Below are 143045 nucleotides of genomic sequence, written 5' to 3'. Positions count from 1 at the left end.
ACCTGCCTTGGCCTAGCAGCAATGACTGAGTGAGCACCTCTTGGAAGACACACGTCATCGGTTTCTCTCTTCAACACTGCCCTTGAAGAAAGGTCTCCTTTGCTCCTTCCAACCGGAGCGTCACAGCTGACGTAGAAGTCACCGAATGTGCCCAGTTTCTGAAACCCCTTGACATCTAGCAGGCATGGAGAACGCATTCCTTTCAAAGCCTGTGGATTCCATCTCTCCACCACTGTGGGATCACAGCACCCAGCCCGTGTGTCTCATCCAGTATTTATCAAGCTCCTGTTGTGGGTGCCCATGCTGTGACTCTGCCCCTTGGAGGAACCTGTACCCACCAACCTTCTGCCACCTTCATCTTCTCTCTTTCCCTCCAAGGAATCGTCTCAGGCAAAAGGGGTAAAGAAGTTTCATCGCCCCCCCCCCCCAGAAAGAAAACAAACAAAACAGAAACAGCTGGTTTTTACAGTTTTGTCTTGAGACAAAAAAAAAAAAAAAAAAAAAAAAAAAAAAAACACGTTTTGGAAAATGCACCTTCCTTTCAAAGGAACAAAGAGGGTTAATACATTGTTTTTCTATCCTCGGTAAAAACTACTGTTTAATCATCTTAATTACCGCACCTAACAGCAAAAAAGCAAGTTTGCTATCGGGCTTCTTTTCGTTATACTTCTAGAATGGAACGCAATAACTGGTTTTCAGAAGAAGAAGAAAAAGATACCCTCATCAGAAGTAACAACCCAAACCTGCTAGCTGAAAACAGTGACCCCCATCCAGACACTCCAGAGCAGTTATCCCTCTCATAAATCCCAAACGGAACGCATTTCTGTCCTCCAAAAGGCGACTCCGGCACCACTACAGTCTAGCGTCCACAGCCCATCTGACGTACCCTTGCACACAGTCACTACAGTGATTTTCCTTCTGTCTAGGCGAGCGCGTCAAAATTCACCTCCAACCCTAATGTCCCAGATGGCTCCCACAGCAGCAGACCGCGCCGGGCACTCAGAACTTCATCACCCAGGCGTACAGAGACCTCGGGAGGGACACGGACCACCAAAAAGCAGCCTCCCTCACCCAGGTCACGGGTGTTCACTCCGTAGGAGCGCAGTGTCTCCTTTGCAGGACACAAGGTGTTCTCCACAGGGCGCAGCCTTCCCTCTGTGGGATATAGGGCTAGGGTCTCCCTCCTCGGAGTTCAGAGTACTCTCTGAAGGGCATGGGGTTCCCTCCCTGGACCCTTCCTTTGGGCGCCTCTGCGGAGCACATGGTCCCTTCTGCAGGGCACAAAGTCCCCATCCCCTAGTGCAGCTTCCCCTCCTCAGAGCACAGAGTTCCCACCCCCAACCCCGGGCTTAACCTCCCTTCTGCTAGGCACTGGTCCCTTCTGCGGGACTCAGAGCTCAACCTTCCCTCTGCCAAGCACATGGTCCCTTCTGCAGGGAACAGGGTCCCCATCCCCGGACACAGCTTCAGAGTGACACAGGGTGTCTCCTCTCAGGGCGCAGACGCCCTTCTGCTGGGCACAGGTTCCCTCTCTAGGATACAGGGTCCCCATCCCCGGACGCAGCTTTCCTTCTGCAGGGGCACAGGTCTCCCTCCCGGTGCGCAGTGTCCCTTCTGTTGGGCAAAGATCCCTTCGCGGGCTACAGAGTCCCCTCCCGGAGCACAGGTCCCCTCCACCCGGCACACCATTCCCCTCCCCGGGCGCAGTCTCCTCTCTGATGAGCACAAGTCCCCTCCCTGGAGTACCGGGTCCTCTCCGCAGGTACAACCTGCTGTCCGAGAGGCGCACGGTCGGCTCGTCGCGGCGCAGCGCATCCCACGCGGACGCGGCGCCTCCAGGAGCGGACGAGCTGTCCTGGGCGCAGCCTCCTCCCGCAGCGCAGCGCATCCAGGAGGACCGCGGCCCGCCCTCCGCGCGCCGCCCGGGATGCGCCAGCGACCCCGCAGCCTGCCGCGGGCCCCGGCCGGGCTCCATAGGGTCTGGGGTCGGTGGTCAGGTCCGCGGCCGCCGGCGCTGCGCGGCCTCAGCCACCTGCCCCGCGCTTACATAAACGCGGCCGCCGGCGTCCCCGCCGCCTTACCTCAGCTCACGCTGTGCCCTCGGGCTGCCGGTGTCTGGCTCCCGGCGCTGCGGTGGCCTCGGCTGGCCCCGCGGCCCCGGCTAGGAGCCCCTCGCTGCCGCCTCAGCCTCAGCCACCTCAGCCTCAGCCACTGTCTCAGCCTCTGCCTCTAGCCTCTGCGCCGGCGGCTCCGCCCCCTCGGCTCGCCCCGCCCCGGCCGCCGCAGCCACGCGCGCGCGCGCGCATGCAGGGGTGGAGCCAGCGCCCGACGCCGACGTGCGCGCGCCCGCCCGCCGGCCCGCGCCGATGTCCAGACTCGCCCGTGGCGTCGGGAAGAGGGTTAGCGGTTAGACCCAAAACACGTCGTGCGTGCGTCGCTACGGAGACTCGAAGCGGAAAGGGCGCCTCCGGCAGGCACTGAGAAGATCAACGGAGGCGGGGTTCTCGAACTCGCACTGACGAGACCGGAGCGGGCGGGAGTCTGGGATGGGAGCTAAAGGAAAAGGTGGGACCAAGGACTCAGCACCTGGTCTTACCCTGGGGTGCTACACCAGAATGGGGCCTGGTGAGGTCCAGAATCTGAAACATAAACACACAAGGAGTAGTGTTGTAGAGGGGTCCACATCTGCTTCCATCACAAAAACCTGTCCCTTGGACCATCCAGCCACCCAATGAGTTCAGTCTGCCTAAAAGCTGGCCACCAGGCAGTGTCTATGGGTGTACTTGTTGGCAAATAGAAATCATCACTCTTGGAATGCCTACGAGGATGTCAGGCTTCACGTACAAATCTGTACACAAGACAAGTGTGTCTGTTTCTGGATATCAAACTACCCCAGAACTTAATAACGTCATGGTTGGTAAATCTGATGAATAGCAGCTTATGCTGTCTTCAGCTGGTTTGGTTCAATTCTCACTCCCGTAGGTCATGAGTTACCCACTGTTAGTAAGCTAGCCATGTTGCTTCTCATAATGGCTGTGGTTTGGCCACAAGAGAGCAAATTCCAGCATACAGGGCCTTTCTAGCCCCCCTGCGGAGGTCACCTGTGTTCCCGTGACTCGCTGACTAAATTGAAGATGCTGATCTGCCACGAATAAATATGAGAGACAGATGCAGACAAAGGAAGTATGTTCATCAGAGACCACCCCTTTGATAGACCTTTGGTCATTGTGGATTGTTACAGCAAAAGCAGATTTCTGCTGGTCTCATCCAGTACTAACTAGAATAGCCATTTTTGTCTGCTGTGTACACTGGCAAAAACTAGGTTGAAGTGAGGCTAACTGGGCACATAAACAGAGGCTAGAAAATGACTTTTTGCCAGCCTCTCAGGTGTATAGCGGTACCATGTGTGTGGGTCAATTGATTAGGAAGACATCTTCGTCTTCATAATCTAGGAGTAGAACAGGTCAGGATGCCAGACAGTAGCATAACTGGGAGACAGTTCGGTGTAAGGAGCAGGAAGGTATCTTGGACTTGGCAAACCTACTATGACACTTTGTTGTGAGTCTGGACAGATCATTCCATCTACAGGAAAGATGTTGATCCACCTGAAACCTGGTCCATCACTGGTGACCAGAAAGACTTGATGGAATCTTCGGAACCATGACATATACAAATTGTGTGTGTGTGTGTATCGGTCCAGGAGTCGCCCCACAAACCACATGAACACCAATTTCAGTCAAGATGGTTTATTGAACACACACCTAAAGACTGATCGACCAGGGCAACAGCTCAGGCTTGAGAGCTAAAAGCTGTGTGCTGGACATTTCTCAGGGCCAGCTTACAAAGGCCAAACCCACAAAACCCACAATGAGCTCATACACAGGTGCTGGAAGTGCTTGCCCGGTGGTCAGCCCTGACTCTAGCCATTTTAGACACAACAGTTCATACTGACCTTTAATTTGATGGGTCCTAAGGGAAGCTTATGGTCATGGGATTTCTCGGGATTAACAAACCTCATATAGAACAGAACAGAACAGGGTATGTGGTCAGCATGACCCTGCTCTGAGTCAAGTTATTTTTCTGCGTCAACGACTGGCAAACATAGTAGAGCAAAATATGAAATAGCTAGTATGGGACAAAATGGCTACAGGTATGCTAGGGGGCAGGCCTCAACATTATCTGTGTCTGTGTGCGTGTATACATATATATGTACACACACACACACACACACATGGTTATATAGTTTCCTGAAGGAAATAGGAGGCCTGAGGTATTTGAGCAGTTCCTTTAGCATGAGTGAAGATGGTATAATCCAAGATGCAGGAGAGAATATTTTCACCTCAGGAATTAGAATTGTTGCCAGTGTTCCTGTGGAGCTATACTGACTGCCTCCCTTGGCTCTTACACCCTCCCTTAACTACCAGGAGGTGAAATAAATTGATTAAGCCACAGAGGATTGACAGATCTATGGCCCACTTTTGTGCACTTCAAAACCTAAGAAGTAATTTTACAGTTAGCATTGTAAGGAGGGGTAAAAATATGCAATGGGCCTATATACACAAGGCTTAAAATATTCATCTGGCCCATTATATTAAAAAAAAAAAAAAAGAACCAAGTAGGATCTACCTTTCGGAGCTGGGTGTTAGATCATCCACCATCAAAGTGTGTTGGCTTCTAGGGAAGGAATAAGTAAAAGGAAGCACCAGTGAGTAGTAAGGAGCAATGGCTCTTGGGTACCAGCTTTAGTGCTAACACGGGGTCCCAGGCTGGATGCAGAGAGCTTAGGTCAGGTGGGACTGTAAGAAGTTATTTTGGGAAATAGCTCTTAGTAAGACTAAGAGGGGTGCACTGACTGCCACAGCCCGAGGGGGGAACTCAAAAAGGATTACCATCTGGTGCTGGGAGAGAAGGCAGGGAGTATTGCAGCAGGGGGAAGATAGAGGTCCTTCTGGCTCTGTTGGGTACACAAGTCTGTCAGATGCTCAAACAGTATCAGGAAGGTGGATAGCGACACACTGAACAGTCAGAAGGAGGACATTCATTTAAGACCCAAGAAAGTGGAAGAGGTCACCAACCACCTAAAGAGAGTGGGGAAAGGCGAAAAGAGAAGCCAGGACAAAGGAGGAAACAGGCCAGTAGAAGAAAAGATGAAAACCCATTGGATTCGAAAATAGTAGGTTATAGCGACCTTGAAGATCCAGCGGTGTATGGGGATGCTATTAACTACAAAGAGCAAAACTTCAAACCCCGTGCCCCATTTTCTTTTCTTAAGTTTTATTTTTGTGGTGCAGATCAAACCCTGGGACCCATGGAGCATTCTACCAGTGAATCACTCTCTGACTTCAAAACCTAGGAAGAATAAGAAGTATAGACTAACTTGACTAATCCAAAATTATCACAGAACCAGAGGAGAGCACTCAGCAAAACAAACTCCAGCCACAAACAAACAATCGCATTGTTCAAATGACAATTTTTTCCTTTGTGTTAACAATTTTACATTTACTAGTCACGTCGAAACACGGGGCAGCACCATATCACCATCTGAAGATAGCTTGGGCTACATAATGAAACTCTATCTCAAAAGGGGGGAAAATCAATACAAGACTTCTAATAAAATCCAGCATCGCTTCTGTTTGGAGAACCACTCTTAGGAAAGTACTTCCTTATTCCAAGGAAAACTATATTAAGATTCTCTAAAGCCATGGTTCTCAAAAATCCCCCAAAAAAGCCATTCACGAGGGTCACCTAAAACCATCAGAAAACACAGATATTTACATCATGGTTCATAACAGTAGCAGAGTTCCAGTTAAGAAGTGGCTGTGAAATTTTACAGGAGATCACCCATAAGATGAGGAACTTTGTTCAAGGGTCGCAGCCTTAGGAAGGCTGAGAACCACTGCTCTAGAGGAAGAAATTGATAGAATATGTTACTGAGTTTTTCTGTTGCTATGATAAACACCATGACCAAAAGCAACTTGGGAGAAGATTACACTTTCAGCTTATACTTCTGGGTATGTATTCCATCACTAAGGAAAATCGGGGTAGGAACTGATGCAGAAACCATGGAGGAATGCTGCTCACTGGCTTGCTCTGTGCTGTACAGCTTTCATTTTTATACAGCTCTGGACCCCCTGCCTAGGGTTGGTACCTCTGACAGTGGGCTAGACCTGCCTATATAAATTATCAATCATGGTAATGCCCAACAGACATGGTCACAGGTCAATGGGATCATGACAATTCTTCCACTGAGATTCCATCTTTTAGATTATGTTAAGTTGAATAACAACAAAAAAACAAACAAGCAAACAAACCAAGACATGGAGGCAATGGGAGGGGGAGGGGGATGGGATTCGGGGAGAGGGATAACATCTGAAATGTAAATGCAGAGAATATCCAATTTTTAAAAAGTGAAAAGAATCGATGAAAGTAAACGTATAGACACACATTGTGTCAATGGCTAAGATGTCAATATTAGAGTCACAGGGATCCTTCTAAATATTCTACCATGGGTTCCATGTAGTGTGACTGGTTCTAAGTGTAGTGGGTTGGCCTGATGTGGTTGTATTCTAACGTTAATATCGGGCCCCAAACGCTGGTTGCCCCAGAGATGAGAGAGGCTGCACGTAAGACACTGAGTGACCCCGCCCCCAAGTCATTGCTGATTGGTAAATAAAGATGCCAACAACCAATAACTGGGCAGAAGAGACGTAGGTGGGTTTGGGTTTGGTGTGCTTGAGGTCAGAAGAGAACCATAAGGGGAAGAAGGTAAGGAAGAGGAAGGAGAAGCCACCATGGGTTAGGAGTCAAGAGAACATGGCCGTGAGGGCTGGTCAATTGGAGTTAAGAGCAACTCAAATGAAACATAGCAAGTAATAACTTGGTTTTATTGATAGGAAAGTATATTTTAATAAGAGAGAGTAGATATCTGCCCAGCTCTTGCACTATTTAAGGCTTATTGTAAATATAAGGGTTGTGTGTTTTTTATCCAGGAACCAAATGATCTAAGGTGAGATAGAAACCCCGGGTCTGGATTAAATAATTTCTACAACATCTAAGATATGTAATGGTAGGCCAAGGCACTTCCAAGGAAGAGCATGAAGCCAGGGATCTATACGTTCACTAACAAGGTTACAGTAAAGGCCTTAGTGTGGCAGTGAACGCAGTGACAACAAAAACCAGCATGCACGTAGTGACACAGGGTGTCAGAGGCCAGAGGTGAATGGGCTGACCAGTGAGAACGTGATGGGGACATGGAATTAGAAACAACTTTATACTACACGTAGGAGTCGGTTCCAGGTGAGGTCATCTCTCTATTGCTGGTGAGGCTGGACGTCTTTACATACATGTTTTCTTTTCGTAAAGTGTTTTCTTTTATACATTTTTTGTTAAGCTGTTGGCTTTTATTATATTTTTAGTTTCATTTTCTTTTTTAACATTCCTGCCTAAGACATACTGGTCTGCAAAATAAAGGACCGCCACTGTAAGAACCTGTGTTGCCATATATATATATATATATGACATATATATATATATATATATATGACATATATATATATATATGTCAATGGTTTTTAACTCAGAACTTCAGGGTTCAAACAAACTGTTCTATGCAAACCATTGGCCATAAAGACTACAGTTGGTGCTCTAGAAAGTATAGTCTGTGTATTTTTTTGAACATTCTCACCGAGACATAATATACAGAATAGAACACATGTGTTGATAAATCAGTGTATACACATGCACAAACTGCCAAAGGCAAAAAGCAGATGCGACCTCCACTCCCAGGATCCAGTGTTACTACCCAACACCCCTAAGCCTGTGTCCCGAAGATAAGCTTGTCCTGATTCCAGCCCGTGGGTTAGTGATGCCATTTTTTCGCCCTTCCATGATGAGTGGGACCACACAGCACATGCTCTTCTGTGCCTTGCTTCTTGTGTGCACACTTTTTGTTGAAGAGCTACGAGCTTGCCTTTTTTTTTTTTTCTCCATCCTTTGTCTATCTGGACACAGGCTCTTGCCAGTTGTGTGTGTTATAAATGCCATCTCCCACACTCTGGCTTGCTTTTTTATAATCTTAATGGCCTCTGATTAAATAGGAGTTCTTAATTTCAGTGTGATCCAATTTATCTGTATTGTTCCTTGTGGTTATTGTCCTTTGCATCTTGTCTAGTAAATCTTAAGCTATTTGTGTGGCCATAAAAATGTGCTGCTATTAGCTTCTGGGTGTGTCCTTGCCAGAGCCAACTTTACGGCAATAAACCACCTGTGACTTCCCCTCTGCACCTTGGGAGGCAGAAGTTTGGATTCAATCTGTTTCTATTTAGTGTCCCCCTAGCCCAGTATTGATCACATTGGTACCTTCAGAGTAAATCAAGTGTCCGCATATGGTGGTTGCTGCCCCAGCCTACTCACCGAGGCTACATTTTTGGGCGTGGTCACCTGTTTGTCCCTGCACCAACACTTGCTTCCGTAAACACTGAAAGCTTATAGTAAATGTTTTGACTACAGGGTGTTGTTCATTCCGTTCTGTTATTTAAAAATTTGTTTTTCTTGTTTGGTTTTGGTATTTTATGTTTCCTGAGAACCTTGCCTGTTTTGAGATGGAGCCTAACTATGTGTTCCTGGTTGGCTTGGAAGTTGCACTAGGCTGGGCTGGCTTTGAATTTGTGCCAGTCCCCCCCCACACACACACACACCAGTACTGGGATCCCATTCCCAACACTGTGCCCAGTCCCATAGTTTTTTAAATGGTCCCATGAGGTTCACCAAAAGGCATGCTAGAATTTTCCTTAGAATTACAGTGACATCACCAGGCCTGGTGGACAACTCTGTAATTCTAGATGCTTAGGAGGCTGAGGCAGGAGGATTGCAATCAAGGGTTGCCTGAGATAGTTTAAAGCCAGCCTGGGCAACTTAGACCTGTATCAAAATTTTAAAATTAGGTAGGGGCCAGGAGAGATGACACAGCGGTTAGGAGCACTGGCTGCTCTTGCAGAAAACTCAGGTTCCATTCCCGGCACCTACACAGAGGCTCACAACCAACTGTAACTCCATTTACAAGGGATCTGATACTCTCTTCGTGCTACATGGGCACCAAACACATATGTGATACACAGATATACATACGGGTAAAATGCTCATACACATAAATAGAAAGATTTTAAATGTTTTAAATTAGATATTAGGAGCTTGGAGTGATGACTCAGCCTTGAAGAGCTATGGCTGCTCTTCCATGGGACCCAGGTTCCTACCCCGGCACACACATGGTGGCCCATAACCCTCTGTAATCCTGTCTCAGGGGTTCTGACATGCCTCTGTAGAATCTAGGGCATACTTGGCATCCTATGGTCAACCTCTAGAATATGGTGCTCCCCCCAGAATTGTTTTTAAGTTATATGTCAATTTTTAAAGAACGGCTATCCTCACACTGTTAAAGGTACCAATTTGTGTTTATTTATTTATTTCAGAGACAGGGTTTCTCTGTGTAGCCCTGGATGTCCTGGAGCTTGCTCTGTAGACCACGCTGGCCTTGAACTCACAAAGATCTGCCTGCCTCTGCCTACTGAGTGCTAGGATTAAAACGGCACACTGTCCCCTGGCTTGTTTATCTCTACATTTCTTTAAATATTCTTCAGTTGTGTTCATAAACTGCTGTGGAGATATTTTACAGATGTAAGAAATAACAAAATAATGATCCATTCTCAAAGGTGCCTTGAGCCCGAGTAAGTCCATCTATCGATGAAGTTCAAAGGTTAAGCCAGCCTTACATTTCAGGAATGAGCCAACTTAAAACGAGCCATACAGATAGCCCATTATTCTGGTCAGGAACCTCTCTTCTTCACTATCCACCCACAGTCTGGCTTTGTGGGTTACCGTGGACGCATGAGACTGATGGAGAAGCTTTGGAGCTTCCACTGGTCCCACTGTGGTCTGGTTGCTAAGAACTCCCCTCCCCATTTGCCGTATCCTGATGATGCGGTGGCTGGGCCTAGGCGATGAACCTGTCAAGCCTCATTTTCTATGAAGCCATTGCAGGTAGCTCTGGCAGGACTGAAAATGGGTCACTCACTGGAAGAAACTGCTTCCTCCGGTTTCGGGTTCCTCATCAGAGGAGTTACGATTTGGTCAAAGGAAACTTGTCTGTTTTAAGCAAAGCACATAGAAAAAAATAAAAGCTAAACATATAAACCAGACTTCTAAATAGAACTCATTCTTTCTACCTAAACCAAGTCCTGGAGGCCCTTCTTACCTGTGATAGACGGTGGCAGTCGGTATTTAAAAGATTTGGATGTAAAGGGGGAAAATATCCCCACCTGTCCAATGCTGAGAAACACGGGAGCATGCACTAGAGTTCCTAACCTGTACGTCAACAAGACTCTGCAGGGGAGGGTCCCACTTGAGGCACTGTCAGATAGATCACAGGTGGGAGTGAGGGAGAGCCCCCAAATGTCCCCGTGGCTAAGGAGAGGACAGCCAGGCCTGCCTGGGAGAGGATTTGGACAGCCACAGCCTGTGCAGGTCCAGGATCAGGGCCAGCTTCCCTCTGGTTCGCTGGTTCCAGGGCCACATTCCAGAGAGATGAGAGCATTTACAGTGTGTGCATATCTGTTTGAGTCCCATACATACATCCATCAGCCCACCTATTTTTTTGCTTTCAAGAATTCCACTTCTATTTTTGGTGGAATATAAAATCTTTTGACTATTTCCCAAAATGGAAAAAAAAAAAAAAAAAAAAAAAAACAAACCAGATTTCCTCCCTTGACTGTCTGGTAATATCTTCGTTGCATTTGGTCTGTGCTGACAGGGAGCTCTGTGAACCCCTCCCAATCTCCCCAGTGGCAGCTGCCTGGGTACACCACACAGACAGGGTTCTCAAGCCCTACTTGCCAGTATCCCATAGGTGGATTTTAATAGGTGCTCCTCTCACTCTGCTAAGCACTCCAAGGTAGGCCCTCCGTGGGGATCCAGGCCTGTAGTCCCAGCACCTGCCACATGCTGGGTAGGTAAGTGGGTTAATAGAAGAAGAAGAGGAAGAAGAGGGAATAAGGGGGTAAGGAATATCACCCTCCTTGCATGGACTGCAGAGTGTGGGGTAGACGCTGGCTAGGAGGGGGGTTGTTGTAATCAATAATCAGAACTTCAGCAAGATTCCTGTGTGTGGGAGGCAGGGGTGTCCTGGTTCAGCCACCCTTCTTTTAGGACCGTAAATGAGGAGGAGCTAAGAACAGGTGGCTCAAATCCCTGCCGTGACGATTAATGACGAGATCCCAGCAGCACGTCATTGGTCTGTGAGACTAGAGGGTCTGAGCACCTCCAGGAGACCTGTTCCTAGAGAGTAGCAGCGCTCAGAGCTGCAGAGACGCTCCTTCCTCACCGTCCACTCACCAGAAAAGCCAGCTCCTTTATCCAGTCCTGTTTCCCAGCAGGGCGCAGCTCTGTCCTCCCCGCCACCAGTGCCCCTGCCACCAGACCCTCTTCTCAGCAGTCACTAAGTCAGTTAACATACAATTTACATACAGTTAAACACAGGAGTCTGAAGTCCATTGGAATGCCTCACAATATAGACTGGAGTGTGTGCAAGTGTGTGGGGTAGGAGTGCATTGTGTGTGGGGGAGGATGTGTGTATATGTGCATGTGTGGGAGTATATGTGTGTGTTGTGTGTATTCATGTGTTGGAGTGATTGTGTGTGTCTATGTCCAAGTGTGTGGGGTAGAAGTGTGTATGTGTGGGAATGTATGTGTGTGTGGGGGGGTGAGTGTGTGTGTGTGTGTGTGTGTGTGCAAATGTATGGGGATGGGCATGTATGTAGGAGGGGCTGTGAGTGTATGTGGGTGTGTGGATGTGTATGTCGGGGGGATGAGAGTATATGTGTGTATGTGTGTGAGTGTGGGGATTGTGTGTGTGTGTGTGTGTGTGTGTGTGTGTGTGTGTGTGTGTCAGGGGGCTAATGAAAGGTGTCCTCTGTGAAGTAAAGGATGTCTCTTCCTGCCCTCACTTTCCTAAGAGGGTTTTTTTTTCCTTCTCATAAACACATACTGAACTCTGTAGCTTGTTTCCTTCAGCCTTCAGAAGGATGCCTGGACGTCTCTGCTTTGTTCTATTAAAAGAATGAATCAAGGTGACTGAGATTCAAAAACGTTAAACCAACCTGACATTTCAGGAATAAGCCAATGTGGAGGAACTAGCCCCAGAGATAGCCTAGGAGGCCAGCAGGGATCCTTCTCTGCTTGGGCACCCACCCAGAGCCTCGCCTCACAGGCTCCTGTGGATAAGCACAAGGAGGAGAACACAAGTGGAGACAGGACAGACAGAAGTGAGCTCCACTCCATCCAGGAGCCTGGAGGTCCAAAGTCATGGTGACTACAGACCTGGTATCTAATGAGTCCTGTCTTCTGTTTCACTGCCATGCCCTTATGTAGTAGAGGGGGGCTGTGTGGCTATCTGTGGTCCCTTCTATACAGACACTAACCCTAGTGATGGCTTCATCCTCATGTACAAATCTCCTCCTAATTCTGCTACCTTGGGGCTTAAGATTGTAGCATACGAATGCTAAAGGAACATGGACCTAAATAACACTGCACTCTCAGATGTCTTAGATTGTCTTTAATTTTTTTTAATTATTATTATATTTATTTATTTGCTATTGTCTTAGTTAGGGTTTTACTGCTGTGAACAGACACCATGACCAATGCAACTCTTATAAAGGACACATTTAATTGGGGCTGGCTTACAGGTTCAGAGGTTCGGTTCATTATCATCATGGCAGGAAGCATGGCAGCATCCAGGCAGGCATGGTGCAGGAGGAGCTGAGGGTTCTACATCTTCATCTGAAGGCTGCTCGAAGACTGGCTTCCAGGCAACTAGGAGGGTCTTAAAGCCTACACCCACAGTGACGCACCCACTCCAACAAGGCCACACCTCCAAATAGTGCCACTCCCTGGGTCAAGCATATACAAACCATCACAGCTGTTTTCAGAGTGTGATCCAGTACCAACTCCCAGAATGACACAGAAGGACAATTTGGCAGTTTCCTTCAGTTTCACAGGAGAAAAGCCAAGACGAGAAATAAAAGACCACTGTGCCTCACACATATGAATCATGGCTATGATTCATGGAAGTTACTCTGTGAGAGCCTCAGACACAGCCAGAGAGCCTCGACAAAGGCTGCAGAAGCTCTGCACATCTTTTAGTTAACCTGGGGGGTCTTAGGCACTTGCTGCTACAGTAAATGACCCCCTTAGACTTCATTTCTAATTGTTTCTTGGTAGCAGAAAAGCAACTGACTTTGAATACTGAACTTATACTTTTCTCTTAATTTCTGCTACTGCTTTTGAGTCTGTCTCAAAATTCAAGTCCATGCTGTTCTTGAATTCTCTGTGGCCGAGGATGATCTTGAACCCTTGACCTTCTGACCTCCATGCCCCATGTGCTGGGATGACAGGCCTGTAGCTTGCTTTTGTTATTTGGTGGGTCCTTCTTTCTTCCACCCCTCTCCACCCCTTTTCTTCCATCCCTTCTGCCCCCTAACACTAGGTAAGAGAGAAAAGCTGATAGGGAGGAAAGGAAAGAGGTCCCTGAATAAAGTCATGGGTCGGAAACAAGATGACGCTATTGTTAGACTACTTTCTGCTGATTAAGAGCATTGAGCTTCTTGGGGCAAGTTTGAATTTTGCCATCACAGTATCTAACTTGTTCTTGTTTCTTCTTTGCACACAGCTACTTAACAAACCGTGACCAACAACAAACAACCAACCACCCAGTACCTCTCAAGAGTCCCCAGAATTCCAAATGTCACACAATTGCCCGAACTTCCTGCAGGTGGTATAATCACACCCCTGCCAGAGCGCAAGGCAAAAAATCACAGTCAGCTGCTGTGGACCATCCCACAGCCCCACATCCCACACCTGGAACTAGAGTGAAAACCTGCTCTTATAATATTTCTGTGTTTTTAAAAGGAACCGAAAACCCCGAAACTGTCACCGCACAAGCCTATGCCACCACACCCAATCCGACCTTCTACATCAGTCTTTGCTACATTTGCTTACCTTTCTTGGTCCTGGAGAAACAGCGACACTTTTGATTCCTTGGGTCACAGTTGTGTTGTCTGTGAGCTGAATAGAGCCGCTTCTCAGGCACCCGTGGGACTGTTTGTTCACGCTCTTCCCCCACTGCCCTGGCTAGGACCTGATCCAGTGACAGAGTAAATGAGAGAATGCCATTCGAGGATAGTCTGAGATAGCCCAGGAAGTCCTACAAGCCATGGCAGTTCAAGACTTGGGCCCCTGGGCTGCAGGAGGGGCCTGCTTCCCGCTGCCTGCCTGGGAAGTGCTCTGTTCCGGAACTCTGAGCACCAGCTGGATGCAGACTGAGTTAGTTCTTCATGTTTTCTTCATGACGTTCTACCTCGTTCTTGGAATACTGACAAGAGAGGACATCTTCATTTCAACATCTCCTTTGTCTCTTCTTTTTACATTTCCCTTCTGCTCTTTGTCCTAGATTTCTAGGACTTCCTACCTTTGTCGTGTATGTTGCAAATATTTTCTCCTGGTGGTTTTTTTTTAATGTTACTTATGGTTTTCTTTTCTTTTTATTTATTTATATTTATTTGTTTATACCTTTTTCTTTTATTTTCATTCATTAATTTTTGGAGACAGGGTCTTTCTACATAGCCCAGGCTGTCCTGGAACTCAATATGTAGACCAGGCTAGCTGTAACCTTTTACAGAGATAGACCTGATTCTGCCTGCACCCCGACCCCAAGCCTGGCTACTTATATATGGTCTTTTTAGATTTATTTTATTTTATGTGTATGAGTATTTTACCTGCAGGTATACACGTGTACCATTTGAATGTTTGGTGCCTGCAGAGGTTAGAAGAGGACATAAGATTCCCTGGAACTGGAGTTACGATTGGGTATATCCATCACTCTGTTGGTGTGGGCCACTGAACCTGAGTCCTCTGCAAAAGCAACAAGTGTTCTTAACTAGTGAGCCATCTCTCCAGCCTGCCATTCATGTATATATTTAACTGTTCAAAAGGGTTTGCCCTCATGTCTGTGGCCCTTTCTTTGAGTCAAGGTGAAAGCACCACTTCTGGTGTCCACACAGGCACCCGCTTTCTCCCAGCACTGCTATGAGTTCATGTCTCACATCCGATCCCGAGTGTGAGGGGAAGAGCTCATCTCTTCACACATGCCCAAGGACCTTTCCCCCTGAGATGTGCGACATCCCCTTTGTACTAGGTAGATTCCAGTGTCCTTGGTCTGTTTCTGGATCCCCTCTCTATCCACCTGTCCTCTCCTGTTCTGACCTAAGGCCAAGGTCACCTCTGGAAGAACTGCTGAGCTGGCTGGCACCTTTGCAGACCTTGTCACAATTTTCTGGCTGTCTCTGAGGCTCTCACAGAGTAACCCCCATGAGCTCATGGTGAAGATCCAGGGATACAATACACAGTGGCCTTTAGCTTCTCTCCATTGCTTTTCTTCTGGAACTAAAGAAGACCTTTGGTCCTCTGTCCTCCTCTGGTAGTTGGTGCTGGGCCACACCCGGCTCACCCTTGTGAATGGGTAAAAATTCTTAGGCAAGACCAGGAGTGACGTTTTTGCCTCTTCACTGCCTTGTCTCGTCTCCTGTGGTATTGTTTGCGTGCACAATGAACATACTTTCCTCCCGTGTGGAACAGCCAAGTCACTCCCACAGCAGGGTTTTTAAAAGCAGGAGCCACCTCTCCCATAGCTTTCAGCGAGGAGGGGAGGGGCAGGCTTCAGTCTGCAAATTACAGCTCGTGCTTTAATATGCCCTAAAAATACCACCCATTTGCATCTCCTGCCAGCCAGTGTTTAAGAGACTTTTTTACTTGAGGATTCCTGGGGCAGCGACAGGCCGTTGCTGAGACTCCTTCCCTGGTTTCCTCTCATTCTGCTCCAACACCAAGCCACCTTCCAGGAAGAGAGGAAATCTTCCTACAAGTGCAGGAAGCGAGATTAACGCTGACAAATGGAGCAGCCTCTGCCCTGCATGTCAGCTCCTGTGTTTTTTGTCTTTTTTATAATAAAGAAGAAGTTTCATGATTGTTTTTTTTTTTTTCACCCTCATGGCTAATTTGAGATTTCAGTTATTTAAGGAGCCAGAGATGGAAGCCAGATGACTCAGCCCCGCAATGGGGAGGGATTTCCTTAAAAGACCTCTCAGTTTATGGGAGCGTGGACCAGCGTGACTGTTCACAACTTGCTCCTCACGCCTGGAGCTGCTGCTCAGACACCAGACCACGTGGCAAAGAGCTCGCTCGGTCTAAAAATACTGTGCTTGCCCATCACAGCGGCTTCTGTTCAGCAGAATGGACAGGAGCCGCAGCTTGTCTTTGTCTCCTGGAAAGAGCCCAGGGCTCTCTGAGCATCTGGGAGCAGTGGTTACTATACCTGGCTGCACAGCCTCTAGACACGCTGCTGAGCATGAGTCTATCCCCTCAGCTTGTTACCCACAGCCAGAGGACCCCCCACTGTCTTATGTTTCTGCCATAGTCGTCAGATGGCCTCTTTGATCCTTTGGGACCCGTGTACCCTGCAGAGAAAATGAGTTTTTCTAGCCTGTGCTTGCTGTCTCTAGTCTGTAAGGACTCTGCACACTGCTGGGTGCGCACCTTCTGCATTTAGGGGAGACATTCTTGTGGGTAGTTCTTAGAGTGGTCCTGAGGACGTTAGGATCAGAGGGGAATTCCTCTGCCCGCACTTCACAGCCATTAGAATAATGATTACCACAGATCTGGCCCCCGTGATACCCCCCCTTGGGCTGGCTAGTTACAGGCTGGCCAGTCACGTGAAGATGGACCCCAGGACAAAATGTCCAGATAACACTTCTTTCTGATTTGAGGCCAGTGCATAGGAAGAAGCCACTAGGCATGATGTTCAGGGTCTAGAGAGCCTCATGGCCTGTTATGTCCCTGCCAGGGCAGCCTTTGCCTTCAGAAGAGAGCCCAGTTCAGGAGGAGGGGGTAGGGCTTAAGAAGGAGTCTTCACCAGGCAGTGGTGATGGATGCCTTTAATCTGAGGCAGAGGCAGAGGCAGAGTCAGGATCTAGGAGTTTGAGGCCAACCTGGTCTACAGATCGAGTTTCAGGACAGCCAGGGCTACACAAAGAACTGTCTCAGGGAAGGGGCTGGGGTGGGAGGAAGTACCTCAGACTCTCCTCAGTTCTCAGATGCTGATACTCCAAGGTCCCAGGATCAGATTCCACTCTGTTGCCCTATACTAGCTTTGTGTCTGAGGATGCTGCTGCCAGTGGGTGTTCATGGACAGCGTAGCTCTGTGTGGCTTCATGTACACAATGTCCTATGTTTCCTCAAAAGGCTGTGTGGCTGGGCACAGAATCCTTAGGTCCCTCTTGCATCTCTCACAGTAGTAGAGCCCCTGTGTTCCAAGAGAACCCAACATTGGCCAAACCTGCATTCCCTCCCTTCGGGTGTCACTTGCCTGTCCCTGTCTCTCAGCTATGTCTATCCTTGTCTGATGCCAGGTCTCAAAAGCTATTGTTGTATATTTTATCTCTTTTGATTATTTTCAGTCACTTCAGATGGGGGTAAGAATGATCCTGGCTACACTATCAGGGTTGTCAGTGAAGCCCCTGGCTTGGGTCATCTCATCTCTATATTCTCTTATCACAGAGCAATCTCCTCAGGCCCTAAAATCTTCGTAGACAGATGACCCAGGCTGACTAGTTTCCTCTGTGAATGAGAAGCTGACCTCTGAACTAAAGTAGAACATGACCTTGGCATGCTCAGCATGGATTCAACAGCTCCTGGACTACAACTTAGATGGCTCTGCACTGACCCTCAGAGGGGAGCTTTATGCCCTGAAGCCTTAGCTTCCAGATAAATAATAAATAATTAGTATTTATTTATTATATAAAAGTACACTGCAGCTGTCTTCAGACACACCAGAAGAGGGCATCAGATCTTATTACAGATGATTGTGGACCACCACGTGGTTGCTGGGATTTGAACTCAGGACCTCTGGAAGAACAGTCAGTGTTCTTAACCACTGAGCCATCTCTCCAGTCTCCGGTGATGTTCATCTTATTGCAGCCAAGTCTAATCTCCCATCGAAGCATCCCTGAAGAAGGAAGAGAGAGATGGATAGTCTTCCCAAGACACAGGGCATATGAATGTTTGCTTGTGGGCAAAGGAATAAATGGTCTAATCAGACCCCAGGACTGAGCCTGTTCCTACATAATTGCAGTGTCCTTGCTGTGGACTTCAATACTGAGACACTGGACGCAACAGAGTTTTGCAGGGCTCTGCCCCAATGCCCACTCCTCATACCTACCTGGCTTACTTACCTAATATCTCTGCTTGGTTCCCTGTCCCTGTCAGAGACCAGCACAGGCACCTTGCCTACCCCCTAACCTCCCCCGTTACTAAACTATACCATAGAACTGCTGCCTTGGCCATTTTCAGTGAGAGGCAGGTAGAATATCATCACCTGAGACAGGCTGCCCTGAGATTACCTCATTCCTGTGGCTGTCAGCTGATCCCCTTTAGAAGCTGCCTGGAGATGAACTCAGGTGACCACATAGTCTGCATCTGTCCCCTGAAGTCCAAGGGAGAAAGGCTCCAGTGATAAGTTTCTACCCAGGCCATTTTCTACATTCTCCAGGAAGCTGTGAGAGTAGCAGCTAGTCAGCAGGCTGGATTTCACTAGGGGTCCCACTTCAGCTCCCCTCTCATCTTTCATGATTTAGAACTGCCAATCAGGACTCTATACATTTGGGGGGGGGCATTCTTTTTTGTTGTTTGTTTAGTTATAAATATTTTAATTTTCTTGAATGTGTTATTGTTGGATCAAACACTGACCTGCATAGAAAAAAGAATGACAAATGTCCCTTCCCCCGAGATTTTCTTTACTCTAAGCCTCTGGAGAGCTCAGAAACATATGCTAAGCTGCAAGAGAGTCACTTCATGCCAAGCTGCAAGAGAGTCACCTCTCTCTCCAAAAGCAAAGATGATTATACATACTACTCTTCACCCTTTATTTACAACTCAATGCACTCACTCAACAAATGAGCACCAACATGGTTGGCAGAAGACTGTGACCCAGCCTCCAGCGTGGCTGATGGGAATAAAGTCCATCTAGAGAATAAAGTATGTTCTTGCCCTTGTAGGCCATGTAGAAGCATATGGAAGAAACATGGCTGGAAGATCATTCCTTTGATAAGCAGAAGTGGGACCCCACTTTACACCCTATCACCAAGTCTGATGGTTTGTATATGTTTGGCCCAGGGAGTTGCACTATTTAAAAGTTGTGGCCTTATTGGAGTAGGTGCAGCTATGTTGGAACAGGTGTATCACCTTGGGCATGGGCTTTAATACTCTCACCCTAGCTGCCTGTAAGCCAGTCTTCTAGCTACCTTTAGAACAAGAGGTGAAAAATCTCAACTCTCTAGCCCCATGCCTGCCTGGATGCTGCCATGTTCCTGCCTTGATGATAATGGACTGAACATCTGAAAGTGTAAGCCAGCTCTGATTAAATGTTGTCCTTATAAGAGTTGCCTTGGTCATGGTGTCTGTTTACAGCAGTTAAACCCTAATGAAGACAGAAAGGATTCTTTCCCCAACCCTGGGAAGTACAGTCTTTAGCTGGGAGTTGCTGCAGCCTCATTTGGCATTTTGGGTAAAGAAGTCTGATGATGGCCATGATGCTGTAGAGCAGGGGCAATAAGAAGCCAGTCTCCAAGTATGCTTCTCAGGTGGAGCAGACAAGACATACACTGGGCTAGTAAGGGACAAGGCAGGCAGAGGGGCTTAGGGCAGGGCTGGTAAGAGACAAGGGAGTGAGAGGAGTTTAGGGTCTAGAGGAGAAGCTGCCAGTCACCTTGCATTTGTATGTTTTGAGGGTCCAGAAACCAACCAGATGGGAGGTCTGTGGGCAGCTAGCTGTCTTGCTGGTTGATTTCCATTATTAAGCTTGTCATCCAGGTAGCTGCTTAGACATTATCTAGGGTATTTTGGTAATCAGCAGACTGGACAAAACAGCTGTCCTTTAAGGGCATGGGCCTGCCCAGTCATTTGAGTTCTGAGGGCCACCCTGAATGGGAATATATTATACCTTCTCGTCTTCAAGATGACAAACCCAGCCAGAGCTGTCCTCCAGGCAGCGTATTTTCCTTACGATGGGGGTGAGAAGGAGTTTGATCCATAGCCCAAGCTGGTCTTGAGGCAGAGATCCTCTTGCTTCAGCCTCCATACCCATATATGTTTCAGGAGCAGGGGTGGGAATGGGGGGATGGTATGTGCACATGTGTAAAGTACCTACAGAGACCAGAAGATGCCATCAGATTGTCTGGAGCTGGAGTTACAAGCAGCTGTGAGCCTCTTGACATGGGGCTAGGAACTGAACTTGGGTCCTCTGAAAGAACAGAAAATGCTCTCAACCACCATACTAATGTTCCATCATGAAAGTTTCTTAAAGACGAGTCTGCCTCAGCCAAGGGCATTTGCTCGCTTCAAAGCATGGCATGGCTGTGTCTAGAATCTCCTGAGCAAACTTTGTCTGTGTGTGTGCGTGTGCGTGTGTGTTGCAGTTGCTTAGTCTTGCTCCATTACCCTCCTCCGGCCTGCAGAGCCAAGTTGGCATCTAAAGGGCATTTGTACACTTAATAGTCTCTGGAGGCCTTTGGTTTCCTTCTAGGCTTCTCCTTTCTCAGAACAGAACCTTGTCAATCATTCTCCCACCAGGAGGACCAGGGAGTGGCCAACCCAAGGCATTGCTCACCCCACAACTTGAGCTGCTACACAAGGGCTGGGTCTCAGAGGGATGGTGGTTATCAAAGGGTAAAAGGGTTTGAGTGGTATCTTTCAGAGCCTCATGAACCTAATGATTTGGAGAACTCATAAAACACTAACTCTTGATTATATGCAATTAATCAACCACATGGCTTCTTAGAGCTCGGGTTACATCCCACTTAATGACACCTGAATCCCACTCACTCTGCCAGAGGCTGCAGTAATAACTTCACTGGCTTCATGCACTCATCCCTCAAAATTGCCCTCAGAAGCCAGCAGTACGATGGGTCGCTCGCTCTTACAAGTGAGAAGGTTTACAGGCAAAGAGGGTGTTGTAGCCATGGAAGGTTGGGCCAAGGCCAGTCTCCCACTGGTGGTACCAGCAGGCAGACACAAACCATACCACATACAAAGCATGTCTGGTCTCCCTGAAGCCTGACTTGAGAAAGTCATTTACTCGAACCCCACCTGCTGTAGGGCTCCCCTCCCATCAGAAAGGTACCCCACCTTTTACAGAACAACATGGAAAAACTAATACAGAGGTGTGCGTGTGTAAGGAAGCCAGCATCCTGACCATAAGCACTGAGGACAATGACACAGATCACAATGGAAGAAAAGTCACAAACAGACAAGGTGGAGTAGTGAGCAGAAAGGCATGTGCAAGTGTGCAAGTGTGTGTGGTGTGTGTGTGTGCATATGTGGTGGGGAACCATCTATATGCATGTGTGAATAAATGTGCATATGTGTGTTTATGTGCATGTGTCATGTGTGTTTGGTGGGGAACTGTGTGTGTGCACATGCCAGTGCAAGTGTGTGTGTGACCATGTATGTGTGTGCACCTATTCGTGTATATGTGTTTGTGACTGTACATGTATGGGTGTGTGGTGGGGAACTGTGTGTGCTCGAGTGTGTGTATGGAAGTGTGGTGAGGAACTGTGTATGTGTGCATGTGTACGTACACGTGTGTGTGCAAGTGTGCACATGTGCTTGTGTGTATGTGCATGGTTGGGAACTGTAAGGGGGTAGGGAACTGTGTGTGTGTGTGTGTGTGTGTGTGTGTGTGTGTGTGTGAATATTTGCAGCAGGTGTGGGAAACAAAGGGTTAATGTCTTGACTAACTTTGAGAGCAATCAAGTCAGCAATACTGCAAATAAACATATTATAAAACAAAACCAGGGGAACACAAACTAAAAACACCATCCTTCCAGCGGGGAGCGGAGGACCTTGGTGGGTCTTGTCATTTGTCCCTGAAGCTTAGGATGTACCCTGAGACCGTAACCCGAGACACATCCCCCAAAACACATTTGCAATGCTGCTTTCATAACCAATGTCTGAAGACCTAAGCAGCCAGCTCCACAGTATTACTTAAGAACAGCCATATGCTCAGGCCGGGGTGCTCTGTGAAAGACTCGGGAGACCGACACATAACACCGTAATGACCATGTGCGGTGCAAGGTGCCATCCGCTAGGTGGATGTGTATGCAGGGCCCAGGAAGCCTGCTTGGGGCCTTGCACAGATATATGAATAGTTACTTGTGTGGTACTGTGGAGTCACTTTCTCTTTGCTCATTAATTTTGTTTTCCTGGAGTAAATATGTAAAGCATATGCCAAAAGGGATAATAAATAAATAAATAAATAAAGTCTGCAGGATGAGCAGAATTCTACCCCACATATCTGCTCAGCCACTAGGACAGCCAACCCCCCAGCGTCTTGCCTCTCGGCTGCTCCTGGCTCTGCTGCAGTGAGGGAGGGGCTGTGGAGGAGTTTACTGTCAATTCTGGGCTCTTTGCTGAACACATCTGACTGAGTCTGAGCTGATCACTTAACCTCTCTGAGTGCTTGCCATGTATTTAGACATCCCAGGGACAGAATGTTCTGTAACCGCGGTGGCAGGTCTGGCACAGGCACCCCTGTCCCGATCCCAGGATGGACCAAAAAAAAAAACAAAACAAAACAAAACAAAAAAAACATAGTATATCTGGGAAGCGCTTGACCAGAGCCGCACACATCCATGGCTGCTGGAAAGGCAGCTGTAATGACATGGTGTTTGGAACAAAAGCCACGCCAAAGCCCAGTGTCTGGGAATAACACTTCCCTAGCAGCTCTGGCCTCAGCACTGTTTTAGGACAGAGGCGAGAAGGGCGATCCCAGTTTGCTGGGTGTGTTAGGGGAGGGTGTTAAAACAAATACACACAAAAATGCACAATGGCTGGAGCCCAGAGGAATATGCTCACTGCAGAGTCGAACCAGGGCAGAGGGTGGGGAGGCTGGAACCTAGGCTCTTGAGGCTTGGCCATATTTGCCCACTAATGGCGAGGGCTCCCCACTGTTGCAGCATGCTGACAGGGGATAATCTGTGAGCCAATCTGGAGTCAGCAGCTCCCCTATTCAAGGTCTGCTGGCTGATCCCTGGACACTGCCTCCCCTGCCCCCTTCCCCTCCCCCCCCCCTTTGGCTCAAGGACAACAGGCCTCCCTGACCTCGAGGCATCAGCAAACCTTAACAGTGCTCCAGAGACTCAGCACCGGAGGAGCCTCGGTAGCTTCCAGAACAGAGTGCCTCTCTTTGAACCTGCCAAAGTCACAAGGTCTAAGTTCACCCAGTGGCCCCCAAAGCTTCACCCTGCCACAAACATGAGAACACAGGGTATTTCTAGAGCCAACAACCTGACATTTATCAGCTGCTTTGCTTTTCCATGAGCATATACAGGTAGGGAACATATACAGGTAGGTTTCGTTTGGGGTTTGTTTGTTTGTTTGTTTTTTGTTTTTGTTTTGTTTGTTTTGTTTTAGCATTAGAGAAACTTTAAAGAAAATGAGGGAATAAACCTCTGAGTCTCCAAAGCGGAGCCGGGCACCCCACCCACTAAAGGTCAACCAGGGAATGTCTCAGCAGGTGTCGGTGACAACTGGAGTTGGTGCCAGCCTTCAGCACCCCTCAGCTGGGGGAGCCAGTCAGCCAGCTACTCAAAACAGATGTGCAGTTTAAGGTTTTGCCCAGCCTATAATCCTCTCTAAAACAACTCAACCTCCGCCCCCCAGATGCGATGAACTTGCCTGCCCTCTCCCTAACTACAAACCAGAGTCTGATTCCACCAAAGTTCAACTTGGGAGCCCGTGAGTTTATTGGGCTTGCAATAATCAAGGGTAAAGACTTCCAGGAGCTTGGGTGACTCCCCCCCCCCCAACACCAATAACAGCTGCACCTCCAGAAAGTCTCTCTCAGCATGGAAGACTTCACCACAGCTGTAGAGGTGATGTCGGTTGTCAAACCCTACTCCCCTCCCAGTTAACCTTCACAAACCTTATGTACCCCAGCTCCTCCTGGAGGCCCCATGAGGTTCGGGCAAAAATGCACACAAAGACTTGGGCCATCCAGAAGCTCAGATGAGAGACCAATGGACCGCACTCCCTGCCTCCTCCTCTGAGGGAACATAATAGTTAACAGATGCTTGTAACGGTTGTAACCTGTCGGTGAGGGGGCTGTGTTGCCCACAGGGAGGCGCTCCACAGCCAACACCATGAGCGCTGTTCTGACCCACTGTGCTATCTTGCAATTCTCTTTCTCAGCTAAATGCCATTTCCTTGACCCCTGTGCATTTTATTCTGATTTTTAAAAATTACTCATTGGATGTGTTCATGTGTCCTTTTCAATCACAATTAGTTAAAATGCCATATGAAAAAAAAAAACTCTATTTTGCCAAAGAGAGTTTAAGGAAACATCGTATACCTTCCAAAGGCTTTTAATTTTTTAAGAAAATTTCATTTTCTTCCAGTGTGTTTTTATAGTTTTTTTTTTTTTAAAAAGTTTTTGACCTCTGTGCAGCTTTGTCCTGACCACATTCATTTTCCTAAGTTCTTTTGTAATAGAATACTGTATTTTCTGTTTGTACTGAAATGACGTGAAAGTTACCTCGACCAAGAAGCCCATAGACTAATGTCCACCAGATGGCCTGGCGCCTCTGCTCCCAGAAAAACACACCCAAGTCCTGCCCACTTGGTTATGCCGAGGCCTCAAAATGCATTCAGGGGGTGAGATGGGCAGATCTCACACCCTCTGCATCTGGAAATGGAGAGGTTTTTACAGGAAGGAGAAGATAAGTGTGCCTAATCAAAGTGACCATAAGCCTGGAGGACATTTGGGAGGAAATCCTGATCAATCAATCAATCAATTAATAAATAAATAGAATTTGGGGCTGAGAGATAGTACTGTTGGTTCAACATTTATCCTGCAAACTAGTCTAGGGCAGTGTGTATGACTCCCAGAATTGATATAGAGAAGCTAGGCATGATTGTGAGGGCTTGTAATCCCGGCCCTGGAGAGCCAGAAATGGCCAGATCCCAGGGTCTTGGTGGCCATGTTCCAGGCCAGTGAAAAGCCTGGGGAAATAATGCCCAAGTCTGTCCTCTGTATTCTACATGCATGAATGTGCACCCACACACACCTACATGCATGTACATACCTGTACACACATGAACACATGTGTGTTAACACATACACCAACAGATTCAGTTCGCAAGCATGATCTTAGGTGATAATATACTTCCTGCATGGAGGGCCCAAATAAGCTTTCAAAACTGCAGCTACTGAGTATGGAATTCTCCTGGCTAAGGACGTCCTGAGGAATGGATACAAGCTGTAGAGATGAGAATCCCTGTAATCACAGCTCTTGGGATCCTGAGGCAGGAGGGTCCAGAGTTCCTGGCCAGCCTGGGATACACAGTAAGACCCTCTCTCAAAAGTCAAACAATGGCAAAGGATAAGATAATAAATGTCAGAAGACCACAGCTGGATTTGAGAAAGCCAGGAGTTAGATTTGGTGTAGCTCACAGCTAAATCCTCAGACTCAGAGCCTGGAAAAACATTGAGATGTATTCCATAGTACAATCTAACACTCACCATCCAACCTCACATTTGGCCTAAGAGATGCAATCTCCAGTAAAGACAAAAACAACTCCCAAATTCTATTTTGTTACACTCCTCTGAGAATGGAATTAGGCAATCACAAAATGGAAGTGTTTTTTTTGCTACAGCTTCTGGCTACCAGTCCTAACCACTGTAACTGTTGGATGTATAATTTTAAGAACCAGCCTAAAAGGGATGTCCATGCACTAGCAATCTGCCCCACCCCCATCATATTTTATGTACCAAACATCTATCTTAAGAATAACCTTCCATAGCATTTGAGTTTAAGTTTTCAATGACTAGTATTCGTTAATCTGTAAGATGCTGTGTTTGATCTTGGATCAGGATCTATTGGAACAATGCTCTGTGAGTGGCTTGGGATCTGATAACTCTATGCCCTCCCCGATACCTACCCTTTTGGGTTCTCACCTCTCATGGTCAAGTGTATTTGAACTGTACTTGATTATTTTCCCTGTTTTAAATCACCCCCTTTTTCATCATCCACCCAAAACTCTTTCAGTTTTGTGACTTCTCTATGGTCATGCACTCATCACATTTTAATAAGCCATTTTTAGCTACTTTTGTTCTGGTCTTAGTCCCGGAGCCAAATGGACTCAAAAGCTTCCTGTGGTGATAAGTTTTTTGCTTGTTTGTTTGTTTGGTTGATTGGTTGGTTGATTGGTTTAGTTTGGGTTTTTTTTTTTTTAAGATTTATTTATTTTATTTATATGAGTACAGTGAGTTGTCTTCAGACATACCAGAAGAGGGCATCAGATCCCATCACAGATGGTTGTGAGCCACCATGTGGTTGCTGGGAACTGAACTCAGGACCTCTGGAAGCATTTTTAACCACTGAGCCATCTCTCCAGCCTTGTGATGATGTTTTTAAAGTTCAATTCTCAGTTGGCTGGAGGGGTCCTTACACTCATAGTAATGATAATGTCCTTGAAATTTTTGCCTGTATGTCTGCGTACTACCTTCTGTTGCATAGGCATCTTAGCTGGGTATAAAAAGGGTGTGACCTTCCCACTCTTCCTTACAAGGGTTTTAAGTTCACTACAAAACTGAGTGGGAAGTTGAGGACTTTTCTATGTATATTTCCTGTCCCACCGGTTACTCACTACCTACACCCCTCACCCTAGTGACCCAGTATAGCTGACCAGCCTGCTACGATTCACCTAGGTTCTGTGTGCCCTGTAAGTTTTGGCTGAGGTTGAAGAAAATGTGACCCCACTACAGTATCACACAGCATTTTCATTACACAATAAGTCTTCTAAACTGTGTCTGAACACCAATCCCTTCCCCGAGCCCTGGGAAGGCCTTTCTAAGATGCTTGAATCAAGCAATGTGGAGCCTTTTATTTAGTCTCCTTTACTCTGTCATATGTACCTGTTATCTCCTCCGTGTCTTTTCATGGTGCTGTGGGCTGAATGTATCCCTCCAAACCCAGTTGTTCAAATTCTCATCCCAAGGTGCTGGCATTGGAAGGTTAGGTGATGAACATTTAGGGAAATGATGTGTTGAAAGAGCAGAGTCCAGGGGATAGAGGCAGGATAATCTAAATAGCCAAGTCACAGACACAGAGTTGTATTGGAAAGAACTTCCCACCAGACACAGAACCTTCAGGTGTTTTCCTCGGTCTTGAACTACAGCCTCTAGTACTATAAGAAATAAAATGTCATTTATTTATGTTTGTAAGTTCCTCCGTGTGTGCTGTCATATCATAGCAGCACAACCCTACATGTAGCTTGAAAGCTCATTGAATTTTAGTGCTGAGTAACATGCCTCTGTATGGAGATGCCGTAGATCTTGGTGGCTTCCAGCCTTTGGCAAGGCTTGTGTGGACACAAATTTTTAGTCATTACTAAAGACCGTGAATTCTGAGTTGTATGGTAAGCACATGTTTGTCTTTGTCAAAAGACAGCAAAACAAACAAATGAAACAAAACAAGCAACAACAAAACAACCCTGCCAGCTGCCTTCCATGTTGGGACCACTTTCCTTCCTACCAGTCATAACAAAGGGCCCCTGCTGCTGCGCCATGTCTAGCCAGTGCTAAGTGTTGGTTTGGACCATCTTCGCAGGGATGCAGTGTTCTACATTAATATGCATTTCCCTGATGGCACTCAATGCTCAGCATCGCCCCATCCCCCACCCCATGCCACCGGACTCCAGTCTACATTCTCCAATGAGATTATTTTTTTTCAATAAAACAGTCTTTGAATTCCATTCTCTGTTTTCTTTTTGAGTTCTAAGAGTCCTTTCCATATTTTTGGATAATGATCTTTGCTCAGATATTTTTTTTCCTTTGGAAAAAACCTTCTCTCTGTCTTGGCTCACCATCCTCTCATTCTCCTGGGCAAGCCCCATCCCCTGCCTATTTGTTTTTTTTTGTTTTTTTTTTGTTTTTGTTTTTTTTTTGTGTGTGTGTGTGTGTGTGTGTGTGTGTGTGTGTGTGTTTCATTGAAGAATGACTTACTGGGTGTCCTTACTAAGTGAATAGCACCATTGGGTGGTGACCTCCGTGATGTCTGTATTGTCATCCATCTTTCTAACTGTCTTCACTGAGCACAAAGCCACCCAGGCTACAGCCCGTATGATCTGGGAGTTTTATAGTTTCGAAGTTGGCATCTAAGTCAGTGATGCACTCGGAGACAGTGTGGGGAAGGATTTATCCTGTGTGTTTCTACTTTCTCCTCTCCTGTCCAGTTCCTCCAGTGGTACCATTTGTGGCGAGGGTGTTCTTACCCCCCTTTGTTGCTGTTTCTCCTTCTTTCATTTGTCAGCTCACCCGCTCTCTCTCTCTGTGGGGATCTATTTCTGGGCTTGCTGTTCTGTCCCTCTGTTCTATGTTTCTGTTCTCTCAACAACACCGTACCATCCTGATGAGTGTAGCGCCACAGGAATCCATGAAGGTGGGAAGTGCTGGTCCCCCCGACCTTGTTCTCACAAGCTGTCATGAACATAACCTGTAAGTCACAAACTTGTCTTTGTGTCGGACAGCTCATCTTCCTGAGAGGACCTCTTGTGCCACTGTCTTGAGTTTTTCCCATGTGTCCTGGCTGACTCCCTTTCTAGGAATTGCACAGCCTTTATTCTATGACTTCCCACAGCAGTGTCCCTTTGTAGTCATGTGAGCCATGTGACCACTCCCTCCTACTGTAGCCACATCCATGAATCACACAATGTGTGGAAAGTCACACAATGCACTGTCCGAGATTTCATTCTCAAACTGGATAGAGTGGCGCACACACACCTTTAGCTCCAGGTTGCACTTGGAAGGCAGAGGCACAAGTTCCAGGCCAGCCTGGTCTTCATAGCAAGTTCCAGGCCAGCCCTGGTTACACAGTGAGCCCTGATCTCAAAACAAAACAAAACAAAACAAAAAAACAACAAAACAAAACAGGACTGGAGAGATGGCTCAGCGATTAGGAGCACTGACTGCTCTTCCAGAGGTCCTAAATTCAATTTCCAGCAACCACATGGTGGCTCACAACCATCTGCAATGGGATCCGGTGTCCTCTTTCAGTATGTCTGGAGACAGTGACAATGTATTCACATACATTAAATAAATAAATCTTAAGAAAATAATAGAAAATACAAAAAGACTTTATTTTCAGATGCCTTGTCCTGTAAAGTGAAGTAGGAACCCATCTTTTTGTAGCCCTTGGTAGAGCCCTTGGACTCTCCCACCGGGCTAGAGACCTGTTCTTCTTCTAGCGGCCTTCCTGGCTGTGGAAAAGTCCCGCTGACTGTGTCTGAAAGCAGCTACATTCCTCTCTGTTCTGGAAGGTCAGGGAGGTCACGGGAGGACAGGGGCTTCCTCTTTCTCAGCCTCTTCAGCATGCCAGCCTGCCCCCTCGGGGTCCCAGTCTGGTGGATTATTCCCCAGTCCCCAGGGACCAGGGCTTGCCTGGCTGCTGAAGCTTCACACCATTACTGAGGTCTGAAACTTTGTGCTGTACCTTGGCTGGTTTTCCTCATACTTATTCTTGGAGTTTTCAGAACTTAAATCCACCAAGACTAGGGACTTCCGGCTGCTATTTCTATCCCCCACCCCAGCTCCCCAGGCTTGTTCAGTATATGCTAGGTCCTGCAATGTTTCTACAGCCCAGAGAGGCATTGTGCATTCTTAAATCTTCCTCCGTCCCAACGAACACACAGAAGATCGGCCACAGCCGAGTGGCAGTGTCCAGCTTCGGTTGCTCTTGCTGTGCGATGCAGGTCAGATCCAGAGCCACCTTCTCCTCCCAAGTCCAGCCAACCCATCTCAACCCAACCCAAGGGCAGACAATGGCCCGTGCCCATGCCAGGAGGATCTGGTGAGGATGAGGTGCTGCCAAGACTGGACAGAGCTTGGTTTCACAACACTCACAGTGTCATGGGCAGTCTCTGCAGCTTGAGGGGGCTTCTGGTGGTTACCCGCTGTCCACCTCTGAGGGGAGTCTGCCTCACTGGGACAGAATGAAGCTCTCCTGTGGTTTTTCCCACTCTCCTGACTCTCCCACCATAGAACTTCTGGTTGCTCCGCCCCAGGGTCAACATTCCAGGCTTCTTCTGCCTGGATACTGCAGCTTCCTTAAGTATGGGCTACGGCAAATCTAGTCACAAACCTCATCACCTTTGCTCCATCACCGTCTCTCTGTTCTGTGTGGACTTTGGGTTATGGGGAGAGACAGAGCCCCCAGATATGAGCATCACCTTCTTGAAGCAGAGCAGCTGTGGTCATCAGCATGTGACCCCTCGAAATCGTATATATTAATAATCTCTTGTGGAAGGAGGAGGGAGGCTCACCATTGGGGCTCACATTCCTCATATCACAGGGCCCTTTCTCTCCCCAGATCACAGTCACCATAGGCAACGACTGAGTAGACAATGAACTGGGGTGGGGCCACACCTCTTGTGTAGCTAGCTACCGACTCACTCCTCAACTCCTGTGAGCAACCCCAATAAACTCACTGGCTCGCCCAGCTGGGATCAGATGGAATCCTGTCTTTGGTGCGTCAGTGTGGCTTCTCTATCTGGGTGAGCAGACAGGTCTTTACAGCTTCCCTGGAGAGTCACGCCAGCAAGAACTTCTCACATGCCATTCAGTGGTGCAAGCCCCACCCACAGAACAGCCCGCCCTTTGTCACACATACCATCCTGTACGCTATCAGCACCCCACAGCAGACGCCCCACCTCAGCTGCTGTGGCATCCTGCACTATTTCTGGATGACATGGCACTGGGAGGACTCTTGGGGCTGTGGGAACCAGGCAACAGCAGAGTTCCGAGTTCACAATCCCCGGAAGCCCAGCGCGTTGGGCTGTTCCCAGCTTTCTTTCTCTTTGAGTGTTTACTTGGGGCAGGCATGTGAGTTAACAGCAGATTCTCACCCTGAAGCCACAGCATCTCTACAAGGAAGGTGGCCTCATGACGGGGTAGGTCATGGCACAGAGCTCCCAGCATTTCTGAGATTCCAAACTGACTGTGGCCAGAGATTGCCCCATCTCCTGTAATTTTGTTATTTTCCCCCCTTTTTTTTTTCTTCCCAAAATGGCCCAGAAGAGCAGACAAATTAAAAAAAAAAAAAAAAAAAAAAAAAACTCTTCCAACTTTTTTGTCTGAGCTGATTTCGATCTGTCTGTGGGCAGAGCAGCGAAGTCTGGGGGATGCCGTTAAGGTAGCCAGCACAGAATTTGTCGCCTTGAATAAATTTGAACACTAGAGTGGTTCTATTAAACTGTGAAATGTGAACCTCTCTCCAGGCTGGAAAGAAACATCTGCATGGCCAAAACCCGCTCCCCACCCCAACAGCCACACTCACATCTCGAAATGGGCTTTGTGATGCCTGGCCCAAGAGAACACACACACACACACACCCACACAATGAACATCAGGACACTTTGCAGAAGCCCTGGCAGGCTGGCAGGCTGGCTTCCCGAGCACCCTGACGGCTGTGTCTTTGAGACTCAGTGGGCCACTGGAGCCAGTGCCCACCTGCCCCAAGCTGTCCTGCTCTGGAGACATCTGCTACATCTTTTCTGTGTGTAGCTGCAGGGTGGCTTTGTTCCCGTTATATAAACCACAAGTCCTGTGGGACAGTGCCTCTGGCTGCTGCTGCTGCTGCTGCAGACACTGAAGGTCAGGGACCACAGGCTACCAAGACTAGCCAGTGACCATACTGGAACTGTCCCTGCCCAGTGACCCAGCCAGCTGGAGTAAGAAAAAGATAGAAATCTCTCAGGCCTAAGGAACGTCCTTTTTTCACTATGAAAGTTGGCCTGTACTCTGGGATCTCCTGGTGCCAGGTGGACTGAGCTGAAATGGCTTCTTCCTGGGTCATGATAATTGGCCTCCTATCTCCAAGCTCTAGCCTGTCTCTCCCTCCCTACACTGCTGACTGAACCCAAGGCCCTACCACTGAGCTACTTCCTCAGGTCTCTCCTCTTTCCTTCTCCATTTCTCAGCAGAGTCTCACAAGATTAACCAGGTGTGAGGAGTCTCTTAAGACCCAACATATTCTGTGTACCTCTCTTGGGCTTTCTACTCTGCAGAAACTGTCTGGCCCTCCCATTGGATCCTGCTGGTTTAGGGCACATTCTAGTGACCAAGCCAGCTCAGTCAGTCAACAGGTTCTCCAGGGAGTGAGGATTAAAAGGGAAAAAAAAAGACAATTAGAGAACATTGTCGCAAGACTCCAGTCGATTCTGAGTTTAATTTTTTCCAGTCTGCTTTTCTATCATTCTGGGTACATACAAAGAGTATGGTCAGTCCCCAGGGCATAAACAAAGCTCCACGGTCACCACATTCAGGGGTTTATCAGGATGCTCCAGATAGAAGGAACACAATACTGTATCTGCCTTGAGCCTACTTCATTGTCCCAGCCCGATAGCAAATTCCTGCCAAGTTCCTAGAAGCAGCCCCCCATAGCTTCCACATTCTAGAACCTCTTTTAAGGTCCCCTCGGCTGCTCCATGAACTCATTTCCCAGTGGCTTTTCCCCCTCATTCCCTTGTCCCCTTGGTCTACAGCAGATCTGCATCGTCTTTGTCCTTTTGATCCTTGGTTGGAGGTGGGGGAGAGAAAGGGGGCCATCCTAGCCAGCCAAGTATGTAAGAACTCCAGACTCCAGTCCCAGGTTCTCCTGACCTCCCTGAGCCCCCTGGACATGGGGATTCCAGACCTCTGTTTCCCTGAATTCAGATGGCTCTGCCTCCATTCTGCTCTGCCCCAGGGCCTGAGTGAGGGTGGCTCTCCCCTCCTCCTCCTGTCCTCCTCTCCCCGTCTGCCCTTCTCCTGCTGTCTGATTCCCCCATCCCCCCAGAGCCCCTGAGCTGTGGCATTACTTTATTTTTTTAATGTTTATTTATTTATCTTATATATGTGAGTGCACTGTAGCTGAGGGCATCGGCTCCCATTACAGATGGCTGTGAGCCACCATGTGTTTGCTGGGAATTGAACTCAGGACCTCTGGGAGAGCAGTCAGTGCCCTTAACCACTGAGCCATCTCTCCAGCCCCACTCCTGCACTTTAAGGATCAGCTGTTTACATTCTTTTCTTCCTTAAGCAGAACAGAATACAGGCTGGCTTGCTTCAGGTCTGGGCTGTGGGTAGTACTGGAGGCCCAAGAATGGGGCCGAGTTCTGTGGCCAGGAGATGAAATTCAGCCTGTTTTGCGCAGGCTGCTGGCGTTTGTAGCCGGAATGAGGTCAAGACCTAGACACTTTATGGAGTCATTCCTGACAAGGTTGCGTCCACAGGTTGAGGCAGACCAGACACTGGCTGATGTAACCGAAACCCACCCCTACTGAACTGTCAGGAGCAGAGGCCACTTCACACTTGGTGTGATCTTGGTGCATCTACACCTACTCCGTATGTCTCTCTCCTGGAGGATTTGTTTAGCCCACTGGACAAAAGTATTACGTAAGTTCCGATTTCTCCAATCGGTGCAGGAAATGGACGTTCAACCAAATGAGGAAGAGAAGCCAGGCCCAGGCTCCTTCCCACCCTGCCATGGTGCAGACTGTAGCCTTCCTTCCCTTCCCTTCATCAGATACTTCACCTAGGTCAGGGCCCTCCCCTTTCCCGGTATATAGAACCTCCTGAGATTGGACATGCACTCTTAGCTGATGGCAGTACTGCTTAGATGGTCCACCTCTTTTTGTTATTTACTTGATGAGACAGAACATAATTACATCATTTCCCTATGGGCATATATTTTTCACAACCTACCTTAATAAGGGGTCAACCTCCCCTCTAGCCCACCAGAGGTGGCGGAAAAGAAAGTCTATGAGGATACAGGGAAATGGACCTGTTTAGAAGTGGTTGGTCCTCTGGGGTCTTCCAATCTTTGCTGTTCTCAGTCCAGTCCACTAGCAAACACCAAACACAAACCAGCAGCTGCAGTCCAGTGCACTCGGCAGACACCACACAAGAATCAACAAGGGCAGTTCAATCCAGAAGAAACTGAGAGGCTGAGGCTCACCGACTGGCCCGAGTCAGCTGAAGCAGCAAGAAGCCGCAGGAATCACACAAGTTCTTTGATAAGTTTCTCTCTCTATGAAGTCCCCACAAGCAGAGATCAGCGAAGCAATACATGCGTGTGGAAGACTACTGAGGTGGGCAAAGCAAACCAGAGCTCAAGCTTCCACTGTCTATGGGGTCACATTTCTATTCCTACTGAACATCATATGTCCTTTCACGTTTGCTATAGCAAAACATCCTTCCACCTGTGTCTGCTTCAGCAAACATTCACCTGTGTCTGCTTCAGCCAGTCTTCCACCTGTGTCTGCTTCAGCCAAACATCCTTTCACCTGTGTGCCCAGGTAAACCATCATTATAACCTAAGTTTCCAAAGAAACCAGAAATTTTCATTTTATTTCCGTTTTTTCCTCCCTTTGAGCCCTCTCATCATGTACTCTCCTTGCTCATATATATAATTTTTAAAATACATCCTGCTCAGTTTGAACAATTTTACTCACACGCATGTTTTCAGGGCTGACTATGTAGTATTGGATATCCAATCAGTGTTCTCTTCTCTGGGGAAGACTATTCCTACTCTCAGCTTCCCTTAGTTAACTGTAGTTATATATATATATGGTTATGGACCCATGGTTTTTCTCTTGTCTACTTTGGCACGTCTACACAGTTGTCCTTGCTCAGCTTATGTTCAGGCAGTCTTGTTGGTGAGACTTTATAGATTCCCACATCACTAGGAAACTGTCTCCGAGCAAACTCCCCAATACTCTGGCTCTTAAATCTTTCTGCTCCCTCTTCCACAATGCTCCCTGAGCCTTAGGCACAGAGGTCATTTTGTAGAATTGTCTACCTGTCAGGGATGTCCCACTCTTAACACAGTGATAGTGGAACCTGCAAACGTTCTGGCCATAGTATTGGGGACTAAAGTAGTTAATTTGGGGACATTTTATTACATCAAACTCGGAGAACAATAGGGTTTGTTGTGACATCTCCGTCACGAATATCACCCATCCAGCAATATTCACCCTCTCTTGCCCCAATTCTCTCCCAGCAGCCCCTTCTCCCATGTTTTTATTTTTGGCCCAGGTTCCACTTGTGACAGAAGAAATGAGCTATCTGTCTTCCCATTTCATTTAGCACAATGACCTCCAGCTCCATCCCCCCCCCCACCCCGAAAGTGCTATGACTTCATTCTTCATGGCTGACTAATACTCACTCCCCTGTGTGTGCATATATTTTCCTGGCCATTTTTCTGTAGCAGGTGCTTGGCCTGGTTCCACAGCTCGGCTGGTGGGAATGCTGTTATGTTCAACAAGAGTGGTCAGGTGAGTTCCGTGGCTGAATGCTGACTTTGAAGGGCCCCCAGGAGTGGGATGGTGCATGGTGGTTCTGTTTTCGGAGATTCCCATAGTGGCTGAAACACTGTGCAGAGTGCCCCCCTTTCCTCCCCTCTGCCCCCCCTTCCCCCCCCTCGCCCCCCTCTAACCAGCATTACTGTCCTTAGTCTCTCTGAACAGCAACCATTCCCATGGGTGAGGCCAACTTGCTGAGTGATTTTGATTTGCATTTCCCTGGAGGCCAAGGATAAAAGCTTTTCAGTGTATTTATTACTGTGTACTTTTTTTTTTTTTTTTTTTTTTTTGGAAGCACGGTCAATTCAATTTATTTGCCCATTTATTGATTATATTATTTGTTCACTTGGCATTTAATATATATATATATATATTAATAGTTCTTTACTGTCTTAGTCAGGGTTTCTATTCCTGCACAAACATCATGACCAAGAAGCAAGTTGGGGAGGAAAGGGTTTATTCAACTTACACTTCCATATCGCTGTTCATCACCAAAGGAAGTCAGGACTGGAACTCAAGCAGGTCAGGAAGCAGGAGCTGATGCAGAGGCCATGGAAGGATGTCACTTACTGGCTTGCCTCCCCTGGCTTGCTCAGCCTGCTTTCTTATAGAACCCAGGTCTACCAGCCCAGGGATGGCTCCACTCACAATGGGCTGGGCCCTCCCCCCTTGATCTCTAGTTGAGAAAATGCCTCACAGCTGGATTTCATGGAGGCATTTCCCCAACTGAGGCTCCTTTCTCTGTGATGACTCCAGCCTGTGTCAAGTTGACACAAAACCAGCCAGTACACTCACTAACTTATTTTTGGTTCGGCTCTCGTGAACCTGCTTCTGTGATGGGTGCCGGGTCAAGAATTGCTGAGCTTCTAGAACTAAAGAACAGAGAGGAGCTGTCAGTGTGGGAGACAGACGTATGGGCAGTATAGGGTCGGGGGCTGTGGCACCTGAGTGTCACAAATAAAACATGCCAGAGTCAAGGGTCCCATGAGGGGAGATCTATGAGGTGGCTGGAGTATCCTGGGGGAGCCCTCAGATGCCCCAGCTGTCCCGCAAACCTCCAGACGCCCTTTCGGTCACACGGTTACAGACTCTGCTCTTCCTCAAACATCTGAAGATGTCCCTAATTGCCCCCGTCCATGCTGCCCCTTCCCTTCCAGGGCACAACGGGAAGCTACCAGTCTGTAGACACGCAGCTTCAGCTCCCCAGGGTGGGGAGACAGTCACAGAAGCCACCCGGAGCACTGCTTGTTGGGACTCAGCAGAATTCAGCTTCTCCTGGCCAGAGATATGGGGCTCCCACACCACTTCTTGTCTGGGAATAGATCAGGCTTGCTTGCATTTTCAGGGGTGGGGGGGACTGCCATCCTTGACTTTAGTCATGAGTGCTCCAGGGCTGGCATGGGGTCAAGGGACGCAAGTCTATCTTAAAGTTGGCCCCTCTTAAAAACCCAAATACTATCAAACGTCACATTCCTGAAGCTAAAAATAAGCATAAAACCCGACATTTCCTAAGACTCGTAGATCCTGGCCAAGAACTCTGTGGCTGCAAGTCCCTCTGTCAAGGGGCTGTCAGACAGCCATGCAGGAAGGAACTGTGGCTGCAAGGTTCTTGTAGACTGCCTTGTCCCTGTCCTAGCATCTCCACGGACCAGTGGTGACAGGCAACACTGGCTTGGGCTTGTACCTAGACATCCACTATCCCCCATGCCTTGAGATGTCCGATCTCTTTGGGTGAGAGAGCTCGTAAACCTCGCATGGTCTGAAAGCAGAACAGGAGCTTTCTTTCCTCTGCCAAAGCCTAAGATGCTGCTCCTCGGTGGCTCAGCCTGCAGTGATGTGCCCTGGCTTTCATGAGGGCCAGGTGCGGGGTTCAGAAATGGGTGCTTGGGCATGCTCTCTTGGGTTGGAGGTCAGTAACAGAGGCCTACTCCTTCGTCTTGAGGTGTGGTTTTTCTCCCTGAACATGGGTGGCTAGGGCCTGGGGTTGGGAGAAACGAGCTGTCAGCCCCAGCATCACTCAGACTCCAAGATGCTGGGGCTACTGGCTTGCCCTGCCCATGTCTGACACCTGGGTGGTCATCACTTCTCCTCTACCTTTGGGGTCACAGAGGGACAATTGGAGGAAGAGTGGTGCCCCATGAGGTTACCCTAAAGCTGAGGAAGAGCTTTACAGACAAGCTGTTGGGATTCGGTAAACCCCACCCCACAGTTACCTGGCAACAGCCAGGTATGCTCTGCTCCAGTTACCTGGCAACAACCAGGTATGTTCCATCCCAGTTACCTCACACTACAAAAGGGGCTGCTTGCCTCCTCCTCACTCTCTTGCTCCTGCTCCTGCTCTCCTCTTGCCCTTACCCCCTTTGTTCCTCCTCTTCCAAGTCTCTGCCCCCTCTCTACATGCTCATGGCCAACCTCTACTTCTCTACTCTCTCTCTCTCTCTCTCTCTCTCTCTCTCTCTCTCTCTCTCTCTCCCTCTCCCTCTCTCTGCCCCATTACCCTCTTAACTCCCCTTCCCATGCCCTGAATAAGCTCTATTCTATACTATACCATTGTGTAGCTGGTCCTCAGGAGGAAGGGACTCAACATGGGTCTGCCAGAGACATGCCCCTTGCCCCCAAGCCTCACCACACCTCCATAGAACATATACTCTCTGCTTTCCTTTATCTTTTTTCCAACACAAGCACTTCTCTGATCTTGCCCATTGTCTTCCCATCTTCCATCAAGAGCAGGATGCTCACAAGGGGACCGAACACAGAGTGGATGACACCAGCATTGTCCCAGATATCTGTCCCCGGGACACACAGGGAGGGACCAGCCTTGTCAACACAGGGCAACATGGTCTTCAGACACTCTCTGTCCCGAGGACAGATGGGGCCTATGAGGGGAAGGACTAGCTTGCAGGCAGAGGGACAACGGGCAGGTGCTCGGAAAGGTAGCATCCTGTTGTCCACATGGAACACACTCCTGAGCTGTCCCTCTGTGGCCCAAGTGACCCCATTTCCAAGCCCTCCGTCTGTCCCCTCGGGCAGGCATCTTCTCAGCGCAGCAGGGAAAGGGCAGCACTGTCTGATGCTCCCGCAGAGCTCCTGCCACAGAGGAGAGTGCGTCCTTGGAGCGGCTGCCGTGCTATAAATACACATCTGAGTCAGAAAATCAAAGGCCTCCAGCCAGGCAGCCAGTCTGCCCAGAAGCTCCACAGAGTGGGGTCCAAGCCCTCCCCAGCCAGCCCAGAGTGGCCTGCTTTCCGAGCTAGGCACATGTAACAAAGGCTGGTTGGATGGGCAAGATGGAGACCAATGCCCCCAAAGTTGCTGTTGCCTCATTGGAGGACTTTTAGGATGAGCACCCCCCTCCATTGGCTGAGGAGGGCTGGTTCCAGAGATCCTGACTGGAAACAGTCTCCACTCCTGCAGGTTTAACAGAGGTCCTGATGTCTGCTCTCTAACTTCTGAGGCGACCACTCAATATGCTTTTCAGGCTTTAGGAGACAGGAGCACATTTCCTAGACTTCCTGCAAATTTTCTTGAGGACTGGGGACAACCGGCAGAGACCACGTACCATGCCCTCACAGGAGGTTGATTCCTATCCACTGCTGGCCCTGCCTGGATTCCCTGTGGAGTTGGCTGGTATGTGCTGAGGCTGTCCCTTTGATTTCTGGTGACAGCCACTGTCCTAGCCCAGAACTTCTTCTTTACACAAGCTTCCTCCCCATGGGTCAGGGGAGCCAGTTTTGGGGACTAGATCACGTGGGTATCAGAATAGGGCTATAGTAGGCCATTGTTTGACCTTACTCAGTGTCTTAGGTAGGGTTTCCATTTCTGAGAAGAGACACCATGATCAAGGCAACTCTTATAAAGGGCAGCATTTAATTGGAGCTGGCTCACAGTTTCAGAGGGTCAGTTCATTATCATCATGCAGGAACATGGCAGCATCCAGGCAGATATGGTGCTGGAGAAGGAGCCAAGGGTTCTACATCTTGATCTGAAGGCAGCCAGGAAAAGACTCAGCATCTTCAGGCAGGTGGGAGGAGGTCTCAAAGCCCGCCCCCATAGTGACACACTTCCTCTAACACGGCCACATCTAATGGTGCCACTCTCTGAGCAGTGAATATTCAAACCACCACACTCAGTGTCTCGCATTCAGCTCATAGGTGGGCTTTGAGAACATAACCTTGGAAGGTCAAGGGAAGGGGCAGTGGAGCGGAAGAGATTCCTCTGATGGGAGACATGCTTTGTAACTGGGAAATCATTCCTAAATACTGTGAGCTACTAGATCCTGATGTCTGTGTCCTGTCTCTGACGTCACCTGTTTGGGTTCAGAGATGTTGTTCCAATGGAGCCCTTGGGGTCTGACGCTGCCTAGTTTGGAGAGAAGACAAGACCACAGAACAGCCTTGCCAAGTTGGCAGTGCCAACAGAGGCTGGTGGGGCCAGGGGACAACTGGCCAGACAGTGAGCTGAGCTTGCCAGCATGTTTGTGTGGTAAGCTGACGCAGGGCTACATGGGCCATGCAAGGGCAACAGTTTGCTCAGGTCTGGCAAATGCAGGGTTTGTCCTTGGGAGGCTGCTGTAGGGTGAGTGCTAGCATGAGGCATTACGGCGTGGGCATCACTGAAGACCCCTTTGTCCTTTGTCCTCAGCACCCCTTGTCCTGTTAGTTCCATCTCTTGAGCTCTCAAGTGCCTCATTTAGCCCCACACAAAGCTTGCTGGAGGGGAGGAGGCAGGACGTAGGCTGAAGATGCACTCCGATGAGAACCAGACAGACCCTGCCAGGCCTCCAAGGGTCACGGTGGCAGCCATCCATATCCTGCCAACCTGCCCCTCCATCACCTCCTGAGCCCCAAAGGGCTGGTATCCCCAAGAGCTCACATCCCAACCCTAGAACTTACTGCCACTTTCTGAAGAAATAGGTGTTCAGGATTCTTGGGGTCAGGATACCCTAACTCCAGCTACGGGTCCAAAGGAACTAAAGGGTAAAATGAAGGCCAGGCCAGGCCAGGCCAGGCAAGAGTTGGGGTTGCCACTGCTGAGGGCAGATGGCCTTAGGGTCTTAAGCTTACATCAGTCACTCATACACATCTGTCTGTCCCAGGTGTGTCCATTCTGAGCTTGGAGTACTCAGTGTCAAAAAATGAGATGGGCCCTACTCTGGGACACCCACAGAGGAGGGGCTTCTGGGTGTATAAGCAGACCAGGGTCAGAACTCAGAGATGGGGATGGAGCTACAGGTGCTCATGAACTTTGCCTGGCACAGGTAAAGGTGTGTGTGTGGGGGGATTCTTTTTTCTTATGGAGTGGGCATGCATATGCACATACATGTGCACATACAGGCACATGCACACATGCATGCACACATGCACATACACAGATGTAAACACACATGTACACACATGTGTACACAGGCACATGCACACACATGCACATACACATATGCACACACATGTAAACACATATGCACACAAGGCACACATACATGCATGCACACATATGCACACATACACACATGTAAATACACATGTACACACGTGCATATATAGGCTCATGAACACACATATGCACACATATGCACACATATACACATAACCACACATGCACACACATGTGCACACACAGGCACATGCACACCTGCATGCATGCACACATGCATATACACACATACACAGGCATGTATGCACACATATACACATGTAAACACACATGTACACACATGTGCACATACAGGCTCATGCACACACATATGCACACATATACACACATAAACACACATACACACATGTGCACACAGGCACATGCACACAGGCATATACACACATACATGTACACAGGCATGCATGCACACACATGTGCTTGTGTGGCGTCCAGAGGTCTGCATCTGGTATCTGTCTTCCTCCACTGCTCTCCACCTTGTTGTTTGGAACAGGACCTGTCCCTGAACCCATGGTTCACTGATTGGCTAGACTTCAGGTTAGCATGCCTGTGGAAGCTCCTGTCTCCACATCCTCAGGCATGTATCACTGTGCCTGGCTTTTTCCAAGGGTGACTGGGGATTTGAACTCAGGTCCTCATGCTGGAGCAGCAAGCACTTTATGGAGCTGTCTCTCAGCTCATTCATGTGCATTTCTTAATAGAAAAGCCATACCTGTTTCTAGAACAGGACCTCTCCTCTAACAGGGCCCTTCCTCATCTTTATGCCCTGGGGACCCATCCTGGAGACAGTAACCGGGAGAGCTTGGAACATCTACTTTGTGGTACACCAGTCTTATAGTCCTGAACTATCCTACCCAGGAATCTATAGCCCCTCTGTATTCTGAGGTTCACATCAGCAGTGAGTGGACCTCCCACCCAGCTGTGTTTCAGGGAGTATCACTCGGTGGGGGGATGCCATCAGCTCTTTGTCTAATCCTACTGTGGCTCAGATGCCACCTGTCCAAGGGTCTATGTATCTGGCTTCGGGGGAGCTCAGAGCTTTGGCTTTTCTCAGAACACCCTGATTACTTGTTCCTCTGACCACAGGTTAAGAGAATGGTGCCTATGGTCCCTTCTGGGATCCTACTCTCTTGTTAGGGGACGGATGGGTATTCTCAATCCCTGGTCCCCATATCATAACTGAGGAGTGTTATGTCTGGAGTTGATGGTCCCATCCTGAAGAAGACACCATCCAAGCCATCCCCAAGCCTCAGTGAACTCAAAGATTTGCCTGTCAGACCTCTTCTTAGCAGCCCTGCCCAGGGTAGAGGATTTCTCTATGGAAAGAAAGCCTTTGTTAATGTATTGCTCAGCTCTATGCAGCACTGGGCCTGGGTTTTCAATGCCCAGCACCACAGATGGCTCCTCTCGGGACAAAGCCACCCTCATGGGCTCGTGCTGTCTCTCCCTACAGGTCATGCATGCTCTGGAAGATTCTACCTGCTAAATAAAGTGGTCATCTAGTCACATAGATGCTGGTATATTTGTATGCCTAGGCTTTGAAATAGTTATTGAAATATAGTTTTTGTCAGGGATCAATACGGCAGTGCTGCTCATCCAGCCATAGCTGCCTGAGCCCCTCAACACTGCCCCAGTGTCTGGAGACCGGGGAGACAGAATTCAGTGCTGTTCCCCACCTCCCTCCAAAGAGGCTGGAGCATTAGGCCAGGGGGCAGTAAAGACCGCCCTGGCTCCTGGTGAGGAGAGAGGCCCTCGGACCACTGAGTACATGAGCCTGGGACCTCTTCCTGTCCGAGGAACTAATAGCCCCAGAACCTCCCATTCACCATTTCCATTCTAGTCTTGTAACCAGCCAGCCAGAAGCAGGATGAGACCCTGGTTTGACTGACCACTCTGGAAATACTGCTTTTTCTCCTCAGTTGGCTGGAATCTAGAGGTGATGGCCGGCAGTAAGATGCCTCCCGGGACTATGAATTAGCATCCAAGAATTGGGACTGACTGTAAAATAGCACCAAGCACGGAGGCCCCTGTGTCCAGCCTAGGAGCACCTTGCTTAGAGAAATGAGCATCCCATCCATGTAAGCTGTTTTTCTCCCCCACCTCCTCAGATTTCCTCCAAAACGCTCCTAGGATGTACATGGGTTGACTAGAAAGGTGCCGAGCATCTGACCTCAGGCGTGGAGACAGGAGGCCTTCCTCAAGCTTGTCACATGATCTGCTGCCTCCGAGAGGCAGCCAAGTGTGGTTGGGCTACTGCTATTTGCTCAAATCGCTGTTCTTGGAGTCTTTGATTTTTGTCTCAGCTGTCATCCCTCTCACAGCATGGTTCTCTTCATGCCAGCCCTTCCTATGTGACCTCTTGGGAGGTCCTTGCTGTGCACAAGGGCACCATGTTGCTACCACAAATCTTTTTTTTTTTAAAGAATTATTTATTTGCTTTATATATGCGAGGACACTGTCGCTGTCTTCAGACACACCAGAAGAGGGCATCAGATCCCATTACAGATGGTTGTGAACCACCATGTGGTTGCTGGGAATTGAACTCAGAAGTTCTGGGAGATCAGTCAGTGCTCTTAACCACTGAGCCATCTCTCCAGCCCCCCACCCCTTGCTACCACAATTCTTACAGTTTTATCAGCGGCACTCCTAATGATGTAGCTACTCTGCAGTCTCACTGTGTCTCCTTGGTGACCAGAGTTACTAATCCACTTCCAGTGCCTATTGTCCATTTGGTCTTCCCAAGTTCTGAATCCTGTCGCTTCTACTTCCTGGTACTATTATTGTTTTAATGGTGGCTTTCCCCTTGGTGGGTCCGCAGACAGCAGCTCAGGGAAAGGGCAGTGCCACTCACCTGGCCAGAACCCTAAGAGGGTTGCTTATGTACCCACCAGCCACCCAATCTGTGAAAGGGACAATGGGGGCTCTGAGGGGTCAGGTGACACCTGCACCCTCCATGGGCATACAGTGGTGGACAGTCCCAACATTAGGCAGAGAAAATATATAAGACCACCATAATATGCATCACACACACACACACACACACACACACACACACACACACACACGCCACTGTGGAGAGACGCTCCTATAAATATGTGAGAAGGCACTCAGGGATCCTAAAGGCCATTCATGGCCTGTCAAGAGAGGACACACAGAGCACAAAATAACCTCCCAGCGGTGCCACAGTGACGAGACAGGTGGTTAGAATAAACCCTAGCAGGAAGGTACGTAGGGAGTTGGGATGTTGGTGAGCTTTGCTGTCTTTATCTAACCTGAATTTACTCACAGTTCTGGAAAGAACACACTAAGTCCATGATGGGGAAGAACCACATAGGTTGGAGGCTGGCCAGCCTCCTTGACGGGCACTGTCAGGACAAGATTTCTTCCCTGCCCTTGGTACTGGTTTGGTATCAGCTCACTGCCCATATGGCCTCCGCACAGAAGTGCTGGACTTGTACCTAACCACCTCCAGGGCTTCACACACAGCCCAGAGAACCTCCTCATCACTACAGGACCATGTCCCCTAGGCCCTGACTGTCCTTAAGCCTCTGGAGCTCCCTCCTCAGAGCCCCTCCACCACCTTCTTGGATTCTTGGAAACTCTTGCAACAACAGAATACCCCTGAGGAAAGCAATTTAGGAAGAAAAGGTTATTTCTCGACCGGCTACCTCGGGGAAGTCATGGAAGCCTGAACTTCCTGAACTCAGCATGCTGCCCTCCATTTATACAGTGCAGAAAGCCCACTCAGGAAATGGCCTCACCCACAATTAAGATGGGTCTTCCAACATCAGTTAATGTAATCAAGGAAACCCCCACTCCCCCTGCCAAGGAATGCCTGGAGGCCCATCCCCCAAGGAATTCTGGATCCTTGCTAGTTGATGATAAAAGCTAAGGATCACAATTCACCTGACTTGTCAACCTGACACCCAACACATCACTCTGAAACCATGCCTTTCTACTCCTTGTTCTCACAAGCTCTCGGCCATGTCATGATGCAGTCAGTCCAAGTCTTTATTGTGCATAATTTCGAACAATTCCAACACTTAGAAAACAATCCAAAGTCTCCTATGGGTTTCCATAAAAACAAAACCAAGTCACCTGCTCCCAACATATAACACAGAGTAAACAATACTATTCCCAAAGGGAAGAACAAAGACACGGTGAGAACAATTAGACCCTTTAATCCCATCGTTGGAGAGAAGAGATGGGTAGATCTCTGTGTTCAAGGCTAGACTGTTCTACATAGCAACTTCAAGGCTAGCCAGGACTACACAGTAAGAGACCCTGAGGGAATGAGGGAGGAAGAGAAGGAAGGAAGGAGGGAGGGAGGGAGGGAGACAACAGATAGACCAAAACAAGATCAAACTACAGCAGGACAAATATCAAATACTACAGCTCCATGTCTGGCATCAGGGTATTATAACCATCCGGGCTCCTGAGTTGTAAAAGGCTTAGACACAGTGTATGGATGCCTCAGTCCTTCTTAGAAGGGAGAACAAAACACTCACAGGAGGAAACACAGGGACAAATAGAGGAGCAGGGATTGAAGAAAAGATCACCCAGAGACTGCCTCACTTAGGGATCCATCCCATATGCAGCCACCAAACCCACGCACGATTGCTGATGCCAAGAAGTGCTTACTGGCAGGAGCCAGATACGGATGCCTCCTCAGAGGCTCTGCCAGAGTCATACAGATACAGATGGGGACGCTTGCAGTTAACCATCGGACTAAACACGGGGACTCCAATGAAAGAGCTAGAGAAAGGACTGAAGGAGCTGAGAGAGTTTACAACCCCATGGGAAGAACAATAATATCAACCAACCACAGCCTCCAGAGCTCCCAGGGACTAAACACCAACCAATGAGCACACATGGAGAGACGCATGGCTCCAGATGCATATGTAGCAGAGGATAGCATTGTCTGGCATCAATGGGAGGAGAGGCCTTTGGTCCAGTGAAGGCTTGTTTTCCCAGTGTAGGGAATGCCAGAGCACCAAGGTGGGAGAGGGTGGTTGGGAAAGGAAGCACTTTCATGAAGGCAATTGGGGAGGGGGAGGATGGGAGTAGGGGAAAGGGGATAACATCTGAAATGTAAATACAGAGAATATCCAATAAAAATGAAAAATATCAAAGAAAAATAAATAAATGAAAGGGTCCAGTGGCCATCCCTTCAGCTCTGCCGCATTCAGTACACACTGATTATCCTGGACCAGCTCTGTCCTGTTCCTGGAGTTCTGCTCAGTGCCTGTCCCATGATCCTGGCATCTCCTATATCCTAGGAACCCCACTGCACCCCAGGCCTTACCCTTACAGTTTCAGACAACAGCTTCTCTGGACCTCTTTGCAAGGGCTCTAACCCTGCCACACACCGGCCTCAGCTGGTTCTCACAGCCACCTCAATAGTCCATCAACTATGCCTTCAAGATGCTCTGCCACCATCTCAAGATGCCCTTCTCCCACCCTGCCCCACCTCCTCCCCAAGCTCTATCAGCTTGTGTGTGCTGACCTTAGGGAAACACTTTCCTGGGCAGTTGCTTTTGAGCGACAGGGAACCTTTCAGCTCAAAGGTTGTCCCCCCCCCCTTAAATACATTTGGAGCTAAACAGGACGGAGCCTCTGGAGGGTGAGGTTTCCTATGGTGCCAGATCAGCACAGGAGATGTCTCTTTAATGGTGTCTGTCTCTAACAGTCACAACTGCTTTCTCAGCGCCAGCTTGAACATTCTGCTATCCTGAAATTTCCTCTGCTACACAAATCAGTTCATCGTCTTTAAATTCATCCTCAGTCAGGTTCTCAAGACACAGGCAGGGTGATCCGTGTTCCTCGTAACATCACTATTGTGGTGGTTTTAATAGGTATGGCCTCATAGAGCCTCATAGAGCTGTGTCTGAATGCCTGGCCATAGGGAGTGAGCACTATTAGGAGGTGTGGCCTTGGAGTGGGTGTGGCCTTGTTGGAGTGGGTGTGGCCTTGTTGGAGTGGGTGTGGCCTTGTTGAAGTGGGTGTGTTACTATTTGGCAAAAAGATGGCTGTAGCACACACCTATCCACAGTGTCACCTATCCATGGTGCTGCTCTATAACTGCCAGAGTCCAAGGATATAAACTGCTCTGTAGAATACAAGGTTAAAACAATGGAAACTGTGATTAATGGGAGACATGCCAGCCACACCTTGGTGTTCCCATAACCCGGGGAAGAACACTGGTTGGTGCCAGTGTTGGGGACACTTGGCTGTGCACCCAGGAGGAAGGAGCCCCCAAACACTGTGCTATCCACAGGTTCTTGCAGAAGCCTGGCCCGGCACGTCCCAGGGATACCCTTGAGCCAAGCACCCCGGCATCCTGCCAGGGCAACACAGACTCTGGCTGGCTCCCAACAGCTCCTGAGCCCTCCGAGGCCCCATCTACCCCAGCCGCCATCGATTCCGGACAGTGTTTATGGTGTAGTGAGATGGATTCACCCTCTGGGGCAGCCTGCAGGGATTAATGAGCAGACAGAAGACTCAAGAAGGATGTGGGGAGCTCTAGGGGCTAGAGGAACACAAGCCCTTCCCCTGGGTGACAGGGCTAGTTCAGCCACCATAATGGGGACTTCTAGCCTCAGCCAGCTGTGACCCCTCAGCACACACGCTGGATGTCCTAACAAGCTTGGGGCCAAAGACTAAAGTTTTGATTCAGAGCAGGAGCAGGCTGTTACTGACTGCTTTACGTCTGGGCATCTGGTGACAGAGATACCCTGTAGACCACCCACCCTCTCTGACCCTCACTCTCAGGAGATAGGTTAATATACTGCCCAGTGATGTCTACTCAGACCTTTGAAGGGGTCTGGGATAACACTCTTGGAATCCAGGAGACCCAGATCCTAGGCTAGCCAAGAGCCGGCTTTTTCCTGGCAAGTGGGCCGTCCATATGGCTATCAGATGGGGTGGTCTTAGAGCCTGTCAGTTCCCATAGGCTGCCTCCTGCTGCCTTCCTTCCTCTCATCTACACAGGGGTGGGGGTGGGGCTGCCCCATCCAGGTGGGGCTCAGAGAAGTCACCAATGTCCAGGTCTCCATCAGCTGACAGGGCCTAGACTTCCACATGAGCCTCTTCCCACAGTGAGGCTGCTCCTGGCCTGTCTCTCCATGAGACACCCAGGGCCACCGCCCAGCCCGGAAATGAAGTGGACATTATGAGATCAGACATGGCGGTGGAACCCCAGGTTTTTCATGCTGGCCTTGGCTCTCACGGTGCTCCAGCAGTAGCCCAGACCGGACTGTGAGAGTCAGTGGGATGGAGCCATCTTAAAGAACGGTACCTCTATCCTAGGTCAGTCCGGCTGTGTCCGGAGGAGGTTCTGAGAGCCATGCCGGTGTCACCAAAAAGCCTGGGTCTGAAAGACTGTGTGACACTGTATTGGCTATTCCTGGTTGTCAACTTGACTATATCTGGAATGAACCACAATCCAGAATTGGGAGGCCCACCTGTGATCCTGATCTTGAGGCATAGAGGCTGTGAATCTCATAGGTCACTAAGGCAAGGAGATCTCCAAGTTCAGGGTCATCTGGGGCAAAGCAAGTCCCAGATCCAGGTGTGGTGGTACACACCTTTAATCTGGGACACACCTTCTGCTGGAGACCTCCATAAGGACATTGGAAGAAGGAAGGCTCCACTCTCTTTGCCTGCTTGACTTGTGGGACTGAGCATCTGCTAGGTCCTTGGACTTCACAGCTGCTGCCGGCCATTGTTGGGGAGTTGGACAACAGACTGCAGGTCACCAACAAAGACCTCTCTATATAGAGACTACCATAAGTTCTGTGGCTCTAGAGAACCCTGACTAATACAAACACGAAGTTTCAGTTCACATGAAAGTGGAAGCAGCGGCAGCAGAAACAACAGTCAGTTCACGTCTATCTGTGGACTGTCTCTTGGGGGTACAGACTTCAAAGCCTAATGGTGAGATCATTCTGCTCTGTGCCAGTCCTCACATGTCCCCAGCCAACCCTCTTGGCATTCAGGTGGGATCCTTTAGTCATTGGTAGCAAACAGTCATTGTTGGTGTGACCACAGGCCTTTCTGACTAATGGGTTTGGGCCTGGCTGTTGACTGATGTGAGCTACCAGTTCTGGGTAGGTTTCTTAAGTTGTTTTGCTCTGTCTCTCTGTCACTCTGTCTCTCTGTCTCTCTGTCTTGTCTCTCTCTCTGTTTCTCTCTGCAGATTTAACGATCGGGGTAAGAAATCTGAAATCTGGGCAAGAAACATGCCAAGCGTTCCTATGTGTAAACACGAACTTGGTTCCCACTAGGTCTCCACCAGGAGTACTATGAGGTAACCACAGAATAAACTGGGTGGAATAATGCTGGGTCTCACAGGCCTGGGGGACAGCAGGAGAAAGGGCTGTGACTGCTAGGGACATACTAATGTCCCCCAGCATGGAGACACCCCCACCCAGAGACTCCCTGCTGCTTCTGGGCCAGAGTATATCCATAGGTACTGGTGCTCATATGTCTACATCCAGGGCCTGGCTGGGCTTGCCTCTCCTCTGCAGATTTGGGGTAGATAGATCTCAGGGTTCCTGCATGGAGCATGGGAGGTAGCTCACTGACCTCAGCTGTGCAGCCCACAGCACTGAGCCCCTAGGTTACTGCATAGATGGTGATCATGCACCATAGCCCTGTTCTCTGGAACAGAGGGAGGAACTTCTGTGAGCAATCCCCCTGTGGGACATGGGGTTGACAGAATTTGAGTCTGCTGTACACAGGGTGAAGGATACGTGAAAGATGCAACAGCAGGGAAGGCCTTGCTGGAACATTCCATGGGCATCTGAGCCACCCCAACTTGTTCTTTCTAGGGCCTTATGTAAGCACCCCTCACTGGTCTGAATGATCCCACTTCATACGTTCAGGAGCATTGAACATCAGTTCTCCTGGCTGTGCATGGAGTCGCACAGGTTAGCAGCATCCTCCTGCCTGGTCCTGGACCCTGCCTGCCCATTCTGCTCTGCCCAGAGGTACCTGAGTCAGTAACTCTGAGCCTAGTGTCTTATCTGCTTCCCAGGAGCTAGGGTGACACGCTCCCAGGGACAGCATGTCTGCCTATGTGGAGCTCCAGGCAGGGTGCTCCTGGGCCCTGCTGAATCTCAGAACAGCCTTCAACACACCACACCCGCTTGCAGGGAGAGCCTCACCAGGATGTCTTTCCATAGTGATGTTCGCTGCCAGTTCCCACTCGAAGCTCGCTCTATGGCTCTCTGCATCCACCCTGTAGAACAGGAGCTCAGTAACCTCTGGGAGAGCACATCCTCTGGGTACCTATGACCCTGTGGCCCCCAGGCCAGCCCAAGCTCCTAGACCTCCTGGAAGAAGATATATACATATATATATATATATATCCAGGGATGCAAGAGGCACTGGGGCCGCTCACAGCCTCCTCCAAAGTGTGTTAAAAATGGAACTGAAGCAGCACCTCACCCTCTGAGCACCAACAAAAGCTGACAATGCAGACTAGAAATAACAGGTGTTTTTCCTGGAGGCGACAGAGTCAAGCGTGCAACAACACCCTCCTGAACTCCAAGGGGCTAGGGCCGCAGAGCCCTGGATCTCAGACCTCATGGGTTAGTAGAGCTGCGGCCAGAGGATGCGGGTACTACTCATCTGTACACCTACTGTGTGTCAGTGCTGTTGCAATGGGCTAGGTGTGGGCAGCAAGGGGCCCCTTGTGGGGGTTTTCTGGCTCGATCCAGAGCCACTGTGTGATCTTCTCCATGTGTTCCTGGCTATCCGTGTCCTCAAACCCGGTGAGATCATGCCTAAAAGTGTCCCTCCAAGCACATTGAACCTCAGAGGGCTTCTTTTTCTCCCAGACCTGTGGTCATACTATGGTCTCCACATAGTCATGACTTCTTGAGGCCTCTGGAGTATGTGACTTGGCAAACGACCAGGAGACTCAAAGCAGGGGATTGTGGGGGAAGGCTCAGGGCAGGCAACTGAGGTCTGGGCCAGCACGGCTCCCATCGTTTACTATGACGGTTGTCCGGCCATAATGCCCCTCAGGGACATGAAGCTGGGGACACCATGGATAGTCAACCTCATTTTTGACAGAACCTCCCCCCAGGATTCTTACTCAGCCTCAAAATGGGGACTCACATCCACATGGCAGAGTTTGGACCGTTCACCACGGCCTCTCCATGGGGATATCCTTCCACAGAGCAAGCAGGACTGGAACCTCAGTTTCTGCTTCCCACCATCCCTTGCTGCCAGGGGCTGCAGGCCTCAGCAGATACACAGATCAGGGACCAGAAGCAGCTTTTATGGGTCAGCCAGTCCCAGGCCGGGCAGAGGGAAAACTCAAACTCAGAAGCACTGTGCACGGTGGATTCTAGTCTCTCTAGCCCCGTCGAAGTTCATAAGACAATCAGCTTTTCTGAAGAAAATCCTGAGAACCCTTGTGTGTCTGAGCTATTACCCCTTCTCTGGGGTCTACCAGCATGCTCCCAGTAAGGTGGGCCAGGGAAGGACCCCGCCGCCATCAGGGCTTGGAGGAACAATGGGGGATGGGTTTCCCTTGACTGGCTTTTTCTGAGGCAAGGTCCACGGTCCTAAAGCCTCGCCCAGGCCTCTACTGGAAGTTACCGGTATCGCGGTATTTATTCCTTAAGACATTATTAAATGCTCAGGCTGAAGCAGTGATTAAGGGTTGACCATTCCTGGGGTCATAACAGACCTGTTCATCCTTTTCTCTGGGCCTTGGAAATAACCCTGGCTACTAGACTCTACCCTATGTGAGCACAGCAGGACCCGAGGCCCCTGTGTGCCAAATGCTGTTTCTGAGGCCTCTGCGTGCAGAGCTGGATGCCCAGCCAGGTCCCAAGTATGACCCCGGTGACATCTTGTTCTTCTCTTATGTGAGATGGGCTGCCCACCCTGGATGTCTTCCAGGAATCACATGGTGATTTAGCTTCTAGAACTACACTTGCCCCACCTCTGCTCCCTAAGACCCTTTCTGCTGTGCCAACCGGGTTCCAGAGAGCCCTACCACTGAGCAGGAAGCAGGGCTTCTTCAGTCCTACCCCTGGGCCCATCTGGAAAATCCCCTCACGGGGCAGATCATGGCAAAGCTTCAATGGGCCTTGAGCAGCGGTAGAACCTTAGGCTGCCCCTTAGAAAATAAACTCGTGGCCCAGGAGGTCAAGTTTAAGGAGACAAGCAAGCCAGGCATGGTGGCACATACCTGTAATCCCAGCACTCGGGAGGCTGAGCTGGAACATCTATAGAGAGACACTATAAAGAGCAAACCCAATTTACACACACACAGAGGCAAATCACACACCTACCCACCTGCCAGACACTCCCACAGTGTCTCACACGTGCCCACGAGGGCAGGCCCCCATCTCAGCACTATAGTACATGTACAGAAACACTGAACAGAAAGGTTGTCTCTACTCCTAAGCCTACACAACCTTGTTGCTGATGCTCTCGTACATGACAACAGCCCACCAGCATCTTTTCTCCTGCTGAGCCCTCACAGTCCGTGGCCATCAAAGAGCTGGTGACAAGCAGGCAGGGACCCAAGGGCCGGGTGGGCAGGAGGCAGGGTTATTATATGCAAATAGATGAGGTGGGTTTAACCGGTCTCAGCAGGAGCAGGCTCTACAGGAGAGCAATCTTCAGGGGACATTTCCTGCACACAGACCAGAGGAAAGTTTCACCATGACTCTGAGTTTCACTCCCTGAAGGCTTTGCCACTCCTGCGGACGTGAGGCACAGGGGTGTGTGGTGGTTTAGAGAGTGGCCCCCATAGGCTCGTGTTTGTGAATATTTGGCTCCCAGTTGGTGGACAGTTGGCAAAGGACGAGGCGTGTCTTTGTTGGAGGAGATGAAGCTTAAGGTTTCAAAAGCCCACACAAGGCTCACTGTCTCTCTGTGTGTATGTCTGTCTATCTTTGTCTTTCTCTGTGTTTCTCTGTCTGTGTGTGTCTCTGTCTGTCTGTTCCAGCTACTTCTCCAGAGCCATGCCTGCTTACAGCCATGCCCTGTGCCACGATAGTTGTGAACTTACCCTCTGAAACTGTAAGCTAGCCCCCAACCCCCCAAGCTAATCTCTTACAAGTTGCCTTGGTCATGGTGTCTCTTCTCAGCAATAGAGTAGTAACTAAGACAGGGTCCCTGACATGGCTTTGCTCATGCCAAAACCATACATTCACTCAGGACTCTATCCACTCCCTACAGCCTGGCACCAGCCAGAACCATGGCACATTACCATATGCTGCCCCAAATAGATAACCATCTAAACAGTGAGTGAACTGCTCCACAGGTTCTAGGGCCAGTGTGTTCAGCTCAGGTGTCATGCCAAGCTGAGAACCCAATGGGTTGGCAGGCTACATGCAGGGTGGCTCTCTCCCAAGGCTGGCAGGTGGCCTCACCCCACCATCTGCCCCCAGTGCTACCCCAGACTCTAGCCTAGAGCTTCACAACCTTGTCTTGAAAGTGGCAGTTGCTTATGTCCGTCACATACATTTGGCAATTGAGGGTCACTGAAGTGCTAACACAGGGGCAGGTGCCCATGGCATGAGGAGCCATCTTGGAGGACAGCGGCATCCAGCTTGGACATCCCTGGGGTCCTAAGGTCTTGTTCTAGTAAACCAAAGAATGAGACCATGACCTGACCCCTCAGGAATGAGATTGAGAAAGCATCTGTGTCCTCTTTCTGGGTCACTCCTTTGGCCCTTAGGAAAGAAGGATGGAGAAAATGCCTGTATCCTCTTGACAGAACTACTCACCAAGGAGGAACTTGTATCCAGAGCCTTGGTGGTCTCCAGCAGTAGTGGGGTGTGTAATGCCCTACAGGGGCAGAGGGACGTAGGGTAGCCAGCCATGCACATGGGACCGCATGGCTCTGGGCAAGTAGGAAGAATGACCTTTTTGTGCCTCAGTTTCCCCATTTTTCAAAGCAGGCAACATGGGCACCTGCCAGCAGTACTTGGGGAAGAGAAAGACTATGGGGCAAGCCTGGCATCCTGCAATGTTGCTGGCCTGGGCCTGTGCTGACTTTCTCGGCACTGGCCTTGTTGGTGCAACCCACCATGGACTTCCTGCCTTTCAGCTGGAAGCACAGAGCTGGCTCGGGACACTGCCATCGCAAGCCAAGATGACGCACACATTTTTCTAGGTGTGTATAGTGGAAACAAAAACCAAAATATTAGCACAAGGCTAAGTTTGTTTTACAGCGGCAGTGATCTATGGCGGTACTTGTTTGAATTTGTCTAAACAGCTTTCCCGGCGCTCACAGGCCACTGCCAGCTTCCTGCCCACTGTCCCCCTGGGGCTCCGAGGATAATCTCTTCAGCTGACATCCAGAAGACAGACACCCCTCAACAAAAGACCCCTAACAATGTCCAGCACCCCCATGCCCTGCCACCCTACCTCCTTGCATGACAGGGTATGAAAAAAACCCAGCCTGGGTGTGCCCCACTTAGGGTCTCCATGTGTCAAGGAGCCCAAGGGTGCTCTGGCCTCTGAATGTTTAATGGCTGCTGAACAGAGCAAGAGGCAGGGGCTCTGTAGCACAGCCCCAGCCTCCTTGAACACTGACAACAGTGACTTATCCACAGGTCCCACTGCACCAACTCAGCCGTTCCGACACGACTTCTGGACCACAGGCGTCCTCCTGAGCCCCGGCCAGGAGAAGCTGCTCTGAGGATGGCAGCAACAGTGTTCCCCAGGAACACAGCCTAGAAAGATGAGAAGGCAGCCCTCTGTGTGTGGGAGCTGCGCTCACAAGGCCGGTGACCGACAGGCGCTGACAGAGACCCAGATCCAAGACGTTTTGCTCATTGCCTTGCTGAACATCATTTGCCTTGAGAGAAAGTGGAGTGTCACATGGCTCAGGGAGACAAAGAGCTCCAGGAGGAGGATAGGAGGGCCAGTAGGGCCTTTGGCCAACAAGTGTGAGGTGCTCAATGGATAGCTAAGGCTAGTAGGTTCTATTCAGTGAATGCCACGGCACTGTCTGCTGCTATGGTGACAGCTCCAACCCCGGCTACACTCACACATGGTGGGGCTGTCATGAGGCTCCCGCATGCCACTAGCCCTGCTGTCCTCGGCCTAAGGTTTGTTCCTTAGGAGCTGTCTCATTTTATGAAACAGTGTCTTTCCCTATACCCGAGACTTGGCAATGAGGCCAAGGCCGTGTGGCCAGTGAACCCCAGAGATCTGCCTGCCTCTGCTTCCCCAGTGTGGAGATTACAAATCGACACCCAGTTCTTAATTTTAAAAGAATGTATTTATTTACTTATTTATTTGATGTGAGCACACTGTTGTTGTTTTCAGACACACCAGAACAAGGCATCCCGTTACAGATGGTTGTGAGCCACCATGTGGTTGCTGGGAATTGAACTCAGGACCTCTGGAAGAGCAGTCAGTGCTCTTAACCACTGAGCCATCTTTCCAGCTCCAATTTTTAAAAATTTATTCTCACATATTATATCCTGATCAGTTCCCCCTCCCTCCTCTCCTCCCAGCACCTCCCCCAACCCCCACACCTCCACTCCTCCACCGTAACTTTACTTTTTTTTTTTTCAAAACCTATTTTTAATGATGGTTCTTAAACACTTTAACACCCCTTTTAGCCCATCACCCACCAGAGGTAGTGGGAAAGAAAGGATACAGGGAAGTGGACCTGTTTAGAAAGGTTATTTGGAGCAACTCCTGCCTGTGTTGTCTGGAAGTTGGCAGTTCGGTTCATAGGTCGGCAGCGGCAGCTCCAACACTCACAAACGCATCATGGATACACCAGCTGCTCGTAGAGTCAGGATAGCAAACAGGAATCGGCAGCAGGGGCACTGCCTAGGGAGACAGCCAGGCCTCAGCCTCGCAGGAGTAAGCAGGGGGGGACCAACAGGACACCAGGGGACGTTCTTGGCTGTGCCTCTCTCAGGGAAGCGAAGATCAGCAGAGACTTGAGACCCACAAAGTGCTAACCAGCCTCTACAAGCCTAGCTCAGCCTCCATCACCGTCCGCTGAGTCCTATTTATACCCTCCCAACAGCACGAGTCCTCCACGTGCCTCGCCTCAGCTAACATCACTCTGCAGATCAGCCCAAGTCCGCAGAAGCGGCACACCAGCACGAGTTTTTCTGGTGCGCTCTTCTCTCTGAACTCCAGACACCTGCCGCTCAACTACATGACGTAAGGCGAACCAACACATGCGTGTCGCCTGCAAAGAATCCTTCATCACGTGTCCTTTCACGTGCTTGCTTTAGCAGAACACCCGTTCCCCCGTGTCTGCTTCAGCTAAACGTTCCTTCTCGAGTCTTCCGCAGTCTTTTCACCCGTGTCCGCTTCGCTCCAGCAAAACACCATCCAACGCCACCGACTCTCCAAAAGAACCCTTAAGTTTCCACTTCATGGCACTGTCTACCGTGTGCTGTGCCCCTCCCCCCACCAATCATTAGTCATGAGACTGTGGCTCAAACTTGCTCACATTTTATCAATAGAGGATCCCTCATCTCAGATGACTCTGGGGTGTATCGAGTTGACACAAAACAGCACGTCTGCAGAGATGTCTCTCGTGTGTACTGACCGTTCCTTTAAGCATATGCCCAGAAGTGGCATACCTGGACCTTACAGCTCTACTTTTATTTAGGGCTTTTTTTTTTTTTTTTTTTTTGGTTTTGTTTGTTTGAGGAATTCACAGCTGACTTCCATCAGGGACAAACATCTCTGCCAGCATGTGTATTTGTCCGAAGTATAGACACTTGAACCCATGGCCTCAGGCATGCTGGGTTAGTACTATGCCACTGGCCTACACCCCAGCCAGCATTTTCTTGCTCCTAGCTGCTGTGATAGATGGTGTGTGTGTGTGTGTATGTGAGTGTGTGTGCTCACTAGGGATGACAACACACTTGTGTATTTATCTCTCGCCGGCGCCACTTCTTCTGAAGACTCCTGTTGGTTTATTCCCCGTTCACTGGTTACAACACTCATTGATATTTCGGTTGTATACTCTGGGTCTGAATCCTCTGAGGGACGGATACATTTCCTCCCTCGGCCCGCTCTTTACTCTGTTAGCTGCTTCCTCTGCGGTGCGCACTCCTGGGTTCCGCGAGCTCCCGCCTGCTGGCTCTCACTGTGGTCCCTGGGCCAGCGCCGAGCCCTCATCCAGCTGTTTCCTACCCCGAAGGGGTTTCTCTGCATTTCCTTTAGCAGTGCCACTGTTTGAGACCTTATATCGCAGTTTGAGGTCACTTTGGTTCAGGGCGTGAAGTGGGGATCCAGTTTCTGTCTTCTGAATGTGGACATTGGCTTTCCTGACACTCTCTGCTGAAGAGGCTGTCTCCTTTCCAGTAAGATTTTGGAATTTTCATGGGCAATTGGGTGGTGTAGCTATCGGGGTTCAGTTGGTTGGTCTGTGTCTACATCATAATACCATGTTGATTTTGTGTTATGACTCTGCAGTAAGTACTAGTCTTTATTTATATTTATTCAATGTGTACTGGTGCTTTGCCTGCATGTATGTCTGCGTGAAAGTCTACAGGGACCTGGAAGACAGTTGTAAGCGGCCATGTGGGTGCTGAGAATTGAACCTGGGTCCTCTGGAAAGGCATCCAATGTTCTTACCCACTGAACCATCTCTCCAGCCCCTTGTACTGTGCTTTTTGATCAGGATTTCTTGGGTTATCTGGAGCCTTTTGTGAGGAATATCATTTTGAAAGGACTGTATTAGATCCATCGATTGATCTGAGTAATACAACAATATCTACAATCATAATTCTGCCATTCCATGAGCATGGGAGATCTTTTCATCATCTGGTTGTTTTTATCAGTTTCACTGTCCCGTGTTTAGTATTTAATTACTATTTTAATTAGTAATGGCTTTCACTCTTTTGTTTGTCTCCATGGATGGGTTTTCTGATATTAAAAGAAATCCATTGTCCATATGTATGCGTTAGGAGGTCTGTGAATGTATGGGTACAGGTGGCCATGGAGCCCAGCAGAAGGTATCAGGTCCCTTAGAGCTGGAATTACAGGCAGCTGTGAGCTGCCCAGGGTGGATGCTGGGAACTGAATCACATCCTCTGCAAGAACAGTCTGTTCTTTCAACCACTGAGCCACCGCTCCAACATAGTTGTCATCATGTTGAAGAGGGTTATCACGGTGAAGAAGGCTATTTCTAGACCCAGTTCCTTCCGGGTTTTCGCCATGAAAGGATGTCAGCCGACTTTCTGTTGTCTCCAAAAAAAAAAAACAAAAGAGTTCCACAGAGTGAGAGTAGAAAACAACCCTGCCAAGTGACCAGAAACAGAAGACAAGCTGGATTAGCTGATAAAGTACATTTCAGACCAAAATTAGTAAGAAGAGATAAAGAAGGCCACCATGTTTTAACAAAGAAAACAATCCATCGAATATATAACAATTGTAAATACGTAAGCGCTAAATACTGGGGCTCCCTATATCATAAAACAAACACTAATAAACTCAAAGATAAAAATGGTCCAAATACACTACCCCACTGTCGTCTCTAGATCTACACCAGCAAAGGACCCTGGGAGTTAAACTATATCAAAGATGAAATGGACTTAGCAGATGTCTACAGAAGGTCCTGCCCAATGGAAACAGCGCACACTCTTGTCAGCGGCCAATAAAACTGTCTCTAAAGTAGACCACATACCAGCCCACAGGCTGATTCTAACCAAATCCAAAATAATTTAAATGATCGCTTGTGCTGTATCAGCTTACAGAACAATAAAATAGAAACTAACAAAGCAAAGGGACACAAAAACGTGGAGACTGAACAATACACCCTTGAGCAGCTAATGGGTCACTGAAGAAAACAACGTGGGGGAGTTAAAAGTCCCTAGAATCCAACAAAAACAAAAGCAAATGTACTATAACTTCTGGAGTGCAGTGAGGTTCTGAGAGGTAGTTTGAAGTTATGAGTGACTTTTTTTTTTTTTTAATCAGAATGATCTCAAATAAATAATCCAATGGTGCATTTCAAGGTCCCAGAAAAACAAAAACAGTCCCAACCCAAAAGCTGTTGACAGGAAGAAACAATAAAGGCCTAGGCAGAAACAAATGGAATGGGGCCGGAGAGATGGCTCAGTGGTTAAGAGCACTGACTGCTCTTCCAGAGGTCCTGAGTTCAATTCCCAGCAACCACATGGTGGCTCACAACCATCTGTAATGGGATCTGATGCCCTCTTCTGGTGTGTCTGAAGACAGCTACAGTGTACTTACATACATAAAATAAATAAAATCATAAAACCAGATCTGTGAGATACCTTATTCCCTATGTCCTATCCAACCCTCAACATTACTCTAAACTTACTACTGTGAGTTGGCTTCAAAGTGCTTCCATGTCTGTTATTCTTTAGCACACTATATATTTGTTAAGTTTATGAAACTTAATTTTAACGTATACTCTATAGGACTCTAGCTAGAATGGATAAGATAAATATTTTTGAAATAAAAAAATCATAAAACCTTATTAAAAATTTAAAAAAGCCAATTTCAAGACAATCCTCTCAAAATCTCCATGCATCCCAGGACCAGCAAAACAATCCTTCAAAAAGGAAGAAAAAGGGGCTCTTAATATAAAGCTATCAACATGGGAAAAAACAATATCAACCAACCAAACCCTCCACAACTCCCATGGACTGAAACACCAACAGTTGAGCACACATGGAGAGACCCATGGCTCCAGTTGCATTTGTATCAGAAGACAGCAGTGTCTGGCACCAATGGGAGAAGAGGCCTTTGGTCCAGTGAGGGCATGTCTTCCCAATGTAGGGGAATGCCAAGGCTCTGAGGTGGAGAGGGTGATTAGGAGCAGGTGCACCTTCATGAGGACAAGTGGAGGGGGAGGGGGGATGGGATCAGAGTCGGGGAAGGGGATAACATTTCAAATGTAAATATAGAGACTGTCTAATAAAAAAGGAAAAAGAAGCCATCAAAGGTATCAAAATAACTGATCTCAAAGTACACAACACTCCCATAGTAATACACACAGCATAGCGCTGGTCTGTTTCTACTCCTATTGTGGTCAAAAACACCCCAACACAACCAAACTTAAGGGAGAATGGGTCTACTTTGGCTCACATTTGCAGGTTGTGATCCTTCATGGTGGTGTGGCCAAGGCTGCAGACCCTCAAAATGGCCGGTCCCACAATCAAGGAGCAGGGTATGGTGAGAGCGGGCTGCTGTTCAGCTAGAAAGGAGAAATGAAAATGAGGAAGAGAACAGGAGCAAAAGAACATCAATTTTCAAAAAATTGATTGTTGGGTAGGTGTAACGAAAATTAATCAGGCTTGTATGGAAATGGGATCAGGGTGGTGACTGGGTTGGTGGCCCGGAATAAGACACGGAAGGGTCTGGCAGGTGCTGTTCCATTAGGCTGGTGTGGCCTATGCGTGAATAAGGAGCTGGGCTCTGCAGAAGCCAGGGGGCCTGGGATAAATGTAGTAGGTAGTCCACAGTAGGACTGGTTGTGGTTAAGACAGGGTTTGACGTTACTGGCATGAGAAGCCAGGTTGTCGTGACTTGTGCCAGGGCCTAATAGCAGAGTCCACTCAGTGAACCCCTACCCTGGGGGCTAGACAGAGGCTGGAATATGGTATGCCTTCCCTGCTAGCAAGCCAGGAGTTCATACATGTCACCTCTTCTTAGCCTTGACAGGACACAAATACCAGACGAGACTCTGCACCGCAGAAACGTCCCACAGGAACGAAAGGCTGGGGTCACTTATGAGTGGAGAGGATCCTGAGGATGTGGAAGGGAATTCCCCATGCTCAGCTGGAGACACTGGGAACTCAAGGCCAGGCCCTGCAGCACAAGAAAAATTAATAACCTACTCACCCTGCCAACAGGAAAAATAATAATAGAACACATGGTTTTCTCAACAGGCCCCAAAGCAGAATTCAAAGAAAGTCCACATCTCTGCTTGATTTAAAAAAAAAAAAAAAAAAAAAAAAAAAAGCTATGCAATTAGGAATAACAGGTTTCATTGCTCTTCAGATGGAGGACGTGTTTAACAGCAAATGCCTATGGGGTCTCTGGGAATGTGTGCGGGTTTGCCCTAAGAACACACATGCTCACTTAAATGTGCATGCTGCACACGCCACATGGCTCTGTCCTGAAGATGTTGAAGTATGCATGTGTGCACGTGTGTGCTCGGTCACACACACACACACACACACACACACACACACACACACACACCTTCGTTTAAGTGACTGCTGTTTGACAGGTATTGACCTGGGGATTCGAGAAAGCCTCAAGACTTCATGTTGGCTTAGGGCTGACATGCTGAAGAGGTGGGAATGTCCTAAGGGGAAAAGTAGAAGGACAAGCGAGCAAGCAAGCCTGGCCCTGGGTCAAGAACCCTCAGCTGGTGCACATGACCTTTGTGTGAACGGCCAGCAATGTCTTAGCTTGGCCTCCACGAAGAATGCTGGCTGGCTGTTTTTTTATTCTTCATAGTGAGCTCTAGACATGGTGAGCATTAGTAGTAGCCATAAATGAACGGTGACTCAAAATGATTTGACAGACACAAGAGCTCTTGGACACCCCGGTAACTCTGTTCCACCCGTCTGTCCACTGCTAGCATATGCCTCCCAGGTGATCTGCCTATACTTCATGCCCAGAGTGTAAAAAGACAGGTAGCCACATAGAGTACCCTTGTCCACACAGAAAAAGGGGTTAGAGGCACAGGTCTTGAAAGGTGTCTCTGTCCTCTGGGATTCAGCGACTCTCTTAGTTGACAGTCTTAGGGAGGAAAAAACAAAGGACCCACATACCCAGAAAGGGATGCAGAGATCTTCCACCAAGCAGCAAGAAAGGCTCCTTGGATAAGATAGCTTTGGAGGACTTCGGGAGGCTCGGGAAACTGGATAGTGTCCCTGTAGTCAAAGGGATGGCCTGACAGGCCCTCAGAGGGATACCAGCAATGTACAAGAAGGCCTGGAGTTGGAAGAGGCCTAAAGTCGGGCTGCAGACCTTTGAGAATTTGGGGGCCACCTGAACATTGCTGAGAAGAAGCCTAGGTCCAGGCTGCCTCATTGCGGACTCTTCCCTGCCTGGCTCAAGAAAACAGGCCCGGGCAGACACTGTCCTCTCAGAGCTGAGAGCAGGGGGCTCCCAACCCGTGTCACCCAACTGCTGGTCATGGTCACCATCCTAAGTCCCTCCCGGGTCAGTCTTTACGTCTGGATATTTGTCCCTGGTGAGACCATGCAGGACTGTGGACTGTGGCTCTCAGTACTGGCAGGTCCAAGCAGTGATCTGGGCAGTCCCAGTTGGGCCCCTGAAGAGACTGTGGCTGGTACCCCTGGTGTCTAGAGAGCTGGGATAGATGTGGGTGATTCTGGTGTCTCTGTACAGAACTTTCCATTCCCTCCCAGCTGTGGTTTCTTCTTCCACTTGACTCTACCACACCTGGGGCATCTCTTCATCTCACCCCCTCATTTCCCATGACGTCAGCAAGCACAGGAGTGAGGTGGGGTGTCCCTGAAGGCTGTTTTTATAAAAACCCCATATCAGGAAATTAGGTTCCTGTGTGTCTTAGTCAGGGTTTCCATTCCTGCACAAAACATCATGAGCAAGAAGCAAGTTGGGGAGGCAAGGGTTCATTCAGCTTACACTTCCACATTGCTGTTCATCAGCAAAGGAAGTCAAGACTGGAACTCACACAGGGTAGGAACTTGGAGGCAGAAGCTAATGAGGAAGCCATGGAGGAATGTTACTTACTGGCTTGCTTCCCCTGGCTTGCTCAGCCTGCTTTATTATAGAACCCAGGTCTACCAGCCCAAGGATGGCACCACCCACAATGGGCTAGGCCCTTCCACCCTTGATCACTAGCTGAGAAAATGCCTTACAGCTGGATCTCATGGAAGCATTTCCTCAAGGGAGGCTCCTTGCTCTGTGATAACTCCAGCTTGTGTCAAGTTGACACATACAACCAGCCAGTACACTGTGGTAGGCATGGACCTGGCTAGTACCTTGTCTACCTTCTGGGCTTTGGGGTGGTGACAGTTGGTGGCCTTGGCTCAATCGAATAGTCCCTTCCTGATATCTAGGATGAGACTTAACATTCAGGATGATAGGAGTCCTTTAAGAGGTCCAAATTCACAGTCTCCTGGTTGTTTATGTCCAAGGACGACTTACATGGAAGGTTGGGTAGCTTCTCCCCAGAGTACAGGACAGGGTGGCTTTGTGGATAGGACTTCCTTCTCCATCACTCTCCCAGTTAACCAGACTCCCTCAGTCTGGGAAGCATGGGTAAGCCTTGGCTAGTGAGGTACAAGTGGACACAGCTGATGGATCTCTGAGAAAGCCATCACAAGGGAACACCCTAACCCTTCCTGGCCCTCTTACCATTTTCCCTCTACCCAATTCATTCCCGCCTAGACTCTGTGGATATGATGATCAGGTCTTTGGCAGCTGCTTTCGTATGAGAACAGGATTGGTATCCAGGCTGTGGGCAACCATGGGCACCCCTCCAGATTTCTCGTTGACAGACCACACTGTGTTCTGGGCACCGGATTTATGTGCGGTGCATAAGCAGCTTGTAGATGACCAATGGAATTGCTGGTTTCCTTGGAATTCCTGGATGGACCGCATCTCAGCCTGTTTGCATTGTGAATGCCATGGGCCAGTGTCCTGTCCCTAGGATGCAGAAGAATACAGGGCCCAGGCTCTGGTCAACCACCTGCCCTCCTGACTGAGGTCTCACGTGCAGCTGCTCAGTCTCTGGCTTTGAGTTTGCCTCTGTATCTCAGACTGCCCCATGCCCTTTCTGCCCTTGGAACCAGGCTTCATGCACACCCAGAAAACCTGGGAAGTTTTTTAACCTGGCTGTCCACAGATGAGACCTGGCAGAGAGTAGAATGATTTGAACAGAGTTAGAGGTTAGTCAGCAGGGGAAGAGCAGGACTAAGGACAGACAGAAGGACAGGCAGAAGAGCTAGTGATTGAACTGCAGGCCGTGTGCAGAGCCACTCCAAAGGGACGATGGAAGCTGTTCCTTCCTACGGGCCCAGCCTGTGCCCGTTTTCCTGAGAACTCAGGACAGAAGCTAAGATGGGAAACCAGGTGCTAAGAGAAGTAGAGAGGACCCTGGGAGGGGCTCTGTTAGCCAGAGTCACCCAGGAACCTGAGATTTCGTTTCAAGAAGTGCCCCCTTCCACTTATTCAGCTATTGCACAACATGTAGCCACTTCATGGGGAAGGATGGGGCCTGGAGGTCCCGACAGAACTGTAACTGGCGACAGGGTCCACACCACCTCCAGGCAGTAGCCTGGCTACAGATTCAGAGTAGAGAGGCACAGAGGCCTGATGCTCCTGGCTCATTAACCAACTTCCAAAGAACACCCATCCATCACTGTCCGAAGAAAATGACTAGGAAGCTCATCCCCGCTAGACTAGAACAAGGCCACCAACACGTTTTCCGCAGCCCGAATGTTTGCCTGTGTATATCCTGGAGTGCATGGTGCCTGTGCACACCCTGCCTATGGAGTAAGCCTGTACGTGTGTACCTAGTGTGCGCTGGGAATGCGCCTGTGTGTGGAGCTGTCTAATCCCCGACCCTGCAGTAGGCTGAAATTCGGTAGAGGACATGTTTCCCTGCTTGCCTGGGAGCCAGTGCTGCCCCTGTCGCATCAAGGGCTTTGCTCCTTGTGCCTTTCACACACCTGAAGGGGTTGGAGAAAGGGCAGCAGCTGGCAGAGAGGGGCTCAGCTCTCGGGCTGAGCAGATCAGGAGAGAGAATCTCCCCCCACAGACCTCAGTTTTCCCATTCTGTGGCTTTCTCTTCCAGACGGCACAGACTACACAGACAGAGGCCTTTCGTACTCCAGGGGTATGGCAGACCTTCGTGGCCTCTGGGTCTGTGGGACTGGCAAGAAACTCTAGAAGGGAATTCAGTGCCCTTGACTGCTGAGCCGTCTCTCCAGCCCCCCTGTTGGAGTGTTCTTAATCTTGAGGCTGACTGACTCCACACCACGACGATCCCGTAACTGTTCTAGCCTACATTATCAACAGGTTTGGAAGAAAAATACACGTGAACTGGGGTTCTGTTTAAAATAAGGTAGGTGTGGGGGCTGGAGGGATCACTCAGTGGTGAAGAGCACCAGCTGTTCTTGCGGGTGGATTCAACTCCCAGGAACCACACGGCAGCTCACAACCATCAACAACCCTAGCTCCAGCCAGGGGAATCTGACACTCCTCTCAACTCCACAGGCAACAAGCATCCACGTGACGCACAGACATGCTTGTAGGCAAAACACCCACCCATATAAAATAAAGATAAATGTTTTTGTTTGGTTTTTGGGTTTTAAAATAAGCTAGGTGGTCTTAGGGCCAGGACACAGCCCAGGCACCCACAAGTGACTTCAAAGAGAATTCGGAGGCCCTGCCTGCTATCACCAAAGGCGGCTGGCTCCATAACATCCTGGAAGCACACGCTGATAGTACTCCCTGGAAACAGGCCACGGGGGTGGCTGAGAACCAGAGGCTGAGACCCTCTCTGCCCACAGCTGCCAGGCCATGCTCAGGAGCCACATGTGGACAAGCTCTGGGCAACCGCCAGCACCTCCCAGTGTCTCATGGTGATGTTATCACTGTTGGAGGAACATTCCAGAAGAAACGCGCCTGGTGTTTATTTAACACTTGGCTCCTAAGCAGCACAGAAGCCTGTGAGATGTGGGCTCAGGCTGCTGCACAGCCTGGGAGTCGTGCATTTGTCTGTCTCACACCCTCCATCCAGGTCACACCTCCTCCGCTCAGCATAACCAAGTGTCTTGGGCTGTAGTGCTTGGCCAGATAGCCCTTTTGGGTACAGTTGTCTGCTGAGGGCAGCCTGCGGTGGGTGGAGTAGCTACTCTAGAGCATACCAGTCAGCACCCGAGGAATGCCAGCTGCAGCACACTGCCCACAGCCTGTTCCTCTCCCTTCCCAGCTTGTGTGCAGCCCCTCTTGCTGGGAAACCTCCAGTTCCCTCCAAAGGTAGTCTAGGGGGCCCATGGCCCAGGCTGCAGGAGACGGGGGGGGGTTCTCTGAGCAGAGGGGGGCTGTGAGCTGTCTGAAAGGTGAAGCACCCTCCATCCATGTACAGAAAGGCCTCTACCCACTGTCCATGGCTTACAGATCTCGGGAAAATAAATAGCTTGTCTACAGCTAAGGGCACACTGCACAGATGTGCGTGTGGTAATGCAGCTGCACCCTCAGACTGCTGTGTCCCTCCCCCAGATCCCTGGCTCTTCAGTGTCACCGTCATCTCACCCAAGACCTCTCCTCTCAACCCACTGGGGTTCTACAGACTGCCCACCTCAGAGAGAACTGCTGAAGACCCAGGTGCCAAGATGCCAAGGCCAATTTCCCATTCTGAGAAACTCTCAGAAGAGTCAAGAGTCTGGGCGAACTTGGAAATGGAGCCATTGCAGACAGAAGTCAGGCAGGACACTCATATGATCCCAGCAGTTGCTAGGCTGAGGCAGGTTTGCCACAAGTTTGAGGCCAGCCTGGGCTACATAGTAAGACGCTGTCTCAACAAGAGATGTGCTCAGTTCAGAGGGCCCTAAGTCTAGCGTGAGTGTTCTGAGTGCATGCACGAACGTACACACGCTCTCCCCTCCACACCCCCAATCCTGGGACCAGAGCAGAGAGGGGGAACAGTGTGGGGCAGCCACCTGATAGAAATGGGCTCCCACCACCACTCCTACGTGGTTCTGAACTCTCAAGCAAGTCCTGTGAGACTCCTGTTCCTCCAAGTGTCCAAGCCTGTTGGAGCAGAGGAAACCCGGGTGGCATGTTTCGTGCATCCCGATTTACGGTATTTTCATCTGAATCAAAGGCCAGCTATAATTTATCCCAGCAAGCAAGGGTAAGCTGTGTGGTCTGCCCAGGCTCAGGGGGTCATGCTTTAGCAAGCTGGCAGCTAGAACACCAGAGTGGAGATGTAAAAGGGGGCTGAGGTCACATGACTGGCGGCTGAGAGGAGTCCCCTCGAAGTCCCAATCCCCAGGACTCAGGATGGTCTCCCTCCCAACTACCACACACCCCAGTAAGAATAGGGCTGGCTGTCCCTCCTTAGGACAAAAGAAACTCTCCATGCTAGGGGTCTGAGCTCAACAGGGACACCACTTAGCCGAGAGTCCCATGTTCTGTGGCCACCGACTGTTCTCCCTGTCCTGAGCATATTTTGTTGATGAAATACCCAGGAAAAGGTCTGTCCCTACTGGCTTGGCCCCACAGTGATGACATCACACCAATACTCAGTTCATGAGACTGAAAACCAGAAGATTTTAACGTCCCATACAAGGATGCGCTCCCAAAGATGTAACCTCACTGGCCTCTTCTTCCCAACAGCCACTGTCTCCCGGGACAGGCCGGCTCCAGTTCCAGCAGAGTCCCCACAGCTGACCTTCCCCCTAGCTCAACAGACACCCTCAGGGACAAGGCAGGGCTGCCTCCTGCTGTCTTCGGTTCCTATCTGCCTACCCCCAGGCTTCTTCGGTGGCAGGCCAGTGCGGAGTGGGGTGTGTCCTGAGCAGGCTCCACTCCTGGAGGGAGGAAACAGGTATTGCTGAGCCCTCCCCTCCCCCAGTCATTTCATTTGCTAACCTTCAAATCAGGTAAGCCAGGGGACTGTATGCATCCACAGAAATGTCTGTGTGATTCATGTTTATTCTATAAGGATGAGGAAATACACAAATCCAGCAAACTCCCATCACCCACGCAGAGACACCGCTTTCTGTGTCCGTCCACACAAGAACACCTGCTGTGTGGAAAGGGGCAACCACATTCTTCAGAGCCCTGCTTGCCCAGTGACTAGCCTCTGGTCAGCTGAGCACTGCTCTGCCAAGCCTTAGACACATAACTCACCTCAGACCACTTTCTGCAGCGATTCTGAGGTAGCCTCAGTGATGTCCGCTTGGCTCTTCATGTTTGTGTCCTTTGCTGGGTATCGGCCCCTGACCTGTGGAATGCTCTCCCAAGTAGGACCCTGAAGGGTGGCCCTAAGCTGTGCCAGGCACACTGGACAGCACTGGCACCACAAGTGGGTTTAGGCACACATGGCTTCTCTTCATGAGAACCCATTTCCCTGTCTCAGCAGATGGCAGAAAGGGCCTCTGAGGAAGGGACTCGCTGCAAAAAGTGGTCTGAGGTGAGTTATGTGTCCATAACAGGCCATAAGCACATCCCAGATATGAGGGGGAACATGGGTCAGTGTGAGCTGTGGGGCCTGAGAATCCACTAGTGTCTGACACAGGTCTATCCACCCAGCCAAGAGACAACTAGGCCAGGCAGGACCATCTGCTTCTCTGGTCATAGCAGGAAAAGGCGGTGGGTACCTGGGCTGAGAGAGGTCAGAGCCACAGGAAGCTGTGGTTTGGCTGAAGGCAAATGGTGTGAGAAGCAAGGTGGCTGGGGGGGCAGTGCCCTGCTGTGACCAGGATCCCAATCCGGAGCTGGGAAGGAAGGAGCGCGGAGGCCTCAGGGATCAAGGTGCTGGACAGGCCCCTAGTTTAGCCCTTGTGATCCCCACAAGAGCGACCACCCCAACTCTGGCCCCTAGCTGGGCACCCCGGGCTTGTTCTGCAGAGAACCAGGACTGCTGCCCCAGGGTCAGCTGAGCTCTAAGTGGGAAGTGAAGCCACATATGGGCTCCAGGTTATGGAAGCCATAGTCCGTAGGTCATTTCATGTGTCCTCCCCGGCAGCTCTGCTTCCCCTTCCCTGGGTTTCAAGACTGGCTAGGTGGCCATGCAGGTTCAGGTCAGGATTCAGGAGCTGCTGGCACCTCCCTCACATGTGAGTCTCTGGCTCTCATAGCACACACTGTCCTTGGTCAGAGTCGTTCGCCACCTTCTAGCTGCATCTGCTGTGCCAGCTGCTGCCCAATGGCCAGCAGGGGACTGGCTCTGTAGGCTGGGCTGGCCAGCAGCTTCTGAAACCGGCTCCTCTCCTCTTCACTGAAAGAAAGGAAAGCAAAGGTCAGCACGGGGAGGACAAGAATCCCCACACCTAAAACTAGAGCAGACAGCGGAGGCCCAGAGTGACCACAGGGGACAGCACCAGGGTGTCAGGACCTTCAGCAGGATGCAGGGGTACACAGGCTGCTGAGCACACCAACCACCAGTGGGGTTACCCCACCAGCAGGTCTGAGGGGGGTTTGCTAGGGGCTGCTGCCAAGGCAGAAGCTGACGGTCAGAACAGTGGCAGTTGCTTTATGTAAGCTGTGCCTTCCTTCCAAATGAGCCCCAAAATACAAGTGCACTGGAGAGTTTTGAACATTGGGAGGCTACGGACACATGCAGCTCGGGGGGCCTCTCAGATATGCAGGAGCCTTGGCTGTCAGGCCCTCTCACCCCTTTCTAAACCCAGCATGGGCGGCCACCTTCAGTAGAGCCTGAAGACACAGATGCAATGCGAGTGCGCAGAGAGAGCAAACGTCTCCTAGGCTCATCTGGTCCTCAGTTAATGCAGCTGTTTGGGAAGGATTAGGGGGGCTCACCGGGGGTGGGTTTGAGGTTTCAAAAATACACACGCGGCCCATTCTCTTCTTCTCTATCTGCTGCCTGACTCAGTCTGAGAGTTCAAGTCTAAACTGGGTAAGAACTACAAGACTAGACCTAGCTAAAAAAATAAAAATAAAAACAAAAACAAGAGCCAGGTGGTGGGGCACACCTTTAATCCCAGCACTCGGGAGGCAGAAGCAGGTGGATCTCTGTGAGTCTGATGCTAGCCTGGTCTATAGAGCCAGTTCTGGGACAGTCAGAGCTACACAGAGAAACCCTATAAAAAAATATAAAAAACTAAAAACCTAGAGCCAAGCAAACACAGGAGACAGGATATGTCTCAGCAATATTAAGTATGGAGGTCTGGGTACAATTCCCAGTATGGGGAAAAGAGCTGAGGCTGTGGCTGTAAAATTTTTACTGATTTCCAAAACCAAAAGTAGTCACTAAAAAGACCTTACTGAAGCTATCCATTGAGAGGGTATGAAGAACCTCAGGAAAAACCGACACAGACCTACACTGAAAACTAACAGAGGCTGTATGCGGATGAAGTAACCACCCTGCGTGGGTGAGACCCAGGCTGCCGCAGGTCCCCTGAAGACAGCACAGCAGGGGACCCCAGCTGACAGAGGCCGAAGAGCAGAGGCAGGGATCTAGTGTCCAGGCTCACATCTGAGGAGTGTCAGGCAGCCAGCAGGGCAATGATGCTGAGGGATGGAGTGTGTGGCTGTGTGTAACCATGGTCACCACGCATCCCAGCCCCACCCAGAGAGTTCCTACACTAGGTGCCACCCATCACCCCTCCCTGGAGGCACTTCAGATGGACGCCCAAGGCCTAACTACAGGACAGCAAAAAATGTCTCCCGCCTGTAGTCAGAAGCCAAGCCAGGAGAGAGAGAAGGGTAGGAGCTGGAGGTGGGAGGGAGCTGGAGGTGGGTGGTGGGGTGTAGATCAGGAGATCAAAAAGAAGGCCCCGTGGGGCGGGGCTGTACTCACAGAAGCTGCTGTCTCTGGGCTGTGCTCATTCGGCTAAGCTCCACTGGCCTGGGCTTGCTGGTCACCCTGCTGTGGATACAGAGGCCAAGTCAGTCTGACACATTTCACTAGAAACTGTATCTCTGTGGCCCCTAGTGTCTGCAGCACTAGGAGTTCAGGAATCCACACTGCACACTGGCTCCACTGGACAAGCTGTGTCACCTCGCTACCAAGCTAGAGCTAACCACAGTCTCCAGGGTCTTGTCTCGCTCCATAAGATTCCCGTGTGATATAGAAAGGTCTATCACCCCAGGAAAACACATCACTTTTGTACCCCAAGTCTGCCACCTGCCCAACCTGAGTGGAGAACAAGACATCTAGGCAGCAGCCTGCCCTGAACCCCTCAACTCCACTGCCAGGGGAGGACCTACTCTAAAACCACACAACACTCCCTGACAAGACATGGGCATCTGACATCCGTCCTCTACTTTTGAGAGAAGAGTAAGCTATGGTACTAGGGGTATGTGGTACCTGCCATCCAATGTGATCTTAGGAGCCAGGCACCAGCCCATGCTGCCTACAGATGCCAAAGTGCACAGGAGACCTTCTAGGGCCAGAGGGTGGTGCCTGCTATCCACCAGACAGAGGTGTAGCATGAGAAGAGTCTCAAGGCCTTCCAGGCCACTGTACTAGGTATGACTGGGGTTGGGGGTGGTTAGTTTGAGAGCCTGGGGCTCAGCGCCAGGCAGCACATCTCCTGAGGTCAATTCTGATGACTGCAGGTCATGCCCGGAGCAGTCCTACAACATCCCTGGGAGCCTGGTCTACCATTTAAAAGAGAGATTCAGCCCCACATAGCAGCAAGGGACCTGGACCCAGAGCTCACCACCTGACAAGATAACTTCATAGACGTCATGCTGAAAGACAAGAATGAGAGGCAGCTGGAGGAAGGGCCGAAAGCACCACTGTGTCCTGGGCCAACACCTAATTTAGATTCCTGATTTATTCACGGTCCTTTTCAAATATGAATGAGCAATGCTTTTGTGTCTTCTCCGTGATTTCTCACACCATGGCCTCTGGTCTCCTCTGGGGAAGGACTGTCAGGTTACATACAACCCTTTCCCTGCCCCATTCAATTAGGATGGGAACCTCATGCCTGTTTGCACAGCCCTTCCAGGGGTCCCACGGTACAAGAAGAAGCATTACGCCGTAGTAGCCAGCTGCTCCTGCAGAGGACCACTGCCTCAGGTGACCTAGCTAGTGACCTCTCGGGAAGTCTTCCCTAAATGCAGTCCAGACCTGCCGAGTATGATGGCAGCCATCCAGGTCTTATAGGACTCTGTGCATGGGCACAGAGAGACCGTGAACTCAGACACTGGAAGCGAGAACACAGCTAACCCTGTGAAGTTCTTCCACAAGCAGGTGGCGGACTTCCTAGAGCACAGCCCCGTGTGGTGTTTCGTAACTGAAAAATTTAAAAACAGATTTCCAAACATGCAACAGCCAAAAATAAATTCAGAACCAGAGGCAAAATGCATCCAGGGTGTCTCTGCAGTTTGAGCTGCATCACGCCCGTTCACTGTAGCCTTGGGCCTGAATGTGCGCAGCATGCAACACCACCCAGCACTGCCTGACCCTCAGCCAGGGGAGAGACGGGTACGTGGAGGAATGGCAGTGTTCTCCCTGCACAACGGTGTCACTGCGGAAACAAACGCTTGTGACGTGCTCGTATTGTTCTTCATGCCAGGGTATCTCTGCACTGTGGGTTTTAGAAATTGCTTAAAAATTGCTTGACTTAAAAATTGCTGTCTGAGTTGCTGGCTTGAGTTTTGTAAAAATGAACAAATGAGTGAATGGATTTGTGCTTGGAATTAGACAATAATCAGACTGTTCCAGCAGTTTCTGAAACAGCCCTATACATACTTTTTGCCCTCCACACTGTTTACCACGTGAAGCACCGTTCTCAGCTCTTACGATTATAATATAAAAATGCAAAGTGAGTGAAGAATAGAGACGATCTCCGTCCTTACCACTACACAGCCAGGGTTTAGTTTTTTAAAGATTTGTTTTAAAATTTACATATGTGTACATATGTGTCTGTGACTGAATGCCCTGGGGGCAGGTGCCCGCACAGGCCAGGAGAGGGCATCTGATCACGGATCTCTGTAAAAGCAGCAAGCGCTCTTAATCTCTTCAGCCCAGGGTTTCATTCTTTATTTTAAACAAGAATATTCATTTCATCAGTTTGCAAATATGCTTTCATCTTTGATAAAGATAAAATTATATGTATCCCACAGGATTGTTTTTACTGTTTGATTTGCTCGGCTACCTTATAAACCTATGTACTCGGGGCCATATAAAGTCTCCTCAGGAGCTGGGCACAGCACATGCCTTTAATCCCAGCACTTTGGAGGTGGAGGCACCTCTTTGAGTACGAAACCAGCCTGGCCTATGTAGTGAGTTCCAGGCTAACCAAAGCCATATAGTGAGTCCCTGTCCTGAAAAAAACAAAACAGAACCAAAAATCCAAAAAAACAAATCCACCTTCTCAGGTACAAAGGGACCATGAGTAGAAAAACATATAAGCCCTGCCCTAGAGAAGTTCTTTTTTGTTTTGGTTTTTCTGTTTAAGGCAGGGATTCTCTGTGTAGCCCTGGATGACCTAAAACTTCCTCTGTAGATCAAGCTGGCTTCTTCGAACTCATAGTTCTGCCGGTTTCTGCCTCCCTGATTGCTGGAATTAAAAGCATGCACCACCACACCTGGCTTGTTCTAGAGAACTTTATCTCTCATAATTAAGTTAGATGGTGACAACATGGTCTACCTCAGTTTACCTCAGGAATTCTGAAGACAACCCCTCCTCCCAGCCTAGCTCCAGAGAGAGAGCAGCCACTCCCGTGGGTACCTGGAGGGTACTATGAATGCCCTTGAGCCATTCTGCCTTTCAGCAATGCTGGGCCACACCTTGGACCTACAGCGGATTGGGTAAGGAGAGTCGCAGGTCGATCCCACATCACGTCCATCTGAGCCTAGAACACCAGCAGGGATGGTGCGGCCATCTAGACACAGCACCTTCTTCCCACTGTAAAATGCAGTACCCCGACAAGGCCAGTTTAACACAGTAAAGAGACACTTGGGGCCTGAACCCCAAGGACCAGTATGGCACTAGGTGTCCAAGAGGCTGGTAGAGAGAAGGTATGGAGAGGTAGCCAAAGGCAGTCCCTGGCACGGCGAACGTCCCCGCTGCAATCCTCACTGCTGGGGGAGCCTCCCATCCTGCTTCCAGCCTGAGACTCCCCATGCTCTGCCGTGTTTCCTTTCCTTTCCCATACACGCCGTGACCATGATGTAGCAGCACTCTCTGAGACCATCAGATCCTTCTAGAATCACCAACGTGGGGTAAGCTGTCTCTGGTGCATGCATGTAGCTGCCAGAGTGAGGACTGTCTTCTGACTCCAAGTACGCGTGTGCGAGTTGGCCCTTGGACCAAAGCACCTGCCCTATTAGAAATAAAGACTCTGAAGTGACCAGCCTTCCAGCCTCAGATCCCGCCGTCGGGCTTTCTCCAAGGCAAGGAGCCAGGCTCCCTGGAGAAACGCCTGGTACCAGGACCAGGCAGAAGATGCTCAAGGTTAGCTCCCAGCATCTGTTGACATCTGTGAGGGAGTGCTCAGACACACCCACCCCACAGACAGGCCAATCAGAGCCATCTGGGAGCTACTAAAAGAAATGACGGTGGCCACTGCTGGAACAATTTCATCAATAAATAAAGTAGCACTAGATGATAGCTCAGTGCATAAAGTAGATGCTCACAGGCCTACGGGAACCTAAACCAAGGATGTTTTATCACTGGACCATCCAATGGAGGTGTGTTTCCCAGGATTCTCATAGGGAGGAGCTTTGTCCCCTTCTACTCTGTGCCCCTGGGAAGTGGTCACCCCAGGCCCTGGGTGGGGAGCTATGCTCTCTCTTCAGAGACAGGGTCTGCGGAGACTCGGGTTCTGCTGAACAGGAGTTTTGACTTTTCCCCAGTTATGGACTCAGCCTATCTCAACAAACAAACAAACAACCCCATCCTACCCGCCCCCAATGCTTCAGTCTGAGGAAACAGGAGGACCACACGTTAAGTTTCTTCCTGTTAATTACGATTTCATTTTATGGTGTGTTTATATAGGTATGTTCATATAACTGTGTGTGTGTATGTATGAGTGAGAGAGAGAGAGAGAGAGAGAGAGAGAGAGAGAGAGACCACACTCACCACACTCAGCTTTTTATATGGTGCTAAAGATCCAAACCCAGGTGAGGTAACATGCACAGCAGGAACTTCACAGACTGAGGCGTCTCCTCAATACTCTGACACTGCTTTAGATGTGTGACTACATATGATTCAGTCCTGGTTCACTGCGACACACTGACACTAACTGAGATGCTGTCTTTGCCACTCTTCGGTAAACCTAAGCTGCACTGTATTTCCTTCTTTTGAGTCAGGCTCTTGTGCTGTGTTCCAGGCTGGCCTCGTGTCTGTAGCAACCACACAAGGACCGAGATCCCGGCACACGGCGCCGTGCTTAGCTTCTAAAGCTGCTCTCAAGAGGAGCGAGGCAAAGCACCAGGGACGTGTGAGGGGAGTCAGGGCTGGGGCAAGATGGGAGCCGAGGCAGTCCTGGGGAGGCACACAGCCCCAGCATATTCCTCTCTGGGCTGGTAGAACAGGCTGTTTGTGTAGCTCTCCAGGGTCTTGGAGCCCCAAGCACACTTCTCAGAAGAGAAGCTGGAAGAGGAAGGGACCCTTGCAGGAATGGAATCTGTGTCGCTAGCTCTGCTCAGCTGGTGAGTCTTGACCCTGTGTCGGGGCCATGTCTGGCCTGAGCAGAATGGGTGCCCCGTCTTGGGAACCCAGCCCGTGGCCATCTGGTTCTATAACAAGGCACCCACCCGCCCCATCAAGGGCTTACAGACAAGCGCACGGAACCTTTGCGTTATTCTCGGATGAAAACTAACCAGCAGAAGATTATTTTTTTTTAAAGGCAAAACAGGAGGTAATAAACTTCATGTGGTAGCTCAACACTTAAGAGGCTGAGGCAGGAGGACTGTATTAAGTTCAAGGTTAGTCTAAGTTATACAATCTAGATGGCCAGTGTGGATAATGAGATCTTGTCTCAATCCTCACCACCACCCTCCAAAAAACAAAAACAAAAGCCCTGGAAACAATGATGACAAACACACACTGAGAGGCACAATCTGAGAGCAGAGTCCTGAAGCCCCTCCCTCCACCTGGCCCACGGTGCAGCTCTGCACTGCTGAGCCCCAGGCCTGCACCCACTCCTCGTCCTTTGACTAAACAGGGCTGTGTGGGCTCTAGCACCTGAGGTCCATGCAGTGTGCCCCCACACGGAGGCTCGCCTCAGCGGGGATCGGGGAGAGAGGAACACAGGCAGATGTGAGGGAAGGTTCCCTGAGAAAGGGATGTCAGAGATGTCCGCAAGGGGAGCGGGGTCAGGTGGGGGTGCACAGCAAAGGCCACTAGGCCTTGTGCCGGTCATGTGCACAGTATGGAAACTGAGGCATGAAGGAGCACACACTGGTGTGCTAGCCAGGCTTCTACCAGGGGTAGGCCCGGGTGCTTCCTCCACAACACTACATTCAAGGGCTCAAGGCAAGCCTGAGGCTCTAAGAGGGCTTGAGTATTGACTCCCTCACCTCTGGGAGATGGGAGACTCCAGAGACCATTGTCAACCATTCTCCTCCCCTCTGAATCCAGGGCTGTGGCGATCTGGCCGTTCTGTAAGAGATGGCCAATGCTGGACACTCACCGTCTGGCTGGCTGCTGCTGGCGGCTGGCCTCCAGTTCCTGCAGCTCAGGTAGGGCATCCCTCAGGGGGTGCAGGTCGCCAACCACCACCGTGGCCCTGCGCCTCCGCTCCTCCCTGAGCTTCTGCTCCGCCAGCTTTATGGCTTCAATTTCTAAGAGGAGAGACAGGAGTGTGGCAATTAAACCCCATTCCCCGGCCCCCCCAGAGGCCACCAATGCCAAGGCACCCACTAAGCTGTGTGCACCCTGAGGCCTGCTCACTCCCACAGAGCACAAGTGTTCTTTGTTACCCCACTGTCACCTGCTCTGCGCCCCTAAAGAATTGGGGGGCGGGCCAGCTCTGAGTTATTTTTCTCTTCTTAATCACAGAGGCACACTTTAATTACAGGGCTGACTATGAGCTTGGAGCTGCAGAACAGACGCCTGCCTCCTCTATAAGGGGTGCAGTGCAGGGTCTGGGCACACAGACACAGGGGGACTGGCACAGGGACAGTGGGTAGATGCAGGCCCTAGGCTTCATAGGTAACTTACTGAGAAGCCACAGTGTCCTTTATCCTGGGCAACCTAGAACCATGCAGCAAACCCCCAAGACTTCGAGAGGGGAGAGTGGTCCCACGAGGTGGAACTGTCAGCCATAGGGAACGGTAGGGAGCAGAGTGGGTGGCCAGGTCGCATGCACAGCACTAATGTAAGAAAGTTCACTGTGGGGGACAGTTTTGGGATTTGATGTTCTTCAAAAGATGGATTCAATTCCACATTGCTAATGTAACAAGTACTCAAACTTGCTATTTGCCGGCAGGTGGCTATGGAATATGTGCAGTTCTGGGATAAAAGCCACAGCCACATTAGGACTTTTATTCAGATTCTTTAAACATAGGGTGACTCTAGCAGAGGGGGGCGAGGTGACCAGCAGCTTCTCCCTCAGTAATTCTGCCTTCCTCTACAACTGGGAAGATGCCTCACAGGGCAGATCAGAAAGGCCACCCTGACCACCACAGGCAGGGCCAATGTCAGGGTCCATCACTTCATGCTGAGGCAGAGAGAGGCCTCCAAGCCTCTGCTCAGTACAGCCTAACAGACTGTGGATTTACATATATGGTGACAATTTGGTGACTTTTTCAGTCTAGGTGGAACAGAGCAAACAATTCACTTAGCACTTCATCAAAACCAGCTGCTCTTCCCGCAGAGGGGAAGAGGGGAGAAGGGTGAACGAAGGGCAAGAGGCCACTCCCTCACACACGCAGGCTGACAGACCCGGAGAAAGGACAGCGAGGCTGAGGGAAACAGGGTGATCCAGGGCATGCTAGGATAGTTTGGTGTCTGGAAGTTGTTGTAACCCACCACGACTGGTGGCAATGCTGGCTGAAAGGGGAGAAACGTGGTCACTAGATGGACCACAAGAGATGTGGTAAAACTCACTATCTACTCACGGTAAAGTTACAGTAAAACCATAAACAGATCCAAGATAATAAATACCTAGTTTCCACCAAGCTCAACAGGACAGCCCAATCCATCCTGGCACTCCTGCGTGGCAGCTTACGGCTACCAGGGAGGCAAAGACAGTGGCAGAAGACAACAGGTGAGTGAACAGGGTCAATAGATGTGCCCAGCCTCAATCCCTAACCCACAATGCAACGGGACTTTTAACCAAGTTGGGAAAGTAATCTAAATCCTATTCTTAAACAAACACACTAGACAAAACCTAGACAGCTGAGAGGCTGTCATGTTCCTCGATTCGGAGTTGGCAGCACAGCTTCCTGAAGCTCATCTACAGGCTCAGTGCAGCCCCGGCACAGTTCCTTTCAGCTTGTTGTTTTCTTTGAGAAGAATGACAAATAGTGAAGTTGGATAAAAGTGCTGAGGACCAAGAATACCCAGAGCAGCAGAGGCCTTGTGCGCCTGTCCCACCTGCCGACACTACAGTCATGGGCCACAGCACAAGCATGGACGGAGGAAAGCCGGGTGCCAACCCAAAGAGGGAAACCATCTGTACCAGACTGTGGCGGGACCACCCACCAACTTGCAGCAGATAGGCAGCAGCTCAGGATGGACCAGGGCCTAAGGACAAGTCAGGCTGAGACACTTTCAAAAGCAAACAGAAAAACATCTTCATGACTTTAGATTAGGTGTGTTTTTCTGCCTGCCTGCCTGTCTGTCTGTCTGTCTGTCTGCCTCTGTCTGAGTCAGAGTCTACTTTGTAGCTCTGGCTGTCTTGGAACTCACTATGTAGACCAGGCTGTCTCAGACCCACAGAGATCAACCTAAGCCACATCTTCTTAAACAAGACACACTGTAACCAAGTAGGGGGAAAAAAGACACGGGTTAAATTTTTAATAATTAAACTCCTATAGTTTAAAAAAAACTAAGAAGATGAATGGGCAAGACAGTCTGCAAGGAATAGCACGCACAGCTGACCAAGGCAGCTGGTCCCCAGCACACACAGAAAGTCCCTAAGATCATTGATAAAAACAAAGAGCAGCTCAAGAATGATTGTCACTGAAGATGAGGTGCTCATGCACAGCAGTGCTCTTTCACAGAACACAGACCAGCAGCCCGTGAGACAGCAGCCCAGTCATCAGATACATGACTGAAGACCCACCACCACTAGTATGCATAGCTGCTGAGCCACCACAACTCTCATGCTGCTGGAAGGGGACACATGAACGGCCGCAGAAGAATGTCTGGCAGTGTTTATAAAACTAAACATACACCTGCCCTATGACCCGGCATTCCATTCCTAAGTATTTACGTAAGAGGAATAAAAAGCATGTCCACAGAGGCACTAGAGCAGATGCCCGTACAGCCTTGCTGACCACAGACAAGACGGAAGGGCAGACATCCATCCACAGGAGACAGGGCCACAATGATGACCATGAACGGCTTGGTGCCTCTCAGCCATGGGACTGGCTGCTGCTGCATGCAGTGTAGACTGGCAGGAAGGAACTCCCGGGAGACAAGTACTTTTGCAACCACAGACCCACCCGCTGGACATGGCACCTCACACTGGGCAGGCAGGTGACACACAGCTGTCAGAAGTCACTGCTCATGTTAGGTAAGCATCCTCTCCACAGGAGAACAGAAAGGGGATCACAGGCAAGCTCAGCGATAGCCAGCCTATTTGCCAGCAGGTAGACGAACTTGCTTCAAAATGCACTAAGAAAGTGCTGATGGGCGCACAGGAATGGACCAATGATGACACAGTCAACACTGCGCGCACAGGCCAACATGGACACAGTCTAGCTAGTCACCAAATCTAAAAGACGGCCAGGCCGAGGGGGAGGGGAACTCAGTGGAAGCTAATACCGAGGAGGAGAAGCAAGCAGGGCTAGTAATTAGTGTCCAGGGTTTGTGGGCTAAACAGACAAAGGTTCTTAACCAATCTGATCAGAAATGGCGGCCACAGGTAAAAGTGGCAACGCTCGGCAGAGGACAGTGCTTCCCGAGCCCTAGGGTCCAGTTCTCAGCACCCACATGGTGCCGCACAATAGGTTATAACTCCAGTCCAGGAGATCTGATGCCTTCCTTTGACCTCTGCAGGCACGTGGGCCAAACACTCACACACACAAACAGTAAATGAGAGCAGGGATGGAGACACAGCTCCATGGTAGAGCACTTGTCTACCCTAGTCCCTAGTTCCAAGGTTCAAACCCCGGTACCAGGGGAGGGGAGGGGAGTGGGGGACAGAGGCAACAAAGAGGCAACACACATCCTTTTGCTAATACAGTCTGAAAGCTGATGAGATTATACTATTTTAGAAGAAACCCTGAGGCATAAAAAAATCAACTCACGTCAACAACCAGGAACAAAACTTCCCCACCAAAGAAGCACATCTCAGACACGGCCAGGTCCCACGCCAAAGCCTCAGTACCTCCTGACCCACAGAGAGCACAATTCCTTTTGCTAGGAATTGTGAGAAAGTTACCAGAGCAGGGAATCTCTTTTTTTAAAAAAATCCAAAAAGTAACAAAATATAAAGCTAGAACTCCTTGAGGAAAGTGACTAATTTCTACAAATACTGCTTCCAAAATACCCCTTTGTTTAAAGTTTTCAAGAAAAAAAATTGAGAAAAATTACCTTATTTTCAGGGAAAAAAATAAAATAAGGTAGGCCATTCGCCACTGTGCCAAGCCCGCTGAGGAGTCGTCATGAGCAAAGCCCACCCTCCGGAACTGAAGAAGTTTATGGACAAGAAGTTATCATTGAAGTTAAATGGTGGCAGGTGTGTACAAGGAAGACTGTGGGGCTTTGATTCCTTTATGAACCTTGTGACTGGTGAGTGTGTGGAGGTGGCAGCCGGGGGGGGGGGGGGGCCACAGAACACCAGGATGGTGGCCATCTGAGGAAACAGTGTCATCATGTTAGAAGCCTTGGAAGGAGTCTGACCAGTGTTCAGCAGTCAGACCTTGTCCCTCCCCAAAGGCCTGTTCGATCATGGTGTAGAATTGGTCATGTACATTTTCATATGAAACTTTTTGCTAAATAAACCTCTGTGATACTCCAAAAAAAAAAAAAAAAAAAAAAAAAAAAAGAAAGAAAACCATATTTAAGCACTTAAATATAAAGATGAAACTGTTCCCAATTAGCTCCCAGAGTTGGCAGAAAACACCACAAAGAAAGATAACAGCTAAGAGAAAAAAATGACAAAGCAATCTTTGTAATTTTCAAATAAACACATGAAAATGCTTAGGAAATGTCGCACATAATCAGCTTTGTGGAAAATGACTACCTACTATAGAAGGGAGTGAGGGGAGAGCGGCTCCATCTGCTCCAGATGCTGTATCGGAGACCGAGACCAAACTTAACCTCAGACATGCCAGGGAGCTCCTGCGGTCCCTCGGCTGCAGGACAGAGGCCCAAAGATCAGAAGCTCAAGGACAGGCTTGGCCACACAGAGCTAGGCTGGCCTGGACCATATGAACTCTACCATAAAATAACTGCAACCAAGTTCACACAGACCTGGAAAGATCAGCAGACAGGCCTCAGCTATGCACGAGGGCTCTGACCCACAAATGCACGTTATCTCTGTGGTCAAAGCTTTCACCATGAAGGCCCACACAGACCACTTTTACCACAAGGGACAGAGAACAACAACTTTCGGGAGGGTTTTGTACAGAGGAGGAGGCAAGGAGGTTGTAGGAGGCTCGCACACAAGTCTACACCCTCTCTAGGGACAGTTCACCTCATGCTGCCGTGGCAGACTCTCTGTGTGGCCAAGTGAAGCCAGCAGCTGATGCCGCTTCTAACGCTTCCTGGTGAGCGCCTCCTGGATCCCATCAGGGTCTCAGAGGACAAGGACATGACCAGCCTCCTGACCAGCCTCCGTGGGGTAGAAACCCATCCATGTGACACAGGCGTCTGAATGAGAATGGGGCAGATGTGGCGAACTCACAAGATAAAGAAAAGAACTTACTCTGCAGCCATCGCTCACGGCGAAGCCTCAGCTTTTCCTTCTTGGGCACAATGGCCTTTGGCTCTGCACCTGAGGAGAAAAGCACAGGAGTAATGGGGTCAGTGTCTGTTCAGCCCGATGTCGCCCCATCCCTGCAGAGGCTAAGGCCAATGACAAGGCAGACTGTGAGCCAGGTGACGAGCAGCCTCAGGCTCCATGCAGCAGTGGGTCCCGGTGTATTTGGGGAACGTGAGGATGCCATGGCGTCAACACCAGGTCCTGGACAGGATACACCTTCTTCACCTTGCTTGCCAGCGTTAGGGCACAAAGCATGAAAACAAAGTGCCTGTGACCCCTCCTGTCCTCAACGTACCTCCCACCCCTCCCACCCCTGCCTCTCCAGCCCATCTTTTGGTGGTAGCTTCCCCTGCCTGGTTTGGTTCTCTCTTCCTTGTGCTCCTGGCCTCAGATAACCCGCTTTGGTGTACTGATTGGCACATTCCCTACTGTAACGGCTGAACTGTGTTCCAAATCCACGGCTGCGGTGCTAACTCTCGGTTCTTTAGAATGGAGTGGCGGACAGCCAGCCATGCTCATGCCTTTTATAATCCTGGCACTCAGCAGGCTGAGGGAGGAGAACTGCCTTAAGTTTGAGGCCAGCTTGGGCTACATGGTAAATTTCAAAAGGAAAATTAATACGAGTATCTTTGGAGACAGTGTGATGGTTAGCTCTGGTTGTTGACTTGGCCTAATGGGAAGGGAGGAACTGTCTAGGTTATGTTGGCCAATAAGGGGCTTTCTTAATTGGGTTGGGGTCAGAAGACCCACTCCGGATATGGGAGGCACTGTTGGAGGGGCTCAGAGCTGGACCGAAGGGAAAGCAGGGAGCAAGCTCAGCACTGGGACTTCTGTGGTGCTTCATCACTCTCTGCTCCCGACTGTGGATATAATGACCAGCTGCTTTGTGTTCCTGTGGCCTTTATGTCCTCAAATGAACCCTTTCTCCCTTGTGTGCTTTGGCCAGGTTATTTTATCACAGACCTGGGAGCAAAACTAAGAGCCAGGTCTTGGGGCTAGAGAGGTGGCTCAGTGGTTAAGGGCACTTGTTCTTGCACAGAAGCCCGGCTCGGTTCCCAGCTACTGCATGGCCGTTCACAGCCATCTGTAACTCCAGTTTTAGGAGACCCAATACCTTCCTCCGACTTCCACGGGCACAACACACATGTGGTGCGCTTACACACTTGGAGGCAGAATACCAATATAAATAAAATGAAAACGGACAAACCAAAATCTTGATGGCACAGGTCTGCACATAAAGATGGTCTAAATACGGCAAGGTCCCCTTTACAGATGAAATGAGACCATCAAGGTGGTCCTGAGCTGACCTTTTCGTAGATGAGGACCATGAGACAGGTGTACTCAAAGGGAAGACCATACAGAGGGGACACCATCTGCTGACCAAGGAGAACCGGGAGACCAGTCACAGCTGTGGCACAATTCTCCAAAACCACCTCAACAATATGCACTGAAGCCACTGGGTCTGTAGTACTGCCAATCCAAGTCAAGTCCACCTTCTTAGACACGATGAAGAACCAGCCCGGGAGAGGCCCTGTGGACTGCCAGCCTCTGCTGGTCACCACTGCAGGCGGAGGGCCGCTCAATGGCTGAGGATGCACTTGTCTGGCATTTACGAACACAAGTGGAGATACATCTGCACCAGGAGCCAGATGACGTGGCCCCACTTTTCAAAGGAGAAAACCAAGGCTCACCACTGCATGCTCTGTGGTAATGTCAGTTGGACCTGTCCCAATTAACCAGAAGGTGACTGACTGTGGGGCATAGACAGACTGTCTGAGCAGAAATCACTGACAATACAGCAGGGCTGGCTCTGAGGGGGCCTGGCAGTGATAGCTAGGCTTCCCCTCCTCTAAGGATGGTCTCAGCCCAGCCTTAGGACAACGGGAGCCAGTTAGGGACACTGCTCAGCCAGAGCCACCGCCCTGCCCACAGTGAATAAGGACTAAGCATGGAACTACGAGGCAGAAGAGGAGCCTCTCACTGGTCCCTGGGCAACTGGGTGGCACAGTCTTGGTGGGATGGAGGGTGGGGATCTCTGCTGCTAGTCTGCTCCAGAACAACACAAGGATGGTCCGTGCCCTTGGCTTTAACTGCCTTTCCCAGGGCTGACATGGTTCTAGCCACAGAGAAGGGAGAACATGGTTTTAGCTCCCAAGAACACGTGCAGAAAACAGTCTCCTGCCGTCTCACGCATGTAGATGTTCCTGGACTGTACAATGAAGAACCTGTGTGTTTAAGGGTGAACAAGGCAGAAGCAAGTCTGCCAGGAGAAGCTGGAGGTCCTGGTAAGCTACCTCAGCCTCTGTGAGGGAGCGGACACAAAGCCTCGGCAGCTGGTGACGCAGTTCCTTCCCACAGTTAGGGTCAAGGTGCTGCAGCCTTGTGCCCGTGCGTCCCGCCCGGAGCTGCCTCCTGCTCTCCACCCCACTGCTCATCTCCCCTAGAAGAAAGGCTGGGCTGGGGTAAGAGGGCCAGGGCTCAGCAGCTACTCCTCCAGCTGGTCTCACTGGAGCATCTAGTGCACTTCACTGCACTCCAGTGCACCCTTCCTAGGCAGTCACATGACTACAAGCAATGTCACACCGCAAGTGAGGTGACAACAGACCTAAATGTGGAATGTCAGGCTGGGGTGGGATTTGGGGTTTTTCTGAGGTGCATGGAAACTTGTAAGAAAAATGGGCCTGGAACAGCCAAGACAACACCAAGGGGTTGGGGTGGGAGGAGGTCACACTGAAGTGCCCAATGGTAGGACATCCCAGGGGACAGGAAGTAATTCTTTCTAAATGATTCTTTCAACTTTTTGTAATTCTGCAATTACTCCAAAGTAAAAATAACACCAAGGTCAGTGGAGACTGGCCGGCGCAATAGCACGCCTAGCACCGCACAGAACGAAGGATGCTGGAGTGGGCTACTGAGAAGAACACCAGCTAGAATGTGACCTTTTTAGCCCTCCGTCGCTCCAGAGAAACAGAACCGAACAGGCTGTTCTTGCAGATGCGAAGGGTTTGGAACGCTGAGGTCATGCAGAAGCCGAAGCCCTGACACACATGGCCTTAGGGTCCTGCTTCACTTGGCACCGACGCTCACCCTCGCTTCACTGGACCCTGCACAGGCCGACAGTTACTCCCTGTGGGCAGAAAGACAGCCCAGAAACGGGCAGTAACCAAACAGACCAGGGTAGCCTCCATGATGAGGACAGGGACGTTGGTGACATCAGCTGGCCTGTGCTGGCTAGAATAAGTGCACAGAATGAGCTATGGCTGCTGCCCAAACAGGGGGAGCTTCACGGAGCCACTGGGACAGAACAGCAGCTCAGCCCTAGCTGTGCTGGGGACAGAGCTGTGACGTGTTACTGCTTCCAGCTTCACCCTGACTACCAGCTGTCACAGCATCAGCTGCAGCCCGTATGAAAGGAAGGAGACGGAGCCCGTCTCCTTTTCTGAAGCATGACTGTAGCAATGCTGTGCTGGGGCAGGACATCTCAGCCCCAGCTTCTCCGCCAGAGAACTGGAACTTGGAACAGATGCTGACCCTTAAGGATGAGCAAAATGTTTAAAACAAAACTTGCAACAAAATAAGACCTAAACCAATTGCCAGAGACCAACCTGAAAGCAAAGCTACTGGACAGGCAGAAAGGGTGAGAGCGGCAGTGACCTCAGCCCCGTACCTGGAATTCCCAGCACGAGAGAGAGATGGAGATGTCACCACCAGGCCTCCCCGGAAGCTCAGCCACAGCACCGAGGGACAGGGGCAAGCATTCTATGTTGGTCAGCTTTTTAGTACCATGACAAAGTAACTCAGATAAGCAGTGCTAGAGAGGCTGGGGCAAGATTGCCGTGAGTACAAGGTCAGTGTGTACTGCGGTGAGAACGTGCGCGGGCAGTATCCCTGCTGGCAGTTCAAGCCTCAGTGTTTGAACCCCACACCAGCAGACAAGTCTCTCACGTTGCCGTGACCTCCGGACACATGAGGCGGATGATGTGCTCCAACTTATATACACGCATGCACACTGTACATTGACTAGTAATAAGACATGAAACTAAGCCGTACAAAGGAGGAAGAGCTAGGTGTGAGGGCTATATGTGAGGGATTGTCTAATTAGGCTAATTGTCTAATTAAGAACCACCCTGAATACAGGCAGCTCGTTCCACCCATGGCCTGGACCCCTGGACAGCAGAAACAGAGAGAGTGAGTTGAACACAAGCATCCATCGCTCTCTGCTTCCCGACTATGGCCAGAGGCTGTGGCTTAGGAAGGCACCTGGGTACCAGCAGGCCAGGAAAACCTTACCAAGTCCCTGGGGTTGCCAAGGCCCTAAAACAGTGGCATCTCCTTGTGGAGCTTGGGAAATACACAGGGCAAGGGTATACCAAGGGAGGCAGCTGGGTCAAAGGTCAAGGCCATAGGAAAGAAGCTGCTAACAAGGTGACATCTGCACACAGCACACACAAGCAAGCCTTTCCTCTTCTTGTCCACCCCATCCCCCAAATTTTATCTCAAAACCTACAGCTGCCCTCTAGCCCAGCTGCGGAGGGATGATGAGGTGAGGAGCGGAGAGCCTCAGCAGGATACTGCCAGTCAGACTCCACAAACAGCAGAAATATGCTGAAGGCCCAAAATAGCCCAGCCACTTGGTCCACAGTACTAGCTTAGAAACAGCACCCCACATGCTTAGATGACATCCACTCCTGCCTGTCCTCTTTAGGCCAACAAGTGTCCCAAACACCCCAAACAGGTAATAGATGCCCCCAGAGAGCTAAATAGCCTTCAGTGTCCTGGTGGTAGATGCCAGGTTCCCCTCCCTTGCAGGGTTTTGAAGCAGCTGAGGACAAACCGTAAGGACAGAAAAGCTCCTGAGTCTTCTGGTCCCAAACAATGATGCCTCCCTGGAGCTACCTGTCATCAGGTAAGATAGCCTGGGACAAAGCACAGTAACAATTCTCTGAGTACCCACAGGCTAAAGGACTGGGTGCGCCCTGAAATCAAATGGGTGTGTGGCTCTGAACAGACCAGGGGGCATGCAATAGGCCCCGTGTGAACACGGGTGGACAGTTAATAGAACGTCACATACAGGACCCACACTGGCCCAGGTTCTGCAGGCCACCAAGGCAGGGTCAGGTGTTCCTCCTGATGCTTAGTCCTTACTTTCCATACAACTCTAAGTGGAAGCTGGGCCGTGATGGTCTAGCCTCTGCTACAGGGCTGGCTCCATACTTACAGAGCCAAGGCCAGGCATGTAGGAGGTCAGGGAGAAGGAGTCATATCCAACTAGTTTGAAGACTAGTTGACATTCCTTGGGCCTAGGAAACCACAGTCCCGCCACAGTCCTGGTCCCGACCACCAGTGCAGAAGGGAAATCCCTATTGGGGAGAGGTGGGCACTCACCATGGCTCACCCCAGCGCCCGGGGCAGGGGAGAGGGGCACGCAGGCAGTGAGGTTGGCTGATGAGCCCACACATGTACCCCACTACACGTTCTGCAACTTCCTGTTTAAACTGCTTATGAGGCCTTAGAACAGGGGCCTTTAGCCTTATCAAAGTGTGGCCTGTCATGCTGTTTGGAAGATGTTCCTGTCACTGTCACAGATGTGGCCTTGCTTCATACCAACCCTATGCTTGAGCTCTGGAAGGAGAACCAGACAGGTCCTGGTAGCTTGTGAACTAGAGCCACAGGATGGAAATGGGACACGGCCTCAGCTGGCTCCCTGCTGGCACAGACAATGACTTCTGCATTACACTCCACAACGAGGACCCAAGGAATGTCACTGGAAAGGACACACAGAAACAGTTACTGGACCATGTCTGTTAACCGTGAGTTGGTGTCTCAACAAGATCTGAACACCAATATGTCCGCCTAGCACCACACAGAGTGCTTTCAGAGAGGGCGCCTCTTCCTCCTGCACGGTCACAGCCCAGCAGCCAGCATGCACACATCACCGCAGCCAAGGTCGACTCATGCTATGACTTGCTCCTAGAGCCTGTTCCCGTAACTCCTGGCACGTGCGCAGGCTAAGCCTGGGAGCTGAGTGGAAACAGTGACGAGCATGTACTATGGTCTGTCACAGCCCTGGCTTCACAGAAGCCTTTTAAACAAATTCCTAAAGAAACTCCTTCCTAGGGTTCTATACACAGGAGCGAGTGGCTTCTAACAGGTCCTCTGGCCCAGGGAACTAAGGAGATGAAGCTCTGCTGCCCTCTGCTGACCAGAGTACGAACACACAGAGGCCTCCACATACTTCTCACAGCCTGCATTCTAGGAGCACCTACCCCTCCCCAGCTCTTCTCTGCAGGACTTGCCTCATCCTGCCACATCTCGGAGCTAGCGAGATGATAATCTGGAAATGGATTGTTTTGTTTCTGCAGTCTTCAAGTGTGCAGGTGCGGAGAACTGGAAAGAAAATGTGAACGTGTGCTTGTATACTTTCTCCTCTGAACAGCACACTGTCGGTCAGTAAAGGCAGACCCAGGACAGCATACTGTGACCACCTGCTAGCCAGCGTCATGTCAAGCTGACCACACACCAGGCAACACACCATGTATAAGATGGGGATGGGAGAAAGACTGCTGGTGTCTGCCACAACTCCTTCAACACCTGCCAAAAGAGCAGGCAGGGGAATCACAAACCACTTCATATGGGGGTTCAGGATCCCACAGGGAAGACTCTCTATCCCATAGGACAAAGCTGAGTTTATTGGCTGGGGGTAGGGGATCTCTAGACCAGCCTCACCCCTTTTCCCAGGGTGAGAGGTGAAAACACGTAAGTCAGAACCCCACAGCACAGTTGCAGAGGGACACAGGCCACACCACCTCCTGGGACTACAAGCCTGTACATGGTGGGGCAGCCTGTGTGTATACACGGTGGTCATGGCAATGTTTCTCTCCTTAGGGCCATTCCTGGGCCAGAAGTGAGGAGTTATTTCTGACTCATTCCTGGGCGAGGATGAGACGAGGGGCAAGAGACGTGGGAGTGACGCACACGGTAAAGCACCCGAGGGCATTTTTACACCTCTGAAACCAGCAGGTCACTGAGCAGACTGTGGAGACATATGAAGTCCTCAGTAAACGTGTATCGTTGACACGGGCACAGCCATATCAAGGATCCCAAGGCCTCAGACTCAGAAATAGCAAAGTCTTCCTCTGGTCCAAATACTGTGTTTACCACAGAAAGCAGGCTGAGCAAGCCATGGGGAGGGGCAAACCGGTAAGCAGCATCCCTCTGTGGCTGCTACATCAGATCCTGCTTCTGGGTTCTTGCCCTGTGTGAGTTCCTGCCTGGCTTCCATCAATGAACTGCAATTTGTAAATCAAATAAACCCTTTCTTCCCCACGTTATTTTGGTCATGGTGTCTCGTCACATCAATAGAAACAAACCCTAAGACACCCAAGTTCCCAGACTGCCTAGTTGTCCTCCACCAGAGCAAGTACACCCGCCAGAGGCTACCAACCCCAGCTTTCCTGTACATGTGTCTGTCCTTTCTTCATTCCTGCACTGCCCCAGGAAGGTCTGCAGCACCAAGTCATGCACACTGCAGTGAGCAACTGCGTCCCTTGGTGACCACTCTGACACAAGTCAGGTGTCCCTCCACCTGCCTGGCTCAGACTAAGCTGGCCAGGAACAGAAGTGGCCAGTACCAAGAACACAAAAAGCGGGAAACCAGAAGAATCTTGTGGAGAGGGGTCTGAGATGCAGAACTGGAACCCTGGGAGACACAGGCTTTGAACATCCCGGCCAGGTCGGAGTATGATAAAGGACTGGGGTTTTCCAACCGAAAGTCCCTCCCTACACACGGGGCTGTCCCCAAAGGGTCTTTGGGCATTGTTATGTCCAACGAGCTGTTGATCTTTCGTGCTCTTGGGCAGAGGAAGAGCCAGGCCTACCCTACTTCCTCAGGACATTCTGTGATGTCTAACAGTCACCTATGTCTAGCCCAAAGTTAACTGAGGGCTGGTATGTGGGACTCAAGGTTAGACACAGCCAGTCAGAGGGGCTCCCAAGGAGGTAAGGGCTGACTAGGGGACAAGTGGTACATACACCAGGGAGAGTCCCTGGAGTGACTCAGAGACCATCCCTAAGGGACCAAGGATGGCTGTAGACTGGTCTACACCAGGAGCACCTTCTCCTGGGACACCCTGTGCATCAGAAGCACCACAGACATGGAGAACCAGGACTACTCCCTGGCCAGAGTTACACATGGTTCATGCTAAGGGTCCCTCCCACATCCCCCAAACATGGGAAATACATTCGACTCAGGAGGCCAAAGGCCACTCTACAAAGGTTGTGAGAAATCCGATGTGGCTTGTCCCTTGTGTAAGGTTTTAGGCACATATGTGGGCATACAGATTTTTAAAACCTCGTTTTCTGAAGGATTCAATCAGGTGCGGTCTTCAGGCTCTCTCTGATTAACTGCTACATTAACCCTTTTGAGGAAATATAGCTATTGAGTGGGGACAGGTCAGAGGGGTGATGGGTGGCTACAGGACTATCCGAACAACAGGGCTTAACAGAGATGCTAACAGGAAAAGGACAAGACAGTCTTTAAGGAGGCACTGTCATGGTAAAGCCTAGTTCTTCTGGCAGTAAGAGGGCCCATCAGCTGAAACCCATGAACATCTCACTGACCCAAAGAAGGATGTGCTAACCCTTCTGGTGATGTCTAGCCTGGCCATCTTGCTGAGCTCACTTCAGGGATAAGGAGCAAGGAATCAGCATCTGCTGAATGCCTAGACTTTTCTGGATATGGTAACCTTAGTCTCTATGAGGTGGGTCTGGCACCATCTTATATACACCAGGACTGATGGTTAAGGATGCCAGTGGGGGGGGGGTGGCTGGAGAGATGGCTCAGTGGTTAAGAGCACTGACTGCTCTTCCTGAGTTCAAATCCCACCAACCACATGGTGGCTCACAGCCATCCGTAAAAGGGTCTGGTACCCTCTTCTGGTGTGTCTGAATATTGCAACAGTGTACTCACATATATACACAAGATATATCTTTAAAAAAAAGAACGCCAATGGTAGTGCTGGGTGTACTGGCACACGCCTTTAACCCCAGCACTTGGAAGGCAGAAGCAGGCAGATCTCTGAGTTCAAGCCCAGCTGGTCTACATAGTGAGTTCCAGGACAGCCAGGACAACATAAAGAGACTCAGTCCAAAAAAAAAGAAACAAAGGAAGGAAGGAAAGGAAGGAAGAAAGAAGCCACTGGTGGCCAGGTATGACAGTACGCCCCTTTAATACCAGGACTTGGAAGGCAGAGGCAGGCTACCCTGGTCTACAGAGCCAGTTCCAAGACAGGCAGGTCTACACAGAGAAACGCTGTCTTGGAAATAAAAGAGTGGGTCTGGCCTCGGTGCTTGTCAGGAACAGTTAGGATTGGCTTCCCTTGCTGACGGTCACGAGGCCTCCTTGCTTTCTGCCTCCTTGACTGTATTGGCGTGGCATCAATTTTGTAGGTAAATTATTCTATTGTAAGAGTGTTCAGGGATGCGCGCTGAAGAATTTATGAGTGGAATGCCAAGCAGTCCGGTATCTGCTTCAAAAGGACTCAGCACGTGAGTACCAAGGGCAGGCGCCGGTTTGTGGAACTCAACACTATTCTTCCTACTTCAGTATACTTTAATTTTCTTTCTGTAAAGGTAGCACCTCTTTTTGTTTTGCTTTGAGATGGGGTCTTTCTACACAGTCCTGTCTGAACTGGAATGAGGTGTGTAGCCCAGGCTGGCCTGCCTCAGCCTCCCAAGTGCTGGGATTTAAGGTATACAACACCAAGTCTAGCCTAGTGTCTTTTTTAAAAGCACAGGCTAGCCCACAGGCAACAATCAGGCTGCCCTCTTGACAATCCAAAGGCAGGAACTCACCTCTCTTTAGGGACGCCACACTCTTCTGGTCCAGCTCCAGCCTCTGTACCAACGCACTCGGGTCTATCTGTGTTCTGGCAAAGATGTCATTGTGAACAAATGTCCAGTCCTACAGTCCCAACAAGAGAGAGAGGGGACACAACATCAAGTTGACCTTTGGTTTCAGAGTCACGCGGCGAGAAGATGCCAAGGCAAAAATCCTCTACTTCTCAGCCAGGGAGGACCTGGGAGAGTAGCTACATCCCTGTTCCCCGATCGGGCCTGATCCCCTACATCCTTCCTGCCCCCCATCAGACTTGGGACAATCAGAGCAGCTTGGTCTCCAGAAGTGGAGTAGAGCCCCCCCTTGCACAGGGACCAAGCGCAGCCTCCTTGCAAACACATGCAGACCCAGGAGCAGCTGAGAGGACAGGCATCCCTGCTGCTTGCAACCGCATGCATGAGCCCTCCCGGGAGTGAGCAGAGGCAATCTTCTCAGTCCGGGTCCCAGGGCAGCTTGGAGGGACGAAAATAGGAATGCCAACCACGTAGCCTTCCAGTGAGGCAAAGACACAGTTGGCTGAAGGGGCTCTGTCAACAAGAAGGCTTAAGCTTGATCCAAGTTACCAACTTAAATGAAAAACAGGGAAAAACAAGGCAATGGGAGGGTGTGGGAGGAGACGGAAGGAGCTCTTAGTTCAATCACAACAACAAATAAAACCTGGGCGCAGTGGAGAGTAACTGGCTGGCTAGGCTCAGTGAAACCTTGTTTTGAAAGAATAACAAAACAATGAGATGAGGGCTGGAGAGATGGCTCGGTGGTTGAGAGCACTGACTGCTCTTCCAGAGGTCCTGAGTTCAAGTCTCAGCAACCACATGGTAGCTCACAACCATCTGTAATGAGATCTGATGCCCTCTTCTGGCTTGTCTGAAGACAGCTTAAGTGTACTTATATATAATAAATAAATAGATCTTTTTTTAAAAAAATGGATGAGATAAAATAAAGATAAATAAGATCACAAAACCCAAAGCATCAAGTGAGCACCTATCCAGGGAAACAGGTGCTCACCTTTAACCCCAGCGCTTGGGAGGCAGAGGCAGGCCAATCTCTTATGAGTTAGAGGCCAGCCTGGTCTACAGAGTTCCAGAACAGTCTGGGTTACACAGAGAGACCCTGTCTCAAAAACACGCCAGAGAGACAGAGACACCCCAGCCTGCAGGACCCCAGCTCTGTGGAGACCCTTGTCACACAGGCAGGCAGGCAAACAGACAGACACAGAAAGACTATGAATAATCCCAACTAGGGACTGGAGAAATGTATGGCTCAAGGTTAAAAGCACTTACTGTTCTTACAGATAACCTATGTCTAGTTCCCAGTACACACACGGTGGCACACAACCATCTACACCTTCTCTGACCTCTAGAGACACCATGCACAAATTCAGTATAAACATACATGCACTCAAAACACATGCATGAAAGATGTTTTAAAAATCTTGGGCTGGAAAGATGGCTCAGCAGTTAAGAGCACTGACTGCTCTTCCAGAGGTCCTGAGTTTAACTCCCAGCAACCACATGGTGGCTCACAACCATCTATAATGAGATCTGATGCCCTCTTCTGGTGTCTGAAGATAGCAACAGTGTACACAAAATAAATGAATCTTTTTTTTTAAAAACCTCATCTGTCAAATGAAACTGTATCAACTTTACAAATGTAGGATATGTGGTACATAGTAAATGCTTGGAAAAACACACTTTAGTATTACTGATGGGAAGCTATTGGCTCCATGATCCTCCTGCTGCTCCTATGCAAACCAGAAAACACTGCCAGGCAGCTGAAGGAGGAGCTCCAGGCAAAGAATGTGGCATGTGTGGATGTACCGTGCAACCCTGAAGATATCGTGCTGAGTAAAAGCAGATTTCTGATTGCCTGGGTAGATGGGGCTGTGGATGGTGAATGCCTGTTAACCAGAACAACGCTTCTTTTCAGGTTATCTAACCTCAGGCATGTCCTCTCCTTTACTCAACACCCGGTGAGGATTTTAAAGAGCCTTTGCTAGAGCCCTTAGACATTTCCAGAGCATAGTGGGATGCTCTCCCCCAGCGATGGAACGCTTTGGAGCCTCACACCTCAACCAAGAAGGCATGGCGACTAAAGGTGGGCCGGGTCAGGATCCTAACTAGAGTGGCAGGAACACACACAGAAAAGGCGACACCCCGGCCTGCAGGATCTCTGCTCTGTGGTGACCCCAGCCATGCAGGCGCCCTGCTCTTCAGAAGACCCCAGCCATGCAGGTGACCCGCTCTACGGAGACCCCAGCCATGAAGGTGACCCGCTCTACAGAGACCCCAGCCATGCAGGTGACCCGCTCTACAGAGACCCCAGCCATGCAGGTGACCCGCTCTACAGAGACCCCAGCCATGGAGGTGACCAGCTCTACGGAGACCCCAGCCATGCAGGTGACCCGCTCTACAGAGACCCCAGCCATGCAGGTGACCCGCTCTACAGAGACCCCAGCCATGCAGGTGACCCGCTCTACAGAGACCCCAGCCATGGAGGTGACCAGCTCTACGGAGACCCCAGCCATGCAGGTGACCCGCTCTACAGAGACCCCAGCCATGCAGGTGACCCGCTCTACGGAGACCCCAGCCATGCAGGTGACCCGCTCTACGGAGACCCCAGCCATGCAGGTGACCCGCTCTATGGAGACCCCAGCCATGCAGGTGACCTGCTCTACGGAGACCCCAGCCATGCTGGGCTCCTGCTCTGCGAACACTCCAGCTCTGAGAAGAACTAGTCCTGCAGGGCCCGTGCTCTAAGATCCCGCTCAGCGGAGACCTGGCCCTGACCCGACCCGCGCCCCACACCTCACCTTCGCCCCCGCTCCTCCCGCCGAGGCTTGTGGGAGTGCCGGCTCCAAGGCGCGGGGCACAGGGCTGTGTGCAGCCTCCCCATCGGGCCTCACAGCCGCCCGATGCACACGAGCCCGGAGCGCCCTCACTTTCCCCATCTTCACTGGCGGTTTCCGCCAGCGAGCAACGCCGCCTCACTAGAGGAAGCACCTCCCGGAAGTGCTCACTGCGGGCCGGAACTAGAACCGCGGCGGCGCAGACTGGCGTTCGGCCGATTCCCGGAAGTTCCTCCCGTAGCGCGTGCGCGGTTACTGTGCTTACGCCCAGCGCTACGGCTAGCGGCTAGACGTGAGCCAACGTGGCTGCTGGAGAACCTTTAGTCTTGCAAAGAGTCAGGGAAATAGAACGACTGAAACATCGGGTGCATGTTACGCCATGTTTCTCATGGGGGCGAATCTGAGGTGGAGTAGGGAGACAGGTTTAGGCCGGTTTTCCTCATGTGGATCTCTCTGTGTGCAGCATTTTGTTTCCTCCTCCAAACAGGTCCAGGAGTTGGACTTGAAATGCCACTTAAATGGAAATCAGGCGGACTGAGCGGCCTCCGTCTCCCTACACAGTCGGCTCCGTGCCCAACAACCCCTGTGCACTCAGCGCCATATTGCTTGGGGAAAGCAAAGGACAAAGGGTGATCCCAACTGTTCACCCGAATGACACCTGTAAAATAAAATTCAAAAACAAAGTGGGCTATGGTAGGGAGCACAAAAGAAAGCTGGGCCCAGGCACAGCCAGAGTAGAGGCCTTCTGCCTCTTCCTTCCTTCTAGGGCAGAGAGACCCTGGAAGCCAGGATGTCTCCGCTCAGGATCCACAGTGAGATGGGACTTGTGGGAAGAAAGTGAGCCCAAGGAAGAGCCAGGTGCCCCACAGTGTCTGAAGTCGCAGAGCATGCCAGGGAGGGAAGCCAATAAGGAAGCCTCTGCGGTTTTGCTTTGGCAGCTGCACCCAGGTTTCTGCTTCTGCCCTGATGGTGAGCTCCAATCCGAAAGATGTAAAGAACACCTTCCTCCCCAAGTTGGCTTTGAGAGGTGTTTTATCACTGCAGCAAAAAGCAAACTAGAACAGTGAGGGAGTGACTGCAGGCCATCAGGATGACCTCATGGCTTCGTTTCTGCTTGGGTGCTGGGATCAGTGTGAACAAATGTCTTGGAAGAGGCGAATAGCCATGGCTGCTCCTGGCAAGGGATCATATCCAAAGACCTTCTAGGTCTGTGTGATCCAGCTGAAATAGAGGCATGCCGTTAATCTGAACAGACATAGACACGCCAATCTGTAAATTCAAGGCCAGCCTGTATAGCTCAAGTTTCAAGTAAAGAAAGGCTCCAGTCCAGGCTTGGTGGTACACTCCTTTAATCCCAGCACTTAGGAGACAGAGGCATTGGGATCTCTTGAGTTCAGCCAGCCAGTCAGCGCAGGCGGTGGAGTTGAGTTCAGTTCCATTCAGGTCATGTGGCAGGGGCAATTGAAGCCAGAGAATTAGGAGCCAGAAGATGAGAACAAGTTCCCAGGGTTAGTTTGAGGCCAAGCAGGGCAATTCAGTGAGAAACTGGGAGAAGCATGATTGAATCAGTCAGCTTGCAGAGACATTTGAGCCAGGACAGCTGAGTTGAATCAGCCAGAGTTCAGAAAGTGCTAGAAAAGGAGAGCTTATTCAGGAGTAAGCCTCAGAGATAACAATTACATTAAGCGAATAAAAGTTACTTTCCCAAGCCTGCTTTGAGATGACCTGGGAATCAATCATGTCCATTGAACTCTTCACAACCTGGCTCATCTCCCCAGAGGACCTGACAGCCAGAGCCACCCTGAAAGCCAGCCTGGCATTGGGGATTTAGATCAATGGTAGAGCACTTGCCTAGCAAGCACGAGGCCCTGGGTTCAGTCCTCAGCTCCAAAAAAGAAAGGAAGCAAGCAAGCCTGTCTTTTAAACCTAGGGCAGACCCTACCACCACCACTTCCGTCAAGTGTTTTCTCCTTCTCAGCCCTCAGCAGTGTCCCAGTCCTATGCTCTGGGCTGTCCACTGGATCCCATAGTTCCCCCACGGAGAATGAGTTGCTTAAAGCCAGTTCCAGGGCGTACGGAGTTGCCACCGTTTCCCCAAGGAACGCACAAGTCTACTCCTTTTTCCCGTCGCTTGAGGGCGCTCGTGTCCCGCGCTTCCCTGGCTCCTGGCAAACTGGTTTTGCAATTAAGAGACGACTGCACTGTTGTCTCTGGCTAGTCCCGCCCCCTCAGGCTCTGGACCAAGACCACGCTCCTGGTTCACCAGAGTGTGGGTGTGAACCACCACCCGCAGGCTCATCCACTGATACAGCTACCGGGGGTGGGGAATGGGTGATGGGTGGAGGAGAGAAACTATCATCGCGCCTGGCTCGGGACACACAGCTGCCCCCCCACCCCACCCCACTCGCAGCAATCAGCAGGGTAGCTCTGGTCCAGATAGGCTCTCAGCTCATCCCCAGCCCCAGTGACTGATCCAAAACGGCTCTGCCTGGCTTTTCTCTGGGAGGCGAGCCCCCTTGAGCCTCCAAGGGAGGTGGCCAGGTTTGCTGGGTAAGAGCGTAGGTTCCCCCTTTTCTCTGGTAACTTGGCCAAGGCCTGAGCTTTTCCAAGCCTGTTTCCCTGTTTCTACAGTGGGGGTGGGGTAGGGTGGGGTGATGGGGTGTAGAATGGGCTGCTTGAGGTCTGAGGGAACAGTGAGAGCCGGCAGCTTGTAGCTGGAGCTCTCAGATTCGCAGGGCTGGTCAGAAAAGAGGTCTCCTTGGCCCAATAGGGTGTTGCAGTGTGAAGGGCGGGAGCCCAAGCACAGGGCTGGCACAGACACACGCAGCGCCTCGCCTCGGAGGCCCAGGACCTTCTGGTGACTGAACCCGCAGTACAGAGTCCTAATTTGGCTCTGATCGCGGTGCGGGTTCGAAGCCAGCCGCTCACGGCAGTGGGGCAGGGAATTGGCCTCCTCTCCTTCACAGCTTCTGGCAGAGGGAGGGCTTGCTGAGGGAGCACCATGGCCCCAGGCCTACTACCCACCTTGGTCAGCCTGCAAAGGACACAGAGCCACTTCCCAGCAATTCCCTGAAGTCTGGTGACCAGGGGAGAGCTGGGGAAAGGCAGGCTTGGATGTCCTTGTCCCACCTGTGTGTTGTATTGATGAGAGGCCAGATCTTTTAAATTCATACTCCATTTTAGAGACCCTGACCTAACTAGCATTAGTTTCCAAGTTACCCCCCCAACAAAACCCGAACCTAGCTTCAGTCTCCAGGGTGAGGATCCCCAACAAGAATGGCATCTCCAGGTTATTCCCACAGCAAACCTGCACCCCCCAGGTTACAAACCTCCCTACCTAATGACCACCAATGCAGAAGGGAGCAGAAATTAAGTTTATGATATGACTCCCAGCACCAGCCAATTATGTTAACGGCCACAGTAACTTTCCAACTAGATGCTTTCACACTCCTCCCACCCCACCCCCACCCTTGCTTGCTGCTTACTATAAAGCCTGGTCCCGATAGATGTTCAGGGCTCCCCCAACTACCGAAACCACCCTGTACGATGGTGGTGTGTTGGAAGGGCCTGAGCTAGCTAGAATCAAGACCCTGCTGTGAGTTGTATCAGATTGGCTTCTGTCTGGTTTTTTGGGGTGAGGGGATCATTAACACTTCCCTGACATGACACTAATCCAGTCCTTCTATGGGCCTAGGCTAATTAGGAAGGAGTCTGGTGCCATGGACAGAGGGACATCTCTGGGTAGGTGTTACCTCTGCCCCAGTGACCTTTGACTTCTCTCTAGCTTTGTGGATTGCTGGAGTCAAAACTGTATTCGCGTCTCTTAGTGCTACTTGTGGTCGGGTTATCCACAGTGAGATTTTCCTGCTGGCTGGAGTCTCCACTCACCCTTAGCTCCTAAGACTGAAGCAGCCCCACACTCCTATACTCCGGGGGAGGAAGGGCCAGAAACCCGTCCAGGGTGTGTGTCGCTGACTGCTCTGTGGGAAACCGTGTGGTGACACCCAGGGCAGTTCAGAGGAAATGAGCAAGGGGAAGACCCATGTCACAATTTCAATAAAGTGCCAACTACTGAGGGGACAGGAGATATGAGAGGCCCCAGTTAGAGAGCCCAGATGGTGGCCCTGATGCCCTTGTCCTCAGGGGTCACTTACAAGACTGGTCCGATTCCATTTCTCTTTTCCCATTGGGTCAGCCTGCTGAGTAGGTAGGGCTGGTTTCTGGGGCCTGAATGCTTCTGTGAGGTTGATTTATGATATAAAATGAACACATAGGTATCATTTAAAATTTGAAACACACAGAAGAGTCAGCTAAAAAGCTAACATCTCTCGAATCCTATTGTCCAGAGCTACATAGCTACTTCCTCCCAGAGTCGACTGCCATCTGCTGCTGTCCTTAGATCTTGATCAGCAGTCAACACTGCCACTGTCCTTACATTTGGTCTCTGAGCCCTAAGCTGGACCTAGAGTGACCATCACCACCTGTTTCTTTATTTGTTGTTTTGGGTTTGCCGGAGTCTTTCTATGTAGCCCTGGAACTCATTGAACGGACCAGGCTGGCCTTGAACTTAGATTCCCCACTGGCTGAGAACTGGTCTTAAAGGCACGGACCACTACACCCACCTCGTCTATTGTTCTTCAAACCCTGTTTGTGTGGGGGCAGGGGGGACGCTGTCGGTCAGTCTCAGAGCTGACCTCCTGCCTAACACTGCCCACACATGAAAGCGGAGGGGGGGGTAGTATTTGGGTTGGTATTTGGGTGCTGAAAGGTATGGGTGGGCAGGGGATGGGTCCAGGGAAAAACAGTGTGTCCAGAGACATGAGTGGAACAGTGTGGGTTATATTCCGTAGGCCTTCCTGGTGTCTGGAGCGGGAAGGTGTGAGAAACAATCTCTCTATGATGTTCACTGCTCACTCTCAAGCCCTCCCTTCTTCAGCGGCAGTGAGAGCGCTGCTTCCCTGATCTGGGCCTCCCCGTCTTCCCCCTCGTCCCCCATGTCACCCTCATCATGCCTTCTCACCCTCTTTTCTCGGGGAGGCTAAGATCTGAGCACTCCACATCCCCGGCGGTGAGGCGCACACAGATTGAGAAAAATCAGGAAGACATGTCTGTAAGTCCAGGTGAAACAGCAAACTACCCAGGGCAAGTGAGGTTATGGACAGGAAGAGAACCTACAATACCAACACAACTCCTTCCTGCATTCTAAAACATGTCCCTAAACCCACATGTGAGTACAGCTCTCAGCCTTGACCGAAGAGTCTTCTTTATATACGTGTGTGTGCATGTGCCTGTGTGTACACATATATATGTTTATATGTGTGTGTGTGTATATGTATATATGTGTTTATATATAAATATACATATATATGTATCTGTGTATTTGTGTGTATACATATATATTTAAATACATGGATATGTATACATATATATTTAGATACATGGATGTGTATACACATCCATGTATCTGTGATATATGTATATGTGTATTTATGTATAGATATGTGTGTATATGAGTATATGTGTATCTATATATTTATATGTATGTATACTTTTATATATGTATCTGTGTGTGTATATATATATATATATATATATATATATATATAAAACAATAATAAAGAAAAAGAAGCTATTGATTTCAGAGGAAAGATGGGGGATGGCATGGCTGAAATTGGAGGAAGTAAATGATGTAATTATATTTTAATTTAAAATATAATACATAAAATTATGATTTTTTTAAAAAGTTAAAATGGAGACCTTTCATTCCACAAACGTAAATCAAAGGTAATGACATCAGATTCCACTCCCATGCTCACGTGAGTTGAATCTCATCCATACCCCTCTTCCACACACACATAGCCCATGAGGGATGGAACCCAGGGCTTCACACATCCCTAAACAGACGCTCTACCCCTGAGCTGCACCCCAGTGCCCCATTTCTGATTACTTACAATCTGCACATGTACTGGACCTCTGCTGTGAGCCGGGCCTTTTGCAGGCCCCTGTCATATGTCCCAGTCAGGGAAACTGAGGCTTAGAGGAAGACACAGTATCTTAAGGATCTGACTACTTACTGTTGCCATCTGGGCTGTGCCCTGTCACTACCTCAGTTGGTGCGACTCCCAGATAGACAGAAAAGAGCAGAGAAAAGACCCAGAGAGGCAAGAGTGCAGGAACCAGGATGTGCATTGAATGCAGCCCAGACCTTTGGCTGATGCTCTCCTCAGGTTGTCAAATAGCTCTGACCCTAGGGGAAACCACACACCGAGCAGGAAGCAGTGGTTTGGTAAGAACTGGAAAGAGAAGTAACATAGTCTAAGTGCAAGTGGAGGTCTAGCCCAGGTGGGGCCTGGGTTGAGGCTAGGTGCCTCCCATATGACCCACAAGCCTCTGATAGTCCCACAAACCAGCATGGCTCTTGTGGTGGAGGGGAACGTCGGGATAGTGGGAAGTTTTGGGGGCCTTCATGGTTTGGTAATGAAAATGTTATTTCCTCCCCTTTTCCTCTTCCCACATACATACTAGTTTGATTTTTAATCAATTTTTTAAATTTATTCATTTATATATTTTTATGGGCTACCCTCAGGTGTCCTGGAATTCAATTTGTAGACCATGCTGGCCCCAATTCATGTAGGTCTTCCTGTTTCTGCATCCTGAGGGATTAAAAAGCAAACACTGTCTCCACCACCTGGCTTGAGTAAGTTCTTAACCCTTTGTTGTTCTGATCACACAAATGTTCAAATATTGAACTAAATGTTAATTTTTAATTATATTTTTGTGTACAACTTTCTGGTTTTCCTCCAGAGTTGGTAATTGCTTTTTTTTTTTTTTTTTTTTTTCTTTTTTTTTTTTTTTTTGGTCCTCAACCTCTTCTAACTCAGAGCCACATTTCCCCAAGTATGTAAAATGATTCTCAGAATAAGGCCCACATAGTCCAGCCTGTCAATAAGTTCCTCTGAAGAGAGCTAAGAATTTGGGTTTAGCCTATGAGGGTTTATTCCTATGATATAGCCAAAGCCCTGCAGCTCTTAAATACCATTGTTAGCAAACAGGTTAGCAAACAGGCTCCTCCCAGGGACCTAGCAGCCCCTCTGTCAGGACCTGCCACTGCCAGCCAGATGCACTGGGTGGGGTGTGTGCTTCAGATAAAAGGGTCCCTAGACACCCCGGATCTCTCTGCCCTCGTGTGTGTGTGTGTGTGTGTGTGTGTGTGTGTGTGTGTGTGTGTGTGTGTGTGTGTCTGCCTGTCTGCCTTTATCCCTCCCTCCCCCAATCAATCTCAGGCTAGATCTTTTGCATGAACCAACCAAAGGCACCCCACACCTCGTTCTCATTTTTATCACTGTAACATTTTTTTGTTGACTCAAGGAAGCAAGAATGTGGCTTTTTCGGCTCCTTCCCATAAAGAGGAAGCCGAAGGAGAAAGAGACTTGTCTTGGAGGAAGTGGTTGGGTGAGGAGCCATTGAGGTCAGGCCTGGGAGGGCCATGGGAATAGCCCCCCTTCTTTCCCTCCTTCCTGCGCTCTCACCTGGCTGCCCTGCGCCAGACCTGGGATCCCCTTGCGCCTGTTTGTGTGGTTCGTAAGTACCATGAGCCCAGCACCCAGCGCATTGTCCACGTGTTTCCTGTGCTGCAGGAAAACGGCACGGCAGGAAAACTCCCACGGCAGCTCTTGCCTCTGCCCCTCCTCTCACCTCCTCCCGGTGCCAACTCCACCCCCCGCCCCCGGCTCACCGCAAAGGGGGCCAACGGTAAATCTATGCTGCAAAAGGAAGTCTCTCAGGGGAAGAGGGCAAAAGGAATAGGCCAGGGTGGGGGCAGGGCACCAAAAGACCTGAGTTGAGCCAGAGGGAAATTTGAACGGGTCAGGCGGGAGGGGCAGCGAGGCCCAGGGTTGCAGGCAGTCTGGGAGCAGTTTCTGAGCGAATTGAAAGGACAAAGTGCATCCTGCCTCAGTTCTTCCTCCTGGCTGTCTCTACTGGCACCGAGCCCCAGCCTGGGCAGGCTGGCCCCTACTGGTACCGACTTGAATTCCCATCCTTCACTGACCTTTCCGATTGACCCTCTGGCATCCCCCTCAGTTCAAGCACAACACCACTTCCCAGAATCCTACTTAGCCCCAAGAGCTAGCTAGCTTCATAGTGGTAACTGAAGAGTGTGGAGGCAGGGGAGTAAAGGGGTGGGGATACGAGCGTGCGCACCACACACACACACACACACACACACACACACACACACACACTCACACACTGAGTCTTCACACCTCTTTGTTTGTTTATCAGAATCTGACATAGCCAAGGATGGTCTTGAACTTCTGACCCTCCTGCCTTCATCTTCCAAGTCCTAGAACTACAAGCTGAGGGGTTGTACCCACAAATCTATAGCCCAGCACTCTTTCCTTTCTGGCTTCTGGTCTTATCCAACAGGCCTGGATGATGCTCTGGGTTCCCACTCACTGTGTCACCCGCTGGCCTCTTAACACAACTCACTATTCTATAGGGCCAATTGTTTGCCTCCTGTAACCAAGGAGAGCCCTGCCTGGGTGAGAGATCGGCTCCCATGGTTTTGATTTTCGTTTCCCTAAGAACTAAGGATGTTATTCTTTTATATTTGTTGGCTATTCGTATATTTCTTCTCAAGAAATGTATAACTAGATCATTTGCTGCTGCTGCTCTTCTTCTTCTTCTTCTTCTTCTTCTTCTTCTTCTTCTTCTTCTTCTTCTTCTTCTTCTTCTTCTTCTTCTTCTTCTTCTTCTTCTTCTTCTTCTTCTTCTTCTTCTTCTTTCTTGTTTGTTTGTTGGGTTTGTTTTGTTTTGGACACAAGGTTTCCCTGTGTAGCCCTGGCTGTCCTGGAATAGATTTGTAGACCAGGTTGGCCTCAAACTTACAGAGATCCACCAGCCTCTGCCTCCTAAGTGCTGGGATTAGGGATGTGCGCCACCGTAGCCTGCCATTCCATTTGGCCTGTCTGCTTCTGTGCGTTACACTTGTATCATATTAACTCTGATTAAGAAATGGCCTTTAGAGAATTAATGAGACACCCCTTTGGGTGTTTCTGTGATGGTGTTTCTGTGATGGTGTTTCTAGGGAGAATTAACAGAAAACCCATCCTGAAGGTGGGCAGAATCCTTCCATGGGCTCAGACGGGTGGGGAAATCTAACACCTTCTTCTGACTGCCAGATGCACCCACACAGACATACACACAAACACATTTTTATAACATTTTAAGATTTATTTATCTATTATATACAAGTACACTGTAGCTGTCTTCAGACACACCAGGAGAGGGCATTGACTTCCATTACAGATGGTTGTGAGCCACCATGTGGGTGCTGGGAACCTCTCAGACCCTCTGGAAGAGCAGTCAGTGCTCTTAACCACTGAGCCATCTCTCCAGCCCACAAATACATTTTTTTAAAAAAATTGGGCATGGTGTGCACACCTTTAATCCCACACTCAGGAAACAAAGGCAGAAAGATCTCTGTGAGTTTGAAGCTAACCTGGTCTACATAGAGAGTTCCAGGACAGCCAGGGTTATATAGAGAGGTCCTGTCTCAAAACAACAATGATAAAATTAATTAATTAATTAGATAGTTAATTTTAAAATAAAATTAAAATAAACCCCCCCTTTTTTTTAAGAAAGGAAAACTTGAACCCTACTGAGCCCCATCACTGTATGATTTGCCAAACAAGAGCAAATAGCTCTACCCTCAAATCCAACACACACCACAGAATCCTACCCCAGGATGACTATATCCCCTGTGATGAATCCTCCCTCCCTTAAAGTTCTGGTCAGGTGTTTGGTTTCTCTGATAAGAACTCCCACTGATTCCACACTATACGCGCGTCTGTAGGTCTGTGGCTCTAACCATTTGCTCCTGTGTTGGCTTTCCTTTTATGAATATCAAAAAGTGATCAAGGGACTGCTATGTTTCTGTGTGCTGTGGCATATGCCCATGGTTGTCATTTTGTGAGAGAGCGGGCTTGTGCATGTGAACCTTTCAACATGAAGCTCTAAAGATGGTGGGAGTGCGATGTAACCATGAAACACTGTCGCCGAAAGAATTAACAGTTTCTCAACATGGCTGACATCTCAAATCTCAAGCTAAAAGTTCGAGCTCCGTGTCTCTCTCTCTGCCCCCTCTAGTCCCTACAGTCTTACTTAACACATCCCTCTGGGCCCCACTCTGCCCCATTTTTCTGCCCCTCCAACTTGCATGCTTCCTCCAGTGGGCTACCGCCTCAGTTCATTCATTCGTAGCTGGGTCCCTCTTCCAGACTGAGAACCCACACAATCAGCCTCTGCCTGATGGTCCGTGAATCCCTATCTCTTCTTGACACGCTAGAGACCCCCTTGGTGCCATCGATGGCTGCCGCTTCCAACAGTAGCTCCTCCACTCTTGCTGCAAAGATTTGTCATCGCCGATGGGTCCCTCCCTCTCTGTGTCTCTTCTCTCAGTATTTCACGTGGAAAGGGGCTGAGGTGAGACCCACATGTGGGCCGAGGAGCCATGTGTCGCTCAACTTCCTCCTGGGCGCTGGCTTAGAACAGGAAGTATCAGGCTGGGGCCCCAGCAGCTGAGTTCTTTAGGCACGACCACAGAGCCAGCTGGCCAGAAGCAGTCAAAGACATCTCCAGTCAGTCAGATTCACTGAGTGGAGGCTTCCCGGGACCAAGGGGGTGAACGAGTGCAGGATTCCTGTGTTCAGGTGGCTCTTACAGGAAATACCTCAGAGGTAGGCTCTTCCCATGGAATTTCTCTTTGTGACCCCAGCCCTATGGGCACGGGTGGCCTTTCCGTGTCCCTCACCTGGCCTCTCTATCAACAAAACGGTCTTGAGACCTTCTACATGTGGCTGCTGGTTATGCAGCCCCTCCTGACGGATGCCCATGGATGGGAGGCATGGTACCACAATTGGGCAGAGTCTCGGGAGTTCTGGGAGCTTCCGTAGCGGAGTGGGGGGGGGGCAGGCAGAGAACTGTGTTGATCGTCTCTCTGTGATGGCTGGTGGATGCCTGGGGTTGAGGCTATGACGGGGTGGGTGGCTGGGACAAGCTGTCATATATTATCATCCATCCACTATGAACAGAAGCAGATACTTGTGGTCATGGGGGTGGATATCAGATTGAAGGTAATGAGCTGCTGCAATGTCTCCTATCACCATCCATCTTATGATGAAGGGGACTTCTCAGCCCACCCCGCAAGTCTCTGGGACCCAGGCTACAAAATGCCCAGCCCAGCCCACAGCATAGCAAACAATAAGGAAGTCCTCTACTCAAGAATCCCACATATAGTAGTGGCCAGGCCTGGGGCCAGCGACCACAGGGCCACATCCCAGATAGAGGGAAGATGGATGTCTGTGAGGCCAAGCCCTAACCAGCAGTGAATGGGCAGATAAGAGATCGTTGATATCCGCCATAAGTGGAACCTCTGGCAAAGCAGGAGTAACATGAGCAAGTTCTGAGGGTTAGCTAGGGCTAGAGAGACCCAAGTCTCCTATCTCCACCTTTCTCCAGTAGTTCTGTTTTTCTCTGTGGACATATGTGGACACTGTCTTGCCGAAGGTATGCATTATGCTGGTTCAAGTTGTGTTCACTGCGATTGGGGGGTGGGGGGTGGAGGGACCGAACAATCGTCCTTTGCAGGAAGTTCTGTTCATGGGGCTATCTTTGATACACAGCTTGGGAGGAAGCATTTTGCTCTCTGTGTAGCAAGGGTGTGAGTTGGGGAGGCTGCTGAACTCTGGGGAAATGAGGCGGCTCTGCAAACTCCAATTGTCTACAGTCAATAATGACTCAAAACTCAACTCCTGTGTTGACAGCTGAGGCTCCTGCTAGCTCCTCTCCCGTGGTCAGATACAAGTGGCTCTCTGCAGGTGGCAGGGCTGGGGGGGGGGCACGGGGTATTGAGTGTGTGTATGTGTGTGTGTGTGTCTACACAGAGCCCCAGTGGGGTGTCTCTGTGAGGAGGAGCAAGTTCTGAGACAGCCCTTCTGTTCACTTCTCTCCCCTTCTGGGCATGAGTCACAGCCCTGCCTGAAGCTATGTCAACTGAGGTTCCCAAATGCTTCCAAGTGTACTTGGTCACCCAGAGGTTACATACAGTTCAAACCCTGAGGGGTGGGGGGAACCAGCTCAAGGCATCCTCGCCTGGCTGTTGGACATCCTTGGGGGGGTGTTCAGGAGTTACCCCCAGGCAGCCAGCCCAGAACTGGCTGTGTCCACTCTCCATTTTATTTTGCATAAATGGGACCTCAAAGGGAAGTGCTAATTTCCTCCCAGAACCCACATGCCTGAGTGAATCCCAGGCCCTTGGAGGGGTCTCTGTGACACTTCTTGTTGGAGCTAGTAGCCAGGCTGAGACAGGTGGCCCGGATATGCTAAGTGGCTCAAACAAGACCTTTCTCTGCTGAGTCCTGCTCTCTCCCTAAAGCAGATTATCTCTGCTGCCTGAGGTCCAGGCTATTTGATCACACTATGAACTCCAAGACTGCATTATTTACCAAAGATGGAGGGGTCTACTTGTGGTGTGGCCCCTTAGCACAGCTGTTAATCCCTCTGGCTGGAATAAAGATGTGTCTTCATTCCCTTAATACACACCTTTATTCCCAAGCATTGAAGGTAAGGTTAGTTTGTAGGAAAAAAGTAGCCAAAAAGATTTGACAGAATAGGATATGCCCAACTCTCACTAGGAGAGAGAAAGAAAGGGGGAGGAGGAAGAAGAGGAGAAGGAGAAGGAAGAGGAGGAGGAAAAAGAGAAGGAAGAGGAAGAGGGGAAGGAGGAGAGGAGGAAGAGGAGGAGAAGGAAGAAGTTTTTAACTTGAGCTGTACAGAGACAGGTTGCAGAGGGAGAACACACTAGACACAGATGAAGACAGAACGAGCCAGAGAATGAGAAGGAGCCAGAAGATTAGAACAGTTTGCTAGAGTTAGTTTGAGGCTTAGCAGAGCAATTTAGGAGAAACAGAGAAGTCAGATTGAATCAGTCAGCTTGGAGAGGAGTTTGAGCCAGAACAACTGAGTTGAATCACCCAGCTAGAATTCAGAAAGAACTAGGAAGGGGTGAGCTTATTTAACAGAAAGTTGCAGAGGCCGAAAATCCCAGGCCTAGACTAGATTGTGCAAAAGCTAGAAAGGCTAGAAGCTTCTAGGACTAGGCCTAGGTTAGCAGACAGAGGCAGATAGCCTCCAAGACAACAATTACATCAGGCAAGTAAAAGTTACTTTTATGCCAGGGCTTGCCTCTGCATGTGGATCTTGCATATGGTTGGTCTGATAGGATTTGCTTAAAACCTTAGGAGAAGTCTTATAGTCCTTTATGTAGGACCGAGTGGTTCTTTGGTAAAGAATTGGATGATTCATAGAGGTCAGATTAGGTCTTGGATCATGCAGGACATGTGCCCTGACAGCCTTCTCCCTCCTTGAAAAAACACAGCATCTAGGCTACTCACTCCCCTGGCATCAAGGCAGTCAACACTGGAATAAGAAATTGAGAGGCTGCCTTCTGCTGGGTCTCTCCTGGATCCCAGTGAACACTGACATCCCCATGCAGTCAGTCCTGAGATAACCTGTGTAAGATCTTAGAAGGTTGGGGCCCAACACTATTTAGAGTGGATAGAGAAGAGGCTGGCACCTTGTCTGCCTCAGAAACAAGCTAAGCAGGAAGCCATACCTCAGCCTTACAGCATCACCCCAGCAGCTCCCTGAAAGCTGGGCCTTAGTTTAGGGTCTAGAGGACTCAGAGTTCTCCACAGAAATGAGCCAACATGAGACAGGCCCTTCGACTAGTAGGCCCACTGCATTATGGGTAAAATCTACTTGGCTGAGTCTATTGACACAGAGGTTAGTTTTGGAAAACGCCTTCCCAGTAATGCCCAGCCCCATGGTAGAACCAGTGTTGGTAGCCCTGTTGTTGAGTCACACAGATACACAGGGCCACCTGTGCAGGATCCTTTACCTCCATTGAGAAGAGAGGAAACGGAGTGACCTATCTGTGCCCCCCATGCAGCTGGGCCTAGGTCTAGGAGTATCAGCTCTAGGGTGGAGCTGATGTGCACGTTGCTTGCATCTGTGCCTGGCTAACCCTAGGTGACAGGCTGAGCCTCTTGAAGCAAACCCACAGACTGAGGCCAGGTATGGCTTCATAGAGACATAGGCTAGCCCAACTGCCAGTAGGGATACCATGAGTGATGTGATCTACATTACTGTTACTGGAGGACAACTGTCCACTTCCAGATGCTGGCCCCGACACTAGTGGGCCTTCCAGAACAGGGTCCCTACCAGTGATTTGTTACAACAGATTGTAGCCTGTGAGCAAGAGATAAGGACATTGGAATGCTAGGATGTGATGCTCAGATCCAGCCAGTGAGAGGTGTAGAGACTCCAAGGCCCCAATGCTGCTGCTTTTGGAAGCTTCTGGGGACAGAAACCTCTTTTCTGAGCAGTGATCAGGGATCTGCCTGAGCTTCAGGGTCTAAGGATGCTCATGGTCAGCCCCAGGGGAAGCCATCAACTGTGCCCTGGGAGCTTTGGAACATTCAGAAACTCGTCGAAGGTTGTGGGGCAGGGCAGGGGCAGGACATAGGAAAATGAAGTCTATGAATCTTTGAGGGTAGCCAGGATACCCCAGTTTATGTCCCAGAAGAGACCAGCAAGTGCTTATAGCTAGCAAGCCAAGGACTGATAAGCAGGTGTTCACGATTATGATACAAAGTTACAAAGTATAGGCAGACTGTGGAGGAGCCTTAAAAAGCCGAGATGATGTTACTCACAAGACCTGGCGCATTTTGGTCCACGGCTTTTCCTCTTACCCTCCTGTTTGCTCTCACTATGAGCAGAGTTGCTCCAGCAGCTGTCCATACCATCTGCCGTGCCAGATTCCACAGGTAGGCATCATGAATGTTAAAATGGTTAAGCCACCTTCCGTTTGAGCGTTACTCCAGAAGCCTGTGTTTGCTGGGTTTTCTGCACTCTTCAGCCTCTGTGTTCTGCCTGTTGAACAATTCTTCTCTGAGTCCACGCTTCTTTGAGAGGCTCGCCCATCATCACTAATGTCTCAGATTGTTGTAGAGAGGAAACTTACCATTTGCTGTTTACACCAGGATGAATGCTTCTCTCTATACAATTTCTTATGAGTGGAATTGTTTGTTTTAACAGTATCTTCTCAGTTGGTTTTGTACACACATTTTCTTATTATCTGTTTTCCATTGTATCCTTAGTGAGTTTTATTGGAGACAGGCTTTTGATGTAGCCCAGGTTGGTCTCAAACTCACTCAAGACTGACCTTGAACTTCTGATCCCCGGGTCTCTATCTTTGCTTGATTTTCTAAAACTGAGTTGTATAGAATCCTCTTCATTCTACTTGTGTGTGTATGTATATGTGTGTGTGTGTGCATGTTTTGAGTATATTTGTCTGTGTGTGTATTTGTGTGTATGTTTTGTGTATATATGTGTGTGTTGTATGTATGTGTGTGTGTATTTGTGTATGTGTATTAGTTTGTGTGTCTGTATATGTGTGTGTTTGTGTGTGTGTATGTTTAGTGTGTATATATGTGTGTTTTGTATGTGTATTTTTGTATGTGTGTGTATTAGTGTATGTGTATCAGTTTGTGTGTATGTATATGTGTGTGTCTGTGTGTGTATGCTTAGCGTGTATATATGTGTGTGTTTTGTATGTGTGTGTGCATTTTTGTGTGTATGTGTATATTTGTGTATATGTATTAGTTTGTGTGTCTGTGTATGTGTATGTTTTTGTATGTGTGTATATATTTAATGTGTATATATGTGTGTGTTTTGTATGTATGTGTGTGTGCATTTTTGTGTGTATGTGTATATTTGTGTATGTGTGTTAGTTTGTGTGTCTGTATATATGTATATGTGTTTGTATGTGCTTTGTGTATGTGTGTGTGTTTGTATGTGTATTTCTTTGGGTGTTCAGGTAAAAGCCAGAAGACCTCAGTTGCCATCCTCAAGAACAACCCACTTCCTTTGAAACAGGCTCTCTCGTTGCCCTGGAGCTCACCAGCTGGCCCATACTGGCTGGACAGCAAGTCTCAGGGATCTGTCTGTTCCCACCACCCTTTAAGGATTACAACTCTCACTCTCTCTCTCACTCTCTCTCTCACTTCCTCTCTCACTCCCTTTCTTTTTTTCCCTTTTTTCTTTTTAAAACAACACGTGTTCTAGGGTTAAAATATGGGTCCTTGTACAAGTGCGTTACCAACATTCACTTTCCCAACCACCTTACCTGTTCTTCTGTGAGCACAGCAGCAGTGCTGGAGCCCTGGGTCACATCAGATCACGCAGGACGGCAGGACGTCTCTCTTGTACTGGCATGTCTGTAAGGATGCTTTGGGTTTCCCAAGACTTGGGGCTTTTTATTGCATTGTTTTTCTATTCATCTTAATTAATTAAGTAGGTAAGTAATTTATTTATCTGTTATTCTAGAAAAGGTCTCACTTTCTAGTTATGGCTGTCCTGAAACTCACTTTGTAGACCAGGCTGGCCTTGAACTCACAGAGATCTACCTACCTCCACCTCCCAAATGCTGGCACTAAAAGGCTTGTCCCACAATGTCCAGCTTTTTGCTGTGTTTCTTAATTGCTTTAGAAAGTCTCATTTAACCCCATTTGGTCAGTAGCTGCAGCCCTCAGTATGTCTGGACTCCACCAATTATAAACACCACGGTAAGCAGGTCTCTCCATCACTTGTGAAGTTCCCTTTGCAGGCTCTGGGGATTTTCTGAGTCCCTAGATCAGTAATCCTCCCTAATCAGTGCTCCCTCTGACCCTTTCGGCCTTTTGTTCCTAATCTGCCTGGAGGGAGCTCTAGGAACTGAGCTACTCCATCTGCTTCTAACTAGCTTTGTCAACTGTGGAACTTTCTGGATCACACTGTCCTGTGGGTATGTCTGTGGGGTAATGTAGCAATGATTAAGGAATGTAGGCGGGGCCCAGCCCACAGGGTGGAGCACCAGTCTCCGGGCAAGTGGTCACGGGCTATGTAGAAAACTAGCTAAGTGTAAGCCTGTGGGAGGGTGAGCCATTAAGCGGGCCTCCTCCACCATTTTTACTTCAAGTTTCTGCTGGACATCCTGCCCTGACTTCCCTCGGTGATGACTGTGAGCTGTAAGCTGAAATAACCTTTCTTCCTCTAACTTGCTTGTGGTCAAAGTGTTTTAAAACAGCAACAAAAGGGGAACTGGAACCAATCTTGTCCCTGTGTCTGCCCGGAGCTCTGAATCCTAGAGCTAGTGTTCCGGAGCCGGATGCTCCCTCTGCTCCTGATGCCTGGTCCTCTGCACAGAGCTGCTTGATTCCCGAATACACTTCCGATACCCTAGCGCCCATCTGCCCCTGGTTCTTTTGTGAATGTGTAAAGGCAGAAGTGACTCCATCTTGAGACTAGGCTGTGATCCCCTCTGATGACCAATAGGCTTTTACTTTTTGTTTTCCTGGGATAAGGGTGACCCTATGACTCCATCTACTCTCCCCCAAACTATCCTGGAGTTCAGCCAGACTTTGCCTATGCCATCCCTGGGGCTGCTCTTAGTCAGGCACCTCATGTGCTTGGACTGGGGACAGGAAGCCACCCACAACCAGCCTTTTGATACACTCACTCCGCCTCTGCTGACTTTCTTACATCACCATCCTTTTTTTTTTTTTTTTTTTTTTTTTGTGAAGCAAGGTTTTATGTACCTCTAGCTGGCTTTAAGCCAAGGGTGACTTGGAACCCCTGGTCCCTCCCAAATTACCTTTTGACTGTTGTTTCCTCTTTAGCCATGTGCATTTCCTTCATCATGGGGACGTGTTAGGATGTAAAGACATTCCCATCTCAAAACCCAGGTGCTTTATCGGTCACGAAGTGAGGTCTTTATTCACTTTTTCCTAGTCCCCAAGGGAATCCTCAGGGAAGGACAACCCAGGCCCAACAAGGTTAGGGGCTTGCTGCTCTTTACTACTTCCTGGGTTGTTCAAAGGTGGCTCTGGTGCACAGATCTGACAGCTACCAGGGCAGGGTTTCTCAGGAGACCTCATGACTCGGTGAGGGTACCTGCCTGAAGATCCAAAGAGCTCCGCTGAAGTCCAGGAGCCAGAGGGGACAGAGCAGAGCTGCTGAGTAGCCAGGAGGATGTCTTCCACCTCAGGCATTTTTAATTACCTTTACCCTCCTGCCTGGACTGGTGGTACAGTTAGTTCCAGGGAGCCGGGAGCAACTGTAACCAGACAGCCATTTGTTGGCTGTCAGTTTGAGAGGAGGGAGCAAAAGTAAAAGTATCACATCCTGAAACTCAAACCTGTCCTTCGGAGTCCAAGTCCCATGTGACCTGGGCTAACAGAATGTTCTTCAGTGATAGGGCCCAAAGAGGGAGGGGCTGGGAGATGAGAAGATAAAGAAGATAGGAAATCTGAGGTCAAGAGGTCATGTACAAGCTGATGTATGACCAGCTGGGTGGTGGTGGCACACGCCTTTGATCCCAGCACAAGGGAGGCAGAGGCAGGGGGATCTCTGAGTTCAAGGCCAGTCTGGTCTACAAAAAGAAGAATAAAAAGATCATCTTATATATAGTTTTTAACAGCGAAGTAGAGCAGTGTCTGAGAAGAAAATCAAAACAAAAACAGATGGATCCGTGGTTAAGAGCACCTACTGCTCTTCCAGAGGTCCTGAGTTCAATTCCCAGCAACCACATGGTGGCTCACAACCATCTGTAATGGGATCTGATGCCTTTTTCTGGTGTGTCTGAAGACAGCTACAGTGTACTCACATACATAAAATAAATAATTGTTTTAAAAACCCTATTATATCATGGGACTAAGCTGTGAGAAGCTAATTAAGCAATATTGTACCAGGGGAACTTGGGATATCTCGAGGACATCAGAGACTGAGCACATGACTGACCTTGCTACTGATAACCATAGCACCTTAGGGTGATATGAGCTGAGTTCTTAGGATGAAGCCGGAGCTCCCCAAGGCCCCCAGACCATTGCCAGCCTTGATAAGTACTTTCCAGATTTTAGACAGGAGACTATGTTTTCTTCTCCATACATCAGGGCTTCAGGGAAACTCATGGCCGGTCCTAGCCCTCAACATCCACGATCTGCTCCAGTTACACACAGGCAACTGAGGCAGAAAGGACTAGACAGGCTTTGCTCTTTCGGTGTTCTACAATGCCAGTTTCGCTCAAGGCCCCAGAACTGGCCGGGCAGACCTTTCCCTATGCTGAGTCCCACAGACACAGGAGCTGGCTGCCAAGAAGGAATTCAGTGCCAGGCTCCTTTTAGCTCCTGGACATTGGCTTCTTCCATCCACCTGCAAGTTCAGGACACTGTCATTGTCTGGGGGACAGACAGAGTGGGCCCAGGTGGAACTGGCTCTTCTTGACATCCTAGACAAGGGACAGGAGGTAGTTACTCTGGCCACCTCCCATTTCCAATGTGCACATGCCTGTGTTCATGTGTGCTTGCATGTTCATGCACATAGGTATAATAAAAACACCCAGCCCTATATCCTGATGCTACTTGGAGCTTCCGTTTCCCCACTTGGAGAGCTGAGTTTGAATACTGACTTTCATGGCTGTTTGAGAGTGGAGACCTCTCCCAGAAGCACCATGCCTGTGACCTGGAGGAGCTCTTTCCACTTTCCTCCCACAGCAACCTCAGAAAGGGGAGGGGGAAGGAGCTGTTCCTGACGCTAGCTGGATTTGCAGTACTAACATGCAGATCTCAGAGACTTGTGCGGGCCTCCGGGTCAGCCAAGCAAGTTGGTGGACACATGTGTCACCCCTACCAGTGTTGCAAAGAGCTCCGGGGTGAGGGTACAGAAGTGGGACCATATACAGATGCCTCAGCTTGAGCTGGCTGCCCTGGGACAGGGAGACACAGAAATAATCAGAGCTAGGAGGGGCTCCAGTGGCTGGAAGTGCCCACCCTGCCTGCCTTGCTATATAGTCTGCTAAACTCAGAAAGCTGGGGAAGATGTCTGTTTTTCCTTAAGGGCAGAGGGGGAGTGGGCTTCCTTTAAAACCTCTGGGTCCTTGATGGACATGGTGTGTTGCCTTTAATCCCAGCGCTCCAGAGGCAGAGGCAAATGGAGCTCAGTACATTTGAGGCCAGCCTGGTCTACAGAGCGAGTTTCAGAATATTTATATATATAATATATATAATTTTTAAAAAAATCTCTGGGCTCCGGAGGTTATCTGAGGTCATGGGCCACTTTTAGAAGGGTCAGATATGGGGCTACATGGGACCTGTACCCATGGGTTGGGCTGGTCCTAGATGGTGTCATACCTACCACAGAGCCTCAGTGTGGATGTCGGGCTTCAGGAAGCAAAGATTGTGCCAGGGGCCACCAGATGCTGTGCCCAGTACTCCGAGGCCACAACACGGCACTAAGAGCCATCTTCAAAGCAGTGTCCTGACAACCCTGTCCCCACTCCATTCAGCATACTTGGTAGCTCAGTCTTGACCTGCAGAGGAGCTAGACAGGGTATGGAGAAGTATGTTGACTTTGTTTCTGTCAACATGGCCCCTGGTGCCGGCATCTCTTCCCGCCTGCCTGCCACAGTTTCCCAATGTCTTAGGAAGTCAGGGGCCACCCCACCCAGAACATTCTAGGCCTCTGTGGGCTGAGTCCTGACCACTCTGGCTACTTCCCGGGAAGGAGGGTGACAGTGAGGATCTGGGAAAATCTGGACTTGCCAGTGTAAGGGAGGAGATCACAACCCAAGCCTCTCAGCTGAGCCCCAGCTAGCCCCGCCCCCAACTTCCCATTATTTCAAGATCATCAATGCTATTGATTGTTAGCAAGACAGGGTGCAGTGGTTATGGAAACATGACAGCAGGTGGTCCAGGCTTAGAGTGAGCTCTGTGAAGCCTATTATCCCCTGTCTGGGACAGGAGCTCCAATACAGTCCCCAGCTGTAGCTCCTCCTGGGCAAGAAGAAAATCACTGCTTCGAAGAGCGCCCGAGACAACCAGAGACAGACAAGTCTCTGTAAGCCAGCTCAGTCCTGCCCCACAAGAGCTCCAAGTTCATGGCTCTGCTTGGACCCAGTTCTACTGTCTGGGTCAACCAAGTCTGTGATCCAAACTCAAATATGGACTTTGGGTGTACAGGTGCCATTGCTCTGGGCAGTGTGGGCCACTGTACTTGTGGGATGGAGATGGGCCTGCCTGTGTGATCTATCTATCTATCTATCTATCTATCTATCTATCTATCTATCTATCATCTATCTATCTATCTATCTATCATCTATCTATCTATCTATCTATCTATCATATATCTATCTATCTCTTAATCTATCTATCTATCTATTTATCTCTATATTCCTCCCCCTTTCTCTCTTTGTGTGTGTATGTGTGTGTGTGTGTGTATGTGCATGTGCATGCACGAGAGAGCGTGTGTGTGTGTGTGTGTGTGTGTGTGTGTGTGTGTGTGCCTGTGGTATCCTTACAGAGACTGGCTGCCTGTTCTTTCAGATACTTGACCACCTGAGCCAGTCAGGCCCCACATCCCTCCCTGAGGTAGCTGAGTGACATCTGTGCTGGCCCTGCCTGATTCTCATCCCCTGTGGCAGCAGGCCAGCAAGAAGGAACTCCTCCGGTGATCAGCCTGGAGTCACCTGGCCCTTCTCTCCACAGGACATGCTGTGTCCACCCTCACTGGCACTTGCCCTAGCTGGACTGCTCTTCTTGGAATCTGGTGAGTACTGTGGTGCTGTCCCTACATACGACATTCCTTGACAGCAGGCCCACCTCACCTTGGGCATAAGTTCCCAGGTGGTTGAGGAAGGATCAGCCTCTGGGAGTAAAGTCTCAGGCATAGATGGCTTTGGTTGCTGTGTAACAGGAGGCGGGGTCTGACTCTCTCTAGAGTTCTGCCTTAAATCTCATTGGGGTGACCCAATAAGGCTGTAGGCACTAGCCTGTGTGACCCTTCCCAGAGCCTTGTCCACCTTTGTGCCCCATTCATTCTTGTGGACAGTCAGGGTGGATGCAGGGCCCTCATTCAGCCTGTCTATCTCCCCAGCCCTGTCCCAGGAATGCACCAAGTACAAAGTCAGCAACTGCCGGGACTGTATCCAGTCGGGGCCCGGCTGCTCCTGGTGCCAGAAGCTGGTAAGAGTTGTGTGGGTCACCTGACAGAGTCTAAGCTGCCCTTCCCACCTGACTGGATGGGAACCTTTGCTTCTCTGAAGCCAGGGAACACTAGGAGGACTTCCTTAGTACATAGCAGAAATGACTCGGTAGAGAAGCTTCCAGATGGGATATAAATATACCATGCTAATGCAAGCTGACCCCAGGTACATAGGAAAGGACGGTCCTTCCTGTGAATCAAAAGAAGAGGGAGGCAAAGGCCACAGTCAGGCATGGTGGACGGAGACTTTTCATCTTTGAATCAGTCCCTCAGTACAGCTGCACCCTCCTATAGAGGGCTTCTCCCCAGGGACTAAATCTTTATCACACCCAGGGTCCCCACGCTGCTGACCACACAGGAAACGCATGCATTACTCTTCTCAGATACCTACCCCTTCCGAGGAAGCCACGGGCAGACCCTGTGCTTCTTCCCATAGGTCTTTGAGAATTAGCTTACAAGTCCCAGTAAGTGTGTTTCGATAAAAATGTGCTATCTTTCTTACTTTTCTGTTGCTGTCATAAAAATACCCTGACAGAAGCAACTTAAGGGAGGCAGGGTTCACTGTGGCTCACATTCAGAGGTGACTGTCATGGTGGGGAAGGGGTGTGGGACAGCTGGTCACTTCACATCCACAGTCAGGAAGCAAAGTGCTGAATGTTCATGTTTGTCTGCCTTTCCCAACACCATTTCGTCCAGAACCCAAACCCACCCACACCGGGCAGCTCTTCCCACTTCAGTGAACCTAATCAACAGAATTCCTCAGCAGTGTGCCCGGAGACTGGGTGATTTCTAATCCTGCCAGGTTGATAATCAACCCTGGCCATCATCGTGTGTGAGTGTGTGTGTATGAGTGTATGTGTGAATGAGTGTGTGTGAGTGTGTGTGTGAGTGTGTGTGAGTGTATGTGTGAATGAGTGTGTGTGAGAGAGTGTGTGTGTGTGAGTGTGTGTATAAGTGTGTGTGAGTATGTGTGTGTGTGTGTGTGTGTTCACACGCACCGAGTTTGATCCTGTTATCATGCTCAGGAGATTGAACATATCAACCCAACTGGCCGACTGTGTACACATCTTGCCAAATTTTCACCTTTTTCCTCACTGGTGTAGTCCCAGGTCACACGAGATGCCGCTTTACTCTCCTTACTTCCAGAACATTCTCAGCTTTCTCCCTCTTCTCACCCTAGTCATTTAAGGGTGAGAGGAGCCACCAGTATAGAAAGTCTCTTGTTGCCTCCAGCCCAATGTGTCCTCTGGTTCAACTCTAGTGTACACTGGGGACACCAGGCATTGATGACATCCTCTGTGCATCACATAAGGCACATGTGGTCCCTACGTCCCTGTGCTAGTGGCATTTCCTGAGGTGCCACCTTCCATGTTTCTCCTCACTTCCTGTGTCCCCCTCATAGTGAGTGACAGGCCCATCTGCGAGGTGCTGTCAGTGGCTGCCTCACTAAACTAATCTGTGACCTTGAAGTCTGTCTACTGGAGACTCACGAAGACTCCATTGCTGGTGTAGTGGTTATTAAATGACACACACACTCTTTCTCTCAACCCTGCCTCTGTTGGTAAATCTGCAGATCTTAATTCTGGTCAATAGTTTGTGACTATTATTTTTTTCCAATCATATGTTCAGCCTGTCCACATCTTACCATTTTGTTTAGTCCTGAGAATTTTCTTACTCTGAACTGACCAGCTGTGCTGACTGGGCTCTGGCTTCCCCTCCCCTGGCCCAAGAGTTAGAGTTAAAGAACAATCCTAGACCTTTGTGATAAGTGGGCTCCCAGCATCCTCTGGGACTCTCCTCATCTCCATCCCACAAAGCTTCTGGCTTCTGTCTCCAGCAAACACCCTCCCCACAGGCAACACTCCAGAGCAGAGAGACCTGATGTTGTAACCTCTGTCCTGTGGCTAGGGGCTGGGGTCCAAACCTTGGACATTCTCGGATGGGCTGGCGTTTTTCTCTTCCACTTGAGCCATTTTGCTCACCTGAAATGAACAGCCAGACTGATAGTTCTGTGTGGATTACCAGTTAGCCTCTCTCCCCTCTAATTCTCACTGATCGCTTGTGTTTCTTGAGGACTTAACATGGGACTGTGAAAGCCAGTGCAGAGCAGAGATACTCCGGAGGTGGTGTCTCCTGCATTTCTGGGTTGTTGTTCTTCTAGGTTTACTTTCTTCGAGCAAACAGGGAATCCCCAGTATTTTCCAATACCTTGAAGTTGAGTCAGACCTGCTTTGGATGCAATGGGCTTCAGTTCTGGACCAAGAACAACCTAATACTTCCATGTCAGATCCATGGGGCCTCTGAAGAGACATGGTAGTCAATATGGAGATGCCCTGGGCTCTCCAGTCTCCTCACCAACTTGATTCCCTATGAACTGGGAGAGACTTGACCCCAAGCTCTGCCCTGTATCTCCGCAGGGACTGCCGCATAAGCCTAAGGAGATTGATTGCCTTTGGGAGACAGCATCTCCCTGGGACAAAAGTCCTGTTGAGAAAGGGCTAGAGAGTTCTGGCAAGGACTCAAGTTCAAGGATGCTGATTAGCCTTTTGGCTGGAGGTAGAGGACCCCATGTCTTAACTGATGGAGTCAGTGCCCAAAAGATAGAGAAAGATCTATATAGTCTATGCTTTTGGTAACATAAAGCTCTCAGGAGGACCTAAGCTCTCTGGGAGTCTGGTCTTCCCTAGATGACTACCGCATCCCACAGGGACATCTGACTGAAGTCTGAAGGGCAGGTAAGAAGGAAGTGAGGCTGAATTCCACTGTTCCAGCCTATGCCCTCTGCCTGACCTCAGACCCCCTCCTCTAGAACTTCACTGGACCAGGGGAGCCTGACTCCTTGCGCTGTGACACACGGGCACAGCTGTTGCTGAAGGGTTGTCCAGCCGATGACATAATGGACCCCGGGAGCATTGCTGTACCCCAGTTCGACCAACAGGGGCAACGGAGTCAGCTATCTCCACAAAAAGTGACGCTTCACTTGCGACCAGGTTTGCGACACTGTTGGGATGGGCCAGGGGTACAGTGCGTCTAGGAGCTCAGCCTGGGCCACCCATCAGGGCTAACAGATGGGGCGTGTCTCTCTGGGTTGGACAGTGAAGCAGGCTGGGTAATGAAATCTCTCACCACCAAAGTCTGAGCTCCTGGACCAATGAAAGGGCTCAACGGGTAAAAGTGCTTGCCATCAAGGCTGGAGGCCTGATGTTCAATTTCCCAAGGAGCCCAAAGAGAAAAACAGAAAACTGGCTCTTGCAAGTTGTTATCTGATCTCCATGTATACATTGTAATGTGTATAAATCACTCCCTCCGACATAAAGAAACTCTCTCTCTCTCTCTCTCTCTCTCTCTCTGAGATCTGACACCCTCCCACAGACAGACGTACAGGCAGGACACCAGTGCACATAAAATAAAAACAGACGAATCTTTAGAAGACACCATTCATTTCTATTCTTAAAAGACTTAGATCCTCTGGCAAAGTGAGAGTCCATAGCCAGGCTTGCCCCAGGCAGGCTCTACTGGGCGAGCAGCTGAGTGTTAAGGACAGAGGTGGCTCCCTAGGGAGGGTCACAGAAAGGGAGAGAACGGAGGGTCCTAGAGAACCATCTTCCTAGAGAACCGTCCCAGGGCTGCGATAAAACACCCCGACTTAAACTGAGTGGAAAGAAAGGTTTATTTTATCTCCCAATTTCAGGTCAGTTTGCTATTTCAGGGAAGTCGGGGCAGCAGGAACTTGAAGCAGCTGCATGGCACATCTGTAGCTGTGAGCAGAGGAGAGCAATGACGCTTCGCTTCATGCTCCGCCCACTTCCTTTTAACCAGACCAGGGCCCACCCGCTCTCAGGCTGGGTCTTTTCACATAAACTAAGGCAGTCTGACATAATCCCCCACAGATACATAGGCCCACAGGCCACCCTCATCTGCACAGCCCTTCAGTGAGACTCTTCCCAGGTAATTCTAGTCTGTGCCCAAACTACCCAGCACAAGGATCTAAGCGGCAGGTTGTTAGGAACAGAAAAGGGTAAAGGAAGAACAGCAAGAAAGGAGGCAGGGGTGTGTCTGTCTGGGAGGCTGTCCTGGTGATAGCTGAGGACAGAGCTTGTTCCTTTGATGTCCTGGGAGCTGGCACAAGCCCCTCTGCTCCCGGACTTCTGCCCCTGACTTCTGATTAAGGGCGTGGCCCTGCTGGCCCCTGGAGGGTTGTTCTGGCTGGTTCACCTGAGCTAAGAAGCCCAGGCTGAGACAGGCATAGCCTCTCCTAGCAGGAAGAGAAGGGTGGCTCTCTGGGCCCTCTTTGTAAACATTGTAAGCCCTTCTGTCCTGACTAGTAACACCACAGTCGGGGTGTTTAGGCTTCCAACTCGACTCTCTACCATCCAGACGTTCTTGTGCCTGGAGTGAGCCCAGTTATCTGAGTTCAGATCTGCCTGTCCTGTTGTTCTGGTGACAGCCCCTTCCCAGTCAGAGTAAAAGGGGGAGGCAATAGGAATTTGGGGACTGGGTGAGGTCTGAGACTGCAGCCAGGTTCAGTGTGTCCCTTGCTTTCTTCTGTCACAGGGCAGGCTGCTGCATTCAATGTGACTTTCCGGCGAGCCAAGGGCTACCCCATTGATCTGTACTACCTCATGGACCTGTCCTACTCCATGCTCGATGACCTCAACAACGTCAAGAAGTTGGGTGGTGACTTGCTGCAGGCTCTCAATGAGATCACTGAGTCTGGCCGCATTGGTGAGACCTGCAGTGAACACACACCTTTCAACCTTGGGGGCAGGGGCCATACCTGGTCACAGGCTGCTAAGACCTGTGGGTTTCTCTAACCACCACACACCCCCCCCCCCGTTTATAGTTTGATGTTTAAAAGGCAAAAGTCCTACAATGCTAATTACTAAAAAGTTTATCTTGTCACAGCAACCATGCATTAACAGAGTAGCGAGAGTAAACTACAGGGTAGGGGTCACAGGGCAAGGGTCATAGGGCAGGGGTCATGAGGTTAGGATTACAACACTGGCCAACACCACCATATTTGCTAAGCATGTGAGACATGTGGACTCACTCCAGAACATTACTGTGCCTCATTGTCTATGTTTAAGGATGTCTGCTTGAACACTTGAACACAGGATACAAGCTCATATATTTTTGTGCAATACACTCACGTGCATACACTCATGCTCACACATGTCCAGGATCCCACACACAAGCACATTTGCATGCCCGTGCACATACCTAGTCATGCATGTGTGTCTGTATGGCTGCATACACAAGACCACATGTATACATACATGTACAAACACATACATACACATGCTCTGTCATGCACACCCACATGTTTGTGCATGGCCTCATGTATTCTCAGCTGCACGTGGCTACACACATCCCTGCACCACACGCTCATCTGTGATAATTGCACAACCATCATCTTGATTTCTCCCTTGTTGGAGAAACCAAGGCTTGGTCCTTAGTCCACTGGAAGTCCATTGTCCTGCCTAGATTCCTGCCTGGAGTCCTGCCTGGAGTCCTGCCTGGAGTCCTGCCTGCTGCCTCATCTCTGTGCCTCCAGCCTCTGTTGTATATCCCTTGGGCTTCAGGTCTTTTCAGTCCTGCCTTCTGCTTCTGTCCCCTGTGCCCCTGCCTCATGCCATTGTACCCCTCAGGCTTTGGGTCCTTTGTGGACAAGACAGTGCTGCCTTTTGTCAACACCCATCCTGAGAAGCTGAAGAACCCGTGTTCCAACAAGGAGAAAGCCTGCCAGCCCCCGTTTGCCTTTCGGCATGTGCTCAAGCTGACCAACAACTCCAACCAGTTTCAGACAGAGGTCGGCAAGCAATTGATTTCCGGAAACCTGGATGCCCCTGAGGGCGGGCTGGATGCCATCATGCAAGTCGCTGCCTGTCCGGTGAGGCCGTGCTCAGATTTCCCAGCTGCCTCAAACTCAGGGCCTTCACCTCTTGCTCTGGGCAGTGGGTCTGTTCAGGGACTCACCCCATCTGGTCCCATGTTGTCACCCTGGGTCTTGGAAGGGCAGCCTCTGTGGTCCACATTACTCCTAGCCATAGTGAAGGAGGAGCGTTGTCTTCACAGCCCTGAGAACATCCACCCATCTCTGTGCTGACTGACCGTCCTCATAGCTCTCCTGTGAGCCAGGCTGAGCAGCATCAGATCTTCTGGTTCCTAAGGTCTTTTCCCTCTCAGGTCAAGAGCGTGAGGACTGTTGTTAGCTCCTGTGTCACCTCATCCCCATCCCTGCCTGTCGGTCACAGACTGTGTTTATGAAGTCATCACTGCAGCAAGCCAAGCCCACCCCAGCCCAGCTATCACTTCTCTCCTTTGCTGGGTTCATGCTGTGGGCACACACATTTGACATGTATGTTGGACCCCGGTACGATACCTGGGTGCTGCAACTTCAATTGTTCAAGGCATTCGGCTCCCTGCGGATGTCCCTTGGTCCCCTCTATCACGGCTGGAAGTGTTTGCATTTTAACAGACAAAGCCATATTCTTTTCCTTTCTTGACCGCATCGCTGGAATCTAGTTCCAGGACTAAAGAGGGCTGTGAAGATGTCTCTCTTTAGATTCAGATGGATTTCTGTTCTTACCTCATACTGCTGCAGGGCATGCTGGGAGCTGACAGCTTAGGCACTTCCTGGCTACTGGGTTGGAGCTCTTTCTGTCTGTCTCTCACTCTGTATGTGTGTGTATGTGTCTGTCTGTCTCCATGTCTCTGTCTCTGTCTCTGTCTCTCTGTCTCTCTCTGTCTCTCTGTCTCTCTGTCTCTCTCTCTCTCTCTCTCTCTCTCTCTCTCTCTCTCTCTATATATATATATATATATATATCTTTGTAGCTCTGTTTTTATGTCTTGTTGTCTCTGTCTCATTGTCTCTGTGTCTCTATCACTCTTTGTGTCTCTCTCTTTGTGTATGTGTCTCTGTCTGTCTCTTTCTCTGTCTTTTTATCTCTCTGTCTCCATCTCTCTTTCTCTCATCTTGTCTCCCCTGAGGGCCCCACAGGGAAGCCAAGGCATTCAACCCCTGGCTGCCTTCTTCTTTCCAGGAGGAAATTGGCTGGCGCAATGTCACAAGGCTGCTGGTGTTTGCCACAGATGATGGATTCCACTTTGCTGGCGATGGGAAACTGGGAGCCATCCTGACCCCTAATGATGGCCGCTGCCACCTGGAGGATAATATGTACAAGAGGAGCAATGAATTCGTGAGTTCTCTGCCTGCCTTGGCACCCCTTCCCCTCCCCTCTCCTTCACCCCTCCCTCCCCTCCCCATACCAAGACTGCTCACATAAACGCCACAGGAGGGGACAGGCTGAGAGAAGTGCCCATGTCACCCAAACTCCTCCTAACACAAATAACAAATCATAGAGTCAGTCCTGGAGATCCGGGTGATAACATGAGACCCCGGCACCCAAATCAGTTCTCAAGGCATCCTGGCCCTGGTCCTCGCGGCAGAAGGTCTCACAAGCCTTCTCCTTCAACCACACTGTCTCTACGTTTGTCTTCTTGGCCTGCAATGGCCTTGTCAGAGCCCCAGATCGTCCCTGCACATTCATTGCCTTTCCAAAGGTATCACCATAAGGGATTATATTTTTAGTCCGCACACTGCAGGGACGACCTGGAACCCACTGATTTAGAGCTGGTGGCAGATAAAATCTGGGGGGTCTGACCCTGGACAGGAACAAGAATGCCTTATGTCCATTTGCCCCCCCCCCCCCAAAGTTGGATATTATGTTTTTCCATTATACGTCATAGAGGTGAGGGGTGGAGTCTAAGATCTGGCCCTAGTGGAAACACAAGTACTTCCTAGATGCCCATACTCCGGTTCCTCAGGACCCTGCTTGCACTCCGGCTGCCTTAGTCCCTAGTGTGGTGGCTCACTGTAGCTTCTTTACCTGGCATTAACCAAGGTAATGCTACCACAATTGCCAGTATTCCTTTTGTGTATTTCAAAGGTTTTGGTTGGTTCCCTGCCAAGCCTGTCATAAGCTTGTAGATCTACACCAAGCGAGGCCCGGCCGGAGCCAGGGCCTGTGCTCTCTCAGCCTGGACGTTTGCTCCCCCAAGGTGTCCTCGAAGGCTTGTCTAACAAAGTGTTCCCTCTCTCCAGGACTATCCATCCGTGGGCCAGCTGGCACACAAACTTTCTGAGAGCAACATCCAGCCCATCTTTGCGGTGACAAAGAAGATGGTGAAAACCTATGAGGTAAGTAGGGCCTTGTGCAATGTGGTGACAAGCCGTCTTGGCTGGGAGTGACAAGCCGGGCCCTGCCCGATATTGCCTCAGTTCTGCTTTTCATGCTGGCCTGTGGGTGGTGGCCTGTCCAGTGGCCACGGTTTTCTGTGTGTGAGCATCCTGATGAGGGAAGTTGGGGCTTCTGTTGGGCCACAGTATCCATGTTTTGAAATTTCACAGTACTGCTCGATTTTTTTGTTTCTTCTGGAACAAAGCAGTCTGGTACTGTCTCTGTCTCTGTCTGTCTCTGTCTCTCTCTCTCTCTCTCTCTCTCTCTCTCTCTCTCTCTCTCTCAAAGAAGCTCCTTTGAGTAACCAACATTCAGATGGAGCCAAACTCATGTGTTGCTACCTCCTCAGGAGACCTTAGTTCTGCCCACAGTGGATACCTTTTTCCTATATGTGTTGTTTCGGGACAAGTCTCCTCAGCAAAAAGAAGCCCAAACCAAAGCAAACAGGACCTTGGCTTTTGCCATTGGCATTTGGAACAGTTGTCCATCTTCCTGGGGAGGAAGCAGCCGGCTTTGTTCTTTGTAGTCAAGCCTGGTGACCCCAAGCATCCAGAGAGCTCACCTCTATAGTGGCCCCTATATGTGTAGTCAAGAGACCCTTGGATGCAGCAGAAATGTCCTTTCTCTCAAGATTTGTTTATTTTGTGTATGAATACACTGTTGCTATATTCGGACACACCAGAAGAGGGCATCAGGACAAGGACAGCTGAAGAGTCCCACAATAGCTGCTTTCTCAGAAGGCCGAGAGCTCACTAGTTGTCCAGCCAACAAAACTGGACTTGTCCAGAGGCACACCTTAGTTGGCTCCAGATGTAATCAAGTCAACCATCAAGACTGACCGCAGCAGTGGGTCACGGGCCTTCCTGATCCTCTGTTTCCTGGGAGATGCCCAAGAGCACAGGGAGAACATGGGGACTGTACCAGACCCTCCTTGGCATACACAGACTGAGCATAGAAGAGCCCCGCTGTCCAAGCCAGGACTGGCCCTGTGCCAGGGCAAATGAAGTGGATTGTAAAACTCAAGGCTGGTTGCTAGCTAAGCTATGGTGGCCTCACAAAGGGGACAGACTCGAGGACGGGTGCTGGGCCTGAGTGACCTGGTCACCAGTTATGTGGAGGTGTGTGGGAGAGGGATGATTGTTCCCTGTTCGTGAAATGTGACAGGTCCATACCCAACACTACAAAAGGTAGGAGGAAGTGACAGATAGCAGGGTGTCTGTCATTCAAGGGATCTGCCTGGCCCACCTCTGAGGAGTGGCCCTGTCCTGCGATAGCTGCTTGTCACAGGGTTATGTAACTGTCGCTATTAAGATAGAAATCTGAAACTCATTGATATGGTCAAGGCTTAACCACTTCCTGTGATTTTTATCACATTTTACTGTGTTATCCATGTATCATAGTTGATGGGGTAGGAATACCACTGTGTTCCCAACTCAGAGATGCCATCAGATTGAAAGGTCTCCCCGCTGGGGACATTCACACCCAGGAACTGGGCTTCCTTTTGAGACAGGATTTCTCTGTGTAGCTCCTATTCTCTCTCTCTCTCTCTCTCTCTCTCTCTCTCTCTCTCTCTCTCTCTCTCTCTCTGTGTGTGTGTGTGTGTGTGTGTAGACCAAGCTGGCCTTGAACTTACAGATATCCACCTGCGTCTGCCTCCCAAGCTGAGATTAAAGGCATTCACCTACACTGTAGCTATCTTCAGACACACCAGAAGAGGGCATCATATCCCATTACAGATGGTTGTGAGCCACCATGTGATTGCTGGGAACTGAACTCAGTACCTCTGGAAGAGCAGTCAGTGCTCTTAACCACTGAGCCATCTCTCCAGCTCCCTTCCTCCCTTTCTTAATCAGAACAGGCTGTGTCTGAACTGAATCTATGCTGGGCAAGTACTCTGCCACTGGCCTACACCCTTAGGCCTCTGTTTAGTTTTTCTTCTCAGGTAGTCTGGCTGAGTAACCCAGCAGGCCCTAAACTTGTGAAGAGAGGCCTGGGATACTAGACCCAGCTTTTCAGGGCCAGCTCCTAAGAGCTTGATGCTCTTCAGCTAGGCTAAGAGGCTGTGACACCAGGCTGCTCCACCAGGCCTGGCAGCTGGCTCCAAGAATCTGTTACTGGCATTTGGCAGTATATCACCGACTTGGTGAACATCATATGAGCCAGCTCATGAGAAAGGGAAGCCCTGGGCATCCTTCGAAAGCCTTGTGGTTATAGAGGGGCCTATGCTAGCTTGATCTTCTCATCAACAGAAACTCACGGAGATTATCCCCAAGTCAGCTGTGGGGGAACTGTCTGAAGATTCCAGCAATGTAGTGCAGCTTATCAAGAATGCCTACTATGTGAGTCTCCAGCAAAGCTGGGCAGGTGGGGCTGGTTGGCAAGGATCTCATGGATCAGAGGCTAAGTGGCTGGGTGGGGGCATTGAGGGGGGAATATTGTTTTTGGGAGCTCCTGCTGAGATCTTCATAGCTTCTGGACCGACAGGGCGGGGAGAAGGAAGGGAAGGGAAGGAGAAATATACTAGCCACTTTCTACAGCTACACTTCCTTTCATGACCTGGCTGGTCTGTACCAGATCCTACCCGGACATTTCCTGAAACACCAGTGGTGGGCGGGCCCCTCTTACTGGCTATTCCCTGCAGCCACCGCGGCATAGTGGAGTGAATGTCCAGAGAAGGTAGAATGGTGCCTCTCAGGGTGGGGAGACCCCAGAAATCATCGCAGTGGCCTTGGACCTTGTGGAGACTCACTTGTGCCTCAGCCCCCTAACCTTATTCTGGGTGATCCCTCCTTGACCCTTCTTCCAACCTTCTTCTCCTCAGAGATGGCTGGTCTGTCCAAATGTACACAGATTTGCTTGCCTCAGAGGTCTAGCATCCTGGTGAATGGTGAATACCAGTGTAGACCAAACACAGCCCAGGGCTCAGACAACATCCAGTCCGAAGCAAATATCAGAAATCTCCTCTCAGTGACAAGTGTCCCCAAAGTTCTGGCCTGTGTCATGTTGCTGAACTCCTAGAGGGCTGGCAGCATATACTGTGTGGCAACTTTCTCAGTAATACCATTGCTGGCTAACGTACCTGGGTGGGGAATCCTGTTTTCTCTGACCCTGTGAGCCCCGGTGCCCCCAAGCAGGCTCCAGTACCTGGCCACTCTGCCCAGGTGTGCCTAACTCTATCTTAACAGGGATGACTTGGGTGATGCCTACTCCCTGGATACCACCTGTATGCTTTCTCCTCCCAGCTGTGCCTCAGCTCTCACATCGCCTCAACCGTCTGTCGTTCCTCCTCCGCTGACCCCGGGGTTCAACAGTGAGGGGATAGTCCTCATAGGGTTCATGGCTCGTGTCTGTGCTGGTCACCTGCTGGTAGCCTCCTTCAGAGCAACCCCATGACATCAGCCAGCAGTCCCACTTAGCTCCCATTAGGTGCCTGCATTCACCCGCTGATGTGCAGGAGGGACTTGAGGAGTGAGATGGCTGGGGACAGGGACAGCCACACCTGTCACTCCTGAGCATAACTGCTCTCTTCCCATAGAAACTCTCCTCTAGAGTCTACCTGGACCACAGCACCCTCCCGGACACCCTGAAAGTCACCTATGACTCCTTCTGCAGTAACGGAGTGTCGAGTATAGGCAAATTCCGAGGGGACTGTGACGGCGTGCAGATCAACAACCCGGTGAGCTTGACCTACCTATGCATCTATGCCAGGGTGTTGGAGGATCCTGTGGAGATCTTGGTGGCCCAGTCCCAAGGACAGCCAGGAGGAAAAGGAGGATCACAGAAATAATCAAGGGAGGAAACTATTAGTGCTCAGTGTCCAGCCTCTTCTCCCATTAAACACCTATGAGGAGACCAGACTCAACATTAAGGGAGGGTACCAGACATGGTCTCAGTTTGCAGCTTCACACCTATCAACAATGGGCATTTCTATCTACAATGGTTCTCAGTAGAAAAATGGGCACAGGTGACAGCGCCCTCTAGGGGCATCTGCTAGACATGCACCGCTAAACAAGTATCTGGTTGGGGTACCTGAGAGGCTGGACAAGGGACAAAAAAACCAAGGGACCCTGGTCACCCACAGTCCCGAACTGAACGCCACCATCCTCCTACAGGTCACCTTCCAGGTAAAGGTCACGGCTTTGGAGTGTATCCAGGAGCAGTCCTTTGTCATCCGGGCACTGGGCTTCACCGACACAGTGACCGTAAAGGTCCTTCCCCAGTGTGAGTGTCAGTGTCGGGACCAGAGTCGGGAGCGGAGTCTCTGCAAAGGCAAGGGAGTCCTGGAGTGTGGCATCTGCAGGTGAGGAGGGTGCATGAGACCTGTGGGACATCAGTCTGTGGAAAAGGTGTCTGCAGATGAGGCCAGCATGACATGAGCAGCCTTCCCATGAGGCAAGTGTCTTCAAGTAAAGTGGGTATGGCCAGCTCACCCAGGAAGTAGATGCTCTGCAGATACTCCCATATCCCAGCCCTCTCTGACCTCAGAGACTCTGAGCAATTGCAGCATGCATCTAGAGCTCCCTTGGGACAGATGAGCACTCCCGGCAGGCTGGGCCCTAAAGCCATCCTGTGGACACGTATACAAAGGCCCCAGTTCAGGATGCTCTACCGTGAGGAGGAGGAGGGATGCAGCGTGCCCATCAGAGAGTCTGTAGTTTTCAGTCTGGGTACCAGCCATCTCCTTCCGACTGCATTCCCAGTTTCTGACCTTTGAGGTACTGCATCCTACACCTCAGACCTGCACTGCATAATTACTTCCTCCAAGAAACTCTAACAGTAGTGGTTTCTGCAGCTGCCCACTGGCTGCTCCTGAGTGTGCAGCCCTAGGTGGCTTCTCTACAAGGCTGAGCTAACTGCCTGGAGGACTGGGCCATCGGTCAGTGAATTCTGTGGCTTCCTCCTACAGGACACTGCAGGATGTGTCGGGGTTAGCTACTGCCATTCCTCCCTTACTTAAGCTACGTATGGAGTCCATACATTCTTCTGTCTACCTACTTCAGCGATAAGACAGTGATCTCAGATCCCCATCAGACCCCCTTCCATGCTCATAGGACAGTTACTGTATGACCTGAGACATGCTTGCCTCGCACATGACACATACTCAGGAGACCTTTGGAGAGTGAGTGTGATATGCCATACTTGACAGGTGTTTGGGTGAGGGCCAGGCCAGGAAGGGCAGGTGTCCCCATCCCGAGGGCAGACCTGAGTGCAACTTCTTCCTCACACCAGGTGTGATCCTGGCTACATTGGGAAAAACTGTGAGTGCCAGACGCAGGGCCGGAGCAGCCAGGAGCTGGAGGGAAACTGTCGGAAGGACAATAGCTCCATCGTGTGCTCGGGGTTGGGGGACTGCATCTGTGGGCAGTGTGTGTGCCACACCAGTGACACCTCCAACAAATTGATCTTTGGCCAATACTGCGAGTGTGACAATTTCAACTGTGAGAGATATGACGGCCAAGTCTGCGGTGGCCAAAGTAAGTGTTGGGGGCTTTCTTGTCCATTTGTACCAGGAGATATAAAGTGGGATACTGAGGACAGACAGACAGGCTAGCAAGCCTTCCCTGCATGACACCTGTGTCTGTGTCTGTCTGTCCATGTCTGTGTTAGTCAGTATTGTCCTGGGAAGGCGGTGATGGGTAATAATCATGTCCTGATCCAAGAGCTTTTCAGATATAACATGGAGGTCCCATCTGGCTGGATGGTGGCCATGTTACCGAAGATGCAGGGCAGGAAGGCATCCCTTGTCTCTGTGGCTTTGCCAGGCTATCTTTCCATGATGCTCTGGGATCATGTGAGGAGAGAGAGGTAGAAGCAGGAACTGGGGAAGGCTTAAGTACAGTCTTGATCAGGCTGGGGAACACAGTGGTCTGGGGAGCACAGTGGCCTGGGGAGCACGGTGGCCTGGGGAGCACAGTGGAGGGAGGATGAGTGCCTGTTTCTAGCAGCCCGAAGGGAAGTGAGTCATGGTAAGCTCGGTTGTTTTCCAGAAAGGGGCTCCTGCTTCTGTGGCCAATGTAACTGCAACAAGGATTACGAGGGCTCTGCCTGCCAGTGCCCAAAGTCCACCTTGGGCTGTCTGAATGCACGGCTGGTGGAGTGCCATGGCCGTGGCCGGTGCCAATGCAACAAATGCATATGTGATAAAGGCTACCAGCCGCCACTGTGTGATACCTGCCCGGGCTGTCCTCTGCCCTGCAGCAACTACACGTGAGTGTCCCCACTGCCCACCTTGGCCTCACTGATGGACAACCCGAGAGTCCTTGGGGACACCACTGCTCCATAGGTTTTAGCAGGATTCAGCAGGCCCAGTGTCCCTGCCACCGCCTACCTTCTTGTGCGCCTGCAGGAGTGCTGGCTTCACAGGGGTGTTCTAGGCCTATGCCCCTTTGGCCCATTAACACTGGCTCTGCCTTCCACACCCTTAGGAACACAAATTTGTGTCTCTCGTCACTCAGTTGACTACTTGGAGACCTGAAAGCTCCCAGACCCTCCACCTGGGACCGTCTAGTTTACGAATGACCACACTCTTCATACAGTTCACCAGACACAACCATGTTTTTCCTGAATCATCCACCTCACTTTGCATAGCTCTGCAGCCTGGTCCATTCACGTGCCCTCAAGTACCAGTGTACCCACATACACCCAGTCATCCTGGCGCACAAACTTTGACACATGCAGCTCCGCACACCTGCCCACCCTGACGTAGTTCACACCTCATGCCCTTACGAGCTCTCAACACCCACTCCACCCGACTCCTCCGCAGCTTTTGTGCCGAGTGCCTGAAATTTGATAAGGGCCCTTTCGCGAAGAACTGTAGCGTTCAATGTGCCAATGTGACGCTGCAGACTATCCCTTCGGAGAAAAATTCCTGCAAGGAGAGGGACTCGGAGGGCTGCTGGATAACCTTCACTTTGCAGCAGAAAGACGGAAGGGGCGTTTACAACATCGATGTGAAGGACAACCGAGGTGAGGCTGAGGGGAGGTGACCTCTCTTCTGCGGGGCGAGGCAGGCTGAGCAGCAGGAGAGGAGACCATCCGGACACCTGGGCAGGGCGGCTGGCAGCCACCCACTTGCCCTGCCCCACGGCCCTCTCATTCCCCTTCCTACCTGGCCCTGTATGAGGAGACAGACAGATGGAGTCTCCCGGTGGTAGCTTCAGTACATATTGGGTAATGTCTTAGTTTGGGTTTTATTGCTGTGAACAGACACCATGACCAAGGCAACCAAGGCAAACATTTAACTGGGGCTAGCTTACAGTTGCAGAAGGTTTTAATCTGTTCCCAAAAGGGTGGGAAGCACGGCAGCGTGCAGGCAGACATGGCAGGCAGATGAGCCAAGAGTTCTACATCTACAGATGTACAGACAGCAGAAGGGGACTGGTCCCAAAGTGGGCAGAGCTCAAGTATAGGAGATCACAAAGTCTGACTTCAGTGACATACTTCTTCCAATGAAGGCACACCCACTCCAACAAGACCACACCCACTCCAACAAGACCACACCCACTCTAACGAGGCCACACCCACTCCAACAAGGCCACACCCACTCTAACGAGGCCACACCCACCCCAACAAGGCCACACCTCCTAATAGTGCCACTCTCCATGAGCCAAGCATTCAAACACTTGGATCTATGGGGCCCATTCCCATTCAAGCCACCACAAGTAGGATGGCATTACAGTGGCACATTGTCTAGCCAGAGCATCTCTCATCTCATGAGAGAATCCTGAGGGATGGTGTCTGTTGCTTTTTCAGAATGCCCCATAGAGGGCTTCAGGGAAGTGGAGGTGATTCTATCCCCAAACATGGTTTGCTGGCCCTCCACTTGGCTCTGGTCTTTGCCAGACCCAGTAAGACCGGTGAACTTAGGGATCATGACCTGCTCTCTGGTGTCTCATTCTTTTTTTTTTTTTTTAAAGATTTTATTTATTTATTTATTATATGTACTGTTGCTATCTGTCTTCAGACACACCAGCAGAGGGCATCAGATGGTTGTGAGCCACCTTGTGGTTGCTGGGATTTGAACTCAGGACCTCTGGAAGAGCAGTCAATGCTCTTAACTGCTGAGCCATCTCTCCAGCCCCCCAAATTGTGTTTTGAAAAGTCTGTCTAGCAGCTCCTTTGCCAGGGTATAAGGTGAGCCTTGCCCTGATGGACAACAGTGGGGACACCATCCTATCGGGAACCAAGTGGACACAGTCCTGTCGGGGAACGGGGTGCATGGTTTTGTGAGGGACCAGCTAAACACAGGAAGCAGTGAAGGAGATCTTGTCAGGAGCTGGGTAAACAATAGCTTTCTTAAAGGACGGGGAAGATGTAGTCTTGTTACTGCATAACTGGTGTCCTGTCGTCAGCCAAGTGGGCGAATTCTGTCTACAAGCAGCACGGGTAAAACTGCTGTTTGGCCTAGGACTTAACGGAGAGGAGAGGAGCAGGCAGGGTGGGCTGGAGGGCGGCAGAGAGCCTCCCCTGGAATGGAACTTGGAGAAGTGACGCTGGGAGAAACAGGTAACGGGGTCCTGGAGTCCCCAACAGATGACATAAGAGGTCAGATGCTGAATAGCTTGGAAGTGTGTAGAAAAACAATGGCCAAAGAAGGTGGGCATGACGCACTTGGGCAAAAGATAGGACAGGGCGCCTTACAGACTTGGGCAAGCAGTGTTGGATTTCGGCTACCTAGTACATTCAGACTTATGGGGCTAAGGGGAACTGCTGAGGAGGCTACTCAGGTGACCACTGGAAGCTCAGGACAGCAGCATACCAGACTCCCACAGGACCAGGACCTGCAGCCCCCTGAGCCTGTCTTCAAGTTAGGAACCCCTAAAAGGCAGATAGATAAGATGCGGACTCTGCCCTTGGTGTTTGGGAAGGCTGGATCCAGCCTGCCAGAGCCAACGTGACAAACATGTTGGAGATTAGATCTAGTTCTGCACCACCTTGGCCAAATTTATTTAACCTCTGTGAAGGGAACTGGCCTTCCTGAACAGGCCACGATGACATGAGGGATTCTATGACAATGTTGTTGGGGACCCACCCAGCAGGGAGAGGTCCACACTGACTGTTAGTACCCCTGTCCCACAGTCAGGGTCTGCTGTGTAGCCTACTGTATCTCAGGACCCACACCCAGGAGAGGCCAGCTCAGCCCTGGACCTTGGGACAGTGTCCTATTCATCACATGGTTACCTCAGTTGCCTGACTACAGGCCTCTGTTTCCTGGCATTGGCTACCATGGAATCCCTTTGCCTGGATGTGCCAGCTTAGACATTACTGTCTTACTCTGGACAACGAGATACTCAGGGATGCTTCAAGCACAAGCCTAGTTTGGGAACACCAGTAGGTGGTGACCAGGGATGCTGTCACTTCTTTTCTTTTCTTTTTTTAAGATTTATTTATTCTTATGTGTGTAAGTACACTGTCATTGTCTTCAGACACACCAGAAGAGGTCCTAGGATCCCATTCCAGGTGGTTGTGAGCCACCATGTGGTTGCTGAGAATTGAACTCTGGAAGAGCAGTCAGTGTTCTTAACCACTGAGCCATCTCTCCAGACAGGATGCTGTCCTTTCAACCAAGTTTTCCTCGGGTTGGCCACTGACCTGGCCAAGCAGCCTTTATGTTTCATTTGGAAGCACAGGGCCTGATCTTGTTTCTGGTAGGGGTGTGGCTAGATTCTCTCATCTCTTTGTGAGATGTGGCAAAGGGTTATTCCCCTCTGTGGCAGGAATAGCATGGTACACTGGCTCCTGTAGGGCAGAGCTGACACTTTTGGTTGTGTGCTTCTTCCTTAGAGTGTGTGAAAGGCCCTAACGTGGCTGCCATCGTTGGGGGCACTGTGGCAGGCGTTGTATTGATTGGTGTCTTCCTCCTGGTCATCTGGAAGGCCCTGACCCACCTGACTGACCTCAGGGAGTACAGACGCTTTGAGAAGGAGAAACTCAAGTCCCAGTGGAACAACGTGAGTGCCTTGCTTTGGGAGCCCCCATCGCACACAGGCGCTTCCTCTCTCTTTTCTTTGACCTCTCATGGGCAGTGATGGGTCACATAGTGTGCCTTCCTCAATTCTATTACTTCTCACAGTAGGACTGGAGCCATCCTGGAGAGGTGCTTTACCCCAGCTTAGCTTCCGGTCTCCCAGAGTGTGCTGTGGTGGGCAGGCTTAGCCCTGAGGCTCAGACCCTGGGAAGGCTTCCTGTCCTAGATGGCTCCTCAGAGTGACATCTACTGATCTGGTGGCTTCTTGGAGCCCTGCCACCCTCCCTGCACTGACAAGAGCATGTTTGGTTATTTTTTAGGACAATCCCCTCTTCAAGAGTGCTACGACCACAGTCATGAACCCTAAGTTTGCTGAAAGCTAGAGCATGAAGTATCAAAATCAAGCAGATGAGACCCCCCAGGCCCCCGGCCATGCCTCCTCTCCTCTGCAAACACAACGCGGCTTACCAGTCACCCCAGCGCTGCCAAGAATCCAAATGCCTACTCTGTTTCTTTCTGCCTTTCTCTGAAGACTGCCAGGGTTTCCACGGACTCATCTTCCGACCTGCACAGTCTTGCCACAGAGCCTTCAGAATCATCCCTAGTCCCATGAGGTTCCACACACACTCTCTTGCACGAAGGGAAGACAGCAGTTTCAGTAAAGGTGGCCCCAACTTATTTATATTTAAACCTGTCAGGGTATAAAATTATTATATTGTCCATTGTATTATATGTGAGCATAAAACTCCTGTATTTTATATCATAATCATGTATGTACAAATAATAAAGGTTCCTTCTGCCCACAGAAGGTAAGCTTTGTGGAGTCATTTGGGGCAAAGCAGCTGAGGTCAAGGGCTTTGTCCTGCCTGCTGATTGTCCATCCCCATCCTGAGGGTCAGGTGGAATCTGGGCCATGGGATGGAAGATTTAATTCTCTTCTTCCCTGCCCGTGGGCCTGTATGTGTGGAGCCCTCTGAGCCCCAGTGCTAGACCCTGTGTGGCTGCCTAGCAAGGATGTCTCTGTCAGATGACAGAAATGACACCCTCCTCTCTCCTGCTCCCAGGATCAGTCAGGTTCAGCCCAGAAGGATGGGGCGGGAGCTAGAATACAAACCAGAAAAGTTGGGTAGGAAGTTTCTTTCTCATAGGTTGTTTTTTGTGGGGGGATGGGTGACCCAGAAATCACTGTTGACTCAAATTCTGAATGAGTGAATGAACCCCAAGTTGTGTGCAGTGATTATAGTGTTCCTGGGTCTCTGAGAATTACGACCAAGTGTACTAGGTAGTGGGTTGTTGTTTTTTTGTTTCCCCTCCCCCCCGGCAATATTTGTTTTGCCTCATGGTCTCAGATGGTTCAGTTGCTTGGCCCGAGGTACTTAGCAGAGCATCCTGTCACTGGGAGCATGCTCTCTAAACTACTTACCTCATGGCAGTCAGTAAACAGAGACAGACTGAATGCGGCCAGAGGGCCAACCCCCAAGGACCTATTTCTTCCAGCTAAGTTCTACCCCCTGAAGTACAACCTCTTGGAATAGTACTACTAGCTAAGCACCAAGGCTCCAGTACAGGATCTTCTGTAGAGGGACACTCCTTACCCAAACCACAACACCCATCCACATAAACACCACCCAGTTCAGGAGCCCAAGCCCGAGAGTAGGAAGAGCTAGATGTGGTGTCAAAGGTTCTCACCTTTACAGAAGGGAACGCTCACTCTGGTAACATCTGCGTCTATACACACGAGTGAAGTGTGCCGGACCGCGTACTAGGTGTATGTCGGAGCATGTTTCCTGTGGAAGACGTATTTTCAAATGACACTTTGCCCTCTTTTGTTCAAAGTTCAGAGAAAACTGTTGACGAAAAACATTCCATTCGGGCCAAAAAGCGAAGGGTGCGTTTCAGGTGGAGTGGATGACACAATGGATCTCCTCTGACCCCAGGGAGATTCCCCGGAGCTCAGACCTGGGGAGTCCTGCATGGTAGTTAACTTGAAGCCAGGACCAAAGCACAGGGGGAGGGCCCTCGTCTAGCGCCACCTGCTGGCGGAGCTTGCTATTATCTACCGTCTGGTAGAAGCAGTTCCTGTCATGACCCCAGGAAGGAAGGCCTGTTCCACAGGAGCTGTCCTGACAGCAGCCGCCATCCTGGATTCCCAGAGGCCTTGGAACATTTCCTGGGCAATACTCACTCCTTTTTGGGACAGCTCTACCTCTCCCAAGGCAACGGTCCTCCTCTGTCGGGTGTAACAACACTCTTGCCATCATTGTGAGCTCAGCTGGCTGTGTGGCCAGCCTGTCTTTGGCTCCCCCATTCTACCTGGAGGTCCTCCCCACTCTGGCTCCCTTTGAGTACCACACTATTACCTCTTGCCTGGGAACTCACCCTGTGGTGCTGTGTGAATGCTGATCTCTCTCTCTCTCTCTCTCTCTCTCTCTCTCTCTCTCTCTCTCTCTATGCTTGGTGGAACCCATTCCAAAGAGCATAGGGAGTAGGGCCTTTGAGAAGTAGAAGAACCAAAAATCTCACTGTGGAATTAGACACAAGGAAGCTTGTGAGAGCCATCTTGCAAGAGGAGCTAATCATCGACAGTTACCCAATCTGCTAGTGCCATGATTCTAGAACTGTGGGCAATGGGTTTGTGCCACACGTAAATGGGTCCAGCCTCGGGTGTTTTGTTAGAGCAGAAAGAACAACAGATTGAGACACGCTTTACTTCCAAATAAGTGTGTTTGAAATAGTCACCAAAGATTTTTTTTTTTAAATCCTTATTAATGAAGCCATGTCCTTCTACAGTCAGGAAAAGAATCTGACTTCGTCTTATTAAGATGAAATATTAAAAGAAAACTAAGTAGGGGCTGGAGAGATGGCTAAGAATGCTTGATACTCTTGCAGAAGACCTGGGCTTAGTCCCCAGAATCTGCCTGGCACAGCAACAGTAGCTGAGCCACAGGAAGTCAGGGCACAGTGAAACCGCTGAACTGGACCACTCCATGGGTAGAAATAAAGGTTTATTGGGGATCAAATTTTCGCAAATGGTATCTGGGGTAGGGTAGAGGGGACCGAAAGAAGCCAGATGGCAAAAAACAAGCATACTTCAGAGGTTGACAGAATGGGGCAATCTATGAACTGATACAGTCTGTATAGTCTATGAACTGATATAGACGGACTGACCAGGAACTGGATGACCTTGCCCAAGGGTTGGATTAAGGGAAGTTCCTGATAAACAGAAACCCACGTTTAGGCCTCTGTTTACTCAGCCAAAGTCCTCTGCTTAGGAGATTGTCATCGGCACTGCCATTTGTTTTATATTTTATAAAAAGATAAGAAGAAGAAGGGGAATGTTTGGTGGAGGAGCTACAGTATTTGTGTGTCTGTGGCGGGGGGTGTCTCTGTGAGTCCATGCTGAGGTATCCCTTCCCCCTGAGGGACCAGCCGCATGAGATGGTATAGTATAGAGTTTATTTTATTCAGGGCACGGGGAAAGGAGTTAAGAGGCTAGCAGATACAAAGAAAGGCAAAGAGAGAGAGAAGAGTAGAGGCAGGTCATGAGCCCATAGAGGGAGGAGGGGAGTGGAAAAGGGTAAGGGAGCAGGAGCAAGAGGAGAGAGAAAAAGAGGAGGGGGCAAGCAACCCCTTTTATAGCGAGTCAGGCATGGAGCCTAGGGGGGCACTTCGGACTTAACAGAAGTGAAACTCTAAGCCTGGGTCCATAGCCAGCATTTAGTCTTTACTATGTCACCTTGAACAAGTGACATCTTCCATATTGTTGAAAGTATAGGTACAGAGAGCCAGAGAGATGTTTCAGGGGCTGGGAGTACCCTACCAGAGGACCAGCACATTAGGAGGTTCACAACTCCGTCTGAAATGGGGGAGGAATCTCCCACTTCTGACTCCTGACACAACCTCCACACGCTTTGCACACACTCACAAAGCACACACACCTACAAATAATAAAGTAAAAAGAAATAGTTCAAAACACATGGGTGCAGGAATCCTTGAATGCCTGGCTCCCGGGAAGGACTGGGATGGGAAACTAGTTTGCTAAATTCCTCAGCAGAAACCGGGTCCCAAACCAGTGGAGCAAACAACCCCTCACAGCCCCATCAAGGCCATCCCGCATTCCAGAGAAACAGGTTCCTTATCCTTGCTTAATCCAACCATAGAAAATTGGGCTTTGTCCTCAGGCACAGCCCCTCCCTTGCCCAAGAGCTCTGTTGACCTCTTTCTCCCATGGACCCCAGGCCTGCCACTTGCAAGTCCCCCTCTGGGAGTTCAAAGTCCCTACTGGGCAAGGCAGCTGATTTGTCCTATCCATGTAGAGAAGCACCTGGTGACCAAATATGCTGGGCGAGGGGGGGGGGGGGTGGAGATGCCTTCCAATTTTCACTTTTCATAATACTGTATGAATAGAATTCTGTGGCTAACTAAGGAATGTCCGCACATTGATGAAAGACCAGTCACACAGATACTACCAAATAAAACGGAAAATCCCCATCAGGTGACTCAGGTATCAGAAATTCTGACATGTGTCCTTAGAATTCCCCTACCTGCTGGGCTGTGGCACCCAGATCGTGTGGCTGGGGTGGGCTGTGAATGGTTTTTCTATGGCTCTTGGGTGCAACTACCACAGTGCCCAGGCTGACACCATTCCGTGTCTGTCGAGACACATTTTGGGTTTTTTTTTTTTTTTTTTTTTTTTGGTGAGCTCTGGTTGTCCTAGAACTCACTCTGTAGATCATGCTGGCCCGAACTCAGATCCACCTGCCCCCGACTCCTGAGTGCTGGGATTGGGATGAAAGGCGTGCATTATCTCCCATGTCAGTTGATTGGGATGAAAGGCGTGCATTATCTCCCCTGTCAGTTGAGTTCTTTAACCATCTCTTTGGGAAAGCAAGCACCCTGTGACTTCCAGCATCATTGTTTTTCTCCTTACCTTGCTTGTGCTTATTCCTGGACCACAGGCTGTGTGAGTCAGTCCTTGGACAGAAAGAAGCTCATGACTAACAGAAGAGGTACCTGTGGATGTCAGATGTGTGGTTACATCAGGTGCCCTCCCTCTCCTTCTTCATTGCCGTGTGCCTAAAGCAGGGATGTGGGCTTCTCTCTCTCTCTCTTTCACGAATAGTGTATATGGATGTTATCATGAGTCTGTAGAAGCCAGAAAAGGGCATCAGATCTGTTGGAACCAGAGTTACAGGAGGCTGTGAGCTGCTGCGTAGATCTTGGGAGCCAAACCTTGGTCCCCTGGGAGAACAAACAACACTCTTAACTATAAGAGACGGCACAGGGGAACTGCCGAAGTAGATCGTTGTTCTGTGGACAGAAAGGAAGGCTTACTTCCTTTCTTTGTGGGACTCAAACTGCCATCTTGGGGACAAGGGCAGAGAGAAGAGTAAGATGGTGGGGAAGCAAGCAGATTTTATATGACAGCAGGGGGAGGGTCTGAGCTGATGTGGCTGTCCAGATTGAGGGGAACTAGGTCCTCTTGCTAGATGGTAGCTGACCTCTGTGGGAAGGTTGCTGGAGGATTGAGGGTGGTTTCCAGTCCACAGAAACTGCCTCAAGAGACCTGTTTTTCTGGTAAACAGAAACCTTTAGGCTTGTTCACCTGATAATGTTCCTTCTTGTTTACCTAGCCAGAGTCCTACCATTTAGGACAATGACACCTACACTGCCATTTGGGGACAGAGAACCATCTCTCTGGTTTCTGCCTTGATGAATCGTCCGGAGACTCAGTAGCATTTCTTGCATTATGGGCTAATGTGGATAGACCAGTGTCCTCTGACCCTCCTACCCTTATTAAATTAGTACCGTGGGATCAGTGGGATGGCCTGGTGGATAAAAGTTCTTGCTTGATGACTTGTGTTTAATCTCACAGTGGAAGGAGAAAACCAACTTCTGAAGGTTGTCCTCAGACCCCCATACGTGCTGTGGCGTGCACCTGTGTGAGTGCACACAGGTGATTTAAACTAAAACAAAATGTCCAATTAATATTGTGTGGTCTGACGCTAGGACAAGAGCACACAAGCTTCCCTAGGCATTCAAACCAGACTCATGACTACTGGTTTGTTTTCCCTGCAACTGGGTTTTCAAGCATCTGTTTGTATAACACAAGATTCCATGAGGGCTGCTTGCCCGGGAACATGGCGAGATCTTACTCCCCATTCAACAGTTGCACGCCGAGGGTAACTTTATGCTGTACCAGAAGGAAGTAAGATCTGCTTGTTAAAACATTCCCTAGCATACCAACACACCAATGACTTTTTTGTCCTTGTCCAAGGGTGTCGAGCATAGATTTCCCGTGAATGCTGTACCAGGTACTGAGTTAGCTCAGGTTAGGGACACTGGCCCCGGGCTCTAATCTGTGTCCGAGCACCTTATCCCGTTCTGCTGTTTGTTTGCTGTGGCCACTGATGCTCACTGGGGCTTTGAAACTATGGTAGAGGTCACGGTGATGGGGATGGGGGGAGATTGGATTTGAACTCCTCACAGCTTCATGTTGACTCAAAAAATGCAGACCTCAAAGGAAATGGGATAGTTCATCCCCGAGCCCAAGAAGAATGACCATTGCTTAGAAACATGGATTCAGGTTGTCCTGAGTAACATGCTCCAAATGTGCAAGCAGTTTAGTAAGGTTCTCATAGTTACAGGACAAAACAAAGTCATAAATCGAGGCCTTTTCAAATACACGAAGCATCGTCTAGGCACATTACAACCAAGTGGGCAAACCTCTGCTATAGGTCTCAGATATTATCTGATGGCATTCTTAGATTTGGGCTTGGCAGAAGATAATGGTCTGTTAAGCATGTCTTCCAAAAGTTGTACCTGATAGTAAAAAAGATATTAGGTCAGAGGTGGGTAATGACTGGGTACTAGGGAAGATAAAGGTAATTTGGCTCTGGATCTGCAACATTTTAATTCTCCAAGATTATGAGTTCTAATCAATCATGTGGCCTTGTGGAATCTCCAGCATAGATATGCTTCTTTTCTAGAAACTTTAGTTCCTACCAGTCCCCTGTGAGCCCTTACGGACTTATGACCATGAGCAATCCGTAACTCTTGGGTCTGACTTTCCATGACTGCTCCAACAGAGCTGTTATTGGACCCAGGGGTCCAGTAGGTTCTTCATCCAGTGGAGAAAGAATTCACTAAAAGATGCAAATAGACCACAGAAATTCAGATTTATTCAGTGAAATAGATGAACAGTAAGTATACTTTAGAGATGGCAGGAGCTGGCTAACCTAGGAAATGGCAGCAGTAAGGGACCTTGGGTTTGTTATTTTGCATAAGGTTAGTGTATATTCATAAGGTGGCTGGTGACTTTTTTTCCCCCCTCAGTCAAATCAAAGCAGATCAGATATTCCTTTTAAGGTATTTTCCCTATGACCCTTCTGTTAAAAATCTCACAAGATGGAGAAAGGTAGCCAGAAGTATATGCCAACGCTATTGTAACCAGCCAGGGGCTCCTGAGGATTCACTTCCACGCAGTTTATGACGAGGACAACCCCACTAGGGCCTGAGTTTCTGATACAGTAGAAAGAACAGTGCTTAACCATAACTGGGTTTTTAAAGACAGCTGCTGCTTCCTTGGTGTATGAGTTAGGTTCTTTGTTGTTAGGATGAAGCCAACTGACCAAACCAACTGAGCAAAGAAGGAATTTCCTTGGCATCCACTTCCACACCACAATCTATCATTGAGGGAAGCAGGGCAGGAGCTCAAGGCAGGAACTGAGGCAGAATCTTAGAGGAACAGTGTTTCTGTGCTTGCTTCCCATCTCTAGCTCAGCTCGTGTTCCTCTATAACCCGGTTCTACCTGACCAGGGCTGACTCTCTCCCATGGATCACTAATCAGTAAAATGCTCCAGACAGGTATAACATGAAATATTTCATGTGCCTGGTCCTTTAAATGGCACTTTGCTCCTCATTGATAGTTGTTAGCTCTTGGAATTCTGGGAGCAGGAGAGGATATACAAGCCATTGGAAGTTGAGAATTAGCTGGGAGAGAGTAAGGAGTTGGCTAGAAGAGAAAGAGGAGGAGAAGGAAAGGAAGGGGCGGGGGAGGGGTGAAGATGGGGGAGGAGGGGAAAGAGGAGGAGGGGAATGAAGATGGGGAGGAGGAGAGGAAGAGGAGGAGAAGGAAAGGAAGGGGTGGGGGAGGGGTGAAGATGGGGGAGAAGGGGAAAGAGAAGGAGGGGAATGAAGATGGGGAGGAGGAGAGGAGGAGGAGGAGAAGGAGGAGAAAAGAAGAGAAGGGTGAGGAGGGTGAGGAGGAGGGGAAGAGGAGGGGGTAAGAG

The 143045-nt window shown here is 49.9% G+C and overlaps 3 protein-coding genes across 4 annotated transcripts; 2 read left to right on the top strand and 1 right to left on the bottom strand.

Moving 5' to 3' along the window:
- Positions 1 to 67619: 67619 nt before the first annotated feature.
- On the bottom strand, positions 67620 to 94555 carry SLX9 (SLX9 ribosome biogenesis factor). Its single transcript, XM_080937832.1, has 6 exons — positions 94374 to 94555; positions 91522 to 91630; positions 81613 to 81681; positions 76204 to 76354; positions 70412 to 70480; positions 67620 to 68869 (listed from the first exon to the last, which is right to left on the bottom strand). Exons 1-6 carry the CDS (start codon positions 94509 to 94511, stop codon positions 68746 to 68748), a joined length of 660 nt encoding a protein of 219 aa, XP_080793958.1. The 5' UTR covers positions 94512 to 94555; the 3' UTR covers positions 67620 to 68745.
- Positions 80348 to 80542, top strand: LOC308436837 (small nuclear ribonucleoprotein G-like; the record flags this gene model as incomplete). The annotated part of the gene is made up of 1 exon (XM_080937833.1): positions 80348 to 80542. The coding sequence occupies one exon, from the start codon at positions 80348 to 80350 to the stop codon at positions 80540 to 80542; it is 195 nt and encodes a 64-aa protein (XP_080793959.1).
- Positions 94556 to 105036: 10481 nt separating the features above from the next.
- Positions 105037 to 135468, top strand: ITGB2 (integrin subunit beta 2). Of its 2 annotated transcripts, XM_080937639.1 has the most exons (16): positions 105037 to 105148; positions 116051 to 116111; positions 116439 to 116527; positions 119356 to 119536; positions 121101 to 121271; positions 122195 to 122436; positions 123590 to 123745; positions 124651 to 124746; positions 127036 to 127125; positions 128322 to 128462; positions 128899 to 129086; positions 130016 to 130260; positions 130774 to 130993; positions 131550 to 131752; positions 134570 to 134736; positions 135074 to 135468. In XM_080937639.1, exons 2-16 carry the CDS (start codon positions 116054 to 116056, stop codon positions 135134 to 135136), a joined length of 2310 nt encoding a protein of 769 aa, XP_080793765.1. In that variant the 5' UTR covers positions 105037 to 105148; positions 116051 to 116053; the 3' UTR covers positions 135137 to 135468. The 2 variants fall into 2 exon arrangements, with proteins under 2 accessions (XP_080793765.1, XP_080793766.1); XM_080937640.1 differs by lacking the exon at positions 116439 to 116527 and having other exon boundaries at positions 105091 to 105148.
- Positions 135469 to 143045: the final 7577 nt, after the last annotated feature.

The sequence above is a fragment of the Micromys minutus genome (genome assembly GCF_963924665.1).
Source record: "Micromys minutus genome assembly, chromosome: 25".
Classification (NCBI taxonomy): domain Eukaryota; kingdom Metazoa; phylum Chordata; class Mammalia; order Rodentia; family Muridae; genus Micromys; species Micromys minutus.
Note: the sequence above shows the minus strand (reverse complement) of the source record. Positions and strands in the feature narration are given on the sequence as shown.

Bases quoted from the DNA above. Each gene is read 5' to 3' on its own strand.
- ITGB2 (XM_080937639.1), top strand. From the start codon at position 116,054: ATGCTGTGTCCACCCTCACTGGCACTTGCCCTAGCTGGACTGCTCTTC. The intron at 121,272-122,194 runs GTGAGACCTGCA...TGTACCCCTCAG, and splicing joins CACTGAGTCTGGCCGCATTG to GCTTTGGGTCCTTTGTGGAC. The intron at 127,126-128,321 runs GTGAGTCTCCAG...CTCTTCCCATAG, and splicing joins TTATCAAGAATGCCTACTAT to AAACTCTCCTCTAGAGTCTA.
- SLX9 (XM_080937832.1), bottom strand. From the start codon at position 94,511: ATGGGGAAAGTGAGGGCGCTCCGGGCTCGTGTGCATCGGGCGGCTGTG. The intron at 81,682-91,521 runs GTGAGTTCCTGC...TTTTCTCCTCAG, and splicing joins TGTGGCGTCCCTAAAGAGAG to GTGCAGAGCCAAAGGCCATT. The intron at 76,355-81,612 runs GTAAGTTCTTTT...CTCTCCTCTTAG, and splicing joins CCGTGAGCGATGGCTGCAGA to AAATTGAAGCCATAAAGCTG.